This window comes from Furipterus horrens, unplaced genomic scaffold (assembly GCF_987537825.1).
Source record: "Furipterus horrens unplaced genomic scaffold, mFurHor1.1.pri manual_scaffold_3, whole genome shotgun sequence".
NCBI lineage: Eukaryota > Metazoa > Chordata > Mammalia > Chiroptera > Furipteridae > Furipterus > Furipterus horrens.
The window spans coordinates 105,634,303-105,772,434 of NW_028327173.1; the positions used below are offsets into that span (position 1 = coordinate 105,634,303).

Genomic DNA, 138,132 nt, shown 5'->3' on the forward strand with positions numbered 1-138,132 from the left:
TTTAAAGTATATTTTATTGATTATGTTGTTACAGTAGTTCCAATTTTTTTCCCCTTTGCTCCCCTCTGCCCAGTTCCCCCTTCCCTCCAGCAATCCCACCTCTCCTTAGTTCACATCCATGGGTCATGCATATAAGTTCTTTGGCTTCACCCTTTCCTATGTTATTCTTAACTTCCCTCTGTCTAATTTGTACCAACTGATTATGCTTCTTAATCCCTGCACTATATCCCCATTTCTCCCCTCCCCCCTCCCAGCTGATAACCCTCCAAATGATCCCCATACCTATGATTCTGTTCCTATTCTGGTTTGCTTAGTAGAATTTTGTTTTTATTTTTTAGGTTCAGTTGTTGATAGTTGTGAGTTTGTTATCATTTTAGTGTTCATAGTTTTGATCTTCTTTTTCTTAAGTAAGTCCCTTTGACATTTCATATAATAATGGCTTGGTGATGATGAATTCCTTTAGCTTTACTTTGTCTGGGAAGCACTTCATCTGCCCTTCCATTCTAAATGATAGCTTTGCTGGATTGAGTAATCCTGGTTGCAGGTTGCCTTTCATTGCATTGAACACTGCTTGCCAGTCCCTTCCTGCCTGCAAAGTGTCCTCTGAGACCCTCAGTTTCCTTATACATATGTGAAGTGGGTACAAAAATGTGTATGAAAATTGGGAAATATCTCTTTCCTAGAGGGAAGTGACATGAATTAATGTGGGGGTGAAGGTGGGGTGAGTGACCTGCAAATTCAAGGGCTCTGTCAGTTATTGATGCTCTACCAATAATGGGGTAAGTCAAAAGCTAGAGTCTGAAACCTGGTGAAATGGGAAAAGAGAGTCTCAGAAGGAAGTACCAGGATAAAAAAAATTCACCCCTGATGAACATAGATGCAAAAAACACTCAACAGAATATTAGGAAACAAAATTCAACAATACAGTAGAAAGATAATACTCCATGATAAAGTGGGATTTACTCCAGGAATGCAGGGATGGTTCAACATCCATAAATCAATCAATGTAGTATACCACATTAATAAAATTAAGGATAAAAATTATATGATCATCTTAATAGATGCAGAAAAAGGAAATGACAAAATTCAACACTTATTTATGCCCTGACTGGTGTGTCTTAGTTGGCTGGGCATTGTCCTGCAAAGTGAAAGGTTGTCAGTTCGATTCCCAGTCAGGGCAAATGCCTGGTTGCAGGTTTGGTGTCCCTGGTTGGGGCACATATGAGAGGCAATCAATTGATGTTTGTCTCTCACATAGATATTTCTCTCCCTACCTTCCCCTCTCTCTAAAAATAAATAAAATATTTTAAAAATATTCATTTATGATAAAAACTCAACAAAGTCGATATAGAGGGAACATACCTCAACATAATCAGGCCATTTATAAAGAGCAGGCCTTGTTTGGGGAAGGAGGGCACCAAAATAAATAAATAAATGAAATGAAATAAAGGCCATATATGACAAGCCCCAGCTACCATCCTACTAAACTGTGAAAAACTGAAAGCTTTTCCTCTAAGAACAGAAACAATGAGAATGCCCACTCTCCACTCTTTTATTCAATATAGTATCAGAAGCCCTAGCCAGAGCAATTAGGCAAGACGAAGAAATAAAAGGCATTCAAATTGGTAAGGAAAAAGTAAAACTTTCACTATTTTCAGATGACATGGTATTATATACAGAAAACCCTAAAGACTCCACATAAACAAATCCTATTAGAACTAATAAATGAACTCAGTTAAGTTGCAGGATACAATATCAATATGCAAAAATCTGTTACATTTCTATGCTCTAACAATGAAATATCAGAAAGAGAAATTAAGAATACAATCCCATTTATAACTGCATAAAAAAGAATAAAATACCTAGGAATAAATTTAACCAAAGACTGATGAGAAAAGCCCTGGCCAGGTAGCTAATTTGGTTAGAGTATTATCCCAATATGCCAAGGTTGAGGGTTTGATTCCCAGCCAGGGAACATAAAAGAATCAACCAATGAATGCATAAGCATGTGGAAGAACAAGTCTGTCTATCTATCTCTTTCTCCCTTCCTCTCTCTCTCTAAAATCAATAAGTAAAAATCCTCAACAAAATATTGGGAAACCAGATCCAGCAATACATGAAAAAGATCATACACTATGATCAAGTGTGATTTATCCCATGGATGCAAGGATGGTATAATATTCACAAATCAATAAATGTAATACACCACATAAGCAAAATGACAGACAAAATCACATGATGATATCAATAAATGCTGAAAAAATTTTGATAAAGTACAGCACCCATTTATGATTAAAAAAAAAAAAAAAAACAGCAAAGTGGGAACAGAGGGAGCATACCTCAACATAATAAAGGCCATATATGAGAAACCTGCAGCCAACAGCATAAGCAATGGACAAAAACTAAAAGTTTTCCCCCTAAGATCAGGAACAAGACAAGGATGTCCACTCTCTCCTCTTCTATTCAACATAGTTTTGGAAGTTCTAGCCATAGTGATCAGACAAGAAAAAGAAATAAAAAGGCATCCAAATTGGAAAGGAGGAAGTAAAACTGTTATTACTTGCAGATGACATGATAGTGTACATAGAAAATCCTGCCCTGGCTGGTGTGGCTTAGTGGATTGAGCACCGGCCTGTGAACCAAAGGGTCACTGGTTTGATTCCCAGTCAGGGCACATGTCTGGGTTGCTGGCCAGGTCCCCATATGGGGGTGCATGAGAGGCAACCATACATTGATGTTTCTCTCCTTCTCTCTACCCCTTCCCGTCGCTCTAATAATAAGTAAATAAAATATTCAAAAGAAAAAAAAAAAAAGAAAGAAAGAAAGAAAAAGAAAAGAAAACCTTACTTGACCTAATAAGTCCATTTGGAAAAATAGTGGGACACAAAGTCAATATTCAGAAATCGAAGGCATTTTTGTACACCAACAATGAAATACCAGAGATAGAAACTATTTTTAAAAATCCCATTTACTATAGCAACAAGAAACATAAAGTACCTAGGAGTAAATTTAACCAAGGATGTAAAAAACCTATACTCAGAAAACTACAGAACACTGAAGAAAGAATTAAGGAAGATATAAATAAATGGAAGCATATCCTATGTTCATGGATTGGAAGAATTAACATCAATAAAATGTCCATACTACCCAAAGAAATTTATAGAGTCAATGCAATCCTGATTAAAATACCAATGACATATTTCACAGACCTAGAATACTTCAAAAATTTATATGGAACCAAAAACAACCCTGAATAGCCTCAGCAATCTTGAGAAAGAAGAACAAAATAGGATGGATCACAATACCTGATATCAAACTATGTTACAAGGCCATTGTAATCGAAAGAGTCATTACTGGCATAATGACAGACATATAGATCAATGGAACAGAATAGAGAGCCCAGAAAGAAACCCATGTCTGTATGATCAATTAATATTTGACAAAGGGTGAAAGATCATAAAATGGAGTAAAAATATCCTCTTTAACAAATAGTGTTGGGAGAACTGGACAGGGACATGCAAAAAATGAAACTAGAACACCAACTTAAACCATACACCAGAATCAACTCAAGATGGATTAAAGACTTAATCTCATCAGAGAAATGCAAATTAAAACCACAATGAGATACCTAATGTCATACCTGTCAGAATGGCTATCTTCAGGAAATCATCAAACAAGTGCTGGTGAGGATGTGGAGAAAGGGGAACGCTTTTGCTTTGTTGGTGGGAATACAGACTGGTGCAGCCACTGTGGAAAGCAGTTATGGAGACACCTCAAAAAAAAAAAAAAAATGGATCTGCCTTTTGACCAAGCGATCCCACTTCTGGGAATATATCCGAAGGAACCCAAAACACTAATATGAAAGAACATAAGCGCCCCTTTGTTCATTGCAGCATTATTTACAATCACCGAGATATGGAAGCAGCCTGAGTGTCCATCCGTACATGAGTGGGTAAAACCACTATGGGACATTTACACTATGGAACACTACTCAGCTGTAAAAAAGAAGAATATCTTCTTTGTGACAGTATGCTAAGTGAAATAAGCCAGTCAGAGAAAGGCAAATACCATATGATTTCACTCATATGTGGAATATACTGAACAAATTGAACTAACAAGCAAAATAGAGACAGAATCATAGAGAGCAGGAAAATAGCTAAGATGGGGGTGGAGGGTAGGCAGTGGAGGGGTTGAGCAAAAAGGAAAAAGAACTCTTGGACATGGACAACAGTGTGGTAATTGCTGGGGGGAGGGGTAAAAGGGGACTAAATAGTAATTGAAAAAATACAATAAAATCATTTAAAAAATAAATAAACAAAAAAATAGTATAAGGTGCCTTATCTGTCCTGTTCATCATTAGATCTGTAGGGTCTGGCATAGCACCTGCCACACCTTAGATAAATAAAGCTTTGCTTTGGAGGAGCTGGGGTGCCAGCAAAGTCACTCTGGGTTAGGGTCTAAGTAGATGGCGTGAGAAAGAGAGACGTTTGTGCCCTGTGTGTAGGGGCAGTGTCCTGGAGACTCATCCCCTTCAACCTAGGCTTTATTCTTTGTGGTTTGTTTTGGGAGTAATTTATTTTTTCTTAGATTCCTAGCAAACATAATATCTTAAATGGAAAAGAAAATTGTCCATAACCAGGCTAGGACAATTGGGCAACCACAATTTCTTCATTAATACAATGCGTTTGGACTATGTAATTTCTAAGATCTCTCCTAGCCCCAAAGTTCTATGATTCTAAATACATAAACTAAAAGTGAAAGGGGGAAATAGGACATTCATTTAACAAATATGTTACTATCACTTTGTGCTAAGAACAAGGGACACAAAATGAATAAGGGAATCTGCACTTGGGGAGCATAAGGCCAAAAGAGAGAATAAACACTAAGTACCTAGAACACCCAGTAATCTTTGTAAAGTTACATTTCTTGAGCACCAAGTGCCATTCCAAGCACTTAACAATTTAATCGCACAATACTATTAGATAGGTACTATTATCATCCCCATTTCTTAGCTAAAGAAACTGAGACGTAAGGAGGTTAAATAATTTGCCATAAGTGAGCAAATAATCTGGATTTAGTGTCCAAATTCAATCACATAGCAATGAACTGAGCACTAATGATTGAAGATTAAGGAGGGGCATGGGTGAGGGCACTCAAGACACTTTTTTTGCTAGAAGTTCCTGGAAATATTGTGACAAGTGGATTTTTATCACATTTTCCTTGGTCTTTGTTGAGGTCCCCATCAGTTTAACAGATAGGGTAGCCATGAGAAAAACCATTTCTTTGGAGTGCACAGAGCTGAGTTCAAATTCCAGGTTTACCACTTACCTAGTGAACTTTTCTTTTTTTTAACCTAGTGAATTTGACCAAGTCTAAGTCTCATTGCATAACAGGAGTAACAACCAGCTTCATTGGGAAATCAGGGTCAAATATTAAGTTGAGCCGCTGTTTCTGGAGGTCAAAACAGAGGTGGAACCCAACAAAAAGTTAGCATTCCTCTGTGCCTGTAAAAACAAACAACAAACAATAACAACAACAAAAACTCTAGCTCTAAATTCTTTTTTCCTGTGCTGCTAAGGAATGGTCCAACTCAATAGTTCGTGTGGCCTAGGCGCTCAGAAGTTGCTTTAGCCACCTGGATTGGGGTGGCTAAGTGGGTTGGGTCTCCTCCTGCAAGTCCAGGGGTTGCCAGATCTAGTCTCATCTATTCCCGGTCCAGGCACAGACACACTGCTGGGCACACCGCGACCCTCCATAAATATCACTTGATTTTGACTAGAGACTATTGGTCTCCGCAGTGCCCGGTCCCGACCGACCACAAGCACCACAGCGCGTGGCTTAGAAATGACTGCCACTGCCCTGCCCCCGGAAGAGTGGAACGGCCGGCCACGCCCTCAGTAAGCGGGGCCGGAAGCTTTGTGTGTTCACCCCGCGCCTGCGCGCCTCCCTCCCACACTACGGCCTGTGAGCCACTAGGCTGACTGGGCGTGACCACACCATGGAGACCGCAGAGCCCAGCGCTCTGGCATCTACCTCGGGACCCTTCTCTGGCGGGGCCCCAAGCCGCGTGGCACGAGCTGCGGGGCCGCTCTCCGGGCGAAGCGGTCGCGGAGTCCCTCGACTCGGGGAGCGGACCCCCGCGGTTGTGGAGAAGCGGGGGCCGTACATGGTGATGCGCGTGCCTTCCATTCGAGCCAAGTTGCGTGAGTGCGGCCCGATGGGTATCTGCGTGGGCGGGCCGTCGCGTCCCCCGCGTCGGGCTCTGGAGTCCCGCTGGGGCAACCCCGGAGAGGCACCTGCAGCCGCTTCTATCCCTGAAAATCTGTTCGACAGGAACGGGTTCCTGGCATTTGGGAGACATGGCGGAGGGGGGAAGGCCCTGCTTACTTAGGCCCTTTTACTTCCAGAGAAGCACCGGGACCTGGCCAAGGCCGTTCTGCGGAGAAAAGGCATGCTGGGGGCCTCGACGAACCGCCCCGACTCTTACGGGAAAAGGTGTCAGCCGGCGCCGCCTCTGTGCAAGCAGTTTCCAGCGAAGGCCTCAGTCCTCTGGCTGGGGCGCAGGGAGCTCATGCTTAAGGCCCAGCTAGGGACTCCCCTAACGCCAGCCGACCAGGTTCACTATTTTAAAACAGGAAGAGTAACGACTCCCCCCACCCCCACCCCCTTAATAACGTGGTAGTGTCAGGCTTTGGAATGAGTTTTGTCAGGGCATAGAATCACTCACTGTCTTAAGTTAGGGTGGAGTATAATGGCTGGGTCCCCAGGAGTGAAGATGGAGAGCAGTGTGGAAAGAGCCAATGCCATGTTTTGTTTTGTTTTGAACAGAGTGGTAAACAGGGTTGGATAGGACCTTATCCTTACAGATAAGAGCTGAAACTCAGGTGAAGTGATTTGCCAGAGGACTTGTAGTATTTCCGTTCTCTAGTTAAATATGGTGGGGGGGGGGTGGAGACTTCTCCTGACTGGTTCAAGTTTGGCTTTCCTCGGGAGCAGTAGGGGAAGTGGGAAAGCACATATTCTGAGGAGCTGTAGCCAGATACATGCCTGGCAGTGGTGGCTGTGTGACCAGGTAGAAGGCAGGTCAGGAGTAGTGCAGTCAGTTCTTTTACCATAAGGGCCAGGATTCTGGCTTTCCCTGTAAATGCTGGTGCTTTATCTATGCTTGATCTCTTCCCCCGTCTTCCCTCAGGTCAGTGAAGTTTAACAAGGGCTATACTGCTCTCAGTCAGAGTCCAGATGAAAACCTGATGTCCCTCAACTCTGACAGGTGAGTGTTCTCCTTGGTAATAACACCCCCTGGGGAGTGACTTGAGGAAAAGTAGATTGCTTGGTGCCTTTGCTAGTTCCCTGTCTCCTCCAAGAGCCTTCATGCATGTTCCAGGGCTGTCTTCTTTGGAACACTACCCCTTCCCAAAATGGTTTGCTTAGAAGACTCAGAAGATTCATGCTGCTCTTGGATTTGGAGTACTAGCCTTGTCTGGAGGAATCACAAGTCCTGCATACCCCCTTGCATGCTCTCTACCTTGCCATTTGCAGCTGCACTCCACAGGCATCCCCCTGAATTGACTTGTCTTCCTCTTCTAGTGACGGGGAGCTGGAATCCAGATATTCTTCCGGGTATTCCTCTGCAGAGGCAAGTCCAGAATGCCTTCCTGCGTGGGGCCAGGCATCAGGCAGTGTCACTACCACTGCCAAATGCTTGTCTAGTGCCTGCTGTATGCACGGCACTGTGCCAGACTTCCGGTTGGTTCTCCAGTCTTCTACTCTGCCTTCTTCCCATAGCAGAGATATAGGTGTCTGAGGAGGGCTGTTGAAAACCCAGGAGACCATAGACCTGTAGGGCTGGAAATGATTTCACAAGTCTTTTAGTACTGGCCACCGCTAAGAAAATGAATTCTCTAGATAAATCCCAGCTAAGTGTTTACTAGCCTCTCTTTGCTTGGTTGCCTCACTCCAGGTACTCACTGCTTCCAAGAAACCTTGCTACCTCTCCTCCCCTCAAAATATGCACAATTCCTTTTTCAGGTAGCTCTTAGAGCTAAGTTTTCCTTATTAATTTGAAATGTCTCCTGTAGCCTGGACTCAGTGGTCATAACCCTGCCTTCCAGTGTCACCAGTAATTCTAGTTTCCCTTCTTTTGATTATCTTTTATCTGAGATCAGCATTCTTCCCTCCTCTGGCCATCCTCCACCAAGCTTGCTTTCTTCCAGGCCAAACTTCTGTTCCATCTATGGGAACTCAGACTGAGATACCCCTGGGCTGGCCTTTTGGACATGTTTCCAGAGTGACTGTCCCAGATAGAAACAAGGGACATAAAGTCCTGGCATGTGCAGCTTACTGTCTTTGATCGAAGTGAGTGCTGGTGACATGAGTGTACACCGCTGGTATTTTTCTTCCTTATTCTCCTAGAAACCTGTCAAAGGCAGTAGAGGCAGTTTGTAAATTGTATCCTCCTTGAATATTGGGTGCCTAAGATTGATAAAGCTGAGAAAATAAAAACTAGCCAAGAGCCAGAGTAAGTCCTACACTGTTCCCTGTCTGACTTTGCTTCTGCTCTGCAGAACTGGTAAAGCCAGGCTGACAGACTCCAATTTGCAAGGAATGAGCTCTGCTGGCATCAAAGGACAGTATGTCTAACCAGCACTGCAGACAGAGCTGTTACCCACCCTGTTCTCTAATTCATATTCCTTTACTATCTACCCCATTGTTCTGGTATCATTGTCCTGTGTTCTTCAGCCTTCATGGGGACCAGTCTGGGTTCCCGGTGAGAATGGTCAGAGCATTGATTTTCAAACAATCTGGAATCTGGTATCTACATCTGACTTCTCAATATTCTTCAGTGAGAGCAGCTCCTCTCGGGTTTCGTAACAGTGCAGTCTGGCTGGGGCACAGATAGCAAAAGCTGGCACTCCCACCCATAGTCCAGGAATGTGTGGGACTGACCTGAGGGTAGAGCATGGACAGGAATCTCTGGTAAGGGAATGTGGGTCTGCATTTTGGGCAGCAGTTATTTCTGCTTTGCAGCCTGGCTTATAGTTTTCTCTCCTGCTCTTAGCAGGTGAACCAGGATGTGAGCCGCCAGCTGCTCCAGGATGGGTATCACCTGGATGAGATTCCAGATGATGAGGACTTGGACCTCATTCCCCCCAAGCCTATGGCCTCCTCAACGTGCTCCTGCTCCTGGTGCTGTCTTGGGGACTCTTGCTCTTGTACCCTCCAGTAGACATAACCCCTAAGATGGGCCCTGCTTGCTGTGGCTCTTCATAGATCACGGAGTGTGGTGGGAACTACTGTCACCCCCAGAGTCACTTAAGGTACTGACCTGGGAAGTCAGTGACCTGCAATTGCCTCTCACCTGGTGCTTCTCAGGCCAGAGAGCCCTATCCTGGGTGAAAGGGTGATATGTGGAATTCTGCAGTTTTCCTCTGCTGTTGGAGCAAAGTGTGGTGAAACCACTTTAATAAGAGCAGAAATACAGGAATTCTGGCTCTTATGGTGAGTGACAAACTCAGCTAAGAAAAACACTTGAAGACATCTTGACTGGTATTTGTAGTCATGCTCTTTGGAGGAAAAGAGATTTTGTGTCCAGGTTGTGCTGGATGGTGCTGTGTGGAGGCAGAAAATAGCACTTTGTGGCTTGCAGTGGGACTCTGGGGGGAAAAGAATTAACTAACTGGGACCAGTTCAAGAAATTCCCTAAGCTCTCCTCCTCTTCCTAGCTGCAAGGTGTTGGCCCTCTTCTGGTTACGTCTGACTATTGCAGGGAGGACAGAAGCTTGATTGATGACACAGCAGGATCAAGGCTTCCAGAATCCCTAGAACCAGAACATCCCCAACTGGTCCAATTGTCTGCATAGGTTTAGTGATTCTGGTCAGCCCTACTTAGAGAAAAACTGCTTCACTATGTACATACTTACTTATATGCCTTAACTTGGTTGCCATTCTTTGCCTTGGTCTTTGCTAGTTTCTCCATCCAGTCTTTGAGCTAAATGTTAGTCCCAGAAGCCTGTCTGCAGATTTTGGTTACCAGCAGAAGAAACTGCAAGGAACATTCAGAGGTGCCTTCCAATTAACCTTCTAAACTGGAGAAGGGTGAGAAGTATACTGGCTAAGCCATGCGGGCTCTGACTAGGAGGAGGCTAACAGGATGAGGAGTAGAGACCTGTGCCAGCTCCCAAGGTGATAATCTGCCATTGCAAGAGGCCTCCCTTCACCCTAGTGGGGGCTATCCCATTGTGTCCAGCTTTCCAGATTCCTCTGACCACAGCATGTGCCTCCCAGTGGATGGATACTCAGGGTTGGACTTCTTAGAAGTGCAACACATAGCCTTTCTCAACCCCCATTGTGAACACAGCAAAGATTGTATAATCCCCTCATGACCCCTACTAGACAGCATCTCTTGCTAGACCATACCTCTCCCTAGAACTTACATTTTACAGTTTGTTTGCCTTACCTACGTGGTAAGGACAGGGTTCCCAGCCCAAGGGGCATGGTAGTCAGGATCAGAGTATGAGACTCACTGGGAAAGTACCTGGCTGTTGACTCATTTGATGTCCTGTGACCACTAGGAGTATATGAGGGATGGCAGACTTGCTCTACTACTACGAGGTGACGAGACTGAGAATGTCACATAAAAAGGCCATATATGTCAGATAAGGGTAATCCTGTATTGGATTGGCACTCTTCTATATTGGTACTTTTCTCAAATCTTAGAAAGTTGAGAAGAATATGGTATCAAGGGGGCTGTAACTAGCTAGCTTTTATTCTTCAATCTAGCAGTGTCATGGCAGGAGGGAGATGGGACAAGGACCAGAGGCACCTCATGTTGGGGTCTGGGATAGAGGCAGATGGTTACCCTATTCTGAAATGGAGCTCTACAACTCTACACAGGCACCTCACATTCTGAGTACTTTGTGCAAATGCTTGCAGGGAATGAGGACATCTCCATTCTGAACCCCTTGCTCATCCACAGAGACTATATTCAGACCTTTATGGTTTCTGCAGGGGTAGAGAAATATATGCAAAAGGCTTAGATGCAGGACAGTGTAAAGGGAAACAGTGGTAACAGGAAACCCAGCAGGGGCCAGAAAGTACTGTGACAACCAAGTTGGGGCAGTTTTCTGTGGGGGAGTTGATTAGAGTGGACAGAGTAGCCTAAACATTTGGCAGGCGCTGGGAGTGAGGGTGGCAACAGGATCCCAAGACCAAGGCCCTCTGGGTCATTGTTGCTGTCAGCCAATACTAGCATATCTGGCTACAACTATCCCTGAGAGGATGTTCCAGAGCTGGTTGGCCCTGAGTGGGAGCCATTACCTTTGTGGAAAACGCTGCAGGAACCTGAAATGGGGGACAGTGTGCAGTGAGGCAGGATAGAAACAGTTATTTGGGGCCAGAGGTTAAAATGTCACCAAAAGGCACCAAGGTGACCAGAGCCAAACTGCCTTCACTGAGATACTGGATGTTCTGTAGGTGACAGTGCCTTGGGAAGACGGGTATATTCAGGCTTGCCTTACAGGTCGGAGTGGTACTGGAAGGTGTTTACAGAGTATTCTACAGAACTCCTGGCTTAAACTTCCACAGCTCTGTAAGTTTATAATAAATACAGTCATGCTAGTTGAACTGTCTGTTGTAATAGGATTTTTAAGAAAGGCCCAGGCTGCAGTCATTGCCCCTTCTGAATTCTGAAATGAAGAAACAGCCTAATAGCCCCAGCTGTGAACATTCCTTGTAGGGCCTCCTCTCCTTTCTGCTGTTCCCAAAGGGCATCATTTTCAGGCCTGCTTCACTGGAGGCCATGGGTGGAATCAGTCATTGCATATCACTTCTTTAGAATGAGCTCCCCTTAACAGACCCTCTCTTCCCAGGTAATATTTTAAGCTGAGAAAATGTGGGGGCCAAAAAACCCCAGAACAGATTGTTCAGAACACTTTTTGAGGGTAGTTTCCTAGAATTCAGTTTTGTGAGAACCCAAACCCTCACCCCACAGGAAGGAACCAATAGCCTGGGTCTCTGCTTAGTCTGGGGTGATAAGATCTAAGACTGTTGATCAGAGTCTTCAGTGACAAAAACAGTTCTATAGACTCCTGAAGTGTGTCCCACCTATCTGAGAGGGTAGGCTCAAGGAGAGTATATGCTCTCCTAGGTACTTCCTGCCAGTTTATAGAGTTGCCCCTCACAAGATGAATTGGATTGTCCTGTCCCTGTATCTACAATGACTGAATGTGTTCCAGAGAAGTGGCTGATAAACTTTCTCTGTGACAGGCCAGTCTGTACTTCCACTTTGTAGGCCGTACAGTCTGGGACATTACTCAACTTAGTAACCTGAGAGAAGGCAAGGCAGTATGTAAATAGTAGATGTGGCCAAATCTAGCCTGCTGGCTTTAGGTGCTGATCCCTGCCCAAAGGCCAGTTCTAACCTGGAGAAGAATCTTGCTCTTTAGACCCTTTCCACTCTGCAGGGCTGGAGGGCCCAAGGCCTGCCTGCAAGCTCTGCATCTGAGGCTGAAGCTGGCTGCTGTCCCACACCTTCCTATAAAAGGGCTCTGGAGTCCAGCCTACCCACTTCAGGGACTGGACTGCCAAAGGTTCAGTGCACACAAGTGATCTTCAATTGCTTTGACAAAGAGGGTGATGAGCAACACTGGCACACAGGCCTACCCCTTTCACTTCTCAGCCGCTGAGGAAATGGGCAGTCCCAAGGCCAGAACCCTGTTATTAGAAATTAAGTTACCTAAGGTCCTGGCTAGATATCTCAGTTGGTTAGAGCATTGTCCCAATACACCAAGATTGCAGGTTTGATCCCCGATCAGGAAACATACAAGAATTGACCACTGAATGTATAAATAAGTGGAACAACAAATCGATGTTTCTATGAAATCAGTAAAATTAGTTACCTATGCTTTTGCTCTAACTGATGCTGAGCTAACATAGATTTCACCAGCCTAATACTATAGTGAAAACAGCTACTCTCCTGCTTGGAGTGGCTCAGGTGTGGTGAGAATACAAGTGGCATGTTGACCCTTAGTCCTCAAGTGGGTGATCCCTCCCAGGAAGATGGTTCAGCCTAGGCCTGCTAAGGAGTCACTATCTCAAGAGTTTAGAGCAGGGAAGGAGTTTGGGCTGGGCCTGAAGTGGTAAGGCTGGCTAGGGTGACTAGGCAGGAGAGCCAAAATGGCTCTGGCCTCTACAGCAGACAGCAGGCACGAAATATCAGCAGGTCCTCAGGCACGGTGAGTTTCAGTGAGACACTCTCATTGGCCCCAATGAAGAGTACCCCACCACGCTGCAGGGGGATTACTGCCTGGGCTGTGGGAGTGCTGGCTGTGACTATACCCTGCACCATCAGGAGGATGCTGGCGGAGTCCAGTGCCAAGACCTTATACTCAGGAACCGAGCCAGGGACCTGGGCAGAAAGAAACAAAAGAATGGTGCAGCTTAGATTCTGCTCCTACAGCTCATGGGCATAGGACAACAGCAAGGGCAGTGAGACGGAGCACTCTGCCGCCTCTCTTCCACTGTTCAGGTTCTTACAGCATGGAGGCAGATGTCTGGTCCCTGGTACAGAGAGGAGTGGGCAGTCCCGGTGGCCATCTCTCACTAAGTGAGTTCATAGAAAGGAAACCCAGCCCCACGTACAGTACACATTGTGGCCTTTGTCAGGATTTTTCATGCCCCCCACCTCCTGCCCCACACACTGCAAATGATACCCATTATGGCCCCCTACTCACCTCCATCTTCATAACAGTGAAGTCTGGTATAGGGGGGTCATAGAGGAAAAGGTAGCGGTCTTCCTGACTCCTTGTTGGAGGAAAGAGCCTGTCTTTGCTGGGACTGGGGGTATAGCTGAGCATTTCACACAGAGTTGGCACATCAATAAACTTGGGTGTCAGGCCAGCACGTACTGTGTTATCTGAGCACGCCATGCACTCCACGCAGTCTGGGGATAGAGAATTGTTATGTGCTAAGCTAATGAAGGATGCCCTTGAGCTAGGCTCTCCAAGACTGGTCCTTCTAACTTGAGCGCCACAAAACCCCTGCAGTTAGAACTGCATTCTCTGGGAGAATGAGCTAAAATATCAGATGCCCAAAACAGGTGACAGATCACCCGCTATTGTCAGGGGTAGTCATGTTCACCCTTACGGTAGCCTCAACCCTCCTCAGATTCTTATTTCTCCCACAAAATCCTGTCCATGAATGGATAAATGGCCAACAGTCAAAATGCAGCACCCTACTGTGCAACATGTACTTTAATGTAAAACCTCTTGCTGCTAGGACAGAGTGAAAGCAGTGTGATGCAGGGGGAAGAACAGCTGCCTTTAATTTTTTTTTTTTAATTTAATGTCTTAGTAACATAGATTTGTTGTTCCACTTACTTATGCATTCATTGGTTGATTCCTGTATGTGCCCTGACCAGGGATTGAACCTGCAACCCTGGCGCATTGGGAAGATGGTTTAACCAACTGAGCCACCCCACGAGGGCAGAGAGAACAGCCTTGATCCAGTTATAGCCTAGGTTCAAATTGTAGTTCCCACACATCAACAGGGTTTAACATGAGAGTATCATGACCTTGTGGAGTGTGAAGATTCAAGCAGTGTGTGACACCAACCTGGCATTCATCATCCCCAACTGGCTGCTTCTCTACTGACCCTGGAACCCTGAGAGGTGAGAGCTGGACAGGACCTTAAAGGTCTCACTGACGACCCTCTCCCTATTTGTCTAGATAGAGAAACAAGGCCCAAAAGGGATACAGTGGGCTTACTGCCTAACTGTGGCTCACCTCCTTTCAGGTAGGCATGAGGTACATTGGCCTCCAAAAACATGGCTTCCCCTGGCTTCAGAGTAAGCAGGTTCAGGAAGTAGATGGCAAAACATCCAATATCACCTGGATACTGCTGGTGCAGCTGCAGCAAAAGCTCCCCACAGATGTCTTCCACATTGTTTCCAGCAGCCACTGAGGGTCACAGAGCACCCCAAGGTTACTTAGGAACACTCACTGGTATATACATCCCTACCTTAGCCAGGGAGTCATGGGGAAGTCTCTGCCCACAGGAACCATGTTCTCCCAGCCACATGCCCAGCCTCTTGGAGACCAGTCTTCCTTGGTATTCCAGCCTGCCCAGATATCATTTTTCTTATTTTGACCGTCTATATGCCCAGCACTACACTGGACATTAAAAGAGCTAGAGTGGGTCCTTTTAGGACAGGTTGCTCAACCTCAGCACTATTGACATTTTGGGCCAGGTGATTCTTTGTTGTGGGGGCTGTCCTGTACACTGCAGAATTTTTTAGCATCTCTATCCACAAGATACCACTAGCACAACCGAGGCTTTGACAACCAAAAGTGTCTCTAGACTATTACCAATGTCCCCTAGTTGAGAACCACTGCTCTAGGAGCTCAAAACCTAGTTAAGAGATAATTCAAGAGTTCCGTGTATCCCAGCCCATGACATTCCCTTTTTCAGCACTGAAAGTCCTGCGTCTCAAAAAATAACTCAGTCCCAGGCTAACTGTGAAGGTTGGTCACCCAGATAGCATGAGGGAGAATGCACCAACGGCCAAAAGGTGTCCTTGCAGACTTACCAGGGGAGGGTGAGCTCAGCTGGGGCTAGAGTGGTGGGGGAGGGCGCCTTGGAAATGGGCTGTGAGTTGGTGGGAGGGGCTGAGATGTCTTGAATTCATTGGAGGGAGGGCATTTGTAAGTAGAAGTTGGGTGTGGCAGTGCCACAATGAAGAAACCAGGTGGTCTGGATTAGAGGGTGGTTCTGAGTTTACTCACACAGCTGAATGCCTACTCTGTGCTAAGCACTGGGGACACACAAAGGTCAAGGAGACAGGTCCATGGCCTGTGTGTGCACATGATATAAATTCACAGGTGCTACAGGATCTCCCAGGCAGGAGTAATCAGTTCTGCTATGAGTGCAAGAACCCCTAAAAGGGACAGGCATGCAAGAAGAGAAAACACCAAAAAGCAAAACATAGGGTAGGCCTGGGTAGGATAGTTCCCTGTGGCTCAAAGGGTAGCAGGGGAAATGTGTAGAGACAGAACCAGAAGAATGATGGAGTCACCTGGAGGAGCTGGGGACTCATCACGTGTGCCACATAAGCTCATAGCTTTGAGTCCATTCTGCCTTGTTTTTCACTATACTGATTCTCCAAACCAAAGGTGACTACACCCACCATAGTCATTTCCTGACCTCTCCTTAGTTAGCACAAGGCTGGGCACAGAGCAGGTACTTAAGTTAATATCTACTGACTGAGAGCTCTGGGCATCAGGCCAATGGAGAAGAGGGAGGATCCTCTTTCCTCTTCCTGATATCTAGCCCCAAAGTACAAATCCATCCAGTGGGCACAGCCCTGGGGCTGGGGAAAATCTCAGTGCCCCAATGCCTGGCTGAAAGACATCCTAATTGTCTTCCAGGCCAATCTGTCTCCAGCCACCCAGAGAAGTTGGCCAGTTAGGAAGCATCATTCAACCTAGGGGGCCTGCTTCACAAAGACTAAAAAAGAAATACTAAGTCACCAACAGGCCATCTAAGCCAGACCCATTTTAGTGTTGCACTTGAGCAAAGGGGTTGAGAACCCTGTCCCAACTGCCTAGTGTCTGTGCCAGGGCCCAGGACAGGACGCTGCCCCCAGGCCTATGATGACACCCACCTTGCTGGGAGATCCGCTTCACCAAGAAATTCAGCTGCTCCACTACCACCTTCTTCTCGCTCTTCATTAAGTGGGAGAAACAGCTCTGCAGAGCAGAGGCCATGGCCTGGGAGTTCTGGCTCAGGCTCTGCTTCAGCTGCGTTGTTGCATTATCTCCAATTAGGAACTGGAACTCGGGCACGTCTGCAGGAAGGCCAGGCCAAGGGTCATATCAGAAATGGCAAAATGGAACCCGTAGAAGTGGAAAGCTACAGAAGGCCTACCTACCCCATCCCTAACCAAGAGTCAGGCAATGCTAAGCACAGTGCAAACCGACTGCTCACCACTAGCCCTCAGCAACACCTGAGCCTGGCCTCAAGTGATTATCTCAATGGCTTCAAGAATTCCTAAGGCCAACCAGCCCTTCGGTTCCTGTGACATTCAATCTCTGTTCTTAGCCACTGTTCCAGCCCTGCCCTGGGGTTGTCCACACATCCTAGGCCCAATGTGCATGCTCAGCATTTTTCCCAACCTTACTTGTCAGAAATGTCACAATTTCCTCAACTGGCCGGAAGCCACATAAGCCCTGAAAGGAAGTGAGGGCAATGGCCATTTCTGGTTTATGGTTGGCATCAGGGTAGTGCTGTGGAGCCTGGAGGTGCAGCTTCTCTGCCAGCTCCTGTGGAATGGCCAGGGGAAGAGGAGAATGGTCAAAGTGCAGCCATCATCTAGCAGGACAACAGTCCCACCCAGGCTTTGCTCCCCACCCTCCCCAGTCACCAGATAGCAGTAGCTTCCTACTTCTGGCAACAAGCCCAGTCAAGGCATAGCGCAGAGACTCCAGGTTCAACCAACCCAGAGCAGGGACATGGGCCAAATCTGGTGAGGGCTGGGACAGACTTTAAGAAGCCTGGACTGTGAATCAGGAAACCCAAACACCAAGCCATACTCTGACACTAACAAGCTGTGTGTCTGGGTAAATCCCTCACTACTCTGTATCTGTCTTTGCCCATCTAGAAATGAAGAGTTTGGACAGACAGATGCTTATGATGTGACTCATGGCCTTGCTGCAGAAAAACTCCCTGGAGGTGGAGCTGAGGCAATAGCTAGGGTACCTGCCCTGCCCTGGAAGGTGAACTCTCCCAGAGAACCAAGTGGGAAAATGTCAGATATGGACCATCCTGAGCTGGGTGAAGGGAGCCCAGAAAAAGCTTGGAGAAACTCCCCTGGCACAAGCTGGTCTGCTGTTCACTTAAAATTAGCTGCCAGCAAGTGTCACCAGCATCTGACTTTGCCAAGCTAAACTAGGACTTGTCAGGCCTAAATTTAGCTTTGAGCTAAAGCCTGGCATGGGTTGGGTAAAAGCAGCAGTAGAATTCTTAAGAGGGCCCTAGCATAAACTCTTCTCTACCCTGATTGTATCCCATTCTGATCCTGTACCTTGTTAGGATGTGCCTGGATGGAGAGGGCTGTTCCAACTGACAGCACTTTGAAGAGGAAGGGCAGCTTGCCATTAAAGGTGTCCTTGACCTTTGAGCCCAAGCAGTCCTGGTTCTCAGCAATCCACTGGCCTAAGGACTTCTGTGAGATGTGATTGTCAAGAATCTTGGCATCTCCCCGGGGGTGGGTCCCCATCCATAGCTGGAAAAATAGGAAATTTGGGAGGAAAGCAGGGAGAACCTAGTATCACCAGTTTGCCTGCCCTAATCCCAGTTACCCTGTGTTCCGTATAGGGCAGCTGAGTCCTGAGACAGGCCTCCCAGGACTGGGTATAAGTGCTCATGCCATCACAAGCCTAAAGGGAGGCAGCAGACCCCAGAACATCAAGAGTCAGGAGACATAGGCTCTATCTAGCCCAGGCTCTACCTCTCACCAGCTGTGGTCTCAGTTTCTTCATCTGTCCACAAAGAGAATGACACCTGCACTGTCAAGGTCACTGAAAATCTGACTCTTAAATGGCTCTGTGAGGTGTTAGCATTCATTTATGCCAGTCTCAGATTCAGAACCTAAAGCTTCCTTATGCTTTGGCTTTTCCTCTACGAAATAAGCATGAGCCCTGACTAGTGTGGCTTGGTTAGGCAGTTCAATCCCCCATCAGGCCACATGACTGGGCTGTGGGTTCGTCCACTTTGGAACACATAGGAAAGGCAACTGATATATGTTTCTCTCCCTCTCTTTCTCCCTCCCTTCCCCTCTCTCTAAAAATAAGTACATAAAATCTAATTTAAAAAAGTGTAAAAGCCCTGGCTGGTGTGACTCAGTGGACTGAGCACCGGCCTGCAAACCAAAAGGTCACTGGTTCAATTCCCAGACAGGGCACATGCCTGTGTTGTGGGCCAGGTCCCTTGCACATTGATGCTGCTCTCCCTCTATCTCTCCCTCCCTTCCCCTCTCTCTAAAAATAAATAAAACCTTTTTAAAAACTGTAAAACTCAAAGTAAATATTTTAATTGTCAAAGAAGATTGAATTAAAATTCAGTAAGTGCTACCAGTTCTTTTGAGGAAGGAGGTACGGTAAACCCCAGCCTATTATGAGAAAACCTTTCTTCTTTTGGTGCCACCATCTGGGTTCATCAACCTACACTGATCTGAAGAGCCTAGAGGGCCTCCTCCTTCTCTATTTTCTCCCCTTCTCAGGTGATCCACATGACGTGGCTCAGGCCCTTTGAGTGGAGGAGCCCCTTGGTCTCACCTGCCAGTAAAGTGGCCTGAAATACAGCCCAGCTCTCACCTCTGCATATGGCTTGTCCTCTGAGATGCGGGCCAGTGGGTCACTGCTGGCCAGCAGCCGAGCCACTTCACTGTTGGAACCCATCTTCCCCCAGGCATAGTGCTGCATCACACAGGAAAGTGGGAATACTGGGGGCACAAGATAGAGGGTCAGCTTCCACTCCACCCCTGAGGCCTAACTGTCCTGGGGAAACTTGACACGAACTGAGGGTTTTGTCTGAGGAAAGGGGTTTGTAGGTTGTTGAAACCCTCGTCCTCTGCAGGCCTCAATGTTCCCATCTATAAAACGGGCAGTGAGGATCTTCTGCAGACGTAAGGGAGATAGTTGCGCTGAGGTGACGCGGAGGGAGCGAGAAGAAACTTCTCCACCGCACACCCTCTCGAAGGGACCCAGGGCGGCCCCTCCCTCAAAACCTCCCTCGAGGGCTGCAATAACGACTCAGACCCCATCGCAGGTGTCCCTCCTCTGCCCGAGGCCCATCCATCTCTGCGAAGTTCCAAGGGTGGGCTCGACCTAGCATATCAAGTCAGAAAGGGTCCCCAGGACGCGACCCACCCCCTCGACCGACTGTATTCTGATGCATAGCCCACCTCGCTGATCTGCCATCCTTGCAGTACCGGACGTGGCTTTTCGCACGTTGCCTTTCCCGGCAGCACCCGCGGCCCCTCTGCGCCCAGAGCTTCATGGGAAACGTAGTTCCTTAAACCCCTCGTCTGAGGTCTGGGAGGCCAGGGAGCTCCATACCGGCCCTCCGGCACTCTTGAATCCGTCTCCCACGTTCTAGCAACCAGGAGAAGTCCCCACTAGCTCAGAGGATTCCAGCCCACAATCTTAGATTTCATCATTCATCCACTTGTTTCCCCACCGGACACATTTATTGAGAACCTGCTAAATGCCTCGGGCTGTTTTAAGGGCTGCAGAAACATTAGAGAGGATACCTATCCCTTTGCCTTTGTAAAGCGTACATTCTGGTGAAGGGAAGACAGAAAAACAATAAATAAATCTTACAGTGTGTTGGAAAAGTAGGGCTGCAAAAAGGGCATGGGTGACAGTTTGCAGAATTTAAAATGTTGTCTAGGTAAGCCTCATTTGAGAAGCTGACATTTAAGCACAGACTTGGAGATGAGGAGTGTTCTGAGCAGAAGAAACAGCTAAAGGGAAGGCCCGAAGGTGGGAACAGTCAGGGACTAAATGTGAGAATCCAGAGGCAGCCAGAATGAAAAATGGCTGATCCCATGGCAGTAATAACGTAACTTACAGTTCCCAATTGAGCAATGAATGATTGCTGACCACTTGACCATTTGACCAAGAAAACAAATGTGGCCGATGCAGCTCCCTAATCAGGAACTTTCCCAGAGCCTCTGGTGCCATGGCTGTCGCCGTTTGCGGGCTTAAAAGGTGTGCCCCGGCAGAGGCCGGAGAGACTCTTACGGGCTCTAGAGAAAGTCTGAGAGTCTCCATCATCCCCTACTCTGGCGGGCCCCCGAGGTGGTACAGGAGTAGACTTCCTCTCACCCAGTCCCCGCTTGCTCAGTAAACTGCTTACACCTGGTCTCCAGACTCTCCTTCCAGTGACTGCGCCTGACAGGAACATACGAATGTGCCTGTAGTGTTCTGGAGTAAATAGCAAATAAGTCAATGTGGTTGGAGCTGAATGAGCAGGACAGGGGTGGTCAGAGAGGAAAAGCAGTGAGCAAAACTTGAGAGCCCATTGTGAAGACTTCAGGTTTTACGCTTAGTTTTGCAGTCATTAGTGGGTTTAAACAAAGAATTGCTGCGATCTAAGCAGGGACTCACTGATGCCTGCTCATGATGGCAAATGTTCACCTGCAAGGCCCTTAACCTGTCTGAGCTTCCCTTTCTCCCTCTGTAAAATGGGATAATAATGCTGGCCTGACAGTCTTGTTGGAGGTCAGATGACAGCAGGAAGACAGTCATTGCTGGGTGCTCCTCTCATCCTTCCTGTCCTAAGTACTGCAGGACTCAGAAATTCAGCCCCTTATCCAGGCTGAGCTGCTCACTGTAAGAACGGTGTCGCTCAGAGAACCATGAGGATGTAGCAAGCAGAAGAAAAGAAGTTTGAGGGAATTATCAAGCGGGGAGGAAGCCGGGCCGCAAATGGCCTGACTCCAGGGTCCTAGGGAAGGAGGGGCTGTTTTATAGGAGGAAGAAAAAAGGCACTATTGAATTCAGTCGTTATCTCGCAGCTGCGAGTCTAGGGCTGATCAAGGCCAAATGGAGTTCGGGTTGATGTACCCCACTATCATGGGAAACTCCCAGACAGCTGCAAGCAGGCAGGGGGAGGTGGGATGGCATGGGAACCAAGGCTGTCACTCACAAGTCACAACTTACAGAAATCAAGGAGAGCCACCAGGAGCTTTGCATAAAGGGTGGGCTGGACCTTAGATGTGGAGTAATATATTGCTATATCCTGTGTAGAAAGGCTACGATATCCGGATCTCCTCAGTCAATAGCCCAGGAGAAGGGCAGCCAGCTGGAGACGCCTAAGAACACAGCTGCCAAAGCTCCAAGGAACCTGGAGTGAGGGGCTAGAGAGTCCTGACTCTGCCTCCCCATCTCCTTTCTGTACCCTGATTCCCACAACTTCTACCACACATGCTCCGGAAAAGAGGGATACTGTTTTCTCTGTTATGTCCAGCGGTGAACATCAACCTCCTCTGGGGTCCCTTAGCTCAGATAAATTAGCCTGCATTTCAAAGGAAGCTTTACCAGACACTAAGGAATAATAAAATGGAAAATACAAGAATCATACAAACAGCACATCTCCTATACCTCCTAACTTTAAATATCTCTCCTTCCCCTCAATGCCACTCCCCCACCCATATGAACCTTTGGGAGAAAAATGAGGGATTAGTTTCAGCACAGGGGATTCTTAGAGCACTCCTCACTATAACCATCACTAAAGCCAATTAGTTATTTCCTCATAGTATCTGCACAGGGAGGGAAAAACTTAAGATTGTCGGGGCAGTCCCCGCCCCATGCCACCCTCCCTACAAACAGAAAAAATATATCTGTAAAGGAAACTAGGGTGTTTAACAAACCTAGAACTTCTCACCCTTACCTCTTGCTTGTCTGTCTCTAGTAGAACTGATCACACTTTATTATCCAGTGATGATCTGCTTCCTTCTCTCTCTTCTCTACTAGACTAATTCAGCATCGCATTTCTGCCAGTGCCCAGCTGAAGGCTCAAGTTATAATAGCAGCTAACATTTATTGTTTTGTTACTAAATCCTGTGCTAAGCCCCTTTCAAGCCTTCTCTCACTTCTTTCTCAAGACAACCCTATGGAATACATACTATCATGAGCCCCTTTTCAGAGATGAGAAAAATAGGTCTTGGAAAGATGAACTGGTGCAAGAGCATGGAGTTCCAGTCTGCTGCTCCTCCTCCCTTGCTGAATATGTGAATGAGTAAGTAATTGCATATGTCTTTCACAGGGAAGTGGACAGATCCCAGAAGTCTTGAGATAGGTGAGTGGATCAGCTCTACATTGGTAATAACAAGCTCCATCCTTTCTTCACCGGTCTAACCATTATACTAGGTTGAACGAGGAGGCAAGACAGTCTCATGTTGCATAGACTGTTTTCTCAGGCTGCAGACATCAAAGATCACTGTATGCTGCCTGTGATATTGTGATATAATAACCAGCTCCTGACCAGAACTCCTAAAACCTTTGTTAATTTTCTAAGCAATAAAGGTGCTAGGGGCATCTTTTGTTCTAATATTTAGTCTTTGATCATGGTTTCTGATGCAGAGTCCCTAAATCCCTTGGAATCTCCTGGGTGATCAGAGCACTTTCTGTCCTGATGAGGCAACTCTTGCTGTGCTCCTGGATAGCCTCAGGCTGTGGCGGGTCATCAGAAAGACCAAGCCTTGATTAGAAGTTTGTAACTTTCAGCCCCACCTTCCATCCTCTAGGGAAAGGTTAGGGGAGAGATTGAGTTAACTATCAATCATAATCATGCATATGTGATTAAGTCTCTCTTTGGAGAGCTTCCAGGTTGGTGAACACATCCATGTGCCAAAAGGGTGGTGCACCCTAACTCCACAGAACAGAAATTCCTGTGCTCAGGACGCAGACCTCACCCTATGTATCTTTTTAACTAGCTGTTCATCTGTATCCTTTATCATATCCTTTATTATATAAGAAACAATTAAATGTATTTCCCTGAGTTCTGGAAGCCATTCTAGCAAATTACTGAACCTAATGGGGGATCATAGGAATCCTGGTTTATAGAAGTACAGGTGACAATCTGACACTTGTGATTGCCATCTGAAGTGGGGCAATCTTGTGGGAGTGAGCCCTCAACTTATGGGAACTGCTGCTGATAGGGAAAATAATCGCCATGTTCTGTCTCTGTAACCGCTTGTATATTTGCAACAGAAAAAGGCATAATTGCCATGTTTCGTTTCTGTAACTGCTTGTGTTACAGAGTGAACCTGGCTACAGGTTCCATTAGTCCCATCTAGGGCCGCCAAAACTGTTACAGAGGAGAAGGGGGTTCTTTCATGTGGCACCTTGGTATAAAACCAAGTGTTGAGGAAAACAGGTCATTATTTACAATATTCCAACCTGGGGAGGGCAGTGAGCACTTCAGCTCAGAGCTCTGTTCTCCCACGGGACCCAGCACTTCCCTTGCTCCCCAAAAGGCTAGAAGCCAAAAACATATCCAGAAGTTCCCCATCCCTTATCTGTCAGCTGTCTCCTTCAGGATCTGGGGTACGATGTCATCAGCCTCCGTATAACAGTCCAGGAAAACATGTGCTTTGCCCTTTCAAAGCCAAATGGTATTCTCCCTTTCAAAGCCGCATGGAGTACTCCTTTTACTCTCCAAGCCGAATGGAGCTCTCTCCTTCCTGCAAACTGTGTGGATCTCCTCTCCTTCTCCTCTAAAAAATGGTTGCAGCCTATTTTTAAATCCCTGACTGCGTCCTGTGACACAGTGGGCGTGGTAACCAGTTCTGACCATTCACAGAAACTTGCGCAGGCTCCGTATGCTCTTTCTGCACCATTCCATGGTCAGAGCCCCTCCGATCTCCTTGAGGCTTTGGAAGAACCAAAGCCATTTGCATAAGTAAGACACTAGATACTAGCCATAGTCATGCAAAGGCATCCTAAAAGCTGTTCCCTTCTCCCCATCCCCTAACCCACAGGCTCTGGGGATTTTTGGAGACCCCCACTCTGTAACACTTGTATTTGCATCAGAAAAATTTTTTGAACAGTTTTCCCACAAACAATCTGCCAATGAACAGTCTGCCTGCAAACGATCTGCCAATGAGCATTGATTCCCATGCTTGCTGGCAAATGCCATAAATCCTGCGAGACACATCCCGGGGCTCAGACCTTTGAAGACTACTCCTCTGGGCCCTCATTGTGAATAAGTTTGTTCCTCTGACTCTTGGGGTGCAGCTTGAGTTTCTCTCTACCGGTAATTTCCCGCAACACTGCTAACTCCAGGTAGATAGTGTCAGAACTCAATTGAATGATACCCAGCTGGGGTCAAAGAATTGGTTAGTGTGGCAAGCACCAAACCAAACCGGTGTCTGGTCATAGAAGTGTTCTGTGTGAGTAGTAAAGGAGAAATACAAGAGTCTTTTCTTACACTACCTTTGGAGGGGTGACTGTGAGGGGTTAGAGGTAAGTAGTTTCTAAGGTGACACCCTTCCCATTCTTCCACTTGAGGACATTTCCTGGAGAAAAGTTGAGCTGGACCCTAAAGGATAGTTGGAATTTAGATAGGGGAGAGGAAGGTAAGAGAAGTGGATGAGGGAGATTAAATACCCACCTATACATGTGTGTACTTACAACCTGGAATAGGTATTACAAAGGAAAAGTACAGGGTAATAATAAGTTATGTGTTGGGCTGATTTAGCCTATAGAGAGAGGCCACATCTCATGGAGCACCATGGGCATCTGAGCTTGAATTTGAAGGATACTAGGAGTTAACTAGGTGATGATAGGGGCATGGCTAAGAGCATACCAAGAAAAAGGAATATCAGGTGCAAAGTGTTGGGGACCCCTGACACGCAGAGATCCCCTGGTGTCACAGATGAAATGAAGACTTCCCAGGCAGCTTGTGCTAGATGAGAGAGGGCTGGCAAATGTCTGGGAGACAAATGTCTCCATTGCTGTCCTCCAAGGTCTTTTATTGAGTGCAGTAAGCTTAAGGGCATATAGCATGCACGTAAGGCTCATCAATGAATGTTAAACAGTGCTGATTACAGAAAACAGATATTGTTCAGGGATAACAATTGAAGGAACAGTTGAAATCTCCCTCGGGTCAGGGTGTGTTGGACACAAAGTCTTCAGATGACCATAATAGGGAGGGTAAGTTCATTTTGAGTTAAAGTTAAAACCTCTCCTGCTGGTACGATAAAGCGATCAAATGAGGTAAAAGAACAGGGCAAGCTTCAAAGGACATAAGGCATTTTCTCATGGCCCGATTTCCACCAGGGCCCACTGGATATAGCATTGAGGCACGTATGCACCCAACTTTCCTGGTTTTCCAGTCAGGTCTTACAGGCTTCGTTTCCTCTGCCTGGCCTGTGCAGGGCTCCAAGTCTTGAAAATCTCCCAGGTCCGCCCCCAGCAAAGGCCCTGAGGCAGGAGGAAACAAGGGAAGTTTGAGGAACTGAAAAGCCATGAGGAGGGCTGGAATGCAGGGGGTTGGGCAAAAGAATGGTTGGGAAGAATAGATAGATGGGGGCACGTACTGCAGGACCAAAGGCCAAATAAAAAATCTAGGCCTTTCTGTAAAATGATTGAAGGATTTTAAACACAGAGTTCCACAATAACCTTGTCCCCTTTAAATAGATCTCTGCTTACAACATGAACAATAGACCAATTAGCAGCCCTGTTACAGAGTGAAAGGAGATTCTTTCACGCCACGCCTTGGTGTAAAACCCAACAACTAGCGTTGAGGAAAACAGGTCTTTATTTACAATATTCCAACCTGGGGAGGGCAGTGAGCACTTCAGCTCAGAGCTCTGTTCTCCCACGGGACCCAGCACTTCCCTTGCCCCCCAAAAGGCTAGAAGCCAAAAACATGCCCAGAAGTTCCCCATCCCATCTGTCAGCTGTCTCCTTCAGGATCTGGGGTACGATGTCATCAGCCTCCGTATAACAGTCCAGGAAAACATGCCATGTTGCATTGGATCATGCATGGTTCTCCCTTTCAAAGCAGCATGGAGTACTCCCTTTCCTTTCCAAACCGCATGGAGTTCTCTGACCTCCTTGCAAACCGTGCAGATCTCCTCGCTTTTCAAAACCGCATGGAGATCTAGCCAAAATGTCTGCTGCCTATTTTTAAATCCCTTACTGTGTCCTGTGATGCAGTGGGTGTGGTCCCCAGTTCTGACCATTCACAGAACCTTGTGCAGGCCCTGTATGCTCTTTCTGCACCATTCCATGGTCAGAACACCTCCCATCTTCTTGGGGCCTTGGAAGAACCACACATTTGCATAACTAAGACACTAGCGACTAGCCATAGTCATGCAAAGGTATCTTAAAAGCTGTTTCCTTTTCCCCATTCCCCAACCCCCAGGCTCTGGGGATTTTTGGAGACGCCCCACTCTGTAACAGCCCTGTATTAGTCCGGGGTAAGGAAATGGCAGTGGCTGGATTTGGTGGTACCAGAGATGAACACAGCCAGAGGTGAATAAATAAGGTAGTTTATGGGGAGTGCAGCCATCTCCTCAGTGGCTGATGGCTGTATTACTTATAAGGGACAAAAAAAGCCATTGACTCTCAAACCAGTAGGAGATAATTAACAGATGACTCATGGAAAAGGGGTGAGGAAATGACATTCCACAGCTCCTCACACATATCTCTGGGATCAAAAGGAGGAAGACTGTCATCCCCGAACACAGAGAAATGGGAAGATGTAGCTACTTAACTTGGCAAATAAATTGGGAGATAGACCTATAACTAGATTACCCTTAGTTAAGTAGTTAATCGTGTTAGATTGTGAACCCGGATTAACCAGTAATGGAGAAATGAGGGGAGGAGAGGAGGGGGAGCTAATTGCGTTAGTAAAAAAGGGCGGGTTTTTTTTTTTTTTTTTTTTGGTCTACCTCACGTACATGCCTTTGGCTGGCTGTGTCCACTCTGCAGACCCTTGAATGAATAAACAAACGCCTCCCTTTGCTGCTGAAGTCCCGTGTCCACGTGGTTTATTGTGAGCATTTCTCACATGCTGAACTCCTTCATACACTTAACAAATGCTTGACAATCAGGTTCAAATCCCAGCTTAGGCCCTACACCTGTCTGGGCATCAGGGGGCAAGGCCTAGAAGAAGCAGAGCTCAGCCAGTCTGAGGACAGCTGCCCAGTCGACTCTTTAGCAGAGAACTCCTCTCTTCGGCCTCTACCACAGAACACTCCTGCGCAGAGGTAGGCTCACACTCCTGTCCCCTGCCAGGACCAGTGGTGCTTCCCTCCAAAAAAGTGAAGGGGTTAACTTTCCGTCTCCCCTTTGGGGAGTTTACTTGGAAAACTTTCTTCGGGGAGCTTCCAATGCAAATTTGGACGCTGTCAGACCGAGAGGTAGTTGGACCGGCTCCGACTCCGCCTCTGACTCCCTAGTCCCTCCATACCAGCCAGACCCCAGAAGACCAGGTACAAGGACGGAACAATTGGAAGAGGAGCACCTACCCTCGGCTGCAAAGAGCGGTGGTGAGGGGGGCGTGGCGGACCTCTGTGACGTACAGGATCGCGCCCCTTCAGAAGGGCGCGGCGCCTGCGCCAGAACCACGGCTCGCTCCCGGAAGTGGAGGTCTATCCAGAGAGAGCCGCTGGGTCTCCGTGCCAGGAGGCAGAAGCGCTCGCAGAGCTCGCCAATCGGCCCCCGACCGCTATGTCGGCCTTCGAAACCAACCCCTTCGCGGACCCAATGGACGTAAACCCCTTCCAGGTAGAGCTTTCAACTCACAGCTCTCTCTAGTGCCAAAGGCCGCCACCCGGGCTTCTTTCGCTAGAGCCGGGAGACGTGGCGTAGGAGGGACGGATTGACTGCCCAATGGGAGAGCTGGTTCTGAGGGCTGGCCTATTGTAGCGTCTGGGGGGCGGGACTAGCAGCAGGTGGCCCGGCCAAGGGGGCTGGGCAGTGTTGCCTGGGAAGAGGTGGGACTCTAGCTCCCCAGACGAATCCCCTGAAACTGGGTATTGCTGGGGAAGGGGTCTAGAGCCGACTGGAGGTTCCCCCAGCGTCAAGGAGAGGAGTGACTTCACCTGAGAGAGTAGTGTGTCTACCACAATCCTGCAGTCTTGGCTTGAGTCACATTAGGAAGGGGGGTGATAGCAGCATAGCGCGATGGAGAAATGTGGAAATCCCAAGACCACCACATTCCCCCTACCCCAACAACCAAACTAACGTGTAAGGTATAGGAGGGCCCCTGATATTTGTAAGGAAAGGAAGGATGGAGAGAGGGTGAGAAGCTGAAATATGGGCTTGATAAGAATTCCACACTTTGGCCATGGGTCTACTTTGGACTAGGTTGACCAGATAGGAGGGCCCAGGTTAGGGAAGGAGAACCGAAGTAGCTCTGAGGGTCTTGAAACACAAGTAATACTGGCCTAATGGACTTGTATGTGGTGGCAGGGTAGTTGAGGTGCGCTGAACTGTGAGCTGGCTTCATCTTTTGAACAAATGACCAAGGAAGAAATAGTTTTCCTACTCTAAGCCAAAACCTTTCTGCCTTTGAGCTAAGGGCACAGGGGTATTCTTTTTCTACGATGAACGACTGGGACTCCTGTTAATGCCCAAGCTCCTGTTTCATGTCTGCTCAAAACCAGTTCTGCTCTAAATCACCTTGTGCTGACTTGTGATTTATGAGCCCGGAGGTTTCTGCTGTCAGGATGTCACCAGGCACATCAACTCATCCTGCTTGGACTTTGGTTATTGGCAGCTTCAAAGTTTCCTGCATATGGAGGGGAAGTCCTAGGAGAGGTCCTTCCTGCAACTCACAGCATGAGCTTTCCCTCCTTGAATCTCCTCCAAGTTCAAAGCCAAGACAAAAGAAACTAGAACAAAATTACTCTGTGCTGTCAGGAGAGTGAACATTTTATGCTTCTTTCTTGGTTTCAAGGTGACTTAGCCAATGGGAGCCTCAAGGCAAATTTTGGTAGCTTGTACTTCGTAACATCAGGCAGTTCTTGTAGCTTAATGCTTCTTGACAGGACCTTTGCAGGGACCTTGCTTTTTATGTAATTCAGTCATCTCTATTAGTTGAATAAAGAAAGAACATTTTTGCATGCTAACCATCAGTGTCTTCTGGTAATTGTTTTGCTGAATAATAGTAGAGTTTGAGTTTCAGTAAGGATCTAGTAGCCTTTTGGTGTGTGTGTTGTATAATCATTTGCTTTTCTTTTCCTGTCAGAATCAGAAATGAAGTGTCTGCTGCTATCTGACAGAAGCAGTCAGCAGTCCAAAGATGCAGAGAATTTGTCCCTAATGCTAGCGGTGGGCAAGATATTTAAATGGTCTGAGTTCAGCCCTGTGTTAATAATAGCTTGAAAGTCTTAAACTATATCTCCAGCCCCAGAAATGGTTGTGCAAACTTTGGTAGGAGTAACTTCTGCATTCAAGCAAGACAGTTTGTTCATCAGGCAATCCTAGGATGTGGCAGGACAGGAAGCAGCTGTGGGCCTATGAAGAACAACATCTGGTGGGGAATTCTGCATAGGAGGAAGAGAGCTGGCTGGCTGAGATTCCCTTCCTCCTTATTTTGGGCTGGATTTGTCCTCTTGACACACAGTTTGTGGGGAGAAGGGGCTTTGGAAGTAAGGCCCCCAAGCTCCTCCTGGAGAGCTGCCCTCCCTCTCCATGTGATGGTGGTGTCTGGTTCCGACTGCCTGGGCTGGAACATTGGGAGGGTGCAGCGTTTGGGTGACTGGGTGTGAGGCCAGCTTCATTTACCCAGGGTGTTGGCACAGAGCTCAGGAGAGAGGTGATAGGCTCAGAAACTCACACTTTGCCAGTCTTCAGAACAGTTGTTTTTTCCATCACTCATTGGTGGGTTATGAAAATAAACCTAATATTCAGAGTCCACGTGGACTACTAGAGCTGGGAATATCCTCATAAATTTATCCTAAGCCCTTCTGTTTAGAGCTGAGAAAACCAAGAACCCAGTGAGGATGTAACATGCCCGAGTCACGGGCTAATTTGCAGCAGAAAGGGGCGCAAACTTGGGTCTCATTCTCAAAACAGGGCAGTTTTAAAGACTTTTAAAGCTCTGCCTTGGAGTTATTTAGGCCAGCTAATGAAACAATGTTACATCATCACCACTGCCACCATTCTTAAAATAAGAGTACTGGTGGGGTGAAAGTAACAAATTAGTATTAGCTAAGCTATCCCCCCACCCCCACCCCTACCAGTGTGTGGGGTTGGAATAATACAGATGGTATTATGCTTTTTAAGATAGTACTTTAAAGCTGTATGTGTTCTGAATAATACCAGTCCTGAAAGGTTCTCAGGCTTCTGTGGTCAAATAAATTTGGGAATCACTACTTATTCCTTTTTTTTTTTTAAAGATTTTATTTATTTATTTTTAGAGAGAGGGGAAGGAAGAAAGAGAGGGAGATAGACATCAATGTGTGGTTGTCTCCCGTCCCCCAAACTGGAGACCTGGCCTGCAACTCAGGCATGTGCCCTGACTGGGAATTGAGCCACTTACTCCACTTTTCTTGAAGATTGATAAGGCTTGTTAATTTGCTAAAGGCTCCGAGAAATCCTACAGTAAAGATATTTACTCAACTTTATTTGACCCAGCATTTCTCAGAGTTATTAAACCACAGAATCCTTTTTCGGCCAACTTTAGTAATACCCCTGAACCTCCCAGTGCGCCTTTAAGTCGATTTACCCACTCCCTACTCCCACCCCTGCCTCACACTGTGGGTGTGGGCTTTTATGATCTCTTTCTTGCATGTATTTATAATTGGTATTATTAGAAAACTTCCTGCAAAGTAAGAGCCCTGAAAGGAAAGTTGTCATAAGAGTGCAGCAGAAGTTCTACCAAACTCATAGGAGGAAGCAGGAAACTGTAAGCCAAGTGTTGCCAATTTCACAACCACCACTGGCACTCCCTAATCCCTCTATTAATGATGGTACATCTGCCCTGTGCCCTCTGGGGATGTGGGTCCTGCTTTAGACTAATTCCAGCATTATCTGCTCCTAAAAGTTTCACAGTCTTGTTGAGGTAGAGGGCTAAAAAGGTAGGCATTGTGTTGTTCATTTGATTTTTCAGCAGTACACTAACAAGCAGGTCACCCAGGCAAACATTAGGATGGCTTTCCTCCTCAGCATTTCTGCCTGCTTACCCCTGTGGCCAGCATTGATTTCAAGAGTGGACCAGCTGGTGGTGCTGAACAGAGAAAGTCTTTAGGTCTTCATGAGTTTCCAAATCACACTGTATCACTTTCACATATTGCTGCTTTGTAGTTAACACATTGCCTACGGGTGGTGAGAATTCTCATCATTTCTAAAAGGCATTTAAATACCTCAGTAAGCAACATGTTAAAATATAATCTCGGTGCTGTGGCTGCTTTCCAAAGATTTAAAACATTTCTGTCTTGTGGGAGGAGAAAACGGTGGCAGACACTTGCTTTGGGTGTGAACAAAGTTACATGAGGTTCCCTGCACAGACACTGAAGGCTTTGCCACTTCTCAGAGAGAGTGGGCTCCAGCTTGACTCTAACTTTGGGAATTCTCAAAACTACCAGATGGACCTGGTAGAACTTTTCTGTGGCACAGGAGCATTGTCTCAAGAAATTTGACTCATATATTTAGGGATGCCCTGGAGTTCTGTCCTTTAGTAATTTTTTCCACTTACATAGTTTCAGAATAGCATTCACATAACAGTGGTCCCTGATCTAGAATTCTAGCCATCACCTTTCTTCTGAGCTTCAAACCAGTTTCAGCTCTCACCTGGACATACTCAACCATTCCCACCAGATATATGCCATATGTATCTCCAGTCTGACCCAGTGTCTTCTCAGATCCTCTCCCTGCTCGCACACACCCACTCCTGCAAACTCTGCTCCTCTTGTTCCATGATCACTTATCATGCTCGCTGGTGGCTCTTTTCCCCAGTTACCGAAGCTGGCAACTCAATTCCTTCCTTTCCCTTCCCGGCCCCCCTTTCTTGCCCTGCAGTATTCCCATACCCCTACCAACCCAGAGAGTGGTCGAGCCTGTGACATTTACCTGAAGAGGGTCTCTGGAGTTTATCCTCTTCTCTATCCCCAGCTGTCATACCTTTGTTCAGTTCTTGCTCTCACCCACTGGACTGCTGTGTCTCAGCCAGTCATCCGGTCATCCTTCTCCCCCCGCGGCATTGCATTCTCCCCACTGCTGGCAGAGACAGTCATAGTGATCCCTGCTCACAACCTCTTAGTTGTCCTCCATTGCCCATAGGGTAAAGTGCAAACTTCTCCTGCATTTTGTTCCTACCCCTTCTTCAGGTTGGTTTCCTGGTGCTCCTGGCTGTGCTCTGTACACACTCCACAGTCCCAGAACCTTCTCTGGTTCCCGGAACACATGCAAGCTGTTTTTAAAGTTACCAAGTCTTTGTAAATGCTACTTTTGCCTTCCCCCTTAGTGCCTGCTGAATTTCTTTTTTCTCTCAAGATCCAACTGAGATGCCACCTCTGTAAAGCCTTTCTTGACTCTCCCAGATAGCTTACTCCCTCTCTCCTCTGTGATCCTCTTGCATCTGCCCTCACCTGTTACAACACTGACCACGTGCTCTCTCTGTTTGCCTTGGCTTCTCTTTTGTGCTCTGTACTATTTGCTTCCTGAGGGCAGGAACCAATGCTTTTCCTTGGTGCCCTAGCCCTGTGCTTCTTATGAACGGTTTGTACAGGGAGTCAACAGAGTTGGAAGGCGGTGGTAAGTGGCTCAGTTTGACTGAGAATGGACTGTGAGAGGTGCTGTGCCCGGTCGTGGAGGCCTCAAGGCCAGGCCAGACGCCTCAGACTCACTGGGTGAGCTGCACCTCACTTTTGGGGCAAGGTGGGAGGCCCGAGAGTGTACCTGACTTGTTCATTTGGTGAGTATTCAGGCTCTTTTTAAAGATACGTGTTTTTAGCCCTGGCTGGTGTGGCTCAGTGGATTGAGCACTGGCCTGCAAATCAAGGGGTCACCAGTTCTGTTCCCAGTCAGGGCACAGGCCTGGGTTGCGGGCCAGGTCCCCAGTTGGGGGTGCACGAGAAGCAACCACACATTGATGTTTCTCTCCCTCTCTTTCTCCCTCCCTTCCTGTCTCTCTAAAAATAAATAAATAAAATCTTTTAAAAAATTTATATGTTTTTAAAGTAAAAACAATAATCACATTATAGAAAAATTGGAAAACAAAATAAATCATCCATATTTCTACCAGTCTTTTTTGCACCTATTGTTATTTTGATGTGTTTTTCTGCCAGTCTCTTTTCATGAGTACTTCGAAAGAAATGTATTCATGTAACAAAGCCTTTCCTGTATTGCTGCCCTATGTTCATACCTGTGATTTTTAATGGCTATTTAGGCCATTGAGGGAATGCACACCAAAACATACTGGTGCTTATGGTCATTGGATATTTAAGTTGTTTTCTGCTTTTTTTTCTCCTGTAGTAAATACTGGTACAATAAATATCTTTTCAGATACAGATTTTTATGTGTTTTGTCATGTTTTCTTAGGATGAACTCCTAGGTTCTGAGTCCAAGGTTAACTGGCTCTTTGTGCACTTGGGACCCAGCCAGCCTGTTTGGGGATGATTGTCCTTTCTAGTTCTGTGACACACAGCCTCCAAAGCAAATAGGACTTCACAGAGCTTCTAAAGTATTGGTGACTCCGTGTCTCCCAAAGAGAATGGTCAATTTTTTTAGCCTATGAGGTATTTATTTAATGTTTATTTGGAGCCAGAAATAAACCTGACACTGGGAGACTGGGTAGAGTGTAGGATGGAAAAGCAAGAAAAAATCCTAGAGAGCTGGTGCACAGCAGGACCTGTGAACTGCATAGAAAGACATTGCCAAACCAGTAAAAACCAGTGTGTTTCTCAAGTCTCCTCCCCGCAGAGCTCCCGCCTAATTCTGCCTCTTATTCTCTTGGGTCCTTCACACCCCAGTGACATGAAAGTGTTCCCCTATCCCAGAGCTGTACTTTACTCACTGGGCCTTTGCTCACCATCCCCCTTCTATTGGACCTCTGCCTTCCTCAGAGCCCTGCCCGGACCTCCCTTCTCCTCCCTTCTTGTCTGCTGCATTCCACCCTGAGTTCTTGTGCACATGTCTCAGCTACCAGACTGTGGACTCCTGAAGGTTAAGAGCTGTGCCTTGTTTGTCTTGGCGTGTCCCTCACACTGTTTGTGACTGTTAACTGAATTAAATTAACTCAGTTAAGGAGCGTTTTATTTATTATAAACTCAGTAAAAGGCATTAGCCACTCGGGCCTTTGGCACTGAGGGGGTTTTAGGTTACTTCTTTGTAGGTGAAACTTAACTCTCATTATCCTTTTAAGTAACTACTTGACCCACTTATGAATTAGTTGATGCTTGGTGAGTGGGAAAGAAGATCACTGCTGTTAATTTCTTATCTGTGACTCTGAGTAAAAGCTGAGAGTCCTCATGCAGGCCAGTCATTGTGGTCCTTAGTCTCAAGACTCTGCTTGTGTCCTACAAAGGGTGTTCCCCGAGAAGGACTTCTCTGAAGCCCAGAAATAAATGAGCAAAAGCAGTTGTCCTAGTCACTCATGGTGCCCTCATCAGTGTCCTTCCAGAGTAGGGTTCATTTATTCAACCATACATTAATGGAGTACCTTCCATTTGTCAGGCGCTATACCAGGCTTTGGGGGTATACTGCTGAACAAGGCAGACCTCTGCCTTTCCCTTTCAGGTTTACCACTTGTATCTTTGGAGACACATAGACTTGGATTCAGAGTCAGGTTTGTCCACTATTCCTGAGATCTTGGACAAGCTGCTTCCCCTCAGAGTGGAGGCTTTCTCCAGCTGCAAACGACAAATACTCCTCCCTCACAGGGTGGTCGTGAGGTACAATGAAGTGGTGGGGTGTAGCTTTTCTTAGCCAAGGCTTCTCAGCTGAGCCACAGGTCACAGAAACTGATTGGAGTGACCATTTTTTCAAGGATGGAATATAATCAGGATGGTTCAATATGCACAGAAGTTAAGTCATTGCGCACAGTTGATGCCTTACAGTAGTGGGTCTTTATTTTCTCAAAGAACCAGATTGAAAAAGTCTGGTAGAACCTTTTTTTTGGATGGCTTGACACAGTGGCCAGTTCTGGGGTGACTAGAATTTCACAATAGTACCCTGGTGTGGCAAGCCTGGCATATAGTAGACACTAAGTAGGTAAATGTCAGCTCCCTTACTCAGTCCCTCCTCCCCCCTACCTCTATCCCCAGGCTTCAGCTTCTCTTGAAGCCACCCACATCTTTCAGAAAGAGCCCAGGTCTCCTCATATAGGAAGTATTCATGTCTCCCAGAGTGTTTCAGGCTCTTCTTCCCAGGCAAAGTGCTTCCGGGCCCTGAGGCTGCCGCTGTGATGCAAGTGCCTCCTTCTGTATGCTCTAGCATTTGGGCTGTGCCTCCTAGAAAAAGCAGAGGGCCCACAGCATGCAACATTTATTCTCAGACATCACCTGAGCTCCTGCTCCGCACCCTTCACCAAGAACCAGGAAGCCAGAGTATGAACTAGATACCTGACTGCAGAGTTTATAACCTACTAGTGGAAACAGGATTTGTTTATGGTGAGCCTGGTGGCTTTAAGATTTTAGAAAAAGGAAAAGAACTCAGTGTGGATAGCATAATCAGCCCCCAGCCCCCCAGCATCCTCTTCTGGTTGACCTTGGTAAAGAAAATGACATCTTTTCATGTCTTCATGGGACTGGAGGTTTCTTATTAAACATGCGTACCTTGGACAGTATGCCAGTACTTGAAACTGCTACCAGAGCTGCCCCTCTGTCCTCTGTCCTGTAGTGAGTCAGACTTGAGTAACCAGTTCCTTGGATGGTGGATCTGATTTCAGTGACTTCAGCTCCCTCACTCCGCTGTGGGTTGGTGTCACTGACTCTGAAATGGGAGCAGATACTGAGCCCTGAATCTTTCTTGCAGGAAGCCAGCCCACTAATTCTGAGACAAATCTGCTAGACATTCAGCCAAAGGAGTAACCTCAAGGCCAGTTTCTCCGTCTCCATGTGGCCTCCCGAACCTCACCTTGTCACTTTGTTCAAGTTGTAGGAGCCACCAGGCAGGGATGGTGTCCAGCACAAAGGACATAGCCACCTTGCATCTTTGCAGAGGAGTCGAGTAACAGTGCGAGGGTGAGGCCCAGCCAGAGACAAGAGGGAGCTGGGGCTGTGTCCCCAGCTCTGGGTTGGGCCCTGGGGCAGCTTGGACAGACTCTTGCCCTCCACGAACCAGGGGCTCAGGTGGGAAGAGGAGAGTTGTTATGTGTGAAAAGGTTAGAAAACACCTTCAGTGTGACCCTGATCTCTATAAATGTTTAGAATATGGAGTCAGCTCCCATCTTGAGACCTAGGACAAGTACAAGTACTGCACCATGGCAAGTGTCCGTTTCCATACAGAAAAATTGAGGGGGTTCCCTGGGGGTCTGTTTAATGTTAACATTGTGTTTAAAAATCCAACCTACGGAGGTTTCCTGGTGGAGGTGAGACTGGGCCAGAAGGACAGGAGCATCTGGATAAACAGGGAGGGATAGTGAGGTGTGCAGACAAGGAAGCCTAGGTGAGGTCTGTAACCGGGCCCTTGGCAGAGTCCAGTGGCGGTCTTCTTACCCACACAGCTGTTTCTCCGAGAGCACAGGCATTGCTGTTGAGCTGGACCTAAGCCCATACCTGTATGTATGGGGAAGGGGCAATGTATAAGGAGCTCTGCTGGGTGAGGGGCAGGATGAAGACAGACTGGCCTCAGGCCAGCAGGGAAGCTGCTTGAGTGAAGAAGGAGGCAGGGAGCCCTGTTTAAGCTCTAGGCCAGGGCTGGCTTTGGCAGAGATCAGATGGGAAAGGGAAAATTAAAAACTTAGGACAAGCTGTGTTCTGAGGTCATTTTTGTATTTTTAAAAAAGAATCTAGAAAATAAAATGCCTGACAGGTGTGGCTCAGTTGGTTGTACATTGTCCCCCAGAATGAAAGATCGCTGGGCATGTGCCTGGGTTGCGGGTTTGGTGCCTGGGTTGCGGTTTTGGTCCCTGATTGGAGTGAGTACAAGAGGCAACCAATTGATGTTTCTCTCTCACATTGATGTTTCTCTCCCTCTCAAACCCTTCCTTCTCCTCTCTCTAAAAATAAATATTAAGAAATAATAATTTGGGGGAAAAATAACAACTAAAAAACATTTTCCTGGCTTTTTATTTGAATCCTTTATATCTTTTTATTCCTAATAAGTATACCTGATATAATCAAATTAGCACTGGCACCCAGTGGCATGTTTTTGTTCTAGAACCCTGAGCTGTCCTTTAAAAAAATAAGAGGAATAAAATAATAAATAATAAAATAAAACAGTACAGAGCCTTGGCCCATGTGAATCAGTTGGTTGCAGTGTCGTCCTGTAAACTGAAATGTCACAGGTTCGATTCCCGGTCAAGGCACATGCCTACAGTGTAGGTTTGATCCCTGGTCAGAGTGCATATGGGAGGCAACTGATTGATGTTTCTTTCTCACATCAATGTTTCTCTCCCTCTCTTTCTCCCTTCCCTTCTCTAAAAATCAATAAGCATGTCCTTGGATGAGGATTGAAAAAAAGTAAAGAGAAACAGTACAGAAAGGCTATAAAGTGAAAAATCTCCACCCATTCACCATCACCCCAGCCAAAAAACCCACTCCCTCAAGTTAAATAGTATGAACTGTTACGAATCTATAAAGGGTACTAACAAGAACATGTGTAGTGTTGATTCCCAGGCCTCAAAGTGTAAAGTTTGCTTTGTATCTCTTCTGGGAAGTCATCTGGGCTGAGCCCCTCCTTTTCCAGAGAGGGAAAAGAGATTGCAGCTTTGTGTAGCAGGCCCTGGGCATAGGAGCGTTCAGAAGAGGCCCTCCAGGACACTAGGAAGGGCCATCATCAGCCTCACTTCAGCCATGCATCCCTGGAATTGCCTGCTAGGCCTGAGATGGTGATGTCCCTCCCTTACTGAGGTTCTCTTGTCCTCAGCCTCAAATGGCTCTTTTTCACTTTTTCAGGATCCATCTGTGACCCAGCTAACCAATGCTTCGCAAGGTGGCCTGGCTGAATTCAACCCATTCTCAGAGGTTGGTGAGCATGTCCTTTTTTTAAGGGCCCGTGTCCTCTGGCTGGTGCCGGGGTGTCTGAGGCAAGGAGCCTTAGCAAGGCATAGTTCTCTGAGAAGCTGCAGTCCTCAAAGGGACAGTCTGAACATGAACTTGGGGGGCTGGAGTAAGATGAGGTAGTCACCAAATCTCCCCTTGGGGTCCGTGGTCTGGGCTCCTTCCTGAAGAGGGCAGGGCAGTGCTGTGCCAGGAGCTCTGGTTCCAAAACGGCCAGCAGTGCCTGGTTAGGCATCACGGTTCCCAGAGCCTGAGGCTTGTTGGCCGAGAAGCTACAGAGGGAGGCCCAGAGGGGGGGTACTCTTCACGGGTAGGGGGACATCACTCGCCCTGCTGTGGGTTTGTTCCCACGTGGCCAGCTGGTGGGGTTTTACTCTCCTCGTTCCTTTGACTCTCCCACTCAGACAAATGCAGCAACAACGGTTCCTGTCACCCAGCTCCCTGGGCCCTCACAGCCGGCGGTTCTCCAGCCCTCAGTGGAGCCGGCCCAGCCTACCCCTCAGGTACTGTTGACAAAGGTCCCTTTTGCCTCTCCTTTCCAGAAAGGGAAGCACCGCACTCAGACTAGTAGCTGAGTCCTGAAATGGAGGGGTGGGCAAAGGGCCTTATTCCCTGGCTTCCCTTCAAGGGCCCTCATAATAACCTCTTTGGGGTTGGTCACTTGCATGCAGAGGGTCTTGCTCACCTATACCCTCACTCCCTACCCCATGCTCCACCGCCAGCACCAAAAAATAAGCCCCCCCTCCCCCACCAGGCTGGGCTCCTGGGTGTCTCCAAACAGAGCATTGCCCAGCATGCCATTCCAGATCCTCCTGAGACCTTTGGTTTGCTCTCTCTTACTCAGGGCCCGGAATCTATCTTTTCTTTTTTCCCTAACCTCATGTATTCCTGCCTTTGTCCCTTCACCAAATACTGTGAATCTTGTCTGCCTGGTTCCCAACTCTCCACCCCCTTGCCTCACTATTCTGCCCCTTGCTCCACACTGCCGCTGGCGAGCATGGCCCACAGTGGAGTTATATGTTGCAGCTTCTGCTTAGGCAGGCCAGCAAGTTCCTGCCTACCAGATTCCTGGCAGTGAGTGAGCTCTCAGAGAGGCAGATCCTACTAGGAGGAGATAATATTCTTAGAGACAGCTACATACGAAAACTTCCGAAGGTAGGCAAAGTATAGGTGAGCGTGAGCGAGGGCAAGGTGCCTGGGCCCTGCCCAAGTTGGGCTTTGAACTCTAGTAGTCTCAGGCTGCTCCCATGATCTGGACAGACTTCCTCTAAAAATGCTGTCCCTGCATGGGATGCTGGGACCTCGGGATCTGGGACCTACACATGGCCCTAGAATCCTGTGAGACAGAGGGGACTTTCTTGTTCATCTGGGTAATGTCATCCTGGGTCCTGCTCATCTGAAGTCCGAGACTTGGGGAAATAGGCTAAGACCCTCACCATGGTCAATTCTTGTCATGCTTCTACCCCTAGTGCCTGAAATTTACTCCCTGAAGGAAGCCTTAGCTCTTTGGAGAATTCATTTTTGGAAAGAGAGAGAGAACACACATATGTATGTACACATATGCCTGTCTTATCATCCTGTGGGATGAGCAGTTTGGTATTCACTCCCTGAAAAGGACTATAGCCTTCAGGAGGAACCGGGCCCCAATAGCTATAGCACACAGCAGTAGCAGGACCTTGGGTTGGCACTCTAGGCCCACGTGTGGGCCCAGCTCTGTTCAGCCTCATGTAGAATGCCGTAGCTGCTTCACTCAGAGGCCCTGCTCTGTCTGGAGAGGAAACAAAGCTTGGACTCTGTACTCCATGAAAGCCAGGCAGAGCAGGGCCAACCCTAAGGGGCTGTCCTGGGATATAGCTCGTTCCAGTTCAGGTGGACCAGGTGAGGAGCAGGGGGTGGTGCTTGAATATACATCCCTCAGGCTCCAGGTACACACAATATGGCCTCAGGTGCCTCCCCTCCCCACTTACTCTAGCAGGTTTTCACTGTTTCCCTTCACACACACACCCTCTAGGCTCTTCAAGTGAGACTTGGGTCTCTGGGTTTCTGGCTACAAAACAGTGTCTTGTGGGCCTTTTGCCCTTTGCTGATACCCCAGAGGTCAGTATAACTGAACTTGGCCTGGACTACAGTATGGGGGATGGTTCTTCTATCTCAAACTTCAGAATGAAAGGGAGAGGAGAGCCCTGGTAATGGTGAAGGGGCCAGAGGTGTTGTCAGGGCAGTAGGGGACAGATTGTTGGCCTCTCTGTGATAGTCTCAGGTACCTAAGATACTCGGGGTGGGAACTGCCTCTGGGACTCCCAGCTGGCTTTCCCTGTGTGGGGTACAGGCCCTGTGACTTCCTGACAGGCCAGTACTGTCCCTCTGTCTCTTGTGTTCACTGTCCCCCACTTCCCCTTTTTGCTCCAGTCTGTGGCCTCTGCAGCCCAGGCAAGCCTGCTCCGGCAGCAGGAAGAACTGGACAAGAAAGCAGCTGAGCTGGAACGCAAGGAGCGGGAACTGCAGAACTCTGTGGCCAACTTACATGGTAAGGGAGGCTGCATGGGGCCCTGGGTTGCCAAGCTTGGTACAGAAGGGTCCCTTAGCCTGCCTGTTCCTGGGGCAGCCTCAGGTCTTTGCTGAGCTCTTGATCATCTTAGAACGGTGCTGCTCCCAGGGAGAGCAGCAAGATGGAAGTCAGGAAACCTGACATGCAACCTCAATGGGTATAGAGTATTTCTGCACCTTTCCAACTCTAAAATGTTTTGATAGAGTTGGGGCACTGCTTTCCATGATTCCTTGGTTATGGGCTGTTCAAAAAATAATTACTTAAACTATTTAGCTCTGTGTTTCCCAGTGCATTTGGGGTCCATTATCTTGGACTGAGCTTGTGTCTGTTTATGTCCTATCATCCTTTTCCCTTCCTACTCTATACCCATGAAGACCCTGCTTGCTGGTACCCCTCTGGGAGCCCTGGTTTGGCCCATAAACTGGGCCGGCATGTGCCCTGCACCGTGCTGCTGCTGAAGCTGGGCCTCGTCTCGTCATCTCTTTGTATACAGTGAGGGAGAACAATTGGCCACCCCTGCCCTTGTGGTGCCCTGTCAAGCCCTGCTTCTATCAGGACTTCTCTACAGAGATCCCTGCCGACTACCAGCGCATATGCAAGATGCTCTACTACCTCTGGATGTGTGAGTCCAGCTCCTGCCCTTCTGGGCTCAAGGCTGAAATGGGTGTGTCTCGAGAGCCCTATCTATGCCCTGGCAGACTCCAGCCTTCCTCAGTGCTAATAGGGCTGGGGTGGGGGACGTTCTGCCCACATAATTGGCCCTCTGAAGTCTGCCCCCTGTCTGAGAACCTCCTCTCAAGGGTCAGTCCAGACCATACATTTAGGAGGGTGGGGATAACTGGAGGCTTCTGAGTTCCTATGGAGCTCATGGCACTCAAAGATCTTCCTTAGGTGAAAGTCTGCCTAGGAGTGAGGATAAGACTTCCTGTTGCTCCCCTGTGGGCCATCCAGGGCCAGGGAAAAGAGTTGCTTAGAGAAAGACTCCATTCCCCAAGGATCAGTTTTTGGCTGCACCTCTTCTACCACCACCCCTCAGATACCTGGGCTGTTTCATCACTCCTTAGGAGCTTGGTTTGGCCCATGGTTTTGAGGTCCCAGAAAAGCAAGGATGGGAACTAGTCCTTCCCGTGTACAGATCGAGGTCCTCTACTCCTGCTGCAGCTGCCCCGACAGCATGGACCTCACCTCCTCTCCAGGGGGTGGTTTGCTGTGTCCAGGAGCCCTTCAGCCACTTTGGCACCAGCCCACATCTGTCTTCTCTCTCCACAGTGCATTCAGTGACCCTGTTTCTGAACCTGCTTGCCTGCCTGGCCTGGTTCTTAGTTGACAGCACCAAGGGAGTGGACTTTGGCCTCTCGATCCTATGGTTTGTGATCTTCACCCCCTGTGCCTTCCTTTGTTGGTACCGGCCCATTTATAAGGCCTTCAGGTGAGTGGGGCTGGGGTGAGGGGGTAGTGTATGGCTGGCATACCAGGTAGCAGGTCTGGGGCTCTGACCCCTGAGGCCGTATTCCAGTTGAAGCAGAATAGAATTATGGGAAATTTACTTCCTGTTCTCACCCATAGCCAGAGTTGGAAGGTAGTAAGAGCCATTTTCCTCAGTTGTACCGGAGGTCTTGTCTCAGCCCTGTCCCTTGACCAGGGCAAGAGACCTAGAGAGTGAGCAGGAGTCTTACTTGCCCTTCCACTGTACCCAGTCTGTTTCGTGCGGGAGGATTTCAGTCACTGGGAAAAGGGAGCGGACTTCCTTAGCTTCCTTCCAAGGCTCTAGGGCAGCAATTTTCAACCAGTGTGCTGCAGAATTTTTAAAACATGCAATACCTGACTATTTAGTCAGGGTGCTGACCTCTTTTTCCCTTAGATTGTCAAATAAAAAAATGACAGCCCTGGCTGGTGTGGCTCAGTGGATTGAGTGTCAGCCTGCGAACCAAAAGGTCACAGGTTTGATTCTCAGTAAGGGCACATGCCTGCGTTGCAGGCCAGGGCCACAGTTGGAGGTGTGCAAGAGGCAACTAACTGATCAGTGTATCTTCCCCATGTGGATGTTCCTCTCCCTCTCTTTCTTCCTCCCTTCCACCTCTCTAAAAATAAATGAATAAAATCTTTTAAAAAAATTACAGCCAACACAGCAATAGCTGTCTGGTGTGAATGAATCAAAATTACACATTTTTTTTTTTTGGTCAGATTGATAAATAATATATATTTTCTGGCATGCCGCAGAATTTTGCTAATTAGTTTATGTGTGCCATGAGATGGAAAAGGTTTAAAATCGCTGCTCTAAGGTATGCTTCTATGATAGTCAGACTCTGAGATACATTGAATCGCTTATCTCTGCATGCTTACTTATGTCCCTCCCCCTGCCTCCCAAGTAACCCTGGCTGAGTAACAGTAGACCAACTGATCGAGAATAGATACTGTGGACTTTAATGGATCCTAGGGGGTTGTGACTATGCCTCAAAGCTGATGCTTTCAGGGCTGGGAGCACAGTAGGCCCCAGAAAGAGGGAACAGGGCAGTGGCTGAACCAGCTGCCGCCCTCCTGCCACCACTCAGCAGGTGGCACCTGAACCCTTACTGTATTCTAGCCCTCAAGGACATGGAAATGGAGGTACTCAAAACGCCAGTTTTGTCTAGTGTTTTCTACTCCCCAAATATCTTTTTTGCCACTAAGGCCTACAGTTTTATTATTAAAGGTTTATACCTTTGACTTAGATTTTCTTTCCTATTATGAAATGCAGATAAATACTCCAGGAGATGGACTGTTAAGCTCTTTAATACTGTCCTTTGGGTAAACAACTTTATTCGCTCTTTGAGGACAGGGTCAAGCATTGACCCCGTAAATTGGAAGGCAGTGAAGAAGGCAAGCCCTTTTTGGTTATAGTAGGGGTATCCCTGCGTGTGTCCTTGTAGACAGTGTGCCTGGTCCTCTGGTACTCTGTCTGCTCTCCAATCCTGCCTTCTGGCTTCTAGTGAGGAGGAATGTGAAGAATGCTGAGGAATGAGTCCCAGGCCCTCTTCTGACTCCTGGTTTTACCCCTCTTTCCACAGGTCCGACAACTCTTTCAGCTTCTTCGTGTTCTTCTTTGTATTTTTTTGTCAAATAGGGATCTATGTCATCCAGTTGATCGGCATCCCTAACCTGGGAGACAGGTGAGAGCTGGGGCAGTACAGAAGGACCTATACTTTGGAGGCGTGGCTCAGCCTTTCTCGTCCTATTTGCCAGCACCTGAGAGCCCCTGCAGATGACCCCTCTTCCACCATGGCAGGAAGGGTGGTACCTGGGCCAGCTTGGATCTGCCTTCAGTTCTTCACCAGTAGCCACTCACTGTTTTGCCTTGTTTACCACTTTCTGGGGTACTGTGGATGAACTTGGTCTGAATTCTTAGGCAACCTGGGCTGTGTCATGCACTGGATTGCGGCCTCTTCATTTTCTGCCACACCCTCCGAGAAGCTGGTGCTACTTCCACAGGTGCCAGACAAGCCCTTGGGTTTGGGCAGCTGCTAATGGATGCCCTGGTCTTTGCAGCCCCTGAGCTATGACTGTCCAGGGGCCCTGTAACCTCAGGAGATGGAGTCCTAGCCTCTCCTGGATGAGCTTCTCTGGCTGCTCTCTTTGAGCATACAGTTGGCTGAGTTTCCTGGGTGCTGCAGTTCTCCACTCAAAATTAGTCTCAGAAAGGAAAGCTGATGGCTGAAGCTTTCCTTTCTGTCTCATTGCATGGGGAACATTACAGAAAGGTCAGGCTGGCATTTGGCTAAAAGCCTGAGCCTGAAAGGGTTGCACTCTTTTGGTCCCACCTCTCCAGTGGAGCTTGCATGTCCAGAGCAGTGAGGATGGGGCTGACTCCCTTCTAACTCAGAGCCAAGTGCACGCTACCCTCCACCACCCTTCTCCCTTCTTATCTTGTTGTATATAATCTGGCCCCTTTTCTCTTTGTTTGGTGACCCAATTTCATTACTCAATACCCTAAATGAGATCTTGGTAGAAAGGCTATCATTAATGACTGCTGTTTGCTCCCAGACAAGGAGTCAGAAGGCTTGATTTCTGGTCCTGGCTCTGCCCCTCACTGCCCTGCCTAGTCCTACCTGGATGAGCTCTGCAGCCTCTAGCTTCCCAGTGCCTTTCTCATCATACTTCATAACACTCTCTTTTGATTGTAAAATACACATAAATCATTTTATGTACCACTTAAACCATTTTAAGTATACAGTTCAACGACATTTAGTATATTCTCAGTGTTGTGCAATACCATCTAGTTCCAGGATTTTTTTAAAGGTTTTATTTATTTTTAGAGAGAGGGGAAGGGAGAGAGAAAGAGAGGGAGAGGAATATCGATGTCAAAGAGAAACATCGATTGGTTGCCTCTCGTACATGCCGCGACTGGGGACTGGACCTGCAGTTCAGGCATGTGCCCTGACTGGGAATTGAACCTTTCACTTTGCAGGATGATGCCCAACCAACTGACCCACACTGGTCAGGGCAAGTTCCAGGGCATTTTTATCACCCCAAAAGAAAACTCCATATTTAGTAAGCAGTCACTCATACCCTCCTTCCCTAAGCTCCTGGCAACCATTAAACTCCTTTCTGTCTCTCTGGATTTGTGTCTGGCTTCTTTAACTAAGCACGCTGTTTTCAAGGTTTGTGTTGAGGCATGGATCAGTACTTCATTCCTTTTTATGGCTGAATAGTATTCTGTTGTTTGGATATACTGCATTATGTTCACCCACTTACTGATGATAGGGATTTGGGTTGTTTCCACCTTTTTGCTATTGTGAATAGTGCTGCTACTAACATTTCTGCACAAGTTTTTGAGTACCTGTTTTCAGTTCTTTGGAGTTTGTATCTCAAGAGGAATTGCTGGGTCAAGTGGTAATTCTATGTGTAATTTATTGAGGAATTGCCAAATTGTTTCTCACAGTGGCCATTTTATATTCCCAATAGCAGTGTATGAGAGTTCTGGTTTCTCCACATCCTTGCCAACATTTGTTATTTTCCCCTCTTCTTTTTCTATTATAGCCAACCTAGAGGTGTGATATCTCATTGTGGATTTTGACTGGCATTTCCTGATTGGTCATCCTTTATGTGTTTGTTGGCCATTTGTCTATCTTATTTGGAGAAATGTCTATTTAAGTCCTTTGTGAATTGGATGGTCTTTTTGTTGTTTAGTTCTTTATATATTTTGGATACTAGCTTCTTAACAGATACATAATTTCCAACTTTTTTATATTCTGTTTTTTCATTCTCGATAGTATCCTTTGATGTACTAGAGCTTTTAATGTTTTTATAGAGAGGGGTAGAAACATTGATGTGCCAGAGAAATATTAACTGGTTGCTTCTTGCATGCCCCCAGCTGACACCTGGCCTACAGCCCAGGCATGTGCCCGGACCCAGAATCGAACCAGCAACCTTTCGGTTCACAGACTAATGCTCAATCCATTGAGCCACACAAACCAGGGACAGAGTTTTTAATTTTGATGAGGTCCAATTTATCTTTTTCTTTTGTTGTGCTTTGGGTGCCTTATTTAAGAACCATTGTCAATCCAAGGTCATGAAGAGCTACCTCTTTTCTTCTAAGAGTTTTATTGTTTGAGTTATTATTAGGTCATTTATCCATTTTGAATTAATTTTTGTGTATAGTCGAAGTAAGGGTCCACCTTCCTTGTTTTGCATGTGGATATCCAGTTGTCCCAGCACCACTGTTGCAGAGACCATCCTTTCCCCGTTCAATGTTCTTGGCACCCTTGTGAAAACCAGTTGACGATAGATGTGTGGGTTTGTTTCTGGACTTATAATTCTATTCCATTGATCTGTATATCATATATGGCTGTCCTCATGCCAGTACCACACTTTTGATAACTGCAACTTTGTAGTAAGTTTTTAATTCATGAAGTGTGAGGATATCTCCTTTTATAGATGAAGAAGCTGGGGCTCAGGAAGGAGACATGACTGACTGGGTCCCAGCGGGGGGAGCTGAAGTGACAGGAAGAATGCAGTAGATTGGCCAGTAGTTCTCCTTTCCAGAGGGTGGGCCCTCAGGAGTGAGGAGCCAGGCTTTCGACGTCTCCTCAACCCCCAAAGCAGCAGGAAAAGGCCGTATCCAGTGCCACTCCTGACTCTAAGGGCAGCAGTTACATCCCTTCCAGACATCACATGGCGCAGAGATTCCGTGCAGGCTGAGTGGGGCTATGAGCCTAGGTGGTGCTCAGCATACAGCAGCCACTTGGAGAAGAGCCCCTCCTGGGCACCTCTGGGACCCATTCCCACTACATCCTCTCTGGCCTCCTCCCTTTGTAGTGGTTGGATTGCAGCCCTGTCTACAGTGAGGCAACACTCAGCTGTGTCGATCATCATGATGGTGGTGGCTGGCTTCTTCACCCTCTGTGCTGTGCTCTCACTCTTCCTCCTGAAGCGGGTGAGTGGTGGGTGCTGGGCCAACAGCAGACCTGAGGAAGCAGGCACCTCTCTCCTGCTTTCGCCATGGGAATGTTCACCACAGCAGTTGGGCCTCCTGAATCCCCAAAGGTCCACGGGCTTTCTCCAAGGCTCTGGGGGGAGGAGCTCAGACACGCTTGGGTTCCTTGTGGGCCCACAGGGTCGGCCTCTCTCACCGCAGCGTTTTTCCCCAGGTGCACTCCCTGTACCGCCGAACAGGGGCCAGCTTCCAGCAGGCCCAGGAGGAATTTTCCCAGGGCATCTTCAGCAACAGGACCTTCCGAAGTGCTGCCTCATCTGCTGCCCGAGGAGCCTTCCAGGCGAATTAGTCGTCCTGACTCTCCTTCCTCTGCCCCCACCTTTTCTCTTGCCTGCCTTCTGAGTTGCACTTGCCATGGGTGCCTTAAGCAGTGCTTATGTCAAGCACAGACCTGGGGAGGGTCTTGCTATGGCTCTTCCTCCTTCCTCATCAACCAGCTTTCCCTTCCACCTAAGGGAAGGGGAGGGAGGGACAGGGACTTTTTTGCACAAGAGAAAAGAAAAAGAAACAAAGCTGTCTTGTCTTCTCTGGTGGTGGTTTGGTAGGATTCTTTTATCTCTGGAAGCAGTGGTACTGAAGTTCTCTTCCCCCTACACTCTTACACACATGCATACATGCACACATGTCTGCACATGGGATCACTGGCCAACCTGGGCCCACCCCAGCTGGAGTTGTATTTCCGCCAGTGTCCTGAGCCCCGTCTCCTCCCAGCAGCCTGGCCTGAATCTGAATTCACAGACCAGCCTGTGGCTTCCACAGTCCTGCCCTCCCTTCCTGCTCGCATGGGATGACCTCTCAAGGGCTCCTCTATATTTTGTATTTTATTTTTATTATTTTTTAATACTCAACAGAGGACATGCTTATTGATTTTGGAGAGAGGGGAAGAAGTGGGGAGAGAGGAAGAGAAATATCGATGTGAGAGAGAAACCTCAATCAGCTGCCTCTCGCACACTCCCTGACCAAGGGCCGAACCTGCAACCTAGACACGTGCCCTAACCGGGAATCGAACCTGAGACCTTTCAGTTTATGGGACGATACTCCAACCAACTGAACCACACTGGCCAGGGCTCAAGGGCTCCCCTTTAGATGAGCTGTGGTCTGGGCTGGTGGGCATCTCTGTTCCTAGATCTCTCTGGACAGGTCTCTGGCTTGGTTTCCTCAGCCTCTTCCCTGCTTCCTTTCTTACAGATTCATAGGCCTTTTGGCCCCCTGCACCTTCCTGTGTGGGCAGTGTCCTATGCCATCTGCCCGGCCTGAGCCCTTCCTCTTTAGACTTACAGAATGTGTATTGGGGTTGGTTGGGATTTGGGGATGGGAGGGACAGAGGATTACCCCAAGTTGGCCTGCCCAGCCTTTAGCAGTCTTCTAGGAGGAGTCCTAAGTGTCCTGGTGTGAGTTGTGACCTTGTTTGTTTTGATTTCCTCTTCTGGGGGACAGCTGTGCTCCGCCTTGACCTTTGATTCTGCCCATTTTGCCCCCCACATCAGCAATATCTAGTTTGAGTGACTCTCAGGAAGGGCTGGGCCACTCAGTCCAGACTCATCCTCCAGTGTTCTCCCATACCTTGAGTAGGAGTAGAGTTTAGATCACCTGGGGATTCCCTAGGACATGTGTCACTGTGATGGGCACCTAGGAGTCCACAGTTAACACCTGCACCATATCCTGCATCGTAGGAATGGGTTTGTGGACTGAGGGGACTTCTCAAAAAACTGGCCAACGTGGAGGTAGACCTCAGGCTGCCAGCTCACTCCACTCCAGAGCCACTGAGTGATAATTTAACAACAGTGACCAATGTTTTGTAAATTCCTTTCTAGTTTTTTTTTTTTCTCCATGTACAAATGTATATGTTTCAGTTTTGTGCTTAAATAAAAAGACGTTTTCAGACAACACTGGCTCTAATGTCTGTTGGATTTGGGAGGATGGGGGTGGCCTACAGGGAGTAGGGGCAAGAGGCCCTCTGTTTATAGGTGTGAAGGGTCAGTCAAAATGCTGCATCTGGCCATCCTGCTCCCTGTTTGGGCTGTGACAGAAATCCCCTCACCCCTGGGAGCGAGCCCCTTCCTGAGATAACTATTGGCTTCTGGCATGGTACTTTCTTGTCCCAGTAATTCCACTTTCAGAGCTTCTGGTGTTGCAGGGAGGGACCTCTTTGCATCTCCCCTCCCTCACCCCCACTCTCCTTGCTCCTCACGTGGGCGATCTCTAGGATGCCACGCGAGCCCCTGAAGGGATTCCTGTTGACCTCGTCTGCTAGTCTTTAGTTCGTTGTTGGAGCCACCGGGGCCTCAGTCGGCCCAGCTGGATCTCACAGATCATGTGCTTCCTCCCGTGCGTGGAGGTGGAGGAGGTGCGGACAGCGTTCCAGGCAGAGCAGCTGGAGGGGGAGGGGCGCGCGGGCGGGGGAGCCGGGCCTCCCCCGTGCTGTATTTCCGGAGGGCCCCGCTAGGGGCAGCATCTAGTCCGGCCTCCCGATGCACGCTCCTCACTTTCGGCTCTCGACCGGAACCCCCGAGAAGCAGGAAGTGCCTGGTCGCTGGTGTGGGGCGGGCAGAATGGCGGGGTCTGGCTGGGGCCCTCCGCGTCTGGACGGCTTCATTCTCACAGAGCGCCTGGGCAGTGGCACGTACGCCACGGTGTACAAGGCCTACGCCAAGGTCGGTGCGGGGCGGGGCCGGAGTCGGGAGGGTCTGGCTTGTGCCCGCCAGACCCTGAGCGCGCCCAGGCGGCTTTCGGGCCGGGAAACTAGGGGAGGGTAGAGATTGCATGAGAGCAGTTGGGTGCCTGCGAGCTGCTTTGTCCCGATCTGATATTCGGAGATGCCTACGGAGACCTGGATGGAGCCTTGTGTCAGTGGCTGAAGAATGGGTTCAAAACAGGGAGGATTCCTGGTGGGCTGGGAGGAGTCTTGGACAGGGTTCTGGAAGCTGGACCCCCTTAGGAAGCAAGAGTGGGCACTTCTACAACACTGACTGACATGTCTAATTTATCAGGGCACTCTAGAAAGGCTTATGGGGCTTATGGAACAGAAGGTTGGAGAGCACCAGGCTGGGTGGGGAGACCAGGGTTCCAGAACCAGGGGGCCTCATTGGCCTGAGAAAAGGAAGCTGGGAAGCCCGGATGCTGGTGTGAGTGGGTAGACCCAGTGAGGGAGAGAAGGGCAGAGGGAACTAGAGCCTTTCTGGCCAGACATGGACCCTGGCTCCATAAAGGCAGAGCCCTCAAATCTGCCCTGGCAGAAGGACACTCGAGAAGTGGTAGCCATAAAGTGCGTGGCCAAGAAGAGTCTGAACAAGGCATCTGTGGAAAACCTCCTGACAGAGATTGAGATCCTCAAGGGTGTTCGACATCCCCACATCGTGCAGCTGAAAGACTTCCAGGTGCAGGCCTGTGGTGGGGCCGTCCCCAAATGAGGCTGGAGAAGAGACACTCTCTTCAAGCTGCCTCTCTGCCTCTGACCACAGTGGGACAGTGACAACATCTACCTCATCATGGAGTTCTGCGCAGGGGGTGACCTGTCTCGCTTCATCCATACTCGCCGAATTCTCCCCGAGAAGGTGGCTCGTGTCTTCATGCAGCAGTTGGGTAAAAGCCTCTGACCCAGACTTCCCATGGTCTTTGTTTTCCCACCCCACCCTTACCCAGATTTAGAGCCCCTGCACTCTTGGCAGGTACCTCCTTTCCCAGCTTGGATTTATAGGACCCCATCCTTGCCATGTGCCAATCCCTGGCGTAAGGATGTTATGGGAGAGACAGAGGCAGAAGTCCTGATCTGTGAGAAGTCCAGGGCCCAGTGGTTAGTACCCAAGTGCTTTGCTAAGAGAAAGCAGGAGCATCCAGGGAGGCTTCTAGGAGGAGTGGAGACTTGTGAAGGGGTCCAAGGGAGGAGAGAGGGCAGCAGGGGTGGGAGTAGGGGGTTCTTAGACGTGGTCAGAACCTGATACTTCTTTGTAAAGCATTCAGTAGACCAGCCAGGCCAGGACTGGGGTCATGCAGATGCAAGCCGGGAGAGGCAAGAGGCAGGAAGATAGGCTCCTCTGATCTGTTTCTCTGTGTGTGTCCTGCTCTCTAGCTAGTGCCCTGCAGTTTCTGCATGAACGGAACATATCTCATCTGGATCTGAAGCCACAGAACATTCTGCTGAGCTCCTTGGAGAAGCCCCACCTTAAACTGGCAGGTGTGAGTCTGAAACAGCAGGGGAAGTGTGGGCCTGGGTCAGCACAACAATCTCTGGGCTGATCTGGGTCCCTAGAACGGAATGGAGCTTCAAGGTTTGGAGGGTGGGTGTGCACACAACAACCCTGGCTCTCGTGGCACCCTCTCAAGTTCAAACAGCGACGGGCTGGGAGATCCAGGGATGGGACCCATCACCAAACGGTAGTGCCTTTCTTGGGCTACCCACACTCGACTCCAATAGTGTAGGAGTTGGGGTCAGGGTCAAGACTCAGTGTGTGACGAGGGTCAGGACTCTGTGTGTCATCAGGATTGGGGCTCAACAGTGTTGGAGGGTGTGAGGAGAGGGAGGGTGGTTGTAGTACCTGATGGGACTTGGTGAAGAGTTGACTTGAGGCTGGAGTCCATAGAGTGTGGTACAACCTGAGCTTGGTGGGAGAGTAAGGGTGGGCTCCAATGCCTAAGGGGCAATTATCCTCAGAGCTGGTGTGAGTGTGGGCTTCCTAGGAAAAGGCACCGTATGGGGCTGTGTAGGATGGGTAAGATTTATGCCCCCACAGGAAGAGGTAGGAAGCTGTTCAAGGGTAATGGGAAGTAGGATTGATCTGGGCGAGTCAGGAAGGTGGGGAGGAGTCCTGCGCTGGAGCTCAGGGTGAGGTTTCAAAGGCAAAGAGCAGAGGCAGCTGGAATTTGAGCCCTGCTGCCTGGCCTCTTGCCTGCAGACTTTGGCTTTGCACAGCACATGGCCCCCTGGGATGAGAAGCATGTGCTCCGTGGCTCCCCTCTCTACATGGCCCCTGAGATGGTGTGTCAGCGGCAGTATGACGCTCGTGTGGACCTCTGGTCCGTGGGGGTCATCCTGTACGGTGAGAGCTCTATCCACTGCCCCCACCCTGTGAGGCCTGCACTGTGTGTCCTCAGGCAAGCCCTCTCTGTCCACTCCTGAAGGGCTTGAATGAGAAGGTTGACTAATGGCCTGGGGACCCTGCTCTGAAGGGTGTCAGGCCCTCCCAGGAGTGGGCCAAACCAGGCTGGACCCTGTTACCTCCCAGCCTGCCCTCTGCCTCCCTCCACAGAAGCCCTCTTCGGGCAGCCCCCCTTTGCCTCCAGGTCATTCATGGAGCTGGAAGAGAAGATCCGGAGTAACCAGGTTATCGAGGTGGGTCCTGCAGGGCCTCAGCAAACTGTTGGGGGGCAGAGGGAGTCAGAGTCCTCAGGTTGGAGACTTCACTACCCCTCTACAGACTGGTGTGTTGGCTCCCGGCTGCTTTGTGGCGCTGGCCATGCTTGAAGACCTATTCAGTTCCAGGAACCCAGATCAGCGCACAGATTGATGTGTAGACACAGGTCCCGCCTTCCCAAGACCATAAGCCATGGCGGTTCTACAACAGCTCAGGGTTCCAGGAGGGCGTGGGCAGGAACCTGGGCAGAAGGCTTGGTTCTCCACTGCCTCCATCACCCAAACTTGTACCTCCTGGCTCTCAGATTCTCCATCTGTCAAACATGTACCTGTGGGACATACCAGGACAGGGTAGGGGAGCTTCTGGAGCCTATTATGACCTGTCTCCTTCACTCTCCCTGCAGCTTCCCCTTCGGCCCCCACTCTCCCGAGATTGCCGGGACCTGCTACAGCGGCTCCTGGAGCGGGACCCTGGCCGTCGCATCCCCTTCCATGACTTCTTTGCCCACCCCTGGGTAGACCTGGAGCACATGCCCAGTGGGGAGAGCCTGGCACGAGCAGTGAGCAGGCCGCGAGGGATGGGCTGTGGTGAGGGCAGATTGGGGGTCTCATTTACCCTTTTTGGTGGTAAACAGGTGGCTTGCCCCACTGGGAAAGAGGCAGGACTCAGGGAACCTGCTCTTTCCACTTCATGGTAAGCAGAGGGAGGGCCTGACTCCTGATCTCCACGCCCCCAGACCACCCTGGTGGTGCAGGCTGTGAAGAAGGACCAGGAGGGGGATGCCACGGCTGCCTTATCGCTCTACTGCAAAGCTCTGGACTTCTTCGTGCCCGCCCTGCACTGTGAGTACCTGGAGCCCCTGGGGTGCAGCAGGGGGGGTCAGCCATAGCTGCTGTGGAGGGATTCCAGAAGCAACTCTCCATCCTGAGTCTTATGGGAGATAAGGGAGAGGGTAAATCTGGAACTTAATGCTTTGGGGGACTCTAGAGAGTTTGGTGTGGGGCAAGGTCCTCATATAAACCACCACTGTTTGCAGATGAAGTGGACGCCCAGCGGAAGGAGGCAATTAAGGCAAAGGTGGGCGAGTGAGTCTCCTGGAGGAAATGGGTGAGGGGGTCAGGGAGCCACAGGGGACTGGTTTTCTTAGAACTGGAATTTCCTGTCCTGGGAAGGGTCAGGCCAGCCCCTGACATCACAGCTTGGGACAGTCACTGAGGATCTAGAGGGAGAACCCGGAGGTGGGTGCTGATGAGGAAGGCAGGGTGGGACAGCCCTTTGTGCTATGCTCTCGCAGGTGGGGCAGTACGTGTCCCGGGCTGAGGAGCTCAAGGCCATTGTGTCCTCCTCCAATCGGGTCCTGCTGAGGCAGGGGGCCTCTGCCCGAGACCTGCTCAGAGGTAAGCCCAGATCCTGACTGACCACCAGGTCCCCAGCAACTTCCCTCCAGCCTGAGAGGGAGGCAGACTGGGGGTTGGCTCCCTGAGACAAAAAAAAAAGACAGGCTGCTTCCCTTACCCTGAGCCTTTGCCCTTCATCCCAGAAATGGCCCGGGACAAACCACGCCTCCTAGCAGCCCTGGAAGTGGCTTCAGCTGCCATGGCCAAGGTTTGTACCCAGTGGAAGGGGTCCAGGTGGGGCAGGGAGGACTCTGGGTCATGACCCTAAATGTCTTGGTGTCTGGCTGCAGGAGGAAGAATGTGGCAGGGAGCAAGATGCGCTGGACCTGTACCAGCACAGCCTGGGGGAGCTGCTGCTGCTGCTGGCAGGTACGGCTCCCGTCACCACACCGCCTGAGCCCCTGCTGCCCCGCCCTTACCGCACGCCCTCCCTCTCTCTGCAGGGGAGCCCCCCGGCCGGAGGCGGGAGCTGCTTCACACTGAGGTGCTTACTAGGGTTGGGACAATTGGGGAGCTTCATCTCCTTTGACCCTCTTTCCATCAGGGAGGACCTCTTTTGGTTCCCTCGGGGTGCTTTACATCTGGGAGTCAGATCTCACAGGCTTGATAAGTTGGTGGCCCCGTGGGCTCCACAGGGGCTTGGGAGCTCTTGGCAGGCAGTGGGACAGGCAGGATCTGGAATCCAGCAACAGAAAGTTGGCTGGGTTGCTTCAGTCAGGTAGGCTTTCTGGAAGAGGGAGCAGATAAAGGACTCAGGGGAGTTGTTCTGATGCACAGAGGGTTCTGGAGAGCAGCAGGAGTGAGGAGGACCTACCTCACTCTGAAGGCCCTTCCCTCTCACTCTTGACAGGTTCAGGATCTCATGGCTCGAGCTGAATACCTGAAGGAGCAGGTCAAGGTGGGCACTTGGGGGGCAGGGTCCCATTGTGGCAAGTTTATGTGGGTTCTGCTCGTGGCTGGCTGTCCCCTGCTCCTCACATCACCCACCAGTATGTTTCTCCCTTTCCGGGTCTCCATCCAAAGGCCTTGCCATCGCTGTCTTTGTCTTTCACCCCCGTTTGCTCAGCGGCTGTTGATACGGCTCCTGTACCTGCTCCTGGCTGCCTCTCACCTCTTGTTCTACCTTTATGTTCCATAGATGAGGGAGTCTCGCTGGGAAGCCGAGACCCTGGACAAGGAGGGACTATTAGAGTCTGTTCGGAGCTGTGAGTCATACCCTAGGGTCTCACCCTTTGCCCAGGGAGGGCTGAGGGCTGAGGGCAGGATTCTGCCTCTTGCCAGAAACCTGACAGGATCCTTTCTTCCTTACCCCTCCACAGCTTGCACCCTGCAGTGACCCCAAAAGGTTAAGGGCCACACTCACCCAGACTGATGACCAGAATTCTGTGGCCCTCTGCACCCTGGCAAAGCAGCCTTCCTGAATGGGCAACCCTGCGACCGCCACATTTCAGGGTCCCCAGCACCCCTCAGATTCTGTCTACCCCACAGAGGCTCTGGTGGCCCAGCCCTTGTATGTGGGAGCATTGGGCCTGGCCCCAGAGTAGGGGAGCAGGCCTCGGGGAGAGGAGTGTTTCATGTGACTTTTGTTGGTTAACTGGTGGCTGTTGCACCCTGAACCTGTCAGTTTGGGGTGTCAGGGCTCTGTTTTTCCTCTGAGAAGAGGGCATGGAGCAGCTGTACCCTGTGCCCACCCCTGTCATTCCTGGGAGCCCTTATTTCAGCTTACCTCTGTCCTTGCACTGGACCAGGGTGCTCTAAGACCCCTCAGGGACCACCTACCCCATGGTCTGCAATCAGCCCCACGGAATTCACCAGTCTTCTCGGAAGCTGCTGCCTGCCCACCCTCTCTATATTTTAAGTTAATCCTCTAAGCCATGAAAATAATATACTTTGTAGGATGGGGCAAATTGGAGAAACTCCTATCTTGTTCCTGCCTTGGCCCAGGGGTATCGGTACAGTTCCTTCATCATCCCTCCCACCTCCATTTCTTTTTGGTGAACACCTACTTTCCACAGGGCTGGTACTGGCCTGGGAGTGGGAGGCGTGGGGGCTGCCTGGCTCCTGAGGGTTTGGGAACCCACTAACCCAGGAAACCGTCCAGGTCTGACATGGATGCTACCCTGGCATGTGCCCTGGTCAAGCACCTTCCCCTTTCTGGGTCTGGGTTTCCCCATCTCTCCAGTGGTGTTGCTAATAGCTCCTTAGCCTCTACCTGGGCTTTAGGAGGACAAAGGGATTTGCATCTGGAGAAGAGTGTACATACCTAGGGTTATTGGGAGTTTGTGTTTAAAACTCTGAAGGGCTCTTGGTGATTTCTAACCCTTACACCCTCCAGTGCCTCCTTGGGCAGGAGTTGTAACCTCTTCCCTGCCAGAGACAGGTGTGAAGAGTGTCATTCATTGTTTCCCTATTAAATTATTTTCTGAACTTGTGATTCTCTTTTGTCCTGGGAGAAGAGAATGAGCAGGTCAAGGTGGGCAGCTTTTTCTAGGCTAGTGCTGTACAGGCCCCAGAAAAATGTGGGTAACCTGAGGGGGCACTTGGGGAGGCCACTGGTGGGGGGAGTAAGAGCCACGTCTGCCTCCTGCCCTCAGGCCCCAGGAGAGTCAGGCTGACCAGCTGCCATTCCTGCCCACCTCCTGAAGGGCTAGTAGCGAGGGGACAGGCAAGGCCCTTTTTCTGCATCTGGAGAAGGGTGGCTTCCAAGGCGGGAACGCAGTCTTGTTTTTTTTAGTATATTTAATTGATTATTCTGTTAACAGTTGTCCCAATTTCTTTTCCCTTTGCTCCCCTCTGCCCAAGGGAGCACAGTCTTATAAAACCTGTGCTCTGCACCACACACCTCCTTGTCCCAGACATGGTCCCTAGCCTCCCATCTCTTTCCTTGGACCTTGAGTGAGCAGGAAGCTGGGGTGGCTTGTGCTCATACTCAGCCCTCCAGGATCCCTAAAAGCTGGGGTCATTTCTAACAGTCTTGCCTCCCACCCCAAGGTCTTGGCCTGATCAGCACTTGGAAACATCTTTGGGGACTTAAAGAATAGGAAGCCCCACCCCAGGAAACACCAAGGCAGCAGTTCCATACCAACCACCAAGATAACCTTCCAGCCAACATTAAAGTGAGGGACTTATTTTCCCTGAAGTCCTTGGCCTGGTGATCAGGGGGCAATGTAGAGCAGTGGTCCAGAGGACAGGCGACAGGGCTAAAATCCTAGCTCTGCCATTTGGCAAAGAAACCCATTGACTAGCCCTGCGATATTTAACCTTTTCATTTCACGGCATCCTGCAAACTGAAAGGTGGCCAGTTCAATTCCTGGTCAGGGCACATGCCTGGGTTGCAGGCTAGGTCCCTGGCTGGGGAGTGGGTGTTTGAGAGGCAACCAATCAATGTTTCTCTCTTCCCCCTAAAAAAACCCTTTAATATATATATATATGTATATATATACAAATAATACGTATAATTTTAACTCACACCAAACTGTTGTGTTGGCTCTTGTCATGTTTTATTTGACAGCGTAAGGCAGGGGTCCCCAACCCCCAGGCCAGGGACCACTACTGGTCCAGGATCTGTTAGGAACCAGGCTGCACAGCAGGAGGTGACCAGGGAGAGCACGAAGGCTGGCTTATATTACCGCCTGAGCTCCACCTCCTATCCCCCCCAACCCCCCACCATGGAAAAATTGTCTTCCACGAAACTGGTCCCTCTTGCTGAAAAGGTTATGGACCACTGATCTAAGAGAAGAAAGGTCAGTGCCCCTGACTAAATAGGTACCGCATGTTGTAAAAATTCTTGTGGCACATGGTTGAAAACTTCAGGGCTAGCCCATTTCTTAGTTGAACCAGGATGAAGTGAAGTGCCCAGTGGAAACATGTAAGGGTGTAATGAGCAACTGTGCAAGAGCCTGGCACACAGTAAGAATTCAATAAAATTTTACTTTCAGCTGTAGGGAAAGAAATGTACTTCAGATTATCTTTGGGAATGAGCTGGACAAAAAAGCCTCAGTAAATAAAAGGAGGAAAAAGAAGAAGGGGAATAAATGGAGCTGGTTGAGGTGAATGGAGAAGTTTGAATGGGAAGGAGAGACTGATTGACTAGGATGATAGGATGGAGGGGTTGGCCCACAGACCCCAATTGTTTGTGATCTGCATTGGCTGCCTGCCAACAGAGGGCCGGGTAAGTGGGACCATGAGGGCACCAGGCCCTCTCTGGGCAGAGGATTTAGTTGGCCTCCGACTGGTCCTGTGTTTGAGCCACCTGCCAAGGAGTGCGTCAGGGAAGGAGGTGGGGTTCACTCTCTGGGGCTCCCTTCGAGTGACAGAGGCCTATGAGAAATAAGTTAATCTGCTTTAAAAAAATGCATATTTCTTCCCTAGGGGTAAGAATTGTTTCCACTTCTCACCTTTAACACTTTGAAAGTGCCTGTAGCAAGGCAGACACCTCCTGGGTGTCAGGGTGCCTCACCCTGCCCTGTCCTCCCAACTCTGCTGAGTCGTCAAAGCCAGCAGTAGGCTGAAATGAGGAGCACCTGGGCCTGGGACCCTCATTCTACCAAGGTGCCAGTCCTAGGGACACAGATGGGTGTCTGGAACAGATTTAGGGGCCCAGGTATCCCTGTGCCCAGCCTGCCTCTTTGGCTAACAGGTCATTTGGAAGGTCATTGAACCTTGCTTAATGCAGGTCATGTAGGAAGGCTCTTGTCTAGGAGACCACTGTCACCCCAGTCCTCTCTGAGAAGGAGATGGGCCAACCCTAAGGCAGGGGCATGAGGGTGGGGAGCATGTCAGTGACCATTTTCCACAGAGTAACTCATACCCCACCTATCCACTTGAAATGCCAAAGATACACAAACACACAGACACTTTAACAGGCCACAGACCTCAAACACATACAAAACCCCCCACTGAAAACCATGTCCGAGCTCCCAGACTCGCGCAGCTCTCATGCAGAATTCTGCTCACACGGGCAGGCCCAGGCCCTGCTGAGTAGGGCTGAGGCCGCCGCCACGTTGCTGCTCCCCTCACGCAGCCCACCGTGGCCTCCTTGCCCTCTCTGAGCCTCACATAGATTCTGGGAACAACTATGCCTGGCGGGTACTGGGCTAGAGTCCCGAGTGGCAGGTTTTGTGGCTCCCTTCCAGTCCCCTCACACGTGCCTCCCCACTCCAAGCAGCCTCAGGCATCAAATGGGTCAATAGGCACTGCCAGCAGCTCAGCTCAGCAAACATTCCCTCAGATGTTCCGGCTCACCTGCTGGGGCCTCTAGTGTCTGAGGAGGGACTGGCTGGCTACTCCGGAAAGTGGGGAAACTTCCAGCTCCAAACGTTGGGGACCAGCTGGCCTCTGGAGAGTCACTTAACATCCGCACCCCACTCCCTCTGGAAACTGGGCCTGGGCTGTCTGGATGGGTGGAAGGAGATCTGAGCAGAGCAGGGGCCAGTGTTCACCGCCAATCTCCCTGAAACCTGCCATATTGTGGGACTAGAGAGCCTAAGGGTAGGGGTGAGGGCCACAGGCCAGCCATCTTTGCCGTCCCTCTCTTCCGGAAAGAGTGGTAGGCAGGGCTGTCTCACCACATTTCAGTATCTGCCTTATCTGTATCCGCAGGCTGCCTGCAAGGGTGAGAAGGACGAAAGGAGGAGGTACGCACAGGAGGGAGAAGGGGAGAGGCACTGGGGAGATAAATGCCTTGCTCTAAACTAAGGACCTTAATGGTGGGATTTTAATCATTATGAAAAGGAAAGTTCTGATGGCAAGTGGCTTTCTTTGTCGTCCTTACGTAATACCAGGTATATGGACTAGTCATGGAGCAAGTGATTATCTAAATGAATGGGAGTAGAAACAGGATGTGAAGAGAGCAGTACTCCTTAGATAGGCCGCGAGGGCCTGGGAATGGGGCAGGTAGCCCCCAGCTGAGGGCATGGGTGTAGGGTGGGTGTGAGCCAGGCATGAGCCTGAGGGTGGGAGGACATGGATGAGATAGGCACAAAGTGACAGAGAAGCCAGCTGAGCATGGGAGCTGGCTCCTGCTACCTCAGAGCCTCCCCCCTCAATTCCAAGAACATGCAGACAGGTCAGAGCTTCTTGGGGGTTCCCAGGATGTGAGCAGTGTAGAGGCTCAGCGTTCTCCCACTCCCTAACTCCAGCCACCACCCCCAATTCTGTTTTGTAAGGGTTCAATGAGTACTAACCCTGGCCTCTCCACAGTCCAGTCTCCTTGCCGCTTTCACTCTTTGTCCTGTAAACCCTTGAGGGTAAAGTGGTCTGTCGGATCCCATTAGGCAGGAGGCCCCTGGAATGTGGAGTGCTGACGTGGGCCTTGCTGCTGACACTGTGAGGAGGCCCCTGTCCCCTCCGCCCACACACACAGCCTAGGGCCTGTACTTGGGTCTCCTCCAGCTCTAAGAAGGTCAGGAGGGGGTTTTGTCCAGTGATAACCTAGGGACAGCCTAGGGGATGCTCAAGGACCCAGCATGACAGCTGCAACAGCACTGCCTGATCCTGGGCCTGCATCCTTCCCTGGCCTCACTCTCCTAATTCCTCATCCTTTCTTCTCTCCCCCACTTGACGCTGCCCACATCACCTATTGCGCAGCTTTTGTGTGCTTTGTTCTTATTCTGCAAAGCAGGCCTAATAGAACTGCCCTTGAAACCAAACCCACAGATGGTCGTTCTGCCTGTAAATCTTCTCCACAAGCCAGTGCTGGGTGGGGGTGGGGGAGTGAGGGAGTGGTGTTGACGTCTTGTTGTTGTTCAGGCCCCAGGGATGACCTGCTTGTGGAGCCTCCTGGTTGGTTCCCTGAACACCCCACAGGTAAGCAGGCTGAGATTTGGGCTCTTCAGTTTTTTTAAAGAATGAATTCCATTTACTGACATGGCTTATCATATGCCAAGTACTTTAAAATAGTCACCCTTTGAAACATGTATTATATTTCTTTATGGGGGAGGGGGCTCTTCATTTCACAGTAGAGGAAACAGGCTCAGAGAAGAAGAGGGACCTGTTCAAAGTCACACAGCAATGTCAGGCCTGGAATGCAGTTGTCCTTCTTTTTGTCACATCTTCCATCTCAAGGTGAGGAGGTGGTATAGGTGCAGTTGCCAGAGACAGCTGTGGTTGAGCTGTGGCACCTCCTGCGGTCTCAGGTGACACCCCAGAGGCCTGCTCATCCAGCTGGGTGCCACATTTTCCTTAAAGCCCAGAGCTGGACCTAGCGCTTGATCAATGCTGGGCGACCCTGCCTGCCTTTGTCCAGAGGGGAGAGTGTGAACATTGTATAGGAGCTGGTGCTCCTATGAAGCTGTGGTGAAAAGATAGAGGACACCTCTCCAAGGCAGGATTAGGAGACTGTGAACCTCAAGACTTTTGGAGATCAGTAAGAAGCAGGAAGATAGGCAGGTCATTTGGAATTTTTATTTTTTATTTATTTTTGCCCTTTCTTAAAAAAGGTTTTATTTATTTACTTTTAGAGAGGGAAAGAGAGGAAGAAAGGGAGTGAAACAGTGTGTGAGGGATACATGAGCAGTCACCTCCTTCAACTGGGACCTGGCCTGCAACCCAGGCATGTGCCTTGACTGGGAATTGAACCAGAGACCTTTCCAGTCATAGGCCAGCACTCAATCCATTGAGCCACACCAGCCAGGGCTATTTTAATTTTTTTAATAGATTTTATTTATTTATTTTTAGAGGTAGAGGAAGGGAGGGAGGGAGAGAGGGAGAGAAACATCGAAGTGAGAGGAACATCGATCGGTTGCCTCTTGTGCACACCTAGATGGGGGACTGAACCTGCAACTCAGGCATGTGTCCTGACTGGGAATTGAAGCAGTGACCTTTCGGTTTGCAGGACAATGCCCAACCAACTGAGTCAGGGCTGAGATTTTTATTTTTTACTGAGCTGAGAGAGGAGATCCAGCTATGGAATCCAGAGAGAGAGAGAGAGAGTTCTACAGAAACAAAACAAAAATTGGCTAGGCCCCGGGCTCTCGGCTCAGAGAAGGCCTGGAGCCACCTGGGGTACTGTTTGGTGCCAGCTTCATCCTTGGTACTTGGCCCCTCACACAGCATCACTCAGCTCCCAAGAGCCAGAGCCCACGGTGGCAGCTGCTGCCCTGCCAAAGGAATAATGTGGGGTCGACTATGAGGGTCCAGGGAAGCCAAGCTAAAAAATCACCCAGTTCATCTCCATTTTATAGATTAAATGAGGCCCAGAAAGAGCAGTAGATTTCAGGGAGAATAAATGTGGACGCTCAAACTCAGGCCTGATGTTTGCTGAGGGTGCCTGCTTAAAGCCCCCTCTAAGCATGCCTTAGCGTTGGTGTCTAGTGTTGTGTTCCAGGATGCACCTGAGGTGTGTGCCTGCACACATGCCAAAGTTGCTGCCCCTGTGGGTATCTGTATGGGTGCCCCTATGTGCAGGAATTTTGGGTCATGGCCTATTCCTACAACCTTGGGAGGCTTCCCCAGGCTGAGTAGGGAGGGTGAGTCATGAGGGGTAGGGGAAGGAATGGAGACTTTGCTCCCAGAGGAGAGGGAGAGAAGCCAGAAGGCTGGGGCAAAGAAGGGTCCTAGGGCTAACCTGGTTCAGGGGAAACAAAGCCAAGGCGGAATATGGGTCCATGGAAGCTGAGACATGCTCTTTGAGCTCATGTGGACCCAGCCCCCTGGTCACACCTATGGGCAACCCCCAGGGGAAGTAGTCACATAATGTGACATTTCTCAGCTGATTGCTTGAGGTCCCCCAGTGTGGCCTGGGCCTTGTCCTTGAACGAGCCAAGGTCTAAGCCAGGAAAGCTAGCCAGCTGCCCAAGGACTGAGGCCCTCTCTTCCTCCTCTGTGTCCTCCTCAATCATCTTGGTGAGCTCCCGGGGCAACTCCACGTCTCCACCTGCCATCTGGATCTGGCTGTCATCTGTTTCATTCTGAAGAGAAGCGAGGGTTGGGCTGGGGTTGGAGGTCTGTGGGGACCTTAAGCTGAAGGGCTAGGGAGGAGGTCTGGACTGGGTTTCAGGCTCCTAGATTCTAAGACTCATGCTCCTGTGAGCTCAGACCCCACCCACACATCCCAGGATCAAGCTTTTGACATTCAGACTTTTATACCACTTTACTTCATTCTGAGATATTGAAGGTAAGATATTAACATAGTGTATAAGGACAAAATGGAAATATCTAGGTGTCAAACTGTTACAATCAGTCATGTATTGACTATTGTTAACTACACTGAGGGCATTATCAATAATAGTGATAGGTACCATTCATCAAACACCTATTATATGGCTGACATTGAGCTGAGTGCTCTTAGTTCTCACAATGACCCTGCGAGGTAATTACTGCTTTTTCCACTTTACAAATAAGGGAATTGAGGTTCAGAGAATTTAAATAAGTAACTTGCCCATGGTTATCCAACCTGGAGTGGGAGGGCTAGATTTAAACCTATGTCACTGATGCCAACATTTGTGCTTTCTTCGCAAGATGCCTACTGCTTGGCATTGCACTTTCATACCCCTAGGGGTTCTGGGTTTTCCACTTTATGTCCTACTCAGTTATAGCCAAGCCTTCCTTCTTCTGCTGGACTCAGAGTTTCCTGATGGCAGGAGTTGTGGCTTTTATATGCCTGATGCAAACATTTGAGGAATGACTTCATTTCTAGCTATGTTTAACTCAATTATTTCCCAGAAAGGCAGGCTTTCTGGACCTGTTCTCCCTTTGAGATACTTCCAGAAAACTTGTGCCCTGTGGGGAGTCAGAGGAAGCCAGGAGCTCAGGAAATATTTGTTGGATGAGTGGGTATGATATTTACATATCTGATCTTCCAGTTCAAGTGGAAGGTCAAGGTTGGTATACTAGAGCACTGTATTTCTGTTTCTTCTCAGGGTCTATTGTAGTTCTGGGTACTGAGAGGGGCTTGTGCCTCAGTTCCTTCTTAGGCAACAGGAATAGAACACTTATAGCCCATCTGGTGCTGCAGTGCCTAGGGGAGACATCCTCCTGGCTGCCTGGCCAACCAAGGAGTTACTTTGCTCTCTGCAGACAGACCCATACCCTGGAAAGCAGCCAGGGGTCCTGGAGCAGGCTCAGCATTCACAAGCTTGAGCTCCATCACTCATTGGCTTTATGATCTCAGCCAAGTCCATTAATCTATCTGAGTCTCAGTTTCCTTATTTGTAGATGTGAGTGACAGCTACCCAGAAGAATTACTGAGGGGTTAGGTAGGTAAGGGTGTAAAGGTCAAGTGCCTGGCATACAGAGGGAGCTGCCTTCTCCCCCCTAACCCTCACTCTCCCCCAGTGCTCAGAAGCCCCAAGAGCCCTCACTCCTATGGTAAAACTCATTGCCTTCCAACTATTCATCAGCCTAGGCCTGACTCGTATTGGGGGCGTGTGTGTTGGAGGACAGAAGGGGCCTGGACTGGCTCCAGAAACACAAAGCTATCAGTTCCAGAGGACTGGGCTAACCCTCCTCACCAAGCCCTAGTCCTAGGAGGGCTTCAGTTAATCATGAATGAGTGGAAGAACAAATGGTCTAAGCAAGGTCCTTATCAGTCTTAGGAGATGAGAGTCATGACTTCCAGAGGGAATAAAGAATCTGGGGCCCGGGGCTCAGGGGCTGGATGCACCTTAAAGCTCTGGTTCCCAAGCTTACCTTAGGCAGTTGGTATTTGTCTCGGAAGTGGCTCCGCAGTGTGGCCCGCTCTGCCTTCCTCTGCATGAACTGTGCATCCCGCTCCATCCTGCAGAGGCACCGGGACAGAGTCATTGCCAGCACTAAGGGGATGGGCACCTGTGGGCCTGTGTGTTAGGAGGGACCTGGGACCTGGGACCTGGCAGATGCTGTTGGTCTTTGCAGTCTATCCCCCCTCATCACCGTGCCCGTTCTAGTCTCCATCCCTGTCTGGACAGAACTGTTGGGAGAGAGGATCAGTCTGTCTGGCTCCCCCAAATATGTCCCTCTCAGCCTCAGACCCAGTCTGTCTTTTCCCTCCCTGACAGGTTGTTTGGGCGGGGGTCTGGGGGGAGCATTTGAAACAGACTTGGGTTCACATATGGCTCCATTACCACTTCTTGTATGTCTTTGGGTAAGTCACTTACCTTCCTCTTTTGTAGAATGGGGATAAGATTTTGCAACTCACAAAACTGTTTTCAGGATTAAGTGAAATAATTATAGCTAACATTTAATGATCTACAATGTGTCAGACGCTGTGCTAAGCGGTTTACTAGCATTAAGTAATTTGACCCTCATAAATATATAAGGCATGTTTTATAATTACCATCCCCTTTTACAGAAGAGGAAACAAAGGCACAGAAAGGTTAAGTAACTTGCTTAAAATCCCAGCTAAAAAGAAGCAAAGCCAGGATCTGACCCATGGAGCTCTGGAGTCCAGCCCCTAACTCTACTCCAGGTGACTCTCTATCCCAGCATTGTCCGCATACAAGTGGCCTCAATATCTATGAATGCCCCATCTCAGGATCTGTCTCCCTGACTCTGAGCCCCTCTCAGCTGCGCCGCTTTTCTCAGATCCTGAGGCTCAGAGGAGCTCCATTTGGAAGACACAGATGTTGGGACCAGATCGGATTAAAGGATTGTTTGTTTCGGCAGAAATGCAGGTGTCCCCACCCAGCCTCAGGCCCCTTCCTCCCCTGCCCCCACTTTCTTTAGGCTGAAGCCGAAGGTGAAGCTGGGGCGGGGTCCTGGGTTTGAAATGTTGTGGCTGGGGGTGGGAAGGGCAGACTAGAAGTGCACATCCCAGCCTCTTACCAGTCTAGAAAAGTAGGGGAGGGGCTTGGGGTCTGAAAGTACCCTCGGCGTAGGCCAGGCGGCTGAGGGATGGAGTTGGGGAGAGGGTCGTTGGAGCCAGGAAGGGATCCCACTCACTTCTCTTCCACCAGTTGCTTCTGATACTCCTCATACTCCTCTCGGCTCATGCCCTGCTCTTCGGCCGCTGACTTGTTCCCGTCCCCCGTGTCTTCGCCGCCCCCCAGACTCCCGGTGAGGTTCTTCAGCTGGCCGCCCACTATGGTCTTCACCATGAACGCCATGGTCGTCGCTGGCCCGGGAACCGGGCGCCGGGTACCACGCGCCGGCGGCGGGCGCGTCCGCGCCTACTTCAGCACTGGTTCTGGCGGACAGTTCCCGCCGCAGGCCAGCACCCCACTCCCCGCCGCCGGCTGCCAGCTCTCCAGCCCAGGCCCCGCCCCCATCTCGCAAACCCCTCCTCACGAGGGGTGGGGGGCAGGCACGGGGCTGAGGAGGCTGCACCACGTGCCTGCTCTGCACTCCCGCCTCTCCCACGTGCCTCCTTCAACGCTACGCTCTGCCCGGGACTGCTGACAGCGGATTAGGGCCTTCGAGGTGGGGTCACTCCCGAGGGGAAGGGGCTGTGCAGATACGTATTCCAGGAACCCTGCTCCCTACTCTGCCCAGAGAGTAGCAACGAGGGGCAAAAAATCCAACCCTGGGCCTTATCCCGTCCTTCTCCCCAACCTGCTGCCCCAGCAGCTGCTTGAAGAGCTTCACACTGGGGAAGGGACGGAGACCAGAGAACAGGGAATGCCAATTATGGCTCCATGGGTTGCCTCACGGAGTTCTCCATCACACGCCTGCCCCTGTGACCCCTGGAGCTGAAAGGAGTTGGGAGAGAGAGAGAGTTGTGCATGGTGACGCTGGTTGGGTTGACCCAGGAAGGGCACCTGGAGACACCTCTCCTTGTTCCGGTGAATTTGGGGACAGAATTATACACGGTTGTCCAGGGCTCAAGGTCTGTGCGGTATCCAGTCTTCTGGTGGTCAAGCCACCCTTTGGCCTCTTTGCCTTCTTGAAGCCCACTCCCAGCTACCTCTCCAGAGGAGGTAGAAGCCTTCAGAGACATAAAGGCAAACCTGGAAGGTAAATGAGGGTATCAAAGCAAGGGGAGAGGGGAATCACCTTTAATAAGGTTGCAGCTTCCCCAAAAGCTGAGGTGTGGGTAGACACTGGGCACCCAGAAGAAAGTAGCTCGCCCTCCACCTCGCAGACACCATCCACTTCCCAGGGATGAGATGTGGGCACTCCTTCAGTGCTTTGAGGTAGGTCACACATGCATGCTGGAGGAAAGCGCTGCCTCCTCAGAGACCCCCAGCACTAAGGATGCATGAGGCAGAACTAAGGGGAAGGGTGCCTGTGGGCAGACAGTCCTGAAGGCTCTTGTCCAGCTCCAGCCTATTCTCAGGTCGGGGAGAAGGTCACTTGAGGCCCTCCCTTCTGGGCTTTTGAGAGCAGGCTCACTACACTTATTATGCTCACTGCACCACAGCATCCTCTGCTCTGGAACCTTCTGGCTCCTTTGGCTTGCCCTATCAGGACCACACTTTCCCCCTGTCATTCAAGGTCTGTCCAGGTGGCTTCAGCCTTATGGCCACCATTGCACTCCTATGTAACACATAAGCCTGTCATCATTGCACCTCATACCTTGGCTGTTCTCCTCACCTGGAGGTCATCCCTTGTTCAACTCTGCTTTTAAAGCCCAGCACACTTCCCTGCTCTTCCAGGATCACCCTTGCCTATACTGATTATTCTTGCTTTGAAATTCCACTAACAAGAACTGTCAATCCCATTTCTATGCTCTTTAGCACACCCTACATCTCTAAATGTTTCATTCATTCAACAAATATCCACTAAGTAGAAACAGTGACTTTGCCCCAATCTTTGTGATTCTGTTTGCCCATTTTCATAAATTGATCCCATTCTTTGCTCTGACAGTTCTTAACTTGCCACTTTTTCTCCAAAGTATTGATTCTTTCATACTTCCATGCCTCTTCTCATGCTGTTTCCGCTGTATTCATGCCTTTACTTACCAGGTTGGAAAACTAGTTGCCTTGACCCACATTAAATGTTCCTTCTAGGCTGATTCCCTGATCTCTCCAAGCTGAGTCAACTGTTTTTTCTCGTACTGTTATAGGTCCTGAGATTTCTGCTATCATGGCACTGACCACATAGGATGTGACTATCATGACTTGTCAGTTTCTCACACTAGAGAGTGATTTCTGTGAGGGTAGGATCCAGATGGTATCAGTGGCTGAGCACGTGGTTAGTAGTGCTTATTGAAAAAATGTTAGATGAGGCAGGTGGACCTGGGCCTTAATGCTCCCCCTCACAAGTCAATGAATTATGCTCTAGAACCAAGCCAGGTAGGTCTGGGAAGTCCTGCCTATAGGAAGGCCAACCTGAAGTGCACGTAGTAGAAGAAGCCTACAGTTTAGATAAGGAGGAAGAACAGAAATATGCTGGGCTGCAGGCAGAAAGAGGCCCCTGGGGGCTGGCCAGGTAGGTAGGGGTCCTTGGCTACTGCTTTCTGAAAAGAAAAGTTCTAAGGTCCTGGATCAGCTTCTTACTGAGAAGGAAGGAGGGAATCTGGGCCATTATGGATTCTGTTTTCCTCTCTCAGGCTTTGGGGTGCTCTGGCTTTCATCCAGGGCACTTGGAGAGAGGGCAGAGGATGAAGCTGCCTGCCTGACTCCAGCTTCCATGTCTCCATCTGTGGGAACAGCTTGGAAGCCCTGGGGTCTGGGATCATCAGGCGACCAAAGGTTCTTGAGATGAGAGAGAAAAAAAAAGTAGAGAGCAAATGACAGGGTAGTGGTAAAGGCAAGAAAAAGAGCAGGATGGGGCAGGGATATGGGACAAGTGGGTTGCTCTGAGTCATCCTGGGTGCAGCCCACTCCCATTTCTCTTCTAGTCATTGAAGGAGTTGGACAAAGTGGTCTCCAGGGTCTTGCTGGCACCAAGAGTTTGTGGGATTCTCCAGAGAGCAGAGAGGGCAAAGAGAAGATGAGATATGTCCCTTTGTGCACGTGAGCATACACACACAGATACAGACACAGGTGTGCCTTCCAGGGGTCGCAGGAGAGGAGGGCTAAGACAGGAGGGCCTGGGGGTGCAGAAGTATTGTAAAAAGGGGCTGAGTCCAGATATCAGGGGTGGAACCCCCATGGTGCCCCTCTCTTCTCCCTTACTGCTGGGCCCCACAAGTCCTTCTGCAGGAGGCCCAGGTCTGAGCCAGCTCTAAGAAAGGGTGCTCGATGCCCACAGGCAGATAGAAGACCTGGGCTCTTGAAGCCATGTGAGTTTCTGCATCCCTGGTGGGTGTGGAAACCAAGGGAGAGGACTCATTACTTCTCTGGTTGCATCCAAACTGCCTAACCACTTCTCATAGTTCCCAGGAGCAGCACCTGGGTGGGGGAAAAGGCACCATCCATAGGACCCCTTCTTTGGGACTGTTCTTACCCCAGACTTCCTTCCTTGATCTTGAGACAGCTTTAGCTTCGAGAAAGATCTCCATAAAGATTTCCGCCCCTGGGACCTCTGCCCTTCACCCTCAACTCCCAGGGGATTTAGCTCTTTTCCCTCATCCCATCTTCCCAGTCTAGAAGTGGGGACAGGGGTTGAGCTGCGGCCACAGCATTCAGCCTGAAGCTTCCCCTGGAATCAAGGTGGTCCCCTGCCCCCATGGCTCTATGGGTAGCTCCAGAGACCTGCCCTAGAGTCGGATTCTGGGAGACTGGAGGGGCAAAAGGAAGTCAGGGACCCCCTATCACAACTAGGCCTGGTCTTGGTTGTGTTCCTTCCAAGAACCTCATCAAAATGTCCCCTCCTTCCAGGATCCAGATGGGATCAGGGGCTGAGCACATTTACTAACCCTCCATGTGATGGGAACATTGAGTAGGGGCCCTCATGCTTTTAAGCTAGGACTTTCAAAACTTAAAAAGTTGATTCAATTAAATTCAGGTCAACTTGGCAAACCTAACTCTGCCTTAGCTCCTCCCTATGTGCCCGGCTTTGTGCTGGGTGCTCACGAAAGGATGGAAGGAATCAAGGGCTGATGGAGAAACTTCAGGCAGAGAAGCAAGTGGTGGAGTGGGGCTTCTCTTCCCTATACTCTCGTGACCCCTCCTAGCCCGGTGCCCTCAACTCATCTCTTGCAGGTCTTGGAGCAAGTCTACTGTCCACAGACCAGGTTGCTGACCTTGGCAGAGTCATGCAGAAAAGCAAGTCTCTTGTATAGGGCCTGGGCACAGCCCATCTGTTGTCAGAGTCCACTTTTCCCAGGGCCCGCACTCCTCTTCCTTCTAAAGACCTTAATAGATTACTGGGCCCCCCTCATTATGGACCCATTGAGTTTATCTGACCCCTGTCCGTCTTGGCTTCTGGATTCCCCCTCCTCTCAAACCCCTCACCCTGAGGGTTCTCAGAAACCCCCACAGGCAGTGGCCATTGCTGGGGTTTCTGAGAACCCCTCCACTTTCCAGAAGTAGCTCTGCGCCTGGGACTGCCCAGTTCAGTCCTCTCCTTCCCAGTACCCCCAGGGCACAGTCCAAATTGTGACCAGTGCCAGTCAACTCCCAGTGCTTGGGCCCCTGTCTTGCTGAGTGACCTGGATAGGAGTGGGGTGGATAGAATCTGGCAGGAAGGATCCTGAGCCTGGAAGGAGGATTAGAGAGATCTAGCCTTGGAGTGTGGTGCCCCACCCCTCTCTACTCGACTCCAGTAGCCCAGCCTCAACTGCTTTGGCTGAGGACACAAGATTCAAACCTCGAGCTACCAGAGCCCAGAAAAACCCACAGGAGTCGCTGGCCTCTTCTGCCCAGCATCCAACACCTTGGCTGAGTTCAACTCTCAGGCCCCAGGCTGGGCATGCTGTGGATCATGACTTCCTGGGGAGAAGACAAATGTCAGTGGAGGAGATGAAACAAGGACTCTGAGCATTAAGCAAGCCATGTGTGAATCAAGTCCCATGTGGAGCTACATGCAAATTAACACCCAGTCTATTTTTGTCACTTGTCTACAGACCCATGTCCAAACACCTGGCATCTCCTCTCTCCAGCCCCAGTTGTGAGGCTCCGTGGGCATACCCCCCTGCACAATCCCCTGCCTGGCAGACCTATCCCATCCTATGACCTGCAGCATTTCACCCCGCCCTCCTTCCCCTCTGGGCTTTGGGGTGCAGTGGTTCCCAAGTATAGTGCTTGTTCTTCTTTCTGGACCCAGGAAGCCACCGGTGCCTGGGCTGCAATCCCAGGGAGCTCAGCTTCTCAAGCTGTGTGGGCACTCCAGGGGCCCGCCACCCAGGCTCCCCGGTCTGGGGACCCCAGCTGCTCTTCCAGTTGCTTGGGCCATCTGCTCAAAGAGAACCTGCAGGATCTGGTTGTATCTGTTTAATGTCTCTTTCAGGTCAAAAATTATTTCCCTTGGGGATTAGTGCAGGGCTGGGACAGCCAGCTAGCTAGGGCGGGGTAACAGATCCTATCTATTGGGGGCTTCTTGGAGGGGGTGAGCTTGGAGGCTTGCCTTCTGCCTCTAAGACTCTCCCCTGGAAAGATGTGTCTGGGTGGTGGGGTGGGGATAGGAGAGAGCACCTAGGCCTCAGGGACCGCTTAGATACAGCCTCCATCTCCTCATTGGTTAAAGGATTCCTGATGTGAAGAAAAGAGGATCCTATGATACTCAAGTGGACCCCTGCCCCACCTGCCTGCTCTCTGGGCCCCTACCCTCTTCAGAGCTCAGCTTTGGAATCATGTCTTCCCTGGAAACCAGGGCCAGCCTCACCCATTGCCCTTCCAGCTGCCTCACCAGGCAGAGCTGCTCCATCTCCAGGAAGGGCTGCAGTGGGGCTTGGAGGAGAAAGATAAAGACTTGGGCCTGAAACCTATGGGAGATATGGGGACTAGGGGAGACCTCCTTACAGGGTTTCCCACAAAGAAGTCCCCCTCCCTGACCATATGTTCACCTCTGCCAGGGAAGAGACCTGCTTCTCCCTCAGCTTGGCCATAGGCCCTGCAGTCAGTCCGTGGGCCTCTGAGCAGTGCAGCTCTCCCAGGCCACAGGCCTTTGTCTACGCCACTCCTCTCTGTCAAGCTCATCTCCTCCAGGCAGCCTTCCCTGCTCCCTGGCTGGCTAGGACCTCTTCTCTGTGCTCCCATAGCCTCTAGCCAGCCGGGGAGGGCTTTGAGAACAAGGCCTGGCTCTGGGTCTGCCCCCAGCACTGCCCAGCACAGGGCCTGATGAAACTCAAAGAACTGGGAGAGATAATGGTTGGAATGGCACGTCTGATGGCATTTGGGAGGGTGGGGGTCCCTGGGCTGCCTCTCCCCCAGCCCTCCCCACAAGGCAGACCCAGGGGTGACATCACCTCTGGACCTGGCTCACTCAAACTGAAGGTCAGAAAGGACGAGACATCATGGTTGTCTGGAAAGGGGGCTAGAGAAGGCGAGGGAAGACCTGCTCCCCCAGCAGCCCACGTGGTCAGTCCTCCCCCTCCCCACCAAGACTGCACTATATTTCAGACAGGCAAGAGGTCTGCTTGGCCTTAAGCAGCTTTGACCCTTTTCTTACTTACGTCATAAGAAAAGTGAGAGACAGAAAAACGAATGGGTGGGCTTTGAGGGTTACCGCCTGCCAGAGGTGGGCACCCGGTTAGTAGGAAAATCAGACAACCCTGAGCTAGAGGCATGGGGGCAGACTGAGTGACACCCAGGGTGCTACTGGCAAGAGCGACCACACGGGAGGCATCTCTTGAGCACGGCTCTGACCATGTTCTCTCCTCAGAAACCTTCCATGACTCCCCAGTACCCAGAGTCTAAAGACTGAAGTCTTGGCATTCACGAACGCCCACTGTCTGATTTCACCAGCCATGGACCTCTCCATGGACTCTTCATTACATCCTCTTGCTCCATTTCCCTAAACGTCCCTGGTGGCTGTCCCTCTTCCACCTGCACCACAGCTCCCAGCTAGGGGCACTTATGGGGCCAACACGGGAATAAAAATTTCTCATGCTTTATCCTATCTGAGACTTTCAACAACTCTGCAAGGCAGACAGGAGAGTACTCATGACTTGCCCAGGTCACTGAGTGAGGAAGTGGCTGGCCCCACAACCAGTGCTCCTTAAGCAGGTGTGTGTGCTCAGGATGATTCATTAGGTGCCGTTCCTCTGCTCTTACCTGCCCATAAGGCCCTCACCTGCCAGGGTTCTGGTGGCTGCTGAGATCCCAAAGAAACTTCCACAGGCCAAAAGCAGGGGACCCACATCGACGCAGACCAAATCCAGGTCTCTGGGAGAAAGGCTGCTCTTCAAGGATACCTGAGAGGTACAGAGGGAGTGAGCACCTTGCAGATGGAGCCCCCTCCTCTCTCCTTCCCCAGCAGGGGAAGTTCTCCCCAACTCTGAGTCTTGGGCTCCCCTGGCCCTAAACAGGGGCAGGGTGTCAGAATGGCATGGGGAGTTTGCAACCTGACTTCATGCTAGCCCTCACAAGTATGTGCTTTGGGCGACTTAGGATTCTGTGTAGGGAGGAGGATCGTGTGTATGTGTTGCCCTTATGATCCAGGGACCCTTTGTGGTGTCACAGGCCACGGGCTATAGACCGCACAGAATCTCCGTAGCTCTGAGCTCTGTAATCTGCACACCCTGCTCACTCATAGAACCTGCAAAAACAGAAGAGGCTGTGCCTGAGTAGGACTTGCTCATGGGCAGACTTTGCTCCCAGTAGGTGATATGCACCCTGAAGCCAGTTCCGGAAGTCCTGGTAACAAGAGCCCAGCACCTGACTGGCTCCATCACTGTGGAGACTTGGAGCCCAGTAGGGCCATAAGGACTCAAGGCCCAGACAGTGGGGGTGGTCCCAGAGGCCATTCTGCCCAAGGACCATTTCCCCCCAACTAGAATACCTGCTCTGGGCCATATCCCTGGGCTCTAGCTTGACTCCCCCTTGCTATGGTCTGGCCCCTTAGCAGAAGAGCAAGCCTGCCTGGCAGAGTGCCAGTACTTGGAGTTTCCAGCAAAGCATCTTTCTGTGACTCTTCCCAAGGGGTGTAGAGGCTGGACCCAAAGTGGGTTTTGCCTGGAATCCCCCAGGGACACTACTTCTTCCCACTGCTCCTCTCTCTGTCCCCTGTCCTTAAACTCCAAGTTCCCTCTGTGCCTCTGGGTATGGCGTCTCTTTACTGTCTCTCTGCCAGGCTTGGACCGTAGCAGGACAGTCTCAGGACAGATGATACAAGATGTGTCCTAGTGGATGAGGACAATATGACCAGTCCCCCTGCCTTGCAGGACTGTGCACCAGGCCCTGCGGAATTAGGAGAAGGCTGTGGAACCTGAGAGTTCCTGCATTTCTCTGAGCACACACACTGTTCATAGCAGAGTGCCTGTCACTGCCCGCTTCAGACCAGAGGGAGGTGGCACAGAAGCCAGCTCTGAGCAGAGCAGCCCCCTGCGTGTGCCTCCTAGCTGCGACCTTGGGCAAGTTACCTCACCTTCCCAGACTCCCACTTCTTCATCTTTAAAATGAGGGTAATAATTAAAACTATGTCACAACATTATTCCAAGGATTAACTAAGACAATGAATGTGGAGTGCTTGGCACTGTGCCTGGCATACAGTAAGCTCTGCTCCATAAATGTCAGCAATTATTCTAATTGTTAGGAGCTAAGGAATGTTTGTGAGAGAGAGACACTGAGGAACAGGCCCAGTTACTAAGGAGGCAGTGGGTGGGGAAGGAGGGGCAGGCCTGTCATCTGGAGAAAGGGAAGGGCGTGGCAGGTAAGCTGACTAGGGGGCGGGTGTGGACCCTCCATACAGGCAAGCCCAGCCCCAAGTCTCTGGTAGGTACACAGCTGTGGAATCTCAAGCAAGTCACTTCACCTCTCTGGGACTCTGTTGTCACCTGTAATTGGGGACTAATATACCCCACTTCTCAAGAGTGTTGGGCATGAAAGTGATGTGAATGAAAACACTGAGCACAGGCCTCACCTGCATCATTTCACTTCCTTCACTGATCTGCAGCTGTCAGGGTTAATGAATGGAGAAGCCCCTGGGTTGGCTCCCAGAGGAGACACAGCTGGGACTGAGTGGGCGAGAGTCCCAGGGAGGAACTATCTCTGAGCCATCAGCTCAGATGAGCAAGGAGGGCACAGCCCTAGGAGAGGTGGGCTCCTGGTCAGAGGCTGGGGCAGGGGCATGAGTGGGCGGTGTGGATGCAGCCCGAAGCAGCTCAGAGGGGTGTGCTCTTCATTGGCCAGCACATGGATGGCAGGGCTGTCTCCATGGGAGGTGACAAGAAGCCTGAGCTGTCGGCACAAGGAGGAGGGTGGGCAGGGGGCAGGCAGGAGATCGGCACTCACCTGGGTATCTGGGCTGAAGAGTTGAAGAGGACCCCAGTGTCATCCCTGCAGGCAGGCCCCTCCAGGATGGAGCTGACTTGGCCCCTACCCAGGGTGTGCCACGTGGCCTATGGGGCCCAGCTGCTCAACTCCCCTCTGGGACACTGGAAGCCTGGGCTCATCACACCCCTCTCTGCTGGGCCTTGGTGGGCCCACTCACCATGCCCTGGGCTCCCTGGTGCCCTGGCCTAGTCACCTTCGTCTGCATGTCCACCTCCAAGCCAGAGAAGAGGACAGGAGCTCCACTTCAGTTCCACACGGATGGGGTCAGCACTTCCTCCAGGCCCAGGATGGAGACTGTGGACCAAGGCAACTCAGAGCCTGGGTCCCACCTTCCGCTCCTCCCATTATTCTCTCTCATTGGCCTGGCTGGGCTCTGGGAGGAGGAAGCAGATGCCATCAAGGCCTGCCGTTAAATACCAGACTGGCTGGTCAGATCCAGGAAGGAATCCACTGGAGAAGTAGGTACTGGAGCCCGGCATGGGCTGGCAATGAGTGCCAGACCAACGCAGAGCACTGTGCCTGCATTCTTGCCTGACCTTCCCACAAGTCTGCACTGTGTTTTGACCAGACCCCATTTAATAGATGAGAAACTGAGGCTCAGAAAAGTTTCAGGCAATAAGTGGATTGGAACGCAGCTCCATCTGACTCCAAAGTCCAAGCTTCTTCCACCAGGAATAAGAGGGCTTCGTGTCCAACCCTTTCTGTGTCTCAGATGAGGAAGCAGAGACCCAATGAGGGAAAAGGACTTGCCTGAGACCATAGAACACCAGAGAGCACTTCAAGAGAATAGCCACGTGGGGTGCCAGTGTGTCCTGGTGAGGCCAGTGGCTCCCTGGTGGGGAATGTAAGGGAGAGCACTCCAAGCCGAGGAAAGCATGGAAGCAAAGATGAAGCTAGCCTGCAGGACTGAGAGGAAAAGGTGAAGGGTGGAGTGTGTGCACGTGTGTGTGAATTATCATTGGTGGAGGTGAGAGGAACGAAGGAGGGAGGAAAAGGGAGAGAAACTGAGGCAGGATTGGCAGGAACCAGGGGAAGGGAGAACAGAGACCCCACACCAGCTGGTTCCCCATCCCTCCATCCTGCCAGCCTGGCACCTGGCCCAGGGCCCACTCCCTGCCAGGACTTTCCAGAGACTGCTATTCCAGACTGTTTGCTCAGCAAAGGCCAGGGCTGGAGGCAGGGAGGCTTGGAGGCTGCAAGGCCAGAAGTCCTGGGGGGCACCTAGAAGCCACCACTGGCTCTCAAGTGACTTGCAAGAGGCAAGATTGCCCACTTTCTACTACACTTAGTCATCAGCCCTATGTGGATTGTTCATGGGAACTGCCCCAGACTGTGAGCTCCTTTGAGCCTGATGCACAAAGGGACATGGGGGAAGGAGTCCAGTAAAAAGATCAATCAATGAATGAATGGACAATGAGCCTACACTGGGTGATTTGCTCCGCCATAGGGTCTGTGACACCCTGGACTTGGCAAGGCCCAGAACTGAGTGTGGTACAGGCCCTATCATCCTGGCCTGGAGGCAGAGCCTGGCTTGGTGCTGGGAGAAATAGGCCCTCCTTTGTTTACTTCCTTGTGCCTCTGTGACCAGGATTGGGCCAAGACCTCGAGATAGGGCCTGTCATCCTAAAGGGGTATTTGTTCTGGTCTCAGTCAGGAATAAGTGCCATTTTTCAGAACTTACATCTTATAGACACAGACATTCACAGTGGATCTGCTCCTTTTCTTTGCTTAGATCCATGGCTCTGCTCTGAAGGGTGGGCAGACCTATGCTTTGGCAACAAGCCACATTCCTGGATTCATTTAAAAAAATTTTAAGATTTATTTTAGAGAGGGGAAAGGAGAGAGAAAGAGAAACATCAATTTGTTGCTGCACTTATTCATGCATTCATTGGTTTAGTCTTGTATGTGCCCTGACCGGGGATCAAACTTGCAACCTTGGTTCATAGGGACAATACTCTAATCCTCTGAGCTACCTGACCAGGGCTCCCGGGCTCATTTTATGCCTCAACCTCAACCCTAAGCTTTCTTCTTCTTCTTCTTTTTTTATTTTTTCAAATATTTTATTTATTTTTAGGGGGGTGGGCAGGGAGGGAGAAAGATACATCAATCAGATGCCTCTCATATGCGCCTCAACAATGGGACCAGGCCTGCAACCCAGGCATGTACCCTAACTGGGAAGTGAACCAGCAACCTTTTGGTTTGCAGGATGATGCCCAACCCACTGAGCCACACCAGCCAGGGCAAGCCTCATTCTTCTTACTCATTCCTACTATAAGCTCCTTTCTATTGTATAGGTCCTTGTAAATCCTCAAAGATCTTTTTGAACAAGTTTAGGTAAAAGACAGACTCTTTGTAGGTCTGGGTTTGGAAGGCTCTGAACACAGACCTATGAGCTAAGACACTCTCATGTCTGCAGAGCTGGTCTCTCTCTGGCAGAACAGCTGGCCATGAGGGTGCCCCATTCCAGGCAGTGCCCTGGTTCTCATGGATGGCCATAGGCCCGACGGCATGGAGCCAGGAGGCTGGAGGTTTGTGCTGGTCCAAGCTGCTTTGTGTCTCTGTGTCTGGGACTCAGTATGTGAGTGTGTGTTCATGGGTCCAAGGGGCGACGTAGGGGGCGTGAGAGGCCCCCCAAGGAGAGGCAGACTGAATAGATGAGAGAAATCCTAGGGCAGAGAAGGAAAAAGGCAGAGAGGAGAAACTGAGGCTGGTGGATAGAGGTGTGGTGTAGTGGGTGGAACAGAAGACAAGCCTAGGAGGGTTTCTGGATCACTGGCACTGCCAGCCCCAGCCCTGAACCCATCTTTGGAAGAGGCTAATCCTCATTGGTCTTAGGCACCCCTAGTGGTTATTCACACTGGCACACTGAGGAACCCTGAACATGGCTGTCCCCACCCCACCCCTCACCTCCATTATGGCTCCATGACAGTATTCCAGACCCAGGCAATGCCAGCCTTGGCCCTTTGAAGCTGAAGAGGATGGTCTGCCTCAGGACTGTGGAGCGGGGTAGGGGGAGCAGGAGCAAGAGGAGAAGGCAGAGCAAGGAATCAGGACCACTGACCACAAGCATTGTAAAAAGATCTGTTGTCTGGGCCCAGGGTGGATCTCTAGCTGGGAGGCAAAGGAGGGGCTCCAGGGATGGACCAGGTGGGAAGGAGCTGGGTACTGAGCGGGAGCTGGGTTTTGGCACTGCACTCACCCCCCCCCCCCCTACACAGACATCAGGCCCCGACCCTCCCTCCCTTCCAGGCTGCCAGTTTACCAGTCTGAGCTCTCTGCCCCTGCTCCTCAATTCAGGCCATCTTTCCACCTTCCCTCAGCTAGGGACCTCAGGGATCACAGAAACAAGCCCACCCTTCAGTAGCCTTGGGCTCTCCTCTTGGCTCGGGACGGGCCTCCACACACTGTCTGCTGCCTTGGTCATGCAGGGGAGTGTCCTGACTGTGTGGCCAGTACTCACCCCAGCCTTCCCTGTCCTGCTCTTTCCACTGTTCTACCAAATTCCCATAGGCTCATGCCTCCAAGTAGCCTGGTTTCCTCCACAAATTAACTATGTGAGAAATAGAAGGAGATCGAGCAAACAAATGCAGCGTGTGAACCTTGTTTGAAGCCTAATTTTAACCAACTAACTGGGGGGTGGGATGGGGAATGAGACAATTGGGGAAATTTGAACAATGGATATTTGATTGAATTAAGGGATTGTTAAAAATTTTTTTTGAGTAATAACAGTATTGTCTTTCGGAGAAACATACTGAAGTTTTCTGGAGAAATCGATATAATGATTAGGCTCTGCTTCCAAATATCCCAGAGCCTAGGCTGTGTGGACGGCACAACATTTGGCCTTGAACTGGTAACTAACTGTTCAGGTTGGATGGGGGTTATTATATTCTTCCCTCTACTTTTATGTTTGATAATTTCCACAATAAGCACATTTTTACAAAGTAAGTAATCCTATATTCCAAGTATTTCCATCTAAATAAATGTCGGTTTTCCAGAATCTCATGTGCCAAGAATTCTAGATAGCTGAAATTTACTGTACTTTGTAAGTACCTGGTAGGATTCAGTTACTGAAGCTCTACAAATTAATTAAAATCAAGGCTGTAAATGGAAAACTTTAGAAATGCTAAAAGAAAATTTCATTTTGCAACACTAAGCCCTCAGCAACCTCCACCCACTTTCTCATGCACCTGCACAGCCAAGTTGTGGAGAGGTGGGCTGCACACTGGGCCCTGCTTCTCCACCTCGCCCTTGGTCTTCCAGGCTCCTACCCACTGGGTGAAAACTCCTCCAGCAAGGCCTGGCAGTGCCCCTTGTTCTCTGTGCCTAGTGGACACTTCTTTAACCCAGTCTCTGCAGTGTGAAATGCCAAGGATGTACATTCCCCTCTCCCCACAACCCCTGCCCCATGTTCTGAGACACCCCACCCTGGGTCCCCCAGAGCTTCTTTGCCACTGCTCCGCCTCTGCAGCCCTTCCCCTGGGGCATCTCTCCTCACTCACCACATGTTCCCTGACCAAGCCTGTCCAAGCCCATGGCTGTGCCATGACTCTCAAATCCCTACTTTCAGCCCATCCTCTCCCTGGAGACTCAGGCCTGAATGAATGTCCAACTCTGCAGGCCACAGCTCTGCTTGGGTGTCACAGAGGCCCCAGATGCCACATTGAAACCAAACTCCTCTTCTCCAACCCCTGGTCCATCCTCTTCTATGGTTGGGGTCTTGAGGGTGGCACTCTCATCTTACGGAGCCAGAGACTGGAACCCCTCCGAGATCCCTTCTGCCTCCTGCTGTTGTCAGCCATCAGCAAGCTCTTCACTCTACTCTTGCACTTCTCATACTACAGTCCCCGAGCCTCTCTAAGCCTCAGTTCCTTGCTTGTAAAATGGAGAAAATAAAAGGGTATATTTCCAAGAGCTGTTTGGAGGGTTACATGAGATAATACACCTACTTGTGGTGCTTAGAATAGGGCCTGGCGGACAGTGAAGTCTCAGGTCAGTAAAACATCAGCTGTGTTCATCTTCCTCCTAGTAGCTTCCCCAACCCAGGATACAATCAACCGCCTACCTGGATGACGGCAATCTCCCTATCATCTTCCTGTCTCCACTCGATTCACACCCTTTGCCCCCTAAGGCCAGATTGCAGTCAGAAGGGCCTTTCTGCAGTGCAGATCTGACCACGTCAGTCCTATGTCCTAAACCCTTTAATTGCTCCTGCTCATCTCTGCATCAAGTTAAACTCCTGTGGGGCCTGCGGAGCTCAGCAGTTCTGGGCCCTGCTTTCTCTTCAGTCTTACTGGCTCCAAAACACAGTCCTGGCACCTCTGTCCCACACACCCTTCAGCACCTCACCATCTTTGCCAGAACACTCTTGCTCCCTGTTCCTGCTTGTCCTCCAAGGGTCTGAGAAACTGCCCGGCATCTCCCACATCCTCTGCCTCATGGGCTTGGTGTGGGCCACAGGTGACCCCCACCGGATTCTGGGCACTAAGCTGGGCCTTGAGTGGGGTCTCCCCCAGCCCCTGAACTCCTGCAGGGTGAGAATTTTGTCTTGCTCATCTATCATGAGCCAGTGACCAGCAGAGAGCAGAAGTGAAGGATGAGAGAAAAGAAAGGGGAAAACAAAATCTATAAACAAAGTGAGAGAAAGGGGAGTAATGGAGGAAGCTCCTTGACACCAGCTGGAAACAACAGGAACATCTGGGCTACCAGGGGTCGTATTCCCACAGGGCCCCATCAGCTGGACCTTGTCTCTACCAATAGTCACACAGGGTCCAATTGTGTTATGATGCCTGCCTGGCCCCTCTCATGACACATGGCCACTGACACCACTGCGCATTTCTGAACCAAGCCGGGTTGGACCAGCTAGTGAGAGCCCATTGTCAAAGTCCCCCGACCCCTGCCTTCCATGAAGTAGAGATCCCTACCCACTGCGGCCCCAACTGTGTGACTCCCTCTGCAGGAAAGTCCTGCTCCCCTCACAGTCAGGCAGGCAGGCAGGCCCCTTCCTGCTCATGCTTCCTTGCTCTAAGGAATGTTTCCCCTGCCATCACCACCATTCCTCCTCTGTTTTCTGCTTCCCTCTCAGAATGCAGACTCCAAGATAAATGTCCTTCCCTTTGGCAGTCAAATTAGCTCAAGCCGTGCTGTCTTAAAAGTCTTCTCTTCTCTCATTCTCTTCACCAGCTGAATTTCTCACATTAACTTCTCCCATGACTGCGCCCTCCTTCAGCCATTGTCATCCAGAATCTGCCTCCACCAAACTCAGGTCTTGCTGAAGAAACCAGCAACCTCCAAGGGGCATTCTGTCTCCTGTGTCTTCTGGGAATTGGGGACCTGCTGGCTCTTCCTCCCAGGCTCTTCCCTTAGCCCCTGTGACAGGGCACTCTCCTGTCTCCTCTACACCTGGCCTGGTCAGACTCCTCTTCCTGATCTTTGAGTGTTAAGAGCATCCCCAAGCTTGGAGCTGGGCCCTCTCCTCTTCTGCACATCCTCCTAAAGTGACCTCCTGCTTGGCATGCTTCAGGTTGCTGAAAACTCACATTGCCCTAACCAGTCTCTGGATTCCAACTTACTCAACACCTCTTGGCAGTTTCAAAGGCACACTCAACACTCAACATACTTCTTGTAAAATGCCCCAGACAGAACGTATGATGGTCCCTTGCCAGAGGCGGCCCCCACCCTCCCGCAGCCATCCTGCTAGAATCAAGCATTGCTATGGCTCCACTCTCCTTCACCTTTGTGCCGAGTCCATTATCAAGTTCGGGCAATGCTACCTCGTGCATCCCTGTGGAGTCAGCCCACCGCCGCCGTCCTCTCACATGGATTACTTGTCACTGTGCTTCCTTCAGACCTCCACCAGCCACCAGGGCAATCATTTCAAAAATACTTACCTGACACATCAGCATCCTGCTCAGAACCTGTTGCTGGCTCCCCATGGTTGTCAGTGTGATGAAAACCAAGTCCTTGCCCTAGCTTGCTTCTCGCACCTCTGGGCTCATTTTACACCTTCAGTCAGTCACCTTCTCCGACCCTGGGAACAGGCTGCCTCCCTCCAGCCTCAGCACCTCCCTCTGGAGTGCTGCCTGCCCTCTGGACTTCTTTGCGTCCCTCTGATCTCAGCTTACATGCTGCCTCTTCTGGAAAGCCCCCACCCCCTCCGATCTACAGACAAGATCTGACTCCCATCTACACAGGTTTCTTTCATAGCATTTACCAGTTTTGTGGTTAACTGTCTTTGTGATCGTCTCCTTAACTGCGAACTTCACAGGGCCTACTGTTTACTATTGAACCCCAGTCCTAGCACACAGCAAGGTTTTCATATATTTGGTTTTGAATGGTCCAGTTCTAGCAAAGGAGTGCAGCAGTGAGCAGAGGCCAGCCTGGGGGAGGTGAGGGGCTGTTGTGCTGGGGGGGTGAGGGATGGTGCTGGCCACACTGCCGTGCCAGCACAGGCTCCCTGCAGTCAGGGCTCCCTGGATGTCAGGCCCTGCTGACCGCGGCAGGGAGGGTCAGAGCCCTATAACTGGACAAGGGGACCCACAGCTGCTTCAGTGCACGAAGTGAGCCTCTCCCGACTCTGAGGTTCTGCACGGACTACTGGCCCAGGGAACCCGAGGAGGAGAAAATGCCAGGGCCGGTCTTCATTCTCCATCTGTGCCACCCTAGATGCACCCCCTCGCATCCTCAGGCACAGGACTGTGCACGTGGCATGAATGGGGAAGGGGCCGTGATCTTCCATCTCAGGTGAACTGTGAGAAGCACCAGCAGCTCAGAGCCTCCCTCCCGGGTCACCATCTCCTCTATTTACTTTACCTCCTACCCATCTCCATCAGGTGCGGCCTGGATCTCCCCCTCACCCCCACCCTTGGCTTCAGCCCTCCCTGTGATGACGGCTTGCACAGCACAGAGCAGGAGAGGGAGCCAGGACCCCAGGCATTACCCTGTAGACAGGGCCCCAGAACCCAGGCGGTCCCAGGGTCAAGGCTGGGCTACAGCAGAACAGTGGGGGAGGGCAGGTGGTGAGAACTCCCATGGCAGACACAGGACACTTGCTGGTGCAGCTGACACAAAGCGGTGGCCACCTTTCCCGGCCGTGCTCCCCACCCTGCTCCACTCAAGGGCAAGCACAGCCCCACTGACAGAGACGGGGATGGACAAGATGGCACAGGGATGGGGATGGGGATGGGGGATGGGAGATGGGGGACAGGCAGATCCGGCGGAGAAAGCGCCGAGGCTGGGCAGCAGTGTCCTCATGGAGTGGTTTATTATGATTCCATCTCACAAGGCAGGTGGCGGCAGCAGCACACGAGCTCCAAGCCCCTGACGAACTCTGCCTCGGGCACATGCAAACAGTGCAACATGGTCAAGCGCAAACACGGGGCGACCAAAGAGACACGGGACATGGAACACGGAATGGGGAACAAGGCTGGGCAAAGGGTCCCTAGAGAGGGGCCTGGTTTCCCCAACCCTCATGGGGAGGACAGGAAAAATAAGATTCGTACTTCTTGTAAAATGCCCATTTGCTGGGTACTTTCTTTCTTCTTATCTTGAAAAATAATAAAAAATAAGCACATGAAAAAAACTCTCAAAGAAGGAAAGGAATAAAAACTCTAGGAGGGTGAGAGATGGGAGGCCAGGGGAAGCCTGACCATGGGTGGGGTGCCTGCCTCCGGCTCCTCAGCCTCCTCCCTTCTTGGCCTTTCAGTAGGGCTCCCCAAGCCCCACAGGTGGGTCCATGAGAGAAGGTGCCAGGCCTAGGCGGGGTCCTGGAGGGGCCAGCGGGGGCACAGGCTGGGACAGAGGAGAGGCCCGCTGGGCTCAGTTCGGGCTGGGGCCCAGTGAGTGGGGGCACGAGGCCCTGTCTCTCCAAGTTCAGCCCCCAAAGGCCAGGACCTGGGTGCTCGGCCATTACAGGTGCAGCTCTCGGGCTTTGATGTGCTGGAGCTGCTCCCGCAGCTGCAAGAAGGAGGGCCTCGAGGCGGCGTCCAGCTGCCAGCAGTTCTTCATCACCTCGTAGACAGCAGGCGGGCAGCCATCAGGGGCATCCATCTTGTAGCCCTTCTCCACCCGAGGGACGACGTCCTTCAGGGGCTGAGGGAAGATGGGTGGCATAATTCTGTGCAGGGCCTCACCCCAAAAGGGGATTCCTGCTCGACATCTCTTTTCAGGGATCCCCTTCAGTTCTGCCTCAGACCCAGGCCCACGAAGCAGCCTAGAAGGTCCTGAGGGCACCCCTGCAGCCTCTAGGACTCAGACTAGGGAGGCCCCACCCCCTGCTCACCCCTCCCACAGCCCCAGCCATGACCACCCCAGTGCCCACACTCACAATTCTTGGATAAGGCACTCGCCCAAAGGAGTAGATTTCCCAGAGAAGAATTCCAAAACTCCACACGTCAGACTTGGTGGAGAATTTCTGCCATGCAGATGGGGAAAGCTGGGTCAGGTGCTGGGAATCTGGGGGTTGGGTAACCCAGGACCCCTGTGAACCAATGCTCAGGACTTGGGGGAGACCCACCCACCTTCTCTCTCAGGGCCTCGGGGGCTGTCCATTTGACTGGCAGCTTGCCTGTGTCCTGGGTACTGGAGGCCTCCTTGGTGAGGCCAAAGTCGCTGACCTTGGCCACATTATCCTCAGACACCAGCACGTTTCGCGCAGCCAGGTCTCGGTGTACAAAGTTGTTGCCCTCCAGATATTCCATAGCCTCGCAGACATCTCTGGGGGAGAGCCGGCCACACGCCCCCTCAGATAGGCCCCCTTAGCAGGGTGGGGTTCCCTTCCCCAGGGGCCGCTTCACTCACAGTGAGAACTTGAGGAGACAGTCTCCGCCCAGCACCGACCGACCCCGTGACCGAAGATAGTCCACCAGGCTCCCCTGGAACAGGACAGACAGACCAGGGCCCATAGCTCAGACTTGCCCTCCAGCCCTTGGGAAGAGTGGACCTGGGGCTGGGTGAAGGGTGACACCCAAAGGAGATGTGAGGAAAGAGGAGGAGCATGGGAAGAGTTGGCATGAAGATTAGGGTCTACATGCTGGACACTCTCAGCCATTTTCACGCATTATCTCTTAATTCTCATCAGTCTCTGAGGTCAACTTTGTTAGTATCTCCATTTCACAGATGAGGAAACTGAGGCTTAGAGAGGTGATACAACTTGTCCAAGGCCACAGTGAACAAATGATGAGCCAGGACGAAAGCTGAGCCCTGGGGACTTCAAAGCTCAGTTGGAGGGAGGGGTCTGAAAGCAGGGCCCAAGGCTGCAGTGGGGGCCTGGAAGCAGGTGCAAAGCCCCTGTGTTCAGCTCCAGCACAGGGATGGATCTTGGGGCTGGTGCACACCTTGGCCATGTACTCGGTGACAATGTAGAGCCCGCCCTTCTCTTCCACGATCACACCCAGAAGCTGTACCAGGTTGCTATGCCGAAGTTGCCTGGAGAAGGACAAAGTGATCAGAGCCCACCAAGCCTCCTCATCCTCTCTCCTTGTGAGGGCCAACCTCCCCACCCGCCCCCTGCCCAACTCACGTCATGACCGACGCTTCAGCCAGGAAGGCCTGGGCAGTGGCGTCATTCTTAATGCACTTGACAGCGACTTTGTTCCCTCGATAATCGCCCAGCATCACATCTGTGGGGAAAGAGTTGGTGGTTGTTCCCTGGTTCCCTGACTCCCCAAGAGTCCCTTGGTCCCTTGAAGGGTTCCCAGCCCCTCCTGCTCACCTCCAAACTCCCCCTTCCCAATGGTCTGCAGCAGCTTCAGGTCCTTCATGTTCAGTGCCCAGCCACCTGGTGAAAGAAAAGGGGGTCCAGTGAGGGGTGGAGAGGCTGGAGCAGAGTTTATAGAGGCTGACTGGACTATAATGTGTGGGGTTCCCTGGAGGTCTCCAGAGCCTCTGGGCTGCGGCAGTGTCAAGAAGTCTGGGTAGCAAGAGATGAGCAGACAAGTGAGGACTGGGAATGGGGGTGGCACTCACTGCGGAAGAATTCATCCTGGGCTGCCACTGTGCCCTCCATGACCTTTGGCTTGATGAGGCGAGTGCAGAGTCCATCTGCATCTGAGGTGTAGTGCTGCAAGGGACAGAGCAGGCACTCATCAGCAGCTCACATGCACTGTCCGGTATGACCACCAGAGGGCGGCAAAGACTTATTCCGCTCCCCCTCCTACCACACCCCCTCCACCCCCTCCATCCTCCCCACCCCCACCCAGAGCCCAGCTCTCATTTGGGAGAGCTCCCTATTTCTGGCAGGGATTGGGTTAGAGAGGCCCCAGACTCCGACATACGGCCCACTGCCCATGCCACTTTACACCCAGTTGCTGGACAGATCTCCCATTGTTGCTACCACTCTGGTCCTCACCAGCATTCCCAGGAAGAGAGGCAAGCACTGACTTGGTCCAGACCCCAGCCTGTAGCCAGGTGTGCCCAGGACCCTCCTCTGCCAGAGGCCAAGCCAAGACCAGCAGGGGGAAGGAGCTGAGAGGGAATTCAGGAGATATCTACAGGTGTGGCTTGGCCAGGGCCGGCAGAGCTGCCTCAGGCGCTGCAGGAACATGTGGGCATTGTCACAGGTGCATGAGCTCAGGGAGCCCTGGCCATGAAGGCGTAGCTGATATGCACACACTTGGCATATAGTTGCATAAGGGGCTGGAAGAAAGTAGTTCCAGGATCAGACAGATTCAGATTCAAGTCCTAGCCCCTCCAATTATAGCTGTGTAACCTCAGGCAAGTCTAACTGCTGTGAATCTTCATTTCCTGGCCTATGACACAGGGACAGTGCCACCCTCTCCGTGGTGATATTGTGGGATCAGAGGCCCACCCCGGCACACAGCAGATGCCACTGAGTCTGCATGACAGTTCCAAGGTCAAACAGCTAGAAGCGGTGGGACTGGAGCCAGCACCCAGGCCTGTGGGTACAGCGGCTTACCTCCACCAGCTGCATGAGGTTCTCAAAGTACACCTCGTCGTCGATGCTGAGCTTGCTGGCGTGGTACATGATGCGGTAGTGCTCCACCTTGCCATCGCAGCTCACGCACAGCGTGTAGTCACCTGGGTAGTTGGTGCTCTCCCGCACCAGGAATAGGCCCGTCTCTGGAGGGCACAGAAGCCGCTCTGCCTGCTCCCGTGTGATCTTGCCATGGAACCAGCTGGGGGACGCCAGGCTGGGGTCATGGTGGCCCAAGGGTATGGAGCCTAGTGCCCCTACAAGCCTTGTCCTGCATCTGTCAGGCTCCACTTTCTGAAGGCCCTTCCTCTGTTCCCACCCCTCTCACCCTTGGAGGTCCAGCACCCACGCCCTTCCCCTCATCTCGAGAAGCCTTCAGGACATTTCAGCCCTTTTCTCTAGCCTCCCTGTCTTCCTGACTCTCTTCTAGAGGAATCAGGGCTCTTCATCCTCCCTCCTCCCCAGGCTCGGACGGAAGCCCCCTCAGCAGTACTCACGGCATGAGGCTAAGTTTGGTGCCTGCCTTCACGCCCTCCCGCTTTTGGACATAGTTGGCTGGGATGATGCCCTCACGGCCCACCTTGTTCTTGGCTTTGTACCAGTTGGGGTCCTGGGGACAGGGCAGCCCAGACACACTCTCAGGCTCACCCTCCCCTGCAGGGAACCAGGATCCAGAGGGAGTGCCCAGAGGTGGGAGAGGGTGGGGTGGCCGTGTGAAGTCCCTGATTACCTTGGTGACGGCCACAATGGTGAGCACATCCCCCTTGCAGAAGGGAAGGTCCTGCTCTGCTGTGCCATGGAAGTTGTACTTGGCAATACACTCTGTACCGGATGGCCAGGTGGCCTGTAGGACAGGCAACAAGTGGGTGGTGTGGCACCCACCTACGTACAAACCCTCGTGGTCACAGCTCTTGGCTGGCCTCTGTGAGCCAGGTGAGGTGCCACCTCCCACAAGAACTCTGGGTTCCTTCCAGCTGATAATCTGCCGCTGCCCCAGACCTCCCACCCCGAGGGCTGTATGAGTGATGGCGCACCCTGGAACCCCACTTTGTTGAAAGCCAGGGCTGGGACAGAGGGCTGGGAAAAGGGAGTAAACTGATCTGAGCCCTCTTCTGGTCAGCACCCTCACTGGGGGGGCAGAGGGGTGCTCAACTGCTCTAGACGCTGCCCCTATGGTACCTGTATTGCTGACATCTTCTCAGAAGATCTAGCGTCCCCGTGTCACAGGAAAGCTGACCTATCACTTGGTACCATGAGAGCTGTGGGGAAAAAAGGAAGAATGAGGAGGGGTGTGAGATGGCTCCCCTCAAGTCAATGAGTTCCCATTCCTTCCCCACAGCAACCTGAACAGGTGCCAAAGGTGGCCCGAGCTGGGACTGGGGGTGGGGGCTGTCCTTCCAGTCTCAGTAGGCTGAGGGCACTGAAGCAGGGAGGAGGCAGGAGCCTGAGGGCTGAGGACTGTGGGGCACAGAGGGAGCTGCCAACCCTAAGCCCACAGGGGGCCTTACAGACCAACTGAATAGCCACCAGCCCCAAGCCTGACGCTAGCTAACTAATCTTGGGGGTGGGGGGGCCAGGGCAGTTCTGTGAACCTGGGGAAGGTGCAATGTGACTTGGGAAAAGTCACCTGTCCTCTGTGGGCCTCTTGGTTTCTTCATCTATAAAAACTTGTCCAGGCAGTATCTCTAAAGGCAAGGCACACTGACCCCATGGCCTGGTTATACCACTCCAGGGTGCACACCCAGGAGAAAACAGACCAGTGTCCACTGAGGCAGGCACAAGAGCACCCGCTGCACCAAGACCTATAATAAACCTCAGGTTGGGAGCTGCCCAGATGCCTCCCAAGAGTCAGATGGATAAACTGTGGTGTATTCACAGAATGGAGCCCTGAATTGCGGTGAATTTCAGTAAGCTGCAGCTACGAAACACCAATCAACTTCTAAACATAATGTTAAAGAAAAAGCCAGTCACAGATTCCATCTGTATCAAGTTCAAAATTGGGCCTAATCCATGGTGCAGGGTGGAGACTGCCCTTGGGAAGAGGCAGTGACTGGAAGAGGCACGAGGGGAGCTTCCTGATTCTGGTTATGAGATTGTCTGAGCCCAGTCAGGGGATGGGTTCACTCCAGCAATTCATTGAACTGGGCTTGGCATAAACCTTGCAAAGTGAAGGGGCTTCAAACGCCAATGTGAGGAACGAGTTTATTTCTGAGGGTCATGGGGCCTCAGCAGCACAGTATGTGGTCTTGGAGACCAGAAGGAGCCAGGGAGAACAGAGCCAGGAGAACCACCATCATTTCCTGGACTCACTCCTGATTCCAGAGTCAGGCAGACCTGGTGAAGGACTCAACCCTTCTGAGACTCAGACCCCTCACCCTGAAAGGCAGGGACAGGGGTCCCGTGCAAGCAGGCCTTGGGAGGAGTAGAATGAAGCCCCAGACTTGGAAGTGTCTGGCATAAACCCCCCACTTCTCTTCCCTTCCTTCAAGGCAAGTCCATTAACCTTCGCTGTTTGACAGGAAGACTGAGGCCCCAAGAAGAAGACCCTTGTTCCCATGCCCCACCACACCCCATTCATGGGCCACCTGAAGTACAGAAACCGCCCCCTGGGCTCTCGTGGTCCATACTGTGGGAGCTGTGAGCTCCTTATCCCCAGTTTATGGAAGCAAAAGCTGAGGCTCTCAAGGTTGAACAACTTGCCTAAAGTCACACAGCTAGTTAGGGTGACAGCCCAGAACCTGAACTGAGGCCCCTCAACTTACAGTCTCTTCTAAATAGGGGCTCTACTTGCTCTCCACATCCCACACTTCGCCTCCCCGCAAAACAAGTGACTGCAGGAGGGCTTGGAGGCTGTGGGGTCATTAGTCACCCTCCCAGCTGTCAGTTTGCAAACACTCCTTTCCCAGCCTGCAGCTGCCACCGCCTCCCCACTGACTTGATAATAATAAAAATAATAACAGGCCCTGTTTTCTGAGCACTTATTCTGTACCAGGCCCTGTCTTCAGCAGATTATGGCTTATCAAAGTCCTCTAACAACTGAGAGAGGCTACCCTATTTTATAGATAGGGACCAAGAGCAAAGCCAAGAGGCAAGGTGGCCTTGCCTGAAGTCACATCCTGAGTGACCACCTTGCCCCAATGACATGTGAGCCCTCAGGTGTCAGCCACCTCTACACCTTCCTGCCTGCACCATGCCATGACCACACTGGCCTAGGAGAGAGAGAGTACAAAGGAGGAGAGAGAAGTCAGTGCCGCTCAGAGGAAGGGGCAAGCCCAGGGAACAGTAACCTGGGTGGGCTTCCTTGAGGGGCTGGGCTCGGAGAGGAACAAACTTCCCTTTGCCCTACTGGCTACAACTTGGAGACCCAGTGCTGCCCCCAAAGTACAATGGGTTGGTGATAACCCCCAAGCTCCACAGCTGCCCTGGGACTTGCTAGCTCTCTGGTACCTCAGCTACACTTTTGGGTGCAGCGGAGAAAATGCTTCTGTTGGATGCCTGCCTAAAAAATGTAGTGGGACAGTCCATGCAGTACTTTTGTAGTAGCAAGAGACTGAGAGACAATCTTTACGTCCATTAATAAGGGCCACACAAATAAATGACCTAAATCCCTAAAAGGGAACAACATACTCCAACTGATGGGGCCAGAACAGATCTCTAGCTGCTGATACACAATACTCCTCATGACAGAGTGAGCAGAAACGGCAAAAGCCAGTCCAAGTCATTGAAGGAAAAGCTGCTGGACACAGCTTCCAAATACCAGACACCTTGTTACCCAAATGGTCAAATGAAGCATCACCAATAGTGAGAGAAGCTACACGGAGGGCCTCCTGCGCTGATGCCCGCAGGAGGACACGGGTTCTGGTGTGGTGTTCCGCAAAGCTGCCGAACCTGACTCCTGTCAGGAAGGCGCAATCAGACGGAGCCCAAACAACTGGCCTGACTCTTCAAGTCAATGTCATAAAAGACCTAACAAACTAAGGCTGGGGAATGTTCTAGATTAAATAAGACACGAAAGAAACATGAGACAACAAAATGATAATTATGTGAGGTGAAGCATGTGTTAATTAACCATATTGTGGTAATTTTTTGCACTATATACACATATCAAGTTGTTACATTTTACAACTTAAACTTGCAACATTATATGCCAATTACATGTCAATAAAGTTGGAAAAGAAGAAAGAAACATGACAATAAGATTCAATGAGTGATTCTGAATGGGATTCTGGATCAGAGGGAAAAATAGCTATAAAAATCATTTGGGGACAATTGGGAAAATGGAAATATTACATAATACATTAAGTGTGACCCACAGCACTGGGATTATGTAAGAGATCCATGCTAAAATACTTGGGAGTAAAAGGTATGATGCCTGCAACCAACACTCAAAAAATATATATGCACACATGTCTATGTTTACAAAAAACAGACGTAAAGCAAATGCAGCAAAATGTTTAGAACTGGTGAATCTGGGTAAAAGATATATGGGTATTCATTATACTATTATTTCAGCTTTTTGGTAGGTTTGATATACTCAAAAGATCAGTTTAAAAAAAAAAAAAAAAGAGCCATGTGAGGGACATCATCCACAGTATATTACAAGCTGTGCTTTTCCAGGTGATATGCAATTCCTCCCTAAACTCAGATATGCAGATTATCTTTGAACAGTAAAGGAAACTGATTAAGAGAGGCTGCCTCTGAGATGGGAAGAGGGAGTGAGTATTAAGTTCAAGGGAAACTTACTTTTCACTGTATATTTGCTATTTTTGTCCTTAACTTTTTTTTTTAAACTACACGCATCTATTACCTTCCCCCTAAAAATAAGACTGAAAATAAATAACTTTTTGAAGGCCACCTCTGCCAGGAGCTTTCTGTGGTCCCCAGCTGTGCTGGCTGCTCTGGGCATGGACAGCCTCTCATACACCCCTGGGTTGCAGTAAGAACTTCACTGATCCGGGCCTGGGAGCTTTCAGGGGAAAAGCTGGGGGCTGACTCATGTCCCCAGCATGGGCTGGGCCCAGAGTGCTGAATGAATGAATGAACCAACAAAGGAAAGGGGGAAGCTAGGCTGGCTGCACTACACTGAGGTCCCATAACCGATGGAACTATATTTAACCCCAAAGGACAGCAGCTGTCACCCCACCCCTACAGGACTAGGGGACAGGGACTTCCTGCCCCAAACCCTGCTCCCAGCAGTCCTTGTGCTAGGGTCCCGGGAACAGGCTGGGCATTGTGCCCAAATACTGAGGTCAGTGGCCACAGCCTCAGGCAGGCCTTTCTTGGGAGCCCAGGCTGGTAGGGATGGGAGCCCAGAAACTTCTGGGCTGCCATTTTCTTACCCTGTGAACAGTTTCAGACCCCCAAAGCCAAGCATGTGCTGAGGACCAGGGTAGGTCAAGGGGCTCCTGCCCTGCCCCCCTCACCAGAACTCCACTGCCTAATGAGGCATGGGAGCCTTTGGTAACTGCTTATACCCAGCTAAAAATACTCACTGAAAGGGGAAGTGCACAAGAGACCTGGGGGAACTTGGGGCCATGGCCCCCAGAGACTGGTTCTGCCACAGGATTCAGCTGGAGTCTGGGGGGTGGGGCATGGGCAGCCATTGAAGTTAACAGGCAGATAGGTCCCCCTTGCCTTCTCATTCTTTGAGCCAGTTTTTCAGGAGCCTCCCTGTACACCCAGCTCCATGCTTGGTGGGCTGGAGGAGTAAAGGGCCCAGGAGGTCCTGTCTGTGGGGGCCCCAAGAACTCCACTCAATGCCTCAACAAAGTGCAGACCTGCTCCTGTCCTCCTGAGGGTCAGTCATGGCCAGGTGTGCTCACTGCCTCGACAGACAGGTCAGACATGGGCAATCTGGGAAGTCTTTCAGGAAGAAGGGGAGGGGAGCTGGAACTGGGAGGAATTTAGGTGGAAGTGACTAGAAGAGGAGTGTGCTAGATCAGGCCAGGCTTAAGAATCCAAACTGTGGCACAGAGGGAGTTAATTAAGGCTGAAGAAGGCTCAGGGTGGGGTGCACAGAGTCTTTGAAGTCAGCCCAGAGGTTTCCGAAAAGTCACAGGACAGAATCAAGCAGAACTGAATTTCCGACTTGGGCACACCCCTCTGAAAGGGCAGTGCACCTGAGAAGGGTGCGGCACTGCCAGCAGTTGGGCTGGTTTGGCAGCAGTAAAATCAGCCCCACCTCTGGTTCTGCAAAGGACACCCTGGCTATGGACACTGGGGTGCCTCTGGCCACACATCAGGCCATGGGGGTGAAAGGTTCCAGAGCCTGAGCACCCTCACTGCACAGATGTCTCAGGGTTGGGCAGCAGAATCAGGCACAAAGCCGTTGAAAACGCCTCAACTTCCCTGGGGGTCAGGGAAAGGCGGGAAGGATGCCCCACTTTGACTCCAGTGTATGCTGCCCGACCCCCACCCCCGGAGCTCCCTCAGCACCCCTGCCCTAAGGGGAGATGCCGGTCTAATGGCTGGAAAAAATAAAAATAAAATAAAATAAATTACAGCAATTCATTGGCTTTTTTCCTGCCCCCAATGGCTGGCTCAGTGGGACTGGAAGTCTCATCTAGTGGTTTGGGAGTGAGAGGAGGCCAGTGGGAGTCTCCTCCCCCAGGCCCCCCTGCAACTGGAGGCTGATACTCTTGGCCCAGAAAGGTTTCTAATTACCACTCAGGGTCCTAATTACCTACATGCACTGGGCAGCAGGGACTAGGGCCTCCCCAAGGGCCTTCCTCAGCCTGCCCCTTCCCTGCCTAAGCAAAGGCTGTGGTGTTTACATCTTTATTTGCCTGTATTTACATACAGCCTCTCAGTACTGACCTTCAGGGAACCCTTAAAAATGATGGAGTGTCCTTGTCCCTCATCCGAAGTCTCTTAGCCATATTACAGGAGGGAAGACTGAGGCCCAGAGGCCCATGAGCTGTCTAGAACTTTGGCCCCAGATTCCTGGTCTTCCCACCTCAGAATGGGATCTGCAGAATGCACAGCTCAGAAGGGAAAGCATGGGCCTAACACAAGGCACACAGCCCTGCTGCCCACATGAGGGAGAAGGGGGTCAACACCCTCCCCCAGCAGAATGGCTATAAAAATGAAAGCACAGAATGAGAGCCTGCGGATCCAACCTGAGTTACTTAATCCCCCCCAAAACCCTGTGAGATTTTACTGCTGAGCTCTGTTGACAGAGGAGGAATCAGGTTCCGAGCAGGGTTACCCAGCTTCTAAGGGGTAGGGCAGGGGGTTGAGCTCAGATCTGTCTGAATTTGGTCAGGGAAAAACCTCCGACCTTTCCTTGGGCAAGACATATTGACATCCTGAAAGAGGACAGACAGGTGAGGAGGGAGGCTGAGGGAAGGTCTGCTCAGAGCCTGGCCCTCCTGCTGTGGGAAGCACAAGTTATACCTGTGCCCACGCCTTGCTCATCTGCCATCCTTCATCATGGACACAGAGGCCAAGACTTTGTCTAGGGCCACACTGCAACTAGAAAAGTCAGAGCCCTTGGGAGGGTAGGAGCTCCAATCAAGGACCTCTGCCCCAACCCTGCCTCTTCTGCAAATGTTTCTTGATTTTCATGGCCCTTCCCCTCCAGGAAGTCCTCTGCTGTCACAGCCTACGCAGATCCCCAGCTTCTGAGCTCCCACCAGCTCTGCCCGGAAGACAGAACCACAGGCCTTCACTAATTGACTCCTCTCTGAGTCTGGTCTCTTCTGTTGGCCAGCAGGGAAGCTCTCAGGGTTCCTTCTTCATTCTCCCCTCCAGTCTCCCTGATCTGTAAACTGCACAGGCCACAAACGCTTGGGTCTGGGTGAGAACCAGGTAAGCAGGCATCAGAATGTCACTCAGGTTTTCACCCACCCACAAGGCTTCCAACTGCTTGCTCCTGCAACTCTGGGTCCAGACCACGGAGGGTGGGGGTTGGGGGAGGCGGAGGGAAGCTGCGGTTAGAGGCTCAGCCCCACCAAGGCATACACAGCTAGTGTGTGATGAGAAGCTACTCTCATCATAGTACCTCAAAACCAGGAAGAGAAACCGAGCAGGCAGAATGGAGATGGGCTGTGTGTAGCCCTCAGGTCCCCAGGGGTCTGCCTTGGGGAGCTCCCAGATGGTCACTGGACAGACCCCTTCTCCCTTCTGGGTCTCGGTTTCCTCAAGGGGAGAATGGGATTCTCTCCCTGGTCCTGTCTGTCTGTCCAGTTGGTGCAGGCTGCATCCTGCTCGACAAAGAGACTCCACAATTGGTGGAACAGTCCTGAGACCCCAGTGGGGTTTGGTCTCTCCCAGGATGCAGGGGCCTGGAACTCGGAAGCTAGCCTGGACTTGCTCCCTTCTCCCCTCAGCCACACAGGGAGCACACTAGCTCTCCCTTCACCAGCTCTTTATTTTTAGGTCTGAATTTGACTTTAATCATTACTTAGCAGATTCTATTTCTAGCCCTTGGATGAAGGGACCCAGAGGAGAGAAGGAAGGGAGGCAGTGGGGGTGGGGGGGTGGCGTGTTCCTCCACCCATCTTGTCCAACCAAGGAGAGGGGACTGAGAAAAACAGTAAGTGCTTAACTCAGCTGGACCAGCATCTTGGAGAGCGCTCCACCCTGTGACCTCATCCCAGCACACACTGTGGGACAGGAGGGCAGTTGTAATACCCACTTCCCCTGTGCCAAGACCAGGGAGAAGGGAGACACTCCACAGGCAGCAGTGTGGCAGCAAGAGTCCAAGGACACATGCCTGGGGACCTCTGCATTGAATGGGCACCTTGGGAAGGACCCTCTCACTAGGTTAGTTCTGGGCCATCCCAGGGTCATTTGGGACAATGGTCTTCTAGTCCTGGGAGTGTCAAGCTGAGACTAGTTTCCTTCAACTGTCCACAGGGTGGACCCAGGAGGGTACTCCCAATTCTCTGTCTCCACAGAAGCAGAACAGGAGGAAGCAAGCAACATCACATTAATACGTACTCAGGTTAGACCCAGGGAACACCTTCTGAAGACGGCGCAAACACATAAGATTTCCCCAGGGATTTGTGAACCATCTATGTTCTCTTCCAACTCCCCACAGGAGGCTCTAAAATCCCTACCTCCCCCGGCCCCTGGGAAAGTGAGAGATGAGGTTGGCATGGCTGTCCCTGGGTTGGGGCTCAGAATGCCTGGGTTCCTTGCCCAAGTCTCAGTTTTCCCAGGGAAAGACGGGCTGGCCTGGGAAGTAGCTGAAGCTGGGGGACAGGAGGCAGTGGGGTTCTGAGAGAAGAGGCCTTGTCCACTCAGCTCTGATGTTGGGAGAAGAGAAAATGGGCAGGTTCAGGTTCCAGAAACCAACCAGCAGCCCATCCCATGACCTCAGCTGGCCAATCACAGGGTGACGGGGAAGGGGAAGACAGGGAGGCAGGACAGGGGACTGGCCGGAGTCCGGAACCTCAGGGACAGAGTGTTTCAGAAGCCTCCGCCCCCTGACACAGATCAGCCCCTGGCTGGGTCCTGCCCCAGGTGTCTTCCCCACATGTTGAGGCAGCCTGTGGTGGGCATTCTATCAATAGTGCCAACCCCTCCTGACAAAGTGCCTATGGAAGCCGGGGGCTGTGCCAGGCTCCTGCTAGCACCTTGGTTAGTCCATACTGTCTGCCCACTCCCCTCTGAAGCAGCTATCACCACACCTGGTGTGTACATTAAAGAACTCTGGCGCAGAGGGTGACTTGTTCAAGGTCCCTCCATCCAGGCCTAAATGGCAGGGCTGGGCCTAGAACCGATCTCAGTTGGGTGCTAAATTGCCCGCTCTCTTCAGCACTCCTGACGGCTTTTGGAGGGGTCTATAGCAACCACCACCACAGCAGCAGGTGGGCAACAACAGTGCACATGCTTAGTAAGAAAGTCTAGGTGAGGCTGCTGTGGCAGCTATTTGAAAAATTCGGTAGCTTTTTAGAGACGGTTTCACAGACCGTGTAGCAACATGACAAAATGCCCAGAGAGGCAATAGTAAATGAAAAAAAGGTGTCATACCATGCACATTCTAATAACAACAGCAGCGACTAAAAAAAAAAAAAAACCAAAACAATCCAGAAAAGACTGGCACAGAACTCCAAAATATTACAACCACTGTGCCAGTAAAGAAATAGTGGGTGATCTCTTTTTTTTTTTCTAAATTTCCTGTAGTGCTGTTTTGTTATTTCCTAAATTAAGAAACATACATAAGTTTTCTCATTATGAGCTCAGATTTGCTTTCCTGGGCCCCACTTGCCCCCCGCCTCCCAGCTCTGGCCCTTGTGTCTGGGACATTATTGACCCTGGCATGGTATTTCCGTTATGGGGCAGCCTCTCGGACACGTTAGGGTCTCTCACTACCATGTCTTTTCTACATCAAATAACTCTGTTCTTTGGGGACTATGAATCGAGGTTTGAAATTCCTCAAAAGATGGAACTCAGAACTGGAGCCAGGCTGCCCGATCAGGCCACCTGGCAGCTTGTTGAAGCAGCTGAGCCCTACGGTGGATTCTGGGCCTCAGCCTCTGCACGTACTTGTGAGCTGCTCCATAGCATGTACTTGTGAGCTGCTCCATAGTGGCTCTAACTCTTGGGGTCTGGTATCCCCTGCAGTGATGCTGGGGACCCATTTTCTGGTCCTTCCTTGCCCTCAACCCAATGCAGAGAGACAAGGAGCCACTTCTGAGAGGGAAGAAGGGACCTAGCTCACCAAATAAAAAACATATCCCTGCACACGTGCCAGCCTGGAGCCAGAGCCTTTTCTACAAAGGCCACAGGACCCTGGCTGCACAAGTAGGGGTCACGGTTGGTATAAAAGCACCTAACCATGTCATGCCTCAGGCTGAAAAAGAAGTTAGGGCTGGGTGAGGGGAGCCTCACAGGCCCACCACATTTGGATTTTCAAAAATAAATAAATAAACAAAACTTTAAATCAAGGGCAGAGGCCTGAGCAGGGCCCCAGACATGGCTCAACATCCTCCAGGGAACCTCCCACCCTTTCAGGAGCCAGAGGGTCCTGCCACACTCCCAATCTCCCTCTTGCTGCCTTTGCCTTGCTCCCGCTGAGGTACCACCAAGAAAGACACCAGAACCCCCATGGTGTGGGGAGCCTGCAACAGCCCCCTGGGTGCCCCTGACAATGCTCCTATGCCCAGGCTGTAGGGTGCTCCCTGTGGAAACAGGGCTCTTACTTTGCCCACTGGATCCCATTCATGTTCTGAACTCGGCTTCTCCTGCGCTAGCTGGGACAAGGTGTGGGAGAACTGTGCTGGGACTGACCATCGGGCTGCTTTAGCTCAGCTCCAGGGCCCCACCAGATGGGTGCCCCCACCGCTCTCACCACATCCCCAACAGCGGCGTGCAGCCGCAGGTACCAGAGGGGGTACAGAGGCTGTCTGAGCCCACCTCCAACACAGCCGGACGTCCTCTCCCTCTTCTGCAGACCTCGACAGAGGAGCACAGGTTCCCTCAACAGGGTCCCTTGGCCCAGCCTGGGAGCCTGCATCCCTGGCGGGTGAAGGTGCCTGCCCGGTTGCCCTCCACCTACAGAAGCCCTTAACCTGCAGAGTAGGGGATAGGAGGATAAAAGGTAAAACTCTGCCAGAGGCCGGGGGTAGCAGCTTCCCCCTCTGAGCCTCAGTTCTCGGGTCTACCAAATTGGACGGAAGGTGAACCCCTAGTTAAGCTCCAATAATCTGGCGGCTGGACATGCCTCTTCCTGACACCGGGCCTGGGCCCTGAGTCGCCTAGGAGGATGGGCTGACCAGACTGTCAGGGGGTGGGAACGCGGTCCTAACGCTCAGTGTTACCTCCATCCAGAACAGGGGCCCTGCCCAGTGTCCGCACCCAAGGGCCAGAGGTCCCTTGGCTTAGGCCTGGTCTTCTGAGAGGCGGAGGGTGACGGGCTCGACCTCGGCCCTGAGCTTCCTAGGGCCGGCAAGGCCTCAGCGGGTGAGGCGGGGAGGGGGCAGACCCAGGCAGGCCGCGGACCTGCACGGAGGCCCTGGACAGGGAATGGCAAGCCGCCCTTTCTCCAGGGCCCTGGCCCAGGCTCACCCCACTTCCTCTGGGTTCCCGTCGGGCCCCACGGCGGGGAGAGACGGGGACAGACTCGGGGTGGCCTGAGACAAGTCTGTGGGACTCAAAGGGCAGGGTCTCCCTGCTGCGCTGCCCTCTCAGTCGGGCTGACAAGGACTCCCGGGATAATTCGAACCCAGGAACGAAGGGGTAAGGAAGGTGGGGGATGGGAGTGGAAGCGACGGCAACTGCTAACAGAAGCAGCCCAAGCGGAATGGGCAGCCTCTAGCATCTCCCACCGGGAAGCACTCGGACGCACCCCGCCAGGCCAGCCAGGCACTCACCTCTCTCGGGAAACTGTGGGCCGAGCCAGCTCGCTGCGGGCAGCATCAGCGGCCTGCGGGACGGTCCGTGGGGCCAGGGGACAGGGGAGGGGAGCAGGGGCGTGCGGTACAAAGAGGTGTAGGTGCGGAGAGAGAGGAAGGAGGGACGGCCAGACGGAGGCAGGGGGCCCGCCGCGCGGCCGGGGGTCGGGGAGGGAAGAAAGGAGGGGGGGAAGAGGGCGGGAGAGAATCGAGGGAGGAAACAATGTAGCCGGCGCGGCCCCGGCGGAGTTCCGCTTCCGAACACCGCCACCAAGGTTCGATTTTGGAACGTCGCGCCGGCTGCCGGGGGCCGCCCCGGACGCTGGATGGGGGGCCGCGGGGGCTCCCCGCGCTCCACGCCGCGGAGGCTCCGGCGGCCACAGGCTGGCTGGGGCGGAGGGACTACTGGCTGCGGGACGGCCCCGACGACGGCGCGGCCGTGCGGTCGCCCGCTGAAACCCCACCCCGGCAGGACCCCCGGGCAGGGTGCGGGGTGGGGTGGGGGCAGGAGGGCGGCGGCAGGCTCGGCAGCGGCGGCCAAGCTCGGTTCGCCACCGGCTCCACTGGGAGGAAGCTCGCAGGCCTGGCTAGAGGAAGCGCGGCCCGGATCCTCCGCCCCCGGCAACGCGCCTGCGCGAGGGGCCCGCCGGCCGTGCGGTGGGACACGGGCCGGCGGGGCGGCGCCCCCTACCGGGCGCCTGGGGAAACCGCGCGCGCGCGCGCGCGTGTGTGTGTCAGCGCCCACGCCTTGCCCCCATCTGCCACCCTGTGGAGGGCTCCCGAAGGTCCCTGGCACAGAGCTGGTCAGCTCGCGTTGGAGCCACCTCCAGCCATCTCTGGGCGCCTCTCCCCTGATGTAGAAGCAAGTTAGGCGGGGCCTGGGCTCCTTTTCTCTGATCTGGTTGTGGGGAGGTGGCCTCACTCGCAGCAGTAAGCATTTATTTACTAGAGGGCCCACTTCATGACTATCAGGGAGTTCTCAGTAGTAAAACTGGCCAACAGAAAAGCTCAAAGAAATAATTAATTGCTAGACATGGAGGGGTGGTGTACCACAGGGAGCAGAAGAGAAGGGAAGGACTAATGAGGAGACTTCATAGAGTTGGGACTCCAGGCAGGGGGAACTGCATGGACGAAGACAGGGAGAAATGAGAGAGCTTGGTGGCTTTGGGAACTAAATAGCTCAGTATGCCTGCAGTTTGCAGTGTGGGTACAGGAGAGTGGTGGGAGATGGGGTCCTGGAAGCCACAGGAACTAGAAGGTTCCAAAGAACCTTGTGTGACTTTCTCAGACTTTGTTTTCAGCCTGGAGGCAATGAAGAAGTTGTCAATAGCGGCATGACTTGGAAAAGTTACTTAACCTCTCTGTACGTTAGATCCTCATTTGATAAAATGGGGAAAATAATAGGGCCAATTTAAGATTATGTGGGACAGGAAATGAGTAAATACATTTAAAATGCTTAGTGTGCTGTGACTGGCACATGGTCAGCCCTCAATATCACCCGTTATTATATATCATTATTAACAAGGAACAGGGAGGTGATCTGCTTTGAGCTACAGGAGCAGGGTGTGGGTGTGGGCCACAGAGTGTGTATGTGGAGAGGAGCAGTGATGGGGGAGAGACCAGAGACTCCAGTGTGGGTTGGAGGTGTCACGTCACTTCCTAGGGACTGGGCTCTGAAGGAAGGATGAGGGTTGAGTGGGAAGAAAGGAGGGGCATTCTCCAGTGGGGGAAATAACGTACACTGACAAAGTCTTGAAATTCAAAATTAGTGAGGGACTGAGGGAGTGAGGTGAACAGTAAAGGGCCCTGGGGGAGAGTGAGTTGCGGGGACAGTGTGGCTGTAGATTGTAGAGTCTTACATGCCAGGAGTAGGAGCAGGGTGTGCCTTCCCAGGCAACTACAGGTTGGCCCTTTGACCCAATGCACCCCTGAGCCAGCTTCCCAGTAAGGGGCCAGCCCTTCAAGGAGGGAAGTAGCAGTCACACCTCTGCCCTTTGAGAAGACATCTAGTAAATTTCAGAGATAGCGATAGTGGGTGTAGTGGAAAAAAAACACGAATTTGGTCTTCAAATCTTAAAATTAAATTTCAGCAGGACCATTTACTAGCTGTGTGACCTTGGGTTAGTTACTTAGGGTCTCTGGGCTTAGTTTCCTCTGTAAGATCCTGCTCAAAATACACCCCTCTTATGAGAAGTGGTGCAGATTCAACAAGATAATGGCCTGGGGGTGAGGGGGGTGGGGAGGGTGTTCAGCTCATTTGGTTTCCCTTTTTTTCCTCTGAGGTCAAGATGGAAAGATAAAGTGGGGCTGATGGGTCCACCTCTCAGCCTAAAGGAATGCATTTCAGCATCTCTGCGAAGACTTCTGGAAGGGAGAAGTTGATATCTCTTCTCCCCTGGCTGAATCAGCTGGAAAAATGGGAAAGGCCTGTGAGGATTTGGGGAAAATGATCTAATCCCTGTCCCAATTTTGTTACCAACCCATCTTCCCTTAACCTCAGATACATTTGACTTTTTCCCCTGGGCTTATGTGGCCTAGAGTGTGAACTTTGGAGTCAAATAGACTTGCATTTGAATCCTGGCTCCACCTCTTCACAGCAGAGTGAAATAAATTCTTTAACTTCTCTGAACCCCAGGCACAGGGTCAAATCAATAAAGGGCCCTGCCCCACAGATCTATCCTCTAGTGGAAGAGTCAATTAACTTCCAACCTCCCCATCCATTCATTCACTCATTCAGCAAATACTTACTGAGCTCCTACTAAGTGCTAGACACTGTTCTGGATGCTGGAGATGAAGAAGTGAGCAAGGAGGGAGCATGGGTCTTGCCTAAGAAAATAAATCAATAAACAGAACAATCAGACACTGTGGTATGAAGGCGATGAGTGCTTGATAGAAGAGAGCAGACTGAAGAAACAGGCACAGGGGACTTAGATGCTTGAGGGGCAGTCAGAAGGCTGGGATGACAAGAACAGCAAGTGGGGGAGGTAGTGTGAGAGGAATGGCCCGGATTCTGTAGGGCGCTATGAATCAGGGATTTTATTACACAAGTTTGGGTTTTATTACGTGAGCAATGGGGAACCACTGAAGGATTTTTAAGTGGGGAAGTGACATGACTGAGTGAAGGTCAAGAGACCAGTGAGGATGCTTTGCATAATCCTGCCAGTGGTAATGGGAGTGGGCTCTGGTCCATAAAGGAGAGCCATGTGACAGCTCTTGGGGAGGGGCTGTTTGTGGGGAGTGAGGCCACAGGAGAAAGCAGGCCTGGTCCTCAGGTGTGGCTGGAGCTCTGGGAGAAAGTGGGGTGCTCTTTGCTGAGGTGAGAGGGCCTGGGAGAGGCTCAAGCAGGGAATATGGCTCAGGAGCTAGATTTTAAACAAACTGAGTCGAAGACACCTGTGAGACATGGAGACGTCAAGCCAGTGTTTGGAGCCGCCCTTTATAGACCAGACCACTGAGGCTCAGAACAGAAAGAACTTCCCCAGTGTCCACTCCCAGGACTAGGGTTTAGGTCTGAGGACCTCCAAAGCCTGGTTCCCCATGCAGTGGACTTTTGGAAAGGAGATCATTAGAGTAGGGGCCTTGGGTTTTAGGATTTGGGAGGAAATTGAAGAGGCCCCTCCCACCCAGGTTGGCTCAAGCACTCGCTTTCCCAGGCTGGGCTACCTGTCTGGCGTGAGGGAAAGGAGAAAAGAGAGGCTGGAGAGCCCTGGGTGTATGGAACTGTGCTCAGGACTTTGGGCTGCATTTTCATGATATGACGCAACTAGGCTAGCTCGATGCAACGTTGGGTTGGTTGTTGATGCTCCAGCCTCTGGGAAACGAAGGGCCTCTCCTTCCTCTGCCCTACCTCCTTCCCTCCCCCAGCCTCTTTGCTCTGAGATGACAGTTTAGAGAAGCTGGTGTGAAATAGTTTGAAACTCAGTCCCGCCTGGGCACAAAACAGGAAGCCAAGATTAAAGGCAGATTTCCAGCAAAGTCCCCTCGACTTCCTGCAGAGCAGGTGCCCAGGCTGAGCTGACTGTGAGCGGCTGCCCTCCCTGCCAGCATCTGGGGCGTCCTGCACGGCTGGCCCTCCTGCTCTGGGAGCTGTTCTTTGACCCTGTCATCACCGTGCCCATTGGGAAGCTCTGCCAAGCCCTTGGGGAATGAGCTTCCTGCAGAGAAAGACTGCGGAAGGTAGAAGGAGCAGTCACTGGGGAAGAGTCCTGGCGGTGGCACCCACAGGAGACAGCTCTGGGCACACCTGGGGGCAGGGAGACTGAGCAGAAAGGACATAGGCTTTGAGGTCACTCAGGCCTGGTATGAATGTCACTTCCCTGCTGCAGGGGTCTCACTGACTTGAGGTGGGTCAAAGGGCAGAAGCAGCACAAAGGCAGGGAAGGGGGTGGTGCTTGAGGAAGGTGTCCAGGGAGACTGTACCAATGCCCATACGGCGTCCCTAAGGAAGGCCAGAAACCAGGGGACAGCAAGTGGGCACAGAGGCCCCTGCCATCTGAATGCGGGGCAGCTTGGCCGGATGACTAAGTTGATATCCACAGCTGGCACAGCAGGCCTGGTCTCTCCTGCAGCCTCTTCCCTTCCAGACCTGTGGGAGAACAGGCTTCCAGGAGCTGCAGCAAGTCAAGAAGCTGCGCCTGCCTCATGCAGAGGCATCATTCTCACCGAATTTATCCTCAGAACTCTGGGTTAGAATCCTGGCCTCACCCTGCCCAGCTCTGTGACCTCAGTTTCCTCATCTCTAAAATGGGAGTGAGAAGCCCACCTCACAGGGTGCTTATCATGCTAAGTGGATGTGAGCTCAGGAACCGCTGGCACAGTGCTTTGGCACAAGGCTCTCTTTCACTCACAGGCAGTTAAATGACTATTTTTTCTTTGGCTCCTGAAACAGGCTTTGTAGTCCCAGCTCCCCGCTGCTGTCCTCTAAGCATTTGTTGAAGTCCAACTCCCTGAGGCTTTTGTCTGTTCCCAAGCCTCCGTTTCACCAGTGGCTGCTGAGGTGAAGCCCTCCGTCATCCAGTCACAAAGGAGGGAGGGTGTGTGTACTACTTAATGGGGAATCAAGCAGCTGAGATGGGGCAGATCCAGAAGTTGCCTTGTTTCTTATCTGGAATCCTGGGCTAACAAAACCTCTTACACGTTGAGGCTTCCCCCTCAGAGCTGCTGAGAGACTTTCACCTGCCAGGTGTCATCTCTGATCTGGGCCCACCTACCCAGAAGTCCCCAGGCTCTACCTTGTGGACTGGAAACTCCAGTTGGTGCTGTTCTGACTCCTTCATGGGAACTGTTTTGGGGAAAGCAAGAAAATGGTTCTGAGGTTCTCTGCAGTGCAAAGGTGGGAAACTTGGCTCAAGGTGGGGGAATAACGAGCAGGAGCAGGTTTGCCTGCCTTGGGCCTCAGGCCAAGCTTTTTCAAATCACATGCAAATCCTCTTTGCCAGGTGTACCTGTGAATTTAGCCTGGTGCCAAATTTGACCCTGTCAGAGATCAGAGCAGCTTTCAGAAGTCCCCTCCCTTGGTTGGGAGTAGGGTAGAGTGGGATAGTAAGGGGACCCTCTCTGAGCCAGAGGAGGTTCCAGAAGCTGCCTGTGAGTCAGGGATGGGGCCTGGAGGGCCCTTCTTCAGTGGGCTCCAGGGAGTGGGTGGGATGTATTTCTTCCCTTTGGTGGTAGAGCCCCTCAGAGATTAGTTCTCAACAATGGTGTGTGGGTAGGGGAAGCTCTGTGAGGACAGGAAATGGCTCCCTTTTCCTGTCTCTTCACAGGGTGGCACTGAGCCTGTAGCAGTAACTTGGTGTTGAACGAATAGTGAGTGACTGAATTCTCCTTGGGGCCTCTGCTGCCACTCCTGCCACAGATCTCAGGGCTCCCATACCAAGGAGAAGGCCCTTGCCTGACACTATTGTCCTTCCCTGCAACCTGTCTTCCTGGAACCCTACTCTTCTTCACCTCTGGGTCTCCAGGGGCACTCTCCTGACATAGAAGAAGTCTCCTAGAGGTCCGTGTCACCTCTTCCTCTAGCCAGGGCCAACTCCGGTTGGAGAGGTGGCCCTCTTATCCCTCAAGCCTCCCCCTACCCCTGGCCATGCACCTTTAACTCCACAGTCTTAGAGGGAAGGCAGGTGTGCCTGAGTCTGGGAACCCTGGTCCTAGGTGCTTGGTGTCCACATGGGCATAGCATTGGATTGAGGTTGGGGTGACAGGACCAAGGCTTGGGAGAAGCTGGTTGCTTGCCTGAGCTTGCAGTGCAGAAGGGAGCATGAAGTTTCAAGTCAGTCAGGGTGAGGGCGCCACAGACACTAGGGACACAGAGATTCTTTTCAGTGGTGGCTGAGGGCCAAGAGGCCAAGGGCAGCACCTGTTCGAACTGCACCCGAGGTTCCATCTTAGCTGTTTCCCTGCCACTGGCTTCCTTGAGTACTGTCTTTTCTGTTGCAGTACGTTTACTTTTTTGCTTATGTTAGCCAGAGGCTGGTTTCTGTTGTTTGTGACTTAGAATCGTGCCGGGTGACCCGTGACCCCACCCCCATCGAGGCGGTGGGAGGATGAGGTATGGTCCTGCGTGGGAGTTCTAGATTCATAGCAGTGATTAGACAAAGGTCATTGTCTTCCCTTTGCACTCTCTGTGCTGACTTGCCTTCTGCCCCCTTTTTGGCATAGAGATGGTGCTAGCCACTGTTCTGAGGGAGAACACTGCCTCCTGGTGGCCAGAGGGCACACCCCTTCCAAGGACAAGGGAAAAAGATGTGGCTGGAGGCAGAGCAGTCACAAGCCTCCAGCCACTTGGAGCCCAGGAAGGACCCTGTCACAGGCTCAACCAGGGCCAGAGGCAGAGCTGACCTTCCCCAACTGGAAGCGTCACAGGGCTGGCCTGGGTGGATGAAGGAGAGGATAAGGCCACTTCCAGAAAGCATGGTGAATTGGTTACTCCTTCACAGAGAGGCAGTAATCAGCTTTTCTAGAAAATCTAGTGGCCCCTGTCTGGCACTGCAAGGGCTTTTCCAGGTGGGGTGCTGGTAGGGGACAGCCAGTTCAGCACCTGGCTGCCAGGATTCCCCAGTCTTCCCCATCTCGAGCTGCTCTGCGATTCCAAGGCCACCGCCATGCTGGCCCCTCAGCGTCGGGCCTAGCCTCAGCATTGCTGACACCTCTGAGATTTTCCTGAATAACAAGAGCAAGGTGAGGGTGAGAGGGAAGCACACTCTGTTGAACTGTGCGCTGGGTGTTTGTACATTTCATCTCATTTAGTCGTTATCCTTCAAGGAGCACAGTAGCATCTAGGTTTTATCTGTATGTCAAGGGGGAACACAGAGAGTGATTGGCAGCACCACCCAGAGCCTGAGATCTCTCTTCTGCCCCTGAGGGGGCTTCAGACAGCAGTTCCAGAGGCCCCAGGCCCCAGATTCTGAGTTTGTTTGGCAGTGAAGGGGCTGTGAGCTGGGGGAGATGTTTCCATCTAGGCAAAGAGGAGCTGCTGGTGTAGAGCAGGAGGGTCTGGGTAGAATGGTCCTGAACCCCAAGGTGGGAGGCACGACTGGGATGGAGGTGCATGAGAGTCAGGTTGGGGACAAACTTCTGGCTTCACAGTCTGCTCTGAACCTTCTTGTCAGGTTGGCTTGGGCCCAGGTGTCATGTATGGGTACAGGGAATTCTGAGCTGCAGGAGCCATCAGCTAGTCTGAGGTCAAGCTCAAATCTGCAGATGCCTAACGATGTCATCCCAGGCAAGTGACCTCCCCTCTGCACCCCTGCCTCCATCTGCCTGGTGAGCATGAGAGCACTTCCCCCACAGAGTGCTGTGAGAAAGAATGGGGCAAACACCAGGAGAGGCCTCGTGTGAGCAAGTGCTCAGGGAATAAGGCTGATTCCCAAGCAGAATCAAGGGAGCCTCTGGACTTCAGACATTTCCAAGATTCTAGAATTTAATTCATTTGACTATAAAAGCCCTGAGAAGAGGTAGGTTGGGTTGTACATGCTTGTAGAAGTGGCTACTCCATCCCTGTGCCTGTTGATGAACTTGTAACCCTTGTTTGCTCACCTGTTCCTCCAAGTAAGTGAGCAGTGAGTGTACCAGGAAGTCAGTGCTCCCCATGTTCCCAGCATAGAAAAAGTGATGGATCAATGTCGGAGGTAGTGAGCTCCCTGTCCCTGCAAGTAAGAGAAAAGAAGTTGGGTTCTTGGCAGGGAATTGGACCAGGAGTTTATATTCAGGTGAGTCTATAATGACCACGCAGGAATTGATGGAGTCAGGGTGGGGAGAGTCCTCTGGCCATTCTTAGTGGATTCTCCAGAATTTCTGAGTAGGAAGGACTGGAGACTTGTCTTGAAGCGGCATTTGCAAAGTAAATTCCCTTTTCCTTAGATTGTTTGGAATGGGATCCCCAGGGCTGCGGTGACGGTCCGCGGCGAAGGGAAGCATGTGCTTCTCTGAGTGGCCACAAGAGGGCGGCCCAGACTGTACTCTATGGCTTCAGCTTCAAGCAGGAGTGTGGGGGCCCATCCTGGCCTGCGAACTGAGAACGTTACTGGCTGCAGGAAGAGGAGCACAGAATTGGACAGTGACAGGGATCAGGGGAGGAAGGGCCACTCTCATCCCTGCACGTCACAGTGAGACAACATAGGGACCTGGCCCTGGTACCCCAAGCAGCCTGCCTTTTTTTTTTTTTGGAGAGGAGTCAAGGTAGTAAGATTTCCTTTGAACAGTGAGTTCTGCTACTGGAAAAAGTTTGCAGACTTTAAAGGTTACAGTTGTAATGAGTGCCTAGGAAGCATTCCAGCTTGGCGTTTAGGGACAATTACCCCTCCTCAGGAGGAAAGAGAAAGTGAGCATATGGCTGCTGAGAAGGGGCCTAGTACATAGGAGAAGAGCCCTCCCGCCCCCAGCCCTTCAGGGCAGTGTGGTGAAACATGAAAGAGGGGGGTCTTCAGGTGCAGGGATGAGCTTTCCTGGAGTCCTCATCGTCCCCTGCATGTGCACACCATGGTGCTGGCTTTCCAGTATCCTGGGCTTGCACACACCTCCAGGGAAACAGACGTTGCAGAGAAGGGAGGCTCACACAGGGCACTGGTGAACCGGTCTGGCCTATCTGTAGGATATGCTCACTTCCTAGCTTGAGGGTGTGTGCTGGCCTAGCACAGGCTCCACTGCTGAAAGGCAGGCTCAATGACTCACACCCCTTGCAGGAGTAGCTTGGGGAGAAGGCAGCCCTTTCTCAAATGCCTCAGGTGCATCCCAGGGGTGCAGGGCAAGGGTTCAGCCAGACCCTGGGGTGGGAAATACGAGATCCTGCCCAGTCCCACCTACTGTCTGCCTGCTAGGCTGTGTGGGAGCCTGGCAGGAACCAGACAGGATCCTGCAGCCCTGGGTTGGTGGTGGTGGGTGGGAGGAGGCCTGACCAGGCAGAATGAAGGCTGAGTTTTTAGCCTTGCCCATACACCAGCTTCCTAGGTGTCTATCTAGACCTCAGTTTCCCCATCTGTGCCATGAGGTTCACTTATTCACTTATTTATTGCACATTTATCTAGTGCTCAGCCTAACATTTGGGCTGTGCCGTCCCACAGCCCTGGGTTTGAGTCCTTCTTCAGCCACTTTCTTGCTGGGCAATGTATGTGATATCTCTGGACCACAGTTTTCATATCTGTAAAAAGGTGTAAATAATAGTGTGCACTCTGTAGGATTGTTGTGAGGATTAAATTAACATGATGCAACAAGGAAACTAGGAACTGGCTGCTGTCCTCAAGGAGTGCTCAATATAAACACACTGAGATGCTACACACTTGAACTTGCAGGTACACAAGGGCACACATACTCACATGCACTGAGGTCTGTACATAAAAGAAGCAACATTTTAAAGAGAGGTACATTTCCAAGGCTGGGCAAGGTAGATGGGGTCTGGGTCTAGGCCCAAGGTGACCATGGTAAGTGAGCACCTCAGCTGTCTGGGCTGTGGTTGATGCTCATGGCATGTATGTACATGCTTGCACATGCATGAAACATCTGATTTTTTTCCCCTCCCTTAGTCCCCGAGTTGGCAGAGGAGGGATGGCCGAGCCAGGGGAGTGGCCAACTTCCTCCTCTTTTAACCTGTACTTCTGGTCTCTGCAATCCTGCAAGAGGTCCCCAAATGCACAGCTGGAATAGCAGTGAGTTCATAGACTCAAAAGATCTAAGTGCCAGTTCTGGCTCACCCACTTTTCCTGGGAAAGCCATCTTCCCTCTCTGAGCCTCTTTCTCTCCATCTCTAAAATGGGGTTATTTCACAGGTAAGTCTATGCCTTCCCTGAGAGGGATGGTAATTTGCCCATGGGCACAAAGTAAACCCTTTTCTGCCTTGAGGCCCTTGTACATATTGGCCCCTCTAACTAGAACTCTTTCCTCTGGTCATCCTATTTAAAAATTTTTTTTCTAAATTCTCACCTGAGGACATTTTTTCATTGCTTTTAGAAATCAGGGGAGACACACACACACCCATGTGAGAGAGAGAAACATCGATCAGCTGCCCTCTTGCACACACCCTGACTCCGGTACATGCTCTGACTGGGAATCAAACTCGCGCCACCCTTCAGTCTACAGGACAGTGCTCCAGCCAACCGAGCCACACCACCCGGGGCCTCTGCTCTTCCTGTTTAATTCTGCCTCCTTGGAAGCCTGCCTTGATCAAACCGTCTAAAGTCATCATCCCTATTTATCTCTTCATAACACCCTTGCTTCTTCTTTATAGCACCCATTACAATTTGTAACTGGGTGTTTATGTGTATGTTTGTTTTGCAGGCTAACCTTGTTTGCTGCCATATCTCTAGTACCTAGTACATCGTGGATGTTCAATCAATATCATATATATTCCTTTTTTGAAATAGGAAATCTACAACTGTGGTTCAAAATCCAAAAGTTACAAAAGGATGAAATCTCTCTCAAAGCCATGTCCCCTAGACATAAATTACCTTCTCTGGAGAAGAAACTTGCTTTTTTTTATACATCCTTGCAAGATAGTCTCTGCATATATTAGTGTACTGCAGTTAAAAACACCAATGGTAACAAAACTAGATGCCCTGATCTTTCATATCATGCATACTATTATGAATCTATCATAATTTATTTAGTCATTTCCAGATTATTGAAATTAATGGAATGTTGCAACAAAAATGCTAAAATGTATTATTGCTATTTGTGTAAGCTTAACTGAAAGATGAATTTCTAGAAGTGGAATTGCTGGTTCAGAGGGTATATACTTTAAAACTTTTGACAAATATTGTCAAATTCACTTTTTAACTAAAATTTCCTTTCACCAATAATAAATGTGAGTGCCTGTTTTTCAACACCCTTGTTGACACAATGTGTTACCAGACATTTTATCTTTGCCAATCTGGTGAAAAATAGCACATAAATTTTAAGTTGTATTCTCTATTATTCTAGAGGCCAAAGCATCTCCTTATATTTTAAAATTTATTTGTATTTTTCTCTTCTGTTACCAGTTCATTTTCTTTGTCCATTTTTATTGGATTTATTTTAAGTATATTTTATTGATTATGTTGTTATGGTAGTTGCAGTTACTTTTCCCCTTTGCTCCCCTCCGCCCAGTACCCCCATTCCCTCCAGCAATCCCACCCCCCTTAGTTCATGTCCATGGGTCCTGCAAGTTCTTTGGCTTCACCCTTTCCCATATTATTCTTAACCTCCCCCTGTCTATTTTGTACCAACCAATTATGCTTCTTAAGCCCTGCACCATTTCCCCATTTCTCCCCCTTCCCCCTCACAGTTGATAACCCTCCAAATGATCCCCATTCCTATGATTCTGTTCCTATTCTGGTTTGCTTAGTTGGATTTTGTTTTTATTTTTCAGATTCAGTTGTTGATAGCTGTGAGTTTGTTGTCATTTTAGTGTTCATAGTTTTGATCTTCTTTTTCTTAAATAAGTCCCTTTAACGTTTCATATAATAATGGCTTGGTGATGATGAACTCCTTTAGCTTTACTTTGTCTGGGAAGCACTTCATCTGCCCTTCCATTCTAAATGATAGCTTTGCTGGATAGAGTAATCTTGGTTGTAGATCCTTGCTTTTCATCACATTGAATACTGCTTGCCAGTCCCTTCCTGCCTGCAAAGTGTCTTTTGAGAAATCAGCTGATAGTCTTATAGGCACCCCTTTGTGGGTAACTCTCTGCTTTTCTCTTTCTGATTTTAAGATTCTCTCTTCATCTTTCACCTTTGGCATTTTAATCATGATGTGTCTTGGTGTGGTCCCCTCTGGGTCCAGCTCGCCCAGCACTCTCCATGCTTCCTGGACTTGTATGTCTGTTTCCTTTGCAAAATTTGGGACGTTTTCCTCCATTATTTTTTCACATAAGTTTTCAATTACTTGCTCTTCTTCTTCTCCTTCTGGCATCCCCATGATTCGGATGTTGGCACGTTTAAAGTTGTCCCAGAGGTTCCCAAGCCTCTCCTCATTTTTTTCAATTTTTGTTTCTTCATTCTGTACTGGTTGATTGGTTTTTTTCTTCCTTATGTTCCAAATAATTGATTTGAGTCCCAGTTTTCTTCACCTCACTATTGGTTTCGTGTGGATTTTACTTTGTTTCACTTAGCATAGCCTTCACTTCTTCTCTTATGCATTTGCCGCACTCAAGCATATCTGTCAAACCTGTGAGCATCTTTATCACCAGTGTTTGGAATTCTGCATCTCTTTGGTTGGCTATCTCCTCATCTGTTAGGTTGGCTATCTCCTCATTGCTTAGTTCTCCCACTGGAACCTTGATCCGTTCCCTCTTTTGGTCCATACTTCTCTGTCTCCTCATCTGGACAGGCTCCTATGTTTGTTTGCCTCTGTGTCTTAGGTAGTGCTGTCAGTCCTGTTACGTTGCAAGGGGCAGAGCCTTAGGGATTTGTCAGTATAGGCCAACCCACGTTGTGGCACTGTGGGGGGGGGGGTCTGAGAGGGAACAATATCGCTTGCCCAGCACTCGCCCCTTTTCCTGGCACTTCTCCCACTTCCGTATGGGACTGGCGCCCATTCAGCTGTTGCCCTGGCTGTTGTTCCCAGAGTGGGTGGGTCTGTGGATGTTCTAGGACCATGGGGGCCCTTTAAACAAGTGGACTCTGCTGAGAGACCAGCAGTTTCTTCCTCTGCCCCAACCCCCACTGGTTTGCACAGTCAGATGCAATGAGGCTTTATTTTCCCCAGCGCTCGGACCGTGAGCTGCTCAGTCTGGTGAGGAACTGGGAATGCTCCCCAGGTGTCCCTCCTGACTTTTTAAAACGTGTAACTGTGCTTCCTGCCAGCTTGCCGGTGCCACCACCACACCGTGTCCTCTCTGCCCCAGCTCTGCCCCTCCTGCCTGTCTGGATGAGTGTTTATTCTTTACATCTTTGTTTATTGGACTTCCATGCAGCTCGATTTTCTGGAACTTCTGGTTGTCTCTAGTTTTGAGGTAGTTGTATTCCTTCTTAGTTGTGGAGGGAGATGCAGCATGTCTGTCTACACCTCTATCTTGGCCGGAAGTTTTATTGTTTTTTTTTTTTGAAGGAGATTTTTGCATATTAAGGAAATCAACCTTTAATCTGTGTATCATGCAGGGTCCCATCAGGAAACTGGTGGCATGCTCAAATCAGTTTAATTTGAGGAGGTTAATACAGGGGTATTTATATGTCTGTGGACAGGGACTTGGGGAGTCTGAGGGGGAGTCAGCTGCCTGAGCCCCAGGGAGAGAGAGCTTCCTGATGAGCAACACCTGAGAGGACACATCTCCTGTCTCCCGTTGTTAGAGTTTCCATTCCATGAACCCAGTTAGAAACCAGTGGGCAATGGAGCCTGTGGCTGAGACTGCATGGCAGAGCACAGGGTGGAGAGGCACCTGGAGGGCAAAATGGAAGCTATTCAGCACACATTCACTGTATGTCTTTGGAGTTTGTTTACGCCTTTTTAAAATGCAGAAATGATTTATTTTTATATAATAAAAACAATATTTTATTTTACAGTTTTTGGACTTGAGTCAAATTTAGAACAGCTTTCTTCTTTCTCTGATTATTAAAAAAATTAATTCCATGTTTACCTTTGGCCTTTTAGGGTTTTATTAAGAACATTAACATTTTAGATCCATTTGAATTTATTTTGGTGTTAGGGAGGTAGGTAAACAATTTTTTCAACACTGTTTATTCAATAATATGTCTTTCTCCCATTGATTTGAAATGTTACTTACTAATAAAAGCTTGCGTGTGTGACTGAATGTATTGGTAGTATTACTGGGAACAACAACTCACTGCTGTATATCTGCTACACAGCACTAGACCTCATTGCTACCCTTGGGCCCTACCTGGGGCTCATCCCCACAGTCCTTCCATACCCATAGTGCCCTCTGAATCTCCAAAGTGGAGGTGGTATGGGGTCCATAAGATGATGTAGGTCCTGGAATGGTACCAGTAAGCTGGTGGGGAGCAGGGGTAGAAGTGGGCTTGCATGTCAAGTGCTAGTCCTGGGCATGTGTGTTTGAGGCTGCAGAGATGGAGATACCCGTGCTGTGGGTGCCTGCGTGTGGGCAGCCGTGGGCCTGGAGTGGTCAGGTGTATATATGTGTGAGTTTGCCAGGTGTTATGTTCAGGTGGATCAGCACGCCAGCCAGGTATGTGCGTGCTTGCAGCCAAGTGGGTGTTTGCAGGTGTGCCTGCCACATCTTGTGCCCTTAGGGTCAAGAGAGCCTCTCACTTGCATGCCTGAGAGTCCTTGCCCTGAAAATGGAGAATGAAGGAAGCTCAGTCCTCAGATAGGAGGTGGGGGTGGATATGGGGAGGCACCAGGCAGGGTAATCGGCAGGTTTGCAGAGCATATTCCTACTCCAGCTCACTGGCAGTCGTCACACCTGAGAACCTGGAATCCTGGATCTGGTGAGGGCCACCCCCCTGGATGGGGACGCAGAGATGCTACCCAGAGCTTTCAGGAGCCAAGGTGTGGAAAATGAGTAGCTGGGCAAGATCGAGGCAGAACTGAGCTTCCACCCACACATCAAACAAGGCGCTTCTCAGGGTCAGAGTGCCCACCCCACAGTGGGCCTGGAGGACACATCTACAGGGAAGGTCTCATCTCAGTCCACCGCCAACACACAGATTCCAGGTGGGAAAAGGGTGCCCAGGCCGGTGTCTTGTCCAGGGCCCCTGATCAGCAGCCCATGTGGAGGGAACCCTCTGGTTGGGAGTGGACAAGCATTGTAGAAGAGCTGCTTCCCACTGCCCCACCCCCCCCAAAGGCCCTGCTCTGATGGTGGAGGCACTGGACCCTAGAGTGAGGGTGATGTATGTAAGAAATGGGGGAGGGTGCGGTATAGGCGAAGGGCTGCTACACAACGAAGCCCTGAGTGCTTCAAGGACTTTTCGGGGATAGCATGGTCACCCTGCCTCCCACCCCCACCCCGCAGTGCGCCCTGTGCTCTCTGGAGACATGCGGGGCCCTGACCTCATCCCTGTCTGCAGTGTAGGGATTTTGGCTGAACCCTGAGATGGATCCTTCTCTCTCACCTTTCCTTCTCAGCCCTAAGCCTCTGATGTCTCTGGACTGGCCTCCTGCACTCACTCTTGAAGACTGCTCTAGTCAGGCCACACACTGGGGACACAGGAGAACAGGGCCCTGGACTCTTGCAGGAGGACCCAGCCCAGCCCCTGGGGAGGAGGTCAGGAATGCCCCTGTAAAAGGGGGTAGGGCAAGCCAGACCAGGTGGGAGGAGCAGAACGTACTAAGAGTGAGAGAGGCTCTCCTTTTGAGCAGGCGGGTGTCTCCAGGCTTCCCTGGAGCAGATGTTGGCAGGGGTGGGGGCCGGGGAGGTGGTGGCCTGTTCCACTGGGAGTTGTTTCCTCTGGCAGCTCCTTCTCACGCAACGGGCCGGAAGGGGTTGGGGGCCCATTGTTCCTTGGCACGCCAACACCACCAAGCTTCTGGGTGGGGGTAGCAGTGGAAGGAAATGGGCTGAGTCCAGGCCCTGGCAAGACCCCAATAGAAAGTGGGTGCAGGGTCCTGGGAATGCTGGCTTACATATGTGTGCCTGGTGTAGGCAAACAGGCATGTGTAATAATGTCATGTGTTTGGTCCTTACCTGAGACTACCCTTCCCAGCCTTCTGGGGTGTGTGTGTGTGTGTGTGTGTGTGTGTGTGTGTGTGTATAGCATTGACCTGGCCCTTTACACACTTTATCTAATTAAGCTTCCACCAACTTTGCACAGTGGCAAAATGAGAAAATCTAGACCCAGAAAGGTTGTGCACCAGGCCCAGGATTAGTGGGAGAGCTGGGACTTAAACCTCTCTCTGTGAGCCAGCCTCCTGCCTTATCCCCTTTCCCTTTCCCAGGCCACCTGGGGAAGTAGGCTCAGGGTGTGACTACCTCAGGAACAGGAGCCAATGACAATGATAAGGTGGAGGGCAAACTCATGAACCGACATTTTTAACTACATAAGCTTTGGGCTAGGAAAACCCAGCTTCTGCTTGATCCCTGTCCCCTTGCCCCCACCCTGATGGTGCATTCACCACCCTTCTTTCAGAAGTCTGCTCCCCCCTCAGATTTCTTTGTCAATTGGAAATCCTTCCTCAGGGAGCAAATTGTTTTAAGAGTGAAACTTATCTGAGCAGATCTGGAGGGTCCTCAGGGACTGGGTATATTTGTATAGGGACTCAGGGGATCCTGGGAGAGAGGTCATCCTGAGGGAAAAAGAAACCAGGCAGGACCACCTGGTCCAGGGTCATAGCCCCCTTCAATGAAGGGGTGAGCTGGTTTGGAATAAGAATAGTAGTGATTCTTTCTCTAATTTGTCAGGGAGGACTGAGGACAAGGGCAAGGTTGCTTTGCACTGAGGGTATGAGGAGGGGTGGGTAGGACTAAAAAGTGACAAATAGAGGTTCTTCCGTGGCTCTACGAGTTTTCCCCTATGCCATTGTCTCTCCTGGGCCTGGTGTGCAGGGCTCACCTGCCAAAGTCACCAGCTGTGACTATTTGGACCAGTGGTGGATGAGGCTCCAAAAGGATTCAATCACTGACTAACATGTGGCCTGGCTCAGAAAGATGGCCTGAGCCAATCAAATGGCTTTCTCAACAACCTAAACTAAGTTATATAAAGGGTGGTGGTGGACATTTGAGATGAAAGGATCTAAGTCAGATGTGTTAGGATGCTTAGAGAAGTCACTTAGTTTTTCCTGTGAGGCAGAGGTGGGATTCCCAGCCAAAGGCTTTTTCCACCATTTTCGTCTTCACCAAATTTACCCCACGCCAGTGGCAAACCTCAAAATCTGCCAGACCTTCATGAGATTTTGCCCATAACCTTAGGTGAGGCTGGCAGAGCAAGGGTCATCGTTCATGGCTGATTCTCAGGTTTACAGTGCTGGAGAAGACTTCAGAGGTGGCTGGAGGTCTGAGGCCCAGAGACAGGGATGGACTTGGCCAATGTTGCCCATACCTAGAACTTGAGCTCAAGGCTCCTCACCCTCCAGCCAAGCGCTCTCTGCAGCTCTCCACATGCTTCACTGATCATGCTGCGTGTCTGAGCTACCCCGTTGTATCCAGGCAGCCCTGGCTGAGGGAGTGAGGCAAGGCATGAATAGAGACTCTGCACAAGTTGTAGGGAACATAGCCCCGAATCTCTCCCCCACCAATTCCCAGATCATGCTTTCTGAGCCTTGGGTTTCTTATCTCAAAAGGGGGTATAATAACATCCACCTCCTACGGTTGTTGTGAGAACAGCCTGGGATGATGTGTGTCCAGAACCTGACCAGGAAGGGGCAGGATGGGCTGTTCCTGTCTACCTGCAGCCTGCTGTGTGGGCAGTATTGGTGAGGGGGAAGGGGAGCAAAGTCTGCATGTCCAAGTTCTCCTACTTTGGCTCTGACCGGAGGGGAGCCCTAGCCCAGCCTGAGTGAGTTAAATATAGGCCAGGTATGCATGAGAAGCTAAGGTCAGCTCCTGACCATGGGGGGCAAGGTGGGGAAGTGACTGGTGATCACTGGGCCTGAAACACCCCAGAGAGCTGGGCCTTGGCTGAGTCTCAGAATGATAAAGTCTGGCAATGTCTATGAGTTGCTTATTGGGGTCTTTATTGTGCTGCTAGGATGCATCAGTGGAGTTTTCCATGAGTTAGGGGCTCTGAAGGATAGGACCATGTCCCTCAGACTAGAGCTTCCAGAGCAAGGCCATGTCTCCTTCCTCAGATAAGTCCATGTTTCCTGAGATTCCCGGGATTGGGCTGAAGCCCCCTCATCTGATTGGGACTCAGAGCAGGCTTCTTTCCCACTCAGACTAGAGCCCTGGGTGGGGCTGTGTCTCCTCCTTGGTTTATGATGCCCATGACAGGGCCATGCCCTGCTGAGCCTTAGGTTCCTTCAGATTGGGGTCCCCTAGGGCAAAGCTGCTCCTCCTCTGACTGACAGGTGAGCTGAGTCTTCTTTCCGTTGGAGAGTTGGCTGAAGAGTTAGCTTTGATTTGAGAACAACCATGGACCAGACAAATGAAGTTCAGGCAGGGTGCTTCCTCCCTCCAAGATTTCAGCACAGAGTCCAGCTGATTTTACTACTTAAATTTATTATTTTCTTCACAGCCACAGACAGTCATGATTACTTCCTGAATGTTGGGGTAGTTATGCCACTGGATGAACACTTTGGAAATGAAGGTCTGGCTCATTTTCATCTAATCTCAGAGAATCATAATTTCTAGGACAGATAAAGCTGAGTCTTGATTAGTATTGATAATAAAGCAAAAATAAACTGAAGGAAGATTGTAGCAAGAGTGCAGATGGTATACAGTAGATAGCACCTCCCGCTGGTCAAGGTGACAGCTTACTCCCATTAGTCTTTGTGGTTTCTACTCAAGAGAGGTGGTAGGTGGGAAGTGAGGTGCAGCAGTCCTATATATTGACTACTTGGAAAGGAGTGCTGGCAGAGTCAAAAATTTGTAAACTCACTTCTAGACTTCAACACCCTAGGGGCTAGTCACCGTTTGGCCCCATTTCTTATGAAAATTTCAGTTTGAACTATTAGTAGCTATTTTTTTCTACAGAACACATCTCTAATACAGTAATAAAAGTCAATAGGAAAACAGGACCAACTTTGCAGAGATCCACTCTACTGCCCATGTGGTTGGATGGGTCTTCTAGAAGGCAGGGGTCATGGTCGATGAATGAACACAGCCACTTTTTCTGTCATTCTCTCCTACCTCCTTCTAAGACCTTCCCAGAGTATTCCTCCATAATTTTCCTTTCTTCATCCCCCATAACTGGGTGGGCACTCTGAAGTCACACTGTAATCAGTTGGTCCCTCTAAGGATAAACACGTCCTTGGAAAGAACCCTGGACTGGTGGTCAGTTCAGGTGTCTACCCAGTCTCAGCACCCTCAAGCTCTATCTTTCTGTCTCTGTTTTGCAGTGGGGATGAGCCTTTCTCATGCACAAGAGATAAAACATAATGAACAGCTCTCTCATTTCATAAAGAACAAAGCAAACTGCCCTGGCTGGTGTGGCTCAGTGGATTGAGCGCCGGCCTGTGAACCGAAGGGTTACTGGTTTGATTCCCAGCCAGGGCACATACCTGGGTTGCAGGCGGGGTCCCCAATTGGGGGCATGCGAGAGGCAAACCAATCTGTTTCTCTTGCACATTGATGTTTCTCTCCTTTCTCTCTTCCTTTCCCTCTCTCTAAAAATAAATAAGTAAAATCTTTAAAAAAGAAAGAACAAAGCAAATGTATTATACACTTAGAAAATGGGGCTTTTATGAGATCAACTAATCCAACTTTCTGTCTCCATTTTGCAGGTGGAAACAGTGGAGGTGAAATTAGGGAGCTCAGAGTGGGAAAGGGGGGCTGTGCCAATGTGGAAGTAAGTGAGCACAGTGAGTGCTCCACCCCCAGGGCTATGTGGAAAGAGGGAAAGGCCTGGGTCTTTTTAAAAAATAGTATTTTGGAAGTGAGGGCATTAAGAAGTATAAATAGTTAGTTACAGAATAACATGAAGATGTCAAGTTCAGTATAGGAAATGGAGTAGCCAAAGAACTTATACACATGGCCCATAGACATGAACAATGGTGGGGGGATTGCCTGAGGGAATGGGGCATGCTTGGTGGAGGGGGGGAAAGGGGGAAAATCAGGACAACTGTAATAGATAATTAATAAAATATAATTAAAAATAATATTTTGGTAATGTTTTATTGTGCTACCAGCCTTTTTGTTTTTGTGATTTATAGACTATTTTAAAATTCCCATCCCCTGTTTCTGTTTTGTTTTATTTATTTGTTTTTTTTAATATTCCACGTATAAGTGAAATTATTCAGTATTTGTCTTTTTCAGCCTGACTTATCTCACTTATCATAATACTCTCTTGGCCATCCACATAGTTCACAGATTACATTCTTTGTCACAAGATTACACTCTTTGTTTTTTGTCTGCTTTCTATTTATTAAAATCCACAGTTTAAAACATCATAAATATTTCTTTTTGGAGAAGAGTACAGTCATTTTTTTATTGCTGACTAATATTCCATATATATACCACATCTTCTGTTACTCAACATCTAGGTTGCTTCCATATCTTGGCTGTTACTAGTAAGGCTGCAATGAATGAATGAATGAATGAATGAATGAATGAATGTTTTTGTTTTTGTTTTCTTCGGATATATATGCAGAAGTGGCAATGGGTCATATGGCAGCTCTATTTTTAATTTTTTACAGAAACTCCATACTCTTTTCCATAGTGGCTGCACCAGTCTGCGTTCCCACCAACAGTGCACTGGGGTTCCCTTTTCTCCATGCCTTGTTTGTTGATTAATTGATGACAGCCATTCTGACAGGTGTGAGGCAATATCTCATTGTGGTTTTAATTTGGATTTCCCTAATGATGTGTGATGTTCAGTGCCTTTTCATATGTCTGATTCCCATCTGTATGTCCTCTTTGGAGAAATGTCTATTCAGCCAATATTTAATTGTATTACTAACCTTTTTGTTTTTGTAATTGATAAACTCTATTTTTAAATCCCCATTCCATGGCTACCTCCCCTTTGGTGTTAAGTTGTATGAGTTCCTGATGGTTTGAGTTTTAACCCCTTATTGTATGTATCATTTGCTAATATCTTCTCCCATTCAGCAAGGGCCTTTGTTTAAAAAAAAGATTTTATTTATTTTTAGAGAGAGGGAAAGAGATGGATAAAGAGAGGGAGAGAAACACCGATGTGTGGAAGAGAATCATCAATTGGTTGTTTCTTGAATGTCCCCAACCAGGGACTTCAACCAGGGACCTGGTCCCAAACCCAGGCATGTGCCCTGACTGGGAATCAACGGGCAACCTGTTTGCAGGACAATGCTTAACCCACTGAGTTACACCATTCAGGGCTGTTTTCATTTTCTTTTGATAAGTATCCAGAAGGGGAATTGCTGGATCATATAGCAGTTCTATTTTTAATTTTTTGAGGAGCTTCCATACTGTTTTCCATAGTGGCTGCACCAATTTACATTCCCACGAATAGCATACAAGAATGCCTGTTCTTCCCATCCTCACCAACATTTAATATTTTCCAGTTATTTTTTTAAGAATTTATTTGTTTTTAGAGAGAGCAGGAGGGAGAGAAAGAAACATCAATGTGTGAGAGACACATCAATCGGTTGCCTCTCTCCTGCCCTTAACTGGGGACTTGGGGACCTCACCCACAACCTAAGCATGTGCCCTGTCTGGGAATCAAACCAGTGACATGTTGGTTCATAGGCTGGCACTCAATCCACTGAGCCACACCAGCCAGGGCTACTTGTTGTTTTGTTACTACCCATTCTAACAGGTGTAAGGTGATATCTCATTGTGATTTTGATTTACATTTTGTTAATGGTTAGCAATGAGCATTTTTTCGTGTATGAATTGGTCATCTGTATGTCCTCTTTGGAAAAATGTCTATTCAGACCTTCCCATTTTAAAAATAAATTTTTTTTTTCGCTATTGAGTTGTATAAATTCTTTATATATTTTGGATATTAACCCCTTACCAGGTATGATTTGCAAATATTTTCTCTCATTTAATAAATTACTTTTCATTTTGTTGATAGCTTTTTTGTAATAGAGTAGCCACATGTGGCTAGTGGCTATCTTTATTATTTATTTATTTAAATCTTCACTTGAGGATATATTCATTGATTTTAGAGAGAGAGGGAGGAAGAGAGGGAGAGAAACATTGATAGATTACCTTCTGTATGCACCCCATACTGGGGACTGAAACTTGCATGTGCCCTGACTGGGAATCAAACCCAGACCTTTCAGTGTATGAGATGATGCTTCAGTCACTGAGCCACACTGGCCAGGGCTTGTTGATAGTTTTCTGTGTTGTGGAAAAGTCTTTCAGTCTGATGCAGTTCCAATTGTTTATTTTTGCTTCTGTTACTTTTGCTTGTGGTGTCAAATCCAAAAAATCATTGCCGAGACTGATGTCAAGGTGCTTACTGCCTATGTTTTCTTGTAGGAGTTTTATAATTTCAGGTCTTGCATTCAAGTCTTTAATCTATTTTGAGTTAATTTTTGTGTATGGTGTAAGAGAGAGTGGTCCGGTTTCATTCTTTTGAATTATGGCTGTCCAGTTTTTCCAACAGCATTTATTAAAGAGATTGTCCTTTCCCCATTGTATAGTCTTGGCTTCTTTGTCATCAATTAATTTACCATTTATGTGTGAGTTTATTTCTGTTTCATTGATTTGCGTGTCAGTTTTATGCCAGTGCCATACTAGCTTGCTTTATAACATAGTTTGAAATCATGAAGCATGATGTCTCCTGCTTTGTAATCCTTTCTCAAGATTCCTATGGCTATTCAGGGTTTTGTTTTATTTTGTTTTGTTTGTTCCATACAAATCTAGGATTGTTCTATTTCTGTGAAAAGTGTCATTGGAATTTTTATAAGGATTGTATCAAATCTGTAGATTGCTTTGGGTAGTTAGTATGAACATTTTAACAACATCAGTTCTTCTAATCCATGAGCATGTGGTATTTTTTTTAAAAGATTTTGTTTATTTACTTTTAGAGAGAGGGGAAAGGAGGGAGAGAAACATCAGCGTGTGAGAGAAACATCTATTGGTTGCCTCTCATGCATCCCCAACTGGAGACCTGGCCTGCAACCGAGGCATGTGCCCTGACTGGGAATTGAACGGGCAAACTTTAGGTTTGCAGGCTGGCGCTCAATCCACTGAGCAACACCACCAGGCTATTTGCTATTTATTTATTTATTTGTGCCTTCTTCAACTTTTCTCATCATTGAGAAGGTTGTTAGCTGTGAGCTTGTCATATATGGCTATCATGTTGAGGTATGTTCCTTCTACATGCACTTAAGTCTCCATCATAGATGAATAAATAAAGATGTGATATATATATATATTGATCTAGTTGTCTGCAGAGTAAGATGAGCATCTTTATGACTATTACTTTGAACTCTTTATCTAGTAGATAGGTTACCTCTGCTTTGTTCAGTTCTTTTTCTGGGGTTTTGCTTTGTTTTGTTTTTTTGTTTGTTTGGCATGCATTCCTTTGTCTCCTCATTTTTCCTGTTTGTTTCTATATATTAGGTAAACTAGCTACGTCTCCTGGTATTGAAAAAGTGGCCTTATTTAGAAGGTGTTCTGTGGAGCCCAGGGATGGAAACCTGCCCTTGCCGCCAGAGCCAGGTGCTCCAGAGGTGTTCCCTGTGTGGACTAGTATGGCCTCCTGTTGTGGTTGGGCCACAACTGCTAAGGACACACTGGCAGGTGAGGCTGTCCCTGGCCTGGCTGGCTGTGAGGCCTGGTCACAACTGTTGCAGGGGTGCTGGTGGGCAGGAAGGCCTTCAGTGTGGCTGGCTGAGAGGCCCAACCTTGACTATTTGCAGACACACTGCTGTGTACTGACACTGACTGAGGCCATCCACTGGGTGTGGCAGGGCAGGAACAACTTTGGATGGGTGCAAACCTGGTTGGATCCTTGGAAAAATGCCAGGTTGAGGTGAACAGTGTCAATAGGTTAATGGAGAGTGTCAGAAGTGGTGTCTGCCAGTGTCAGGCCAGACAGATGGAAGGAGAGTAAAGAAAAGGGGAAAATGGTGCCTACCAGCACTTCTACCACTAAAGAAAGTTCCAACAGATACATGTTTCTCCAGCACATGCCCTAAAATTAGTCAATGTATCATCTTCACTTATTACCCAGGTGCTTTTCAAACTGCTGCCTTTGCTCTGGGACTCAAAGAGTGCAACCTTGGTTTCCTGCAGCTCTTTGGCTCTCCCAGACGGAAGCCCCACTGGTTTTCAAAGCTAGATATTATGGGGTGTCCTCATTCTGGCTCAGGTCCCACAATCTGGGGTTCTGACCCCTTGCTCTTCAGGGGGGAGCTCTGTAGTTGTGCTGTCCCTCCCACTTTTAGGTCACTGCATGGAGATTGGGAGGTAAGGTGGGTCCTGACTGAGTCTTTACCCCTCCTACCTGTCACAGTGTGGCTTTTTAAAACTGACCTACAGTTGCAATTTTTTTCAATTACAGTTTACTTTCAATATTATTTTGCATTGGCTTCAGTGTACAGCATAGTGGTTAGACAATCGTATACTTTACAAAGTGTTGCCCCCAATATTTTCAGTATCCACCTAGCACCATAATTGTGATAACCATAAATAGTTATTGCAATATTATTGACTATGTTCCCTATGCTATACTTTACATTCCTGTGACTATTTTGTGACTGCCAATTTGTACTTTTTAATCCTTTGACCCAGTCCCTCAACCCCTCTCCCCTCTGTCAATCACCAGTCTGTCTATTTTGGTGTCTATGAGTCTGTTTCAATTGTTTGTTCATTTATTTTGCTCTTTAGATTTCACATGTAGGTGAAATCATATGGTATTTATCTTTCTCTGACTGACTTATCTCACTTAGTATAATACCCTATAGGTCCATCCATACTGTGGCAAATGATAAGATTTCATTCTTTTTATGGCTGAGTAGTATTCCATTGCATAAATGTGCCACAGCTTTTTTTATTCACTTGTCTATTGATGGGCACTTGGGTTACTTCCAAATCTAAGCTATTGTAAATAATGCTGCAATGAACATAGGGGTGCATTTTTTTTCAAATTAGTGTTTCATGTTTATTCAGATACATACCCAGAATTGGAATTACTGGGTCATAAGGCAGTTCCATTTTTAATTTTGGGGGGAAACTCCACACCATTTTCCATGGTGGTGGCATCAGTCTGCATTCCCACCAACAATGCACTAGCGTTCCTCTTTCTCCACATCCTCGTTCACACTTGCCATTTGTCGATTTATTGGTGATGGCCATTTTGATGGATGTGAGATGGTATCTCATTGTAGTTTTAATGTAGCTTTTGCTTTATATCTGTAGTTGTAGAAAATCTGTCCTGCTAGTCTTCAGGTCATTCTCAGAGATAGCTGTTATATATGTAGTTGTAGTTTTGGTGTCAATGAGAGGATGTCATCTCTGGATCTTCCTACTCCACCATCTAGAACCCAAAGCCAGGAGGCTTGCTCTTGAATGTTAACTTAGATTGTTTGTGAAACGTTGCTCCTTGTGGTTGGTGCACTGCCCGTGCAACAAATATGTCTCTGGATCACACAGTCACTGCCCCCACTTCTCTTATTAGAGTCTTTGTTTTAAAGTCTATTTTGTCTGATATAAGTATAGCCATTCCAACTTTCTTTTGGTTTTCATTTGCATGAAATATCTTTTACATCTTTTCACTTTCAGACTATCTGAAGTTAGTCTCTTGTAGACAGCATATGGATGAGTCTTTTATAAAAATATCTATTCAGCCACTCTATGCCTTTTGAATGGAGAATTTAGTCTATTTACATTTAAATTAATTATTGATAGGTATGTATTTATTACCATTTTGTTAATTATTTTGTAGTTCTTCTGTTCCTTTCATCTTGTGTTCTCTGTCTTTGTGACTTGATGATTTTTTGTAGTGGTATGTTTAGATTCTTTTGTCTTTATTTTTTGTGTATCTACCTTAGACTTTTGTTTTGTGGTTAGCATGAGGCTTACACATAACAACTTACATTTATAACCATCTAGCTTTTTTAAATTGCTGTTCTAGTAGGTGTGAAATGGTATCTCAGTGTTTTTTTTTCTTTTTGTAATCCTCATCCAAGGATATGTTCATTGATTTTAGAGAAAGGAAGGGGGGGGTGGAGAGAGAAACATTGATCAGTTGCTTTCTGTACATGCCCTGATTGGGGATCGAACCCACAACCTAGGCATGTGCCCTGACCGGGGCTCAAACCTGCAGCCTTTTGTTGTATGGGACAATTCTCTAACCAAATGAGCCACCCCACCAGGGCTCATTGTGATTTTGATTTGCATTTCCCTAATAATTAGTGATGTTGAGCATCTTTTAATGTACTTGTCCATTTGTATATATTCTTTAGAGAACTGTTTATTCAGTGTTTTCCTTATTTTTAAATTAAGTTTTTTCTTGTTGTTGTTGTTGAGTTGTAGGAGTTTCTAATTATATTCTGAATATAAATCTCTTATTAGATATTTGAATTACAAATATTTCCTCCCATTCTGTGCCTTATCTTTTCATTTTTTTGATAGTATCTTTAAAAAAAATTAATTTGTTTGTTTATTTTTATATTATTTTTAGAGAGGGGGAAAGGAGAAAGAGAGGGAGAGAAACATCACTGTGTGGTTGCCTCTCACTCACGCCCCCAACTGGGGACCTGACGTGCAACCCAGTCATGTGTCCTGACTGGGAATCGAACCAGCAACATTTGCTTCGCAGGCTGACGCTCAATCCACTGAGCCACAGCAGCCAAGGCTGATAGTGTCTTTTGATGAGACTTGGGGCTTTTGCAGGTAACTTAAGCATTTCTGGGGAGTTTATCCCTTCCCAGCTGTGGATGAACTATCAAGGTCTTGTGAGAAGTCAGATATTCTACCTTTTCAAAATGAGACATGAGGGATCCCCATTCATCCATCTGTGTTTGGCCCACAAGACTGGGTCCCTTCCTCCCTATTCCCTTCAAGTGTTCAAAGACTAGAATCATATAAAAAAAGAGAGATGAGAGAGCAGTGAAAGATGTAGCCATCAACGACTGAGGAGACAAACATGGGACCCGTCTCAGGACTCAAGAAACCATATATGCTACAACGTGGATGAACCTTAAGACCATGCTAAGTGAAGAAGCCAGTCACAAAAGACCATTTACTGTATAATTGCATCTGTATGAAATGTCCACAGGGGCCAAGTCTATAGAGACAGAAAGAAAATTAGTAATTTCCTGGGGCTGGTGGGGCAGGGAAAGTGGGTTAAGGGGGAATGGGGAGTGACTGTTAATGGGATTAAAAAAAAATCCTTACCTAAGGATATGTTTATTGATTTTAGAGAGAGAAATATCAATATATCGATGTGAGAGAGAAACATCGATCAGTTGCCTCCTGTACGCGCCCCGCCCATGGATCTAACCCACAACCTAGGTATGTGTCCTGAGAGGGGATCAAAACCCGCAGCCTTTTTTGGTGTGTGGGGACAACACTCCAACTAACTGAGCGACCCAGCTAGAAGACTCTAAAGTTTAGATTGTGGTGTGGCAGTCTAACTCTGAATATACTAAAAACCATGGATTGTCCATTTTAAGGGGGTAAATTATATGGTATGTGAAGAACAGGGAGCAGAATAAACCACCCTAAAATATTCCATTTTGGTATATTAATTGTTTTGAATTAAAGTTGCTTAATAAATAGCTGCCCTTCTTTTGTCTCACTGAAAGCAGGAAATAAATTTATGTGAAAATATCCTTCCTATATCAGCAGGGTAGGAGATGGGGAATTCAAGGTTGAGAAGGCTGTAGAAGCAAACTTTGTTACTTCTTTATTAATTTGCTCCCCAGAGCCCAAACTCCTTTGTATCATCAAATCTTTACATATAATTCTTTCTTTATTTTAAAGGCATAGAAGCTGCCTACTTCTTTGGGTCTTGTATTTTATGGGCTCCCATATGTATAAAAAATGTTGTTTTTCTTCTCTAAATGTCTTATGTCAATTTAATTTTAGATCAGCCAAAGAATCTAGAAGAGAAAAGGGGAAAAATTATCTTCTCCTGAATGAATTATATCTCAATAAAGCTGCTATTAAAAAAAGAGAAGGAAGGACACAAAGGCTGAGGCCCATAGCTGACCACCATCCTTCCTTCTGCCTCAGCGTGCTGGCGTTTTCTTACTTGATGGTGAAGCGTAGCCGGGCCTGAACATGCTCACAGCGAGCATGCTTCATGCTCAGCCCGTAGATAGGGGTTAGGTCCACTTTCATGCCTGGTGGCACACTGAACTCCAGCTGCTGCAGCAAGATGGCCAGAAAAAGGAAGACCGCCCCTTTGGCCAGGACCTCCTCTATGCACCGGCGTTTGCCCATGCCAAAAAGCATCACCTTCTCACTCCAACTTTTGTTGATGGCAGTGCCATCGGCAGCGAGGAATCGCTCTGGCCGGAACTCAAATGGGTCCCCCCACAGCTTCCTGCAAGAGGAATAGAGTAGCTGGGACCTTTGGGCTGGGAGGCCCTGGGAGGACAAGCCAGACTTCTGAACAGACTGCTGTTGATACCAATAGTGTAAGAATAGATAGAGATCAACCTTGAAAATAGTGCTCTTTAATATTAAATTATTTTCATTCTAATCAGTAAAAAATGGTAATTCATAGTCTCAATTTATGCTTATTGTTGTGGAGTACTTATTGTTAGCATCCCACACTCAGAAGTACCCCTGTTTGGATGGTAAATTATGTGGTCCCCCTACTTACAGACTAAAGTGCGATTTTCCAAAGACCTAAGCCATTCACATTAGAATCACCTGAGTATTCCACCTTAGCTACCAAAAGGGAATCTTGGGGGATGAGGTGCCATAATCTGTAACCAATTTCCTAGTTAATTCTTTTTTCCCCCTTCTTCCTGGTTAATTCTTATTGCACTGAAGTTTGAGAAACACAGACCTAAATTGTGTCACTTAGAGAAAGTTATATAGCAATTGAGTCCCCATTCCTTTATTATATAACCAGTTCCTAGAGGGACAAATAGCCTTCCTAACTGCTGAACTGCATACATTTTTAAAATAGGGGACATATACTTACTGGTCATGATTGATGTGCCATTGGTTTATGAAGACATAGCGTCCCTTGGGGATGTAGAAGCCATTCAGTGTTGTGTCCCTTGTTGTGCTGAGAAGGGAAGAGGACCCGTCAGGCTCAGGGGCTGGAAAACCAGGGCACATCTCTGGGTGTTTCTTGCTCCTACCTCCATCCCACCCCAACAGCCTGCCCACCATGGGCTTCACACTCTACAATGGAAGGAAATGTCAGGAGAAGGGAAGGGGGGAAATTGTTCTCCCCTTTCCTTGGCTCCTATTTTTCCACTTCAATATGTGTTTACAAGAGTTTGTTTGTGCCCAGCTGTGCACTTGGCCATTCTCTGGAAACCTGGGAGTTCCCAGCCTGGCTGAGGAGTCAGGACTCTTACCCGGGAATAACTAGACCAACACTTGGACAGAGGGATGGCTCACTATCTCTCTTTTCTGTTTCCCCACCTGAGAACATTTTATTTTCATTGCTTTTAGAGAGAGAGGAAGGGAGAGAGGAAGGGAGAGAAATAATGATGTGAGAGAGAAACATTGATTGGATGCCTTCTGTATGCACCCAGACTGGGAACAGAATCTGCAGCCTAGGCATGTGCCCTGACTGAATCGAACCTGCAACCCTTCAGTTATGGGATGATGCTCCAACTAACTGAGCCACACTACCCAGGGCCACTGCCTCTCAACATTGTTAAAATCCCAAGACATAATCAAGGATAAATGTCTGTACGTTCTACAATCTACAAGATATCAGAAATGAAGCTGTGCCAGCTCAATGAGTCAAGAAGGCTTCTAGGGGAGGGAAGCTGTGTATGCATTGGCCTTGGGCAGCGATAGGACTCTAGCAGCTGGAGAAGAGATCAGAAGGCATTGTAAGCAGAAGGCCCAGCTTAAGCAAAATTGGAGGCAGGCCGGAGCAGGCCTGTGAGGCACAGCGAGACCAGTCTGGGTACATTGTGAGTACTCTCAGGGAGAGAGTGTGAGCAGAGCTGAATGAGAGCTGAAGTCAGGAGTGTGATTTTCTCCTGAGAGCTGGGTAGTTGGGTCCTGTTTGGACTGAATAGCGGCAGACTATATAGGCTGAGGGTCTGTGAGGAACCTGGTATCAGGGTCAGGAAGGAGATGCTGAGGTCTCAGCCAGGGCCCAGAGCTGAGAAACTGGGAGGAACAATATGATGAGGATGAGCAGTGAGAGGGCAGAATAGGTGGGTTTCACCTGTGGGCGATGGTGAAGGTGACGAAGGACGAGTGTCGGAAGGTCTCCAGGATGAAGGCCTCCATATAGGGCAGTTGGGGTCTGTCGGAGAGCCGGGGTCACCGTGCCCTGCCAATCACTGTGTCTGCAGGGCACAGAGGACAGACAGGGTTTAGGGGCTGCCCTGACTGTTCCATGGTATCTGTGTTCCCTGTGATACCAAGTGTCAGTCTGTGTGGTGTCACTCTATGTCTATTTACACGTCTGAGACCCTCCAACCCTCACCAACATCTTCTAGGTAAGGGTGGACATAGTAGGGCTTGCACATAGTAGGCATGTAACAGGTATATGTAGATCGAACAAATGACCTCGGATCACAAGGCTTCTCTCCGCATACCCAGTTCCTCCTGGATCTTCAGCTGTATCTCAGGATTTGTTACAAGGTACATGAGGCTCCAGGAGATAGCTGTCGCGACTGGGTCAAATCCTGGGCAGCAGGGGACAAGGTGAGGAAGTAAGTAAGACAGGAACAAGAAACCAACATTTACCAAGCACCCACCATGTATGTACCAAGCACCGTCTTTCTCTGTCTCCCTCCCCTGATCCCATCCCTAACCTTGGGTCACTGGTTTCATAATTAGCTGCTGGAATTACAGGGGTTGAGACGTACAGGCCAGAGATCCCTTTCTTGTTCAGATGGGGAAACTGAGGCCCAGAGGAAGAAAATAACTTGGCTGAGTTTCCCTGGAAGTTTGTGGCACAACCTGGACTCAAAACCTGAACCTGGGCAAGGCCTTTGTGTCCTGCACCATCTGGCATGCGGTTCCAGAATTATCTGATAGACTTAGGGGATGGGCAGTGCTGTGGGTGAACAGCAGGCCCTGATAGATGGAGGGGCAGGGACCTGGCTCCTACCAGCCCCCAAAATGTTGTGGATAAGGTTGACAATCTTCTCCTGGGGGATGAGGCCACCACTGGCTCTGGAGTCCTTCTCACAGTGTTTGAACAGGACACCTGTGATGTCCTGGACATTGTTCTGAGGGATGAGAAGTTTAGAGGTCCTTTAGCACTTCCAAAGACGAAGGCTGGACCTTGCCCCATCCTATTTGGTAGCTCCCCTTCCCCCACCCCACCCCCCACCCCCACCCCGCCCAGGCCTCCACTCAGCAGGGGTTAGGCTCACAGCAGGAGCCAGCATCTGCCCTGGGTAGGGCTTAAAGTGTCATTACATGCCCCATTGATTCTTCCTCCCATAACCCCAGGGGTCCAATTTCAAAGGAGGAGGTTAGAGTGAGTACAGGGAAGCAAAGTGACACCTGAGCTGAGAATTAGTCTCTGTCAGGGTTCAGGTTCCTGGGAACAAAAGCCTTCTCATTCATAGTGACAGCACCACCTCCCCACACCCCCCTCACCATTACAGGGCTTTCTGTGGCTTCGAGTGGCTCCTCTGAGAAAGAGGCTATAGGGATGAGGAAACTGAGACCAGAGGAGTAGAGGCTTGGCTTCAGGTGACACAGCTGGTCCCAGGTGTCCCAGAGCCTTCCTAGGCCTCGGCAGCACATCAGCTGTGTTTTGGAGCTGGGTGAGGGGCCAGACCCCAGCTCTGCTGGTGCTGCCTCACTCCCTGCGTGCTGGGCTCACCTTGTCAAAGTTCTGATAGTGCTCATGGGTCATTTTCTGCAGGAACCGCACAAGCCTCTGGTTGAAGGCCTTGAACCGCTGCAGGGTGGGATTGGGCAGGCATTTAAGGATAGGGAAGAAGTCCACGGGGTTCCCAGAGGAGGCAGACTCCATGAAGTTATGGCTGTTCTTTACAAGGCTGAGCATCTCCTCACTGCTGTGGGAGAAGTGCTGCCCAAAGCACATGGCACCAATGACTTTGGCCACTGACACCACTACGTGGTCATAGGGATCAAAGCATCCGGCCCCTGCCATCAGTTCTTGGAATTTGCTGATGAGGGCCTCAGCCTCCTTGCTCACATGTTCCTCCAGGTAGCAGGAAGATGAGGAAGCTGGGTCTGAGGCAATGGAGAAGGTGTTGAGGGCGTTCTGGGCCAGGCGCCAGCGGGCAGCCCACACTGGTCCAGAGTCTGGGTTAAAGGTCAGGCTCTGGCCATCAGTGATGAGGGTGAAGCTGTAGAGGTCAGGCCGGCCCTTGAAATCATCACCCTGCCGCACTAGGGCCTGCCGGATGGTGTCCAGGCCAATGAGTACCAGCACAGGTGTGCAGCCAATGCGGATCTGCAGCACGTCCCCATAACACTGGCTCAGCTGCGACAGCGCCAGGTGTGGGTTCTTCCCCAAGGTCAGCATGTGTCCAAGCAGGGGCCAGCCCCAGGGTCCTGGTGGACTCTTTAGGCCTCTGGGGACCTGAAGCTGCCAGACCATAACCACCCAGAATAATAGGCAGAAGATGGCAGAGGTCAGGAGAAGCCCTGTGGCCAAGAAGGAACAGGGCCAGGACAATGCCATCTGTATCCACTTCAGGAAAAGAGGAAAGAGGAACCAGATAGGATCAAGATGGAGCCACTCATTCATTCATTCACTCACTCAGTCAGTCAATAAACACTGACACATGTTCTGTGCTTAGCTCCCAGCTGGATACCAGAAAGACTTAAGTTCTGTGCAACACAGGTCCTGTGCGCCAGGAGCTCACTCACCCTTGGTTTTTCACAGTCTGAGGGCTGGAAAGCAGCCTTGTGATTCCCAATTTTAGTGTCTGAACTCCTAACCATGGTCTTCCCCTCCCCACATCACCTCAGTTTCCAGTTCTGAGGCTGGAGCAAAGGCAAGGGATTACTTTAAAATGGGGATGTACCCCCTTGTAAGACCCCAGTGCAGGGTATATGCTGAGCATCATGTCAAAGGCGACCCACCAGTGCTGGCTTCCTGCTGATACCACCTCTTTTGCAGGGAATAGAGTTGCTCTCACCCAGCAACACTGAGGGGCCAAGGTCCCAGGGTTAATGCAAATGGCTTGTGATTCCCCTCTCCCAGAGTAGTCTTTATCATGATCCAGAAGGTCACCTCCTCTGAAGATGCCCCCACTCCAGTCTTAGAAGGTGAAGTTGTTGGGCTGCAGCCAAGGCCAGGGCTGCCCTTGTGCCAGGGGCAGTCCACCCCATCTCTTTACTTCAAACACAGTAAGTGTCCTTAGAGATGGCCCAGTCCAAGCTGTTCATTAAAAAATGGGGAAACTGAGGTCTAGAGCTAGACAGCAAGGACTAGAACCCAAGCCCCCTATACCTCACTGAGGATTCCCCCCAACCCACATCCCTCCATCTACACTGTTCCCAAGTATATAGTAGGGGTTCCTGGAGGCAGAAATGGGCCCAAGAAATGTACCTGTAGAGGCAGGTGCTTGAGATCAGCAGGGTTGTGGGGGCTAATACAGAGCTCTGTATTAGGCTCCCAGTGAGGGTGCCTTTTATAAACACCTATGTTGACCCAACTGTTCCGGTCACCTGATAGCAGAGTCACTGAATAAAGTTGGAAGGTTCAGCCCTTGGTCTTGAGCCATGATCCCTTGGCTCCACCTAATACCCAGGCCCAGGGGCAGCTCTTCAGGAAGAGGTGCTGTGTCCATGGGGAGGGATGTCCAGCTCCTTTCAGGGTCCTGGATGGGGGGAGATTATTTTCCTTAAGGGCAAGGCAGGTGCTGGGAATGAGAGAACTCTGGACTAGTCCAGTCTTCTCTTCACTGTGCCTATGGTGAGGGAGCCTGCCTGGGCACTCATTCCCAGCCAGTCAAGAGACTCACTGCTCCTCTCCAGAAGGGTGTGCTCTGTAGTACTCTTCCAACAACCTGCAGAAAGAGATAAGGAATAGGAGTGTTCCAGCCACCTCTGAATTTCAGCTCAACTCCCTAATGTGAAACCAAGAGATGATGAGGACACTGCATTCTAAAGAAAGGCCTTCACCCTCCTTCTTGTTGATAAAAGACAGTAAAAGTGAATGAAGAAACTCCATGCTGTGGGCTGTTCCTCATGGCAACTGGCTCACACTCTTCAAAATGGTCAATGTCATTAAAAGAAAAAGACAAGGACTTTTTCTAAGCAAAGAGACTAAAGAGACATCACCAAATGCAATACATGAACCTTGACTGGACCCTGAATTTAAAAATATTTTATAATTGCTCTGGCTGGTGTGGCTCAGTGGATAGAGTGCTGGCCTGTGAACCGAGGAGTCACTGGTTTGTTTCCCGGTCAGGGTACCTGTCTGGATTGCAGTCCAGGTCCCTGGTTGGAGGCGTGCGACAGTTCTCTTCTTCTCTTTCTCCCTCCATTTCAATCTCTTTAAATATAAATGAAATCTTTAAAATGCATTTTGTGGACAATTGAAGACATGTGAACAAGGACTGGATATGATATATTATGGAATTAATGTCCTTCAGTGCGAACGTAGTATCATGGTCATGTGGGAGAATATTTTAGGCTATCTTGTTAGGAGATTAATGCTGTGGTGTTTGAAGATAAAGTGCCATGATTTCTGCAACATGGTTTTAAAGGGTTCTGTTTAAAAATGTACACCTATCTGTATAGCTACACAGAAAAGAGAGAGAGAGTAGGCATGACAAATGCCAGCTATCTGTGAACCTCAGGGAAGGTATGTGTGGGTGTACACTGAATGAAAGGGACCTTTAAGGTGAAGTGCTGTTGCTTGGTAAGGAGTCCCATGGCAGTTTTCCCCTCCCCCTGGGGAAGAAAGGAGGAACTCCTCATCTCACAAAGTCAAGTGAAGGGAGTCCCAGGAGACCCAAGTGAAGGGAGTTCAAGGTGGTCAGAACACAGCAACTGGCAGCCCCTTCCTTCTTGTTGTGGGGTGAATCCTCGTCTTTACCCCTCACCATTCCAGTCTCACCTCTGCCACAGCTCTGGCCAAAAAGAGCTATAGTGCTGGGCTGCCCAGAGTAATTCAGTCTGAGGTCCCCTTGATGACAGAGGCTGAGACCTATTCCTATATGTGCCCAGACCTGGCAGAGTGGAAGGACCTTTGTGACACAGGTGCTGTGTGAAGCACAGGTGAATAATTAGAGCTGGGAGTTTCGAGATCTACTAGATAAGGACCTGGAGGTTCAGTGCACCGCACATGTCCACCCAGAGGCCCCCTACCACTGCATACTCAATATGACCAAATGGTTCAGGTCACTTTCTTGCTCACATACCCTCCCTCTGAGTCATCACCCAGCCAGAAACCTGGGAATCCTCAAAGATTGCTTCTCTCAGACATCTTCCACCAAACTCTCAAGATTCTACCTCTTACGTACTTCCTGAGTCCTACCCCTTCTCTCCATTACTGTGGCAAGTGCCTGGAAAAGACTCAGTTTCTCAGATTCTCACTTCCCACCTGGACTTTTGCAGGAACCTCCCACCTGGTCTCATGACCTCTAGGCCAGTGTTGTCCAACAGAGTAGTGGAAATGTTCTATGTCTGTGCTACATGTGGTTGTTGAATATTTGAAATGTGGCAAGTGCAACTGAGATACAGAATTTTTAATTCTATTTTATTTTAAATTTAAGTAGCTTCTTTTTTTTTTCTTCCCTAACAGCAAAGGTTTATTTACAATTGGAGTTAAGGAATATTTTTAATGCATGCTGAGAAAACAGTAATATTCCAAACTTCTAGGTCACTATCTGATAAGGAATTAAGTAGCTTCTTATGGCTACTGGCTACTCTGCTGGTCAGCACAGCTCTAGATGCCCTTCCCACCTCATTCCTCCAATCCGTGCTCCACACTCAAGTGAACTTTCTGAAATTGATTTCAAAACCATGTTCAAACTCCTTAGCTCAGCATGTGAGCCAGTTCCTACTCCTCTTACCTCGTTTCCCATCCCACCTCCTTTTCATGCCTCTTTCCCACCCATCAGAGGGAACACCTTATAATTCTTCTAGTTTTGTGCCTTTGTGCATTCAGACATGCTGGTCCCTCTGCCTGGAACACCGTACTCTCTTCCCAACCACTTCTTCCCCATCCAACAACACCCTAAAGGAAATGCGTTAATGCTAGGTTAGAAATGCTAACTCATAATGATGCACTAATGACAAAACATCCTCATCTCTCCATTAAAGCAGATCGTCCAAAAACTCAGCTGCAGGCCTGTCTCTTTGGGAGTGTCCTGGCCCAGACTCTGGGTCAGATCCTCCACCCTTGGTCATAGCTCTTGTGGCACGACACCACAGTGCCTTATTGCTTTGCTTTCATTCTCTCTTCTAGACTAAGAACAACTTGAGGCAAACCATGTTTCCACTCAATTTTTAGCATAGTGCCTGCCACGTAGTCTCCGAGCATTAATTACGCTGCCAGCCACTGTTCTAGGAGGAAACTCACAGCAGTGAGCGAGACAGGCCCTGCTTTCATGGGGAAGACTCACAACCAGCAGGCAGACAGATGGGTGAGGTAATTGCAGACCCCAGTTACGCTGCAAATCTTCTTTGTGTTCCAGATATACTCCACCTGCTTCTCTGCCCTGCTCTGCGCACTGAGAAGCTGACCTCTGCAGACTGTGTCAGTGGGCTCCACCATCCTCTGGCTTCCTGTTGGCTTCAGTCAATGAAAGGCACTGGCATGAGATAGAAATGGGGGAGGTGGGTAAGGGGTAGGTATTGTTTTCTCCAGACCCTCCCTGCAAAGTCACCGCGATAGGCTACAGCTCCTGCCAGACAGCTCTTCTCTCCTTACAGTTTCTCTCTCATGGTTCCAGAAACAGTTTCTTTCTCTTGCTCCTTCAAGCCCAAGGCAGTGAGGGCTCTTCTCTGTTACTAGTCATATGGTACCACACTATCCTGTTTTTGTTTCTCTATACCCTGCCCATACCTTTGTAAATAGACCCCTTATTAAACTCTCCTCAATGACCAGTTTGAATGGGTTCTGTTTCTTGCAAGGACCCCGAATAATAAACTGGTTCTTTGCAAATTTCTGCTCCACCATCATTGGAAGGTTAGCCCTTCTCCTAGGCTGGCTCCCTTATGGCTGCTTCAATTTTGGCCATCACATCCAGACATGACAAGGGCCAAAGGGACAAGAGTGCACCTTGTGCCATGAGTCTCTTTTATCAGTGAGGAAACCTTTTCTAAAAGCTGTCTCACCAGATAGCTCCTACATATCATTGGCCAGAATCATGTCACAGAGCCAAATTTAATAAAATCGCCAACAAGTCAACTGGGACCACAGTGACTGGTTCAGACCAGCCAGGACCCACTCACTGAAGCTGGGGACCCACTCCCACAAAGCACATAGCTCTGGAAAGGGATATGGAAGATACCTGGTCAAAACTGAGGAGGGGGAGAGTGTTGGGAAGAGGAAAAATCAAGGTGAGGGATGGCTATGAGGTGTCTACAAGTGGCGCAGTTGGGAGAGTCCCTCAGTTGGTCGAGTGGCCTGTCACTGGTTGGTGGGACAGCCAGGCTTTGCCCTGATAGGTCTCAATGACACCACCTCCTTGGCAGAAGCATTTGGCTGATGAAGTAGGTTCCTCAGAGGCCTCGCTTTGACGAGAGGACAAGAACCTTCCCTATTAGCAAACCTCTGTGTTCAATATACAAAAGGGCATCTCTAACCGGGAATGTTAGTGTGGCCCTGAGCATGCCCTTGAGGAGGTCAGCATTGCCCTGCAGGCCTGCTTTCACAATGCACTGGCCTGGCAAACATTTCTCCAGCAATAAAGGCACTGCAAGCAGAATTAGTTAAATTCTGATATATACTACAGGTCTAAATTAATCACATCTGATACTATTGAAGAAAGCAGGAAAAAAAAAAAAGTAGAAAAAGAAGGTCGGCTTTCATCTCCACTGCCCTCTATCCAGAGCTAGTCCAGAACCTCTGGCCACTCCTTCCCCTCCTCCGGGCAGTGTTCCAGGGTCTGTATGTTTACAGCCCTTCCCATCCGCCAACCCATGGAGGTCTTCTGTCCCAATCCTGCAGAGCCCTCTCTATTGAGAGCAGTTACAGAACCTGCTGTTGGCTGATTATTGTA

The 138,132-nt window shown here is 50.0% G+C and overlaps 8 protein-coding genes across 14 annotated transcripts; 3 read left to right on the plus strand and 5 right to left on the minus strand.

The window, feature by feature from the left end:
• Positions 1-5,930: 5,930 nt before the first annotated feature.
• FAM219B (family with sequence similarity 219 member B) lies at positions 5,931-9,843 on the plus strand. Of its 4 annotated transcripts, XM_090270008.1 has the most exons (7): positions 5,931-6,203; positions 6,408-6,495; positions 7,193-7,270; positions 7,385-7,538; positions 8,252-8,287; positions 8,900-8,923; positions 9,059-9,843. In XM_090270008.1, exons 1-7 carry the CDS (start codon positions 5,999-6,001, stop codon positions 9,224-9,226), a joined length of 753 nt encoding a protein of 250 aa, XP_090126134.1. In that variant the 5' UTR covers positions 5,931-5,998; the 3' UTR covers positions 9,227-9,843. The 4 variants fall into 4 exon arrangements, with proteins under 4 accessions (XP_090126134.1, XP_090126133.1, XP_090126131.1 ...); XM_090270007.1 differs by lacking the exons at positions 7,385-7,538; positions 8,252-8,287; positions 8,900-8,923 and adding an exon at positions 7,588-7,746 and having other exon boundaries at positions 5,932-6,203; positions 9,059-9,122; XM_090270005.1 differs by lacking the exons at positions 7,385-7,538; positions 8,252-8,287; positions 8,900-8,923 and adding an exon at positions 7,588-7,636 and having other exon boundaries at positions 5,933-6,203.
• A 1,770-nt stretch (positions 9,844-11,613) lies between these two features.
• On the minus strand, positions 11,614-20,020 carry MPI (mannose phosphate isomerase). 2 transcript variants are annotated; one of them, XM_090270003.1, is made up of 8 exons: positions 19,958-20,020; positions 19,368-19,495; positions 18,077-18,277; positions 17,174-17,315; positions 16,658-16,840; positions 14,781-14,954; positions 13,731-13,939; positions 11,614-13,405 (listed from the first exon to the last, which is right to left on the minus strand). In XM_090270003.1, the coding sequence occupies exons 1-8, from the start codon at positions 19,971-19,973 to the stop codon at positions 13,187-13,189; spliced, it is 1,272 nt and encodes a 423-aa protein (XP_090126129.1). In that variant the 5' UTR covers positions 19,974-20,020; the 3' UTR covers positions 11,614-13,186. The 2 variants fall into 2 exon arrangements, with proteins under 2 accessions (XP_090126129.1, XP_090126130.1); XM_090270004.1 differs by lacking the exon at positions 19,368-19,495 and having other exon boundaries at positions 19,958-19,997.
• Positions 20,021-28,120: 8,100 nt separating this feature from the next.
• SCAMP2 (secretory carrier membrane protein 2) lies at positions 28,121-49,587 on the plus strand. Of its 2 annotated transcripts, XM_090270010.1 has the most exons (10): positions 28,121-28,298; positions 38,576-38,644; positions 39,085-39,183; positions 39,707-39,835; positions 41,090-41,207; positions 41,722-41,850; positions 42,498-42,657; positions 44,276-44,377; positions 47,523-47,640; positions 47,855-49,587. In XM_090270010.1, the coding sequence occupies exons 1-10, from the start codon at positions 28,242-28,244 to the stop codon at positions 47,987-47,989; spliced, it is 1,116 nt and encodes a 371-aa protein (XP_090126136.1). In that variant the 5' UTR covers positions 28,121-28,241; the 3' UTR covers positions 47,990-49,587. The 2 variants fall into 2 exon arrangements, with proteins under 2 accessions (XP_090126136.1, XP_090126135.1); XM_090270009.1 differs by lacking the exon at positions 39,707-39,835.
• A 618-nt stretch (positions 49,588-50,205) lies between these two features.
• Positions 50,206-55,915, plus strand: ULK3 (unc-51 like kinase 3). 2 transcript variants are annotated; one of them, XM_090270011.1, is made up of 16 exons: positions 50,206-50,354; positions 50,937-51,077; positions 51,162-51,282; positions 51,770-51,874; positions 52,593-52,736; positions 52,947-53,029; positions 53,455-53,610; positions 53,788-53,893; positions 54,088-54,128; positions 54,346-54,448; positions 54,592-54,656; positions 54,739-54,817; positions 54,892-54,932; positions 55,299-55,346; positions 55,587-55,653; positions 55,768-55,915. In XM_090270011.1, the coding sequence occupies exons 1-16, from the start codon at positions 50,253-50,255 to the stop codon at positions 55,782-55,784; spliced, it is 1,419 nt and encodes a 472-aa protein (XP_090126137.1). In that variant the 5' UTR covers positions 50,206-50,252; the 3' UTR covers positions 55,785-55,915. The 2 variants fall into 2 exon arrangements, with proteins under 2 accessions (XP_090126137.1, XP_090126138.1); XM_090270012.1 differs by lacking the exons at positions 54,892-54,932; positions 55,768-55,915 and having other exon boundaries at positions 55,587-55,651.
• Positions 55,916-61,917: 6,002 nt separating this feature from the next.
• CPLX3 (complexin 3) lies at positions 61,918-66,651 on the minus strand. Its single transcript, XM_090271790.1, has 3 exons — positions 66,308-66,651; positions 65,078-65,165; positions 61,918-63,357 (listed from the first exon to the last, which is right to left on the minus strand). The coding sequence occupies exons 1-3, from the start codon at positions 66,469-66,471 to the stop codon at positions 63,136-63,138; spliced, it is 474 nt and encodes a 157-aa protein (XP_090127916.1). The 5' UTR covers positions 66,472-66,651; the 3' UTR covers positions 61,918-63,135.
• A 901-nt stretch (positions 66,652-67,552) lies between these two features.
• Positions 67,553-78,694, minus strand: LMAN1L (lectin, mannose binding 1 like). Its single transcript, XM_090268306.1, is given in 18 exon segments — positions 67,553-67,630; positions 68,635-68,762; positions 69,424-69,462; positions 69,465-69,546; positions 70,373-70,404; positions 70,407-70,434; positions 70,768-70,941; positions 71,533-71,575; positions 71,577-71,654; positions 71,937-72,078; positions 72,581-72,652; positions 73,424-73,650; positions 73,834-73,974; positions 73,976-74,058; positions 74,132-74,189; positions 75,583-75,689; positions 75,782-75,918; positions 78,532-78,694. Coding segments are annotated over 18 exon segments (1,812 nt in total).
• Positions 78,695-83,865: 5,171 nt separating this feature from the next.
• CSK (C-terminal Src kinase) lies at positions 83,866-100,486 on the minus strand. The gene is made up of 13 exons (XM_090270013.1): positions 99,874-100,486; positions 88,733-88,812; positions 88,284-88,397; positions 88,051-88,163; positions 87,536-87,755; positions 86,587-86,680; positions 86,333-86,398; positions 86,141-86,240; positions 85,956-86,046; positions 85,420-85,493; positions 85,140-85,335; positions 84,947-85,033; positions 83,866-84,711 (listed from the first exon to the last, which is right to left on the minus strand). The coding sequence occupies exons 2-13, from the start codon at positions 88,745-88,747 to the stop codon at positions 84,529-84,531; spliced, it is 1,353 nt and encodes a 450-aa protein (XP_090126139.1). The 5' UTR covers positions 88,748-88,812; positions 99,874-100,486; the 3' UTR covers positions 83,866-84,528.
• A 27,573-nt stretch (positions 100,487-128,059) lies between these two features.
• On the minus strand, positions 128,060-132,632 carry LOC150015664 (cytochrome P450 1A2-like). The gene is given in 6 exon segments (XM_090271791.1): positions 128,060-128,357; positions 128,967-129,053; positions 130,182-130,305; positions 130,558-130,647; positions 131,076-131,196; positions 131,802-132,632. Coding segments are annotated over 6 exon segments (1,551 nt in total).
• Positions 132,633-138,132: the final 5,500 nt, after the last annotated feature.

What these genes read in the sequence shown, in the direction of transcription:
- FAM219B (XM_090270008.1), top strand. Translation starts at nt 5,999, where the DNA reads ATGGAGACCGCAGAGCCCAGCGCTCTGGCATCTACCTCGGGACCCTTC. An exon ending in CTTTTGGACATGTTTCCAGA is followed by an intron (nt 8,288 to 8,899) that starts GTGACTGTCCCA and finishes GGGCACAGATAG; the next exon opens with CAAAAGCTGGCACTCCCACC. An exon ending in AGCTGGCACTCCCACCCATA is followed by an intron (nt 8,924 to 9,058) that starts GTCCAGGAATGT and finishes TCCTGCTCTTAG; the next exon opens with CAGGTGAACCAGGATGTGAG.
- MPI (XM_090270003.1), bottom strand. An exon ending in TCCAGGCACATCCTAACAAG is followed by an intron (nt 17,316 to 18,076) that starts GTACAGGATCAG and finishes GCCATTCCACAG; the next exon opens with GAGCTGGCAGAGAAGCTGCA. An exon ending in TCATGCCTACCTGAAAGGAG is followed by an intron (nt 13,940 to 14,780) that starts GTGAGCCACAGT and finishes CTCTATCCCCAG; the next exon opens with ACTGCGTGGAGTGCATGGCG.
- SCAMP2 (XM_090270010.1), top strand. Translation starts at nt 28,242, where the DNA reads ATGTCGGCCTTCGAAACCAACCCCTTCGCGGACCCAATGGACGTAAAC. An exon ending in TGGACGTAAACCCCTTCCAG is followed by an intron (nt 28,299 to 38,575) that starts GTAGAGCTTTCA and finishes TCACTTTTTCAG; the next exon opens with GATCCATCTGTGACCCAGCT. An exon ending in GCTCTACTACCTCTGGATGT is followed by an intron (nt 41,851 to 42,497) that starts GTGAGTCCAGCT and finishes CTCTCTCCACAG; the next exon opens with TGCATTCAGTGACCCTGTTT.
- ULK3 (XM_090270011.1), top strand. Translation starts at nt 50,253, where the DNA reads ATGGCGGGGTCTGGCTGGGGCCCTCCGCGTCTGGACGGCTTCATTCTC. An exon ending in GCCCCACCTTAAACTGGCAG is followed by an intron (nt 51,875 to 52,592) that starts GTGTGAGTCTGA and finishes TCTTGCCTGCAG; the next exon opens with ACTTTGGCTTTGCACAGCAC. An exon ending in ACCTGAAGGAGCAGGTCAAG is followed by an intron (nt 55,347 to 55,586) that starts GTGGGCACTTGG and finishes TATGTTCCATAG; the next exon opens with ATGAGGGAGTCTCGCTGGGA.
- CPLX3 (XM_090271790.1), bottom strand. Translation starts at nt 66,471, where the DNA reads ATGGCGTTCATGGTGAAGACCATAGTGGGCGGCCAGCTGAAGAACCTC. An exon ending in AAGCAACTGGTGGAAGAGAA is followed by an intron (nt 65,166 to 66,307) that starts GTGAGTGGGATC and finishes GTGCCTCTGCAG; the next exon opens with GATGGAGCGGGATGCACAGT. An exon ending in ACAAATACCAACTGCCTAAG is followed by an intron (nt 63,358 to 65,077) that starts GTAAGCTTGGGA and finishes GCTTCTCTTCAG; the next exon opens with AATGAAACAGATGACAGCCA.
- CSK (XM_090270013.1), bottom strand. An exon ending in ACCTCATGCAGCTGGTGGAG is followed by an intron (nt 86,681 to 87,535) that starts GTAAGCCGCTGT and finishes TGTCCCTTGCAG; the next exon opens with CACTACACCTCAGATGCAGA. An exon ending in TCACCGAGTACATGGCCAAG is followed by an intron (nt 85,494 to 85,955) that starts GTGTGCACCAGC and finishes GTCCTGTTCCAG; the next exon opens with GGGAGCCTGGTGGACTATCT.